At 38.2% G+C, this 144,179-nt stretch overlaps 3 protein-coding genes across 5 annotated transcripts; 1 reads left to right on the top strand and 2 right to left on the bottom strand.

The window, feature by feature from the left end:
• Positions 1–31,939: 31,939 nt before the first annotated feature.
• Positions 31,940–59,648, bottom strand: RASSF9 (Ras association domain family member 9). Of its 3 annotated transcripts, none has more exons than XM_075080699.1 (2): positions 59,159–59,648; positions 31,940–34,897 (listed from the first exon to the last, which is right to left on the bottom strand). In XM_075080699.1, the coding sequence occupies exons 1-2, from the start codon at positions 59,203–59,205 to the stop codon at positions 33,622–33,624; spliced, it is 1,323 nt and encodes a 440-aa protein (XP_074936800.1). In that variant the 5' UTR covers positions 59,206–59,648; the 3' UTR covers positions 31,940–33,621. The 3 variants fall into 3 exon arrangements, with proteins under 3 accessions (XP_074936800.1, XP_074936801.1, XP_074936803.1); XM_075080700.1 differs by lacking the exon at positions 59,159–59,648 and adding an exon at positions 58,824–59,058; XM_075080702.1 differs by lacking the exon at positions 59,159–59,648 and adding an exon at positions 58,555–58,806.
• Positions 59,649–76,685: 17,037 nt separating this feature from the next.
• On the top strand, positions 76,686–95,529 carry NTS (neurotensin). The gene is made up of 4 exons (XM_075080698.1): positions 76,686–76,981; positions 81,077–81,138; positions 87,322–87,546; positions 89,615–95,529. The coding sequence occupies exons 1-4, from the start codon at positions 76,921–76,923 to the stop codon at positions 89,759–89,761; spliced, it is 495 nt and encodes a 164-aa protein (XP_074936799.1). The 5' UTR covers positions 76,686–76,920; the 3' UTR covers positions 89,762–95,529.
• A 26,338-nt stretch (positions 95,530–121,867) lies between these two features.
• MGAT4C (MGAT4 family member C) lies at positions 121,868–131,733 on the bottom strand. The gene is made up of 3 exons (XM_075106615.1): positions 131,584–131,733; positions 126,885–127,032; positions 121,868–124,798 (listed from the first exon to the last, which is right to left on the bottom strand). Exons 1-3 carry the CDS (start codon positions 131,710–131,712, stop codon positions 123,642–123,644), a joined length of 1,434 nt encoding a protein of 477 aa, XP_074962716.1. The 5' UTR covers positions 131,713–131,733; the 3' UTR covers positions 121,868–123,641.
• Between the last annotated feature and the right edge of the window lie 12,446 nt (positions 131,734–144,179).

The following is a 144,179-nucleotide window of genomic DNA, read 5'->3' as shown; positions in this document are numbered from 1 at the left end:
AGTCTGTGTCTGCTTTGGATACAAGGCTTAGTCCAATAGGAATGCTTTGAAACAGCTTTGAGATTGGATGAGATGGAAAGGAGAACACATAATTAGTGGAACAAACATATAATTTATGGAATAGAGAGAGAGAACATATCAGGAAACAGCATGTACAAATGATATATCCAACAGCAAAAGGGATCAGGGAGTGATAAAGTTTCCAAAGTTTTGCCAGAATGATAGCAGGTAAAGTTAATTGTTTTTAAATAGTCAGCAAATCTATATGCTGAAAAAATGAGTAATCTACACACCTGAGGTTTTAGTTTAGTAGTTCTCAATAACAGACTCAACCTATGTTAATCTCATTTTGTTAGTTAAATGCCTCAGGCTTTCACTTAGTCCAAAATTCCAATTAATCTAAAACACCACAAGATAGCATCAGGGTGGGAAAAGCTTGGCAGGGATCTAGTTTAACATGATATGAGCTGCACACATTAATGAGTCAGTGGCAAATTTACCAGCTAGATAAAACATGTAATACTGACAGGCAGACAAACGGAAAATGAGTTGTGAATCTCCTCCTTAGTACATTATTACAAATTACTGATTTAGCTCAGAAAATGGCCAAAACACTTTGCAAAGCAGAGGAAGACAGTAGCTTTCTTGAGAACCTTATAGACAAAGGGAGATGATAAAAAAAACCCCAAACATCTGACAGTTGCTTATGCAGATATGGGGTATAGTGTAATTATTGGAAGGAAAATAAAGACAGGAAAGGATTCAGACAGTTGCCTAAAGAGAGATCAAAAGGCAGGAGGAAGATGGGGCAGAAGTAGGCTGTGCTATGCATAGGGTCCATGGTGAAAGAATATGTGAAAATGAGTGTGAGAAAAGAGGAATAGAGAAGCAATAAGTTTTGCACAACAATCTCAACATGACAGTAAAAAGAATACATTATATACTATTGCAATAAATGTATAAAACCTACATAACATGAACATACTGAAGTGAAAACTTCAATATAATCATACCTCTTTTTCTTATAAGCCATCCCTTGAAATTGTTATACTTTAAATTGATAGTTTTGGAACATAGAAGCACCTCTGTGTTCACAGATTTCTAAACTTCCAATATGGAGCGAAACCTGTGAGTTCTGCCTTTTCCTCTTTCCTCCCTACCCCTCCTCCCTGCACTTCCTAGCTGATGTGGAGGCTGGAGGTCCTTGTGGGACTGAGTGGGCCTCTTCAGAAGGAAGGCTGACACAGAGTCAGGAAGATCAGGCCTTGCAGCTTGCCGTCATAAGCATCTGCAACCAAAGAGAGGAGAGGAAAACCTCCTCCTGTGCTTCTGCCTTGATTAGAGTAACCACAATGGCTTCTGAAATGGGCAGAGGCCTACTTTCTATAGTTGTCAGTTCTACTTTCATCTCTGCAGTCTTTTCCTTCTGGACTCCATTATTAGTCACTGTCCTTTTTCACAGTTTCATAGTGCTCCTAGATACATTTCTGGTGGAGATGCACCAGCTCCTCATACTCATGGGCTTGTTTATGCTGTGTTCGGGACCACTTCTGTTGCAGCTGAAGCTGCTTCTTAGCAGTTTCATTTAATGTAGATCTGGGACATGATGGTTTCTAACAATTCCTATCTGTGCATTGTTTAGTGGTCCTATTTGATGTGCAGGGAAGATGATAGGTTGCAAGGAGGGCCAGAAGATCTCCAGCCAGCCAGCTTTTGGAGTCATAGAAACCACAATATTTTCTGAAAAGTTGTGAATGGCCACAGAGTAGCATGTCTGAAGCCATCCTCACTCTGAAATCAGTGACCCACATTTTCCACTGCAAAATATCATGTCTAGGCTAGAAGTACTCCTTTGCAGATGTTATCAAAGTAGGACTTCTAGTAAAACATCTTTGCAGAAAATATCCCACCCGTAACCTGGAAGTCTAAGTCTTCAAGGAAAGATGAAATCTTGAGGTTATCTCTGGTGACGGGTAGCTTTACAACAGTCTGCACTTGAGATTTCAGCTAAAGATATTTGGCAAGTACAGATAAGCAGGTGAAGGACAGAGGCAGAGCAATCCTTTCTGGGTCTTTGTAACCACCTCTGAGTGGTGATTAAGAATGTTACAGTGCTTAAAGTGCCTTTGTAAGGAAGATGAGATGTGTGAAAGCTGCTGCACTGCATTCTACTGCCTACCCTGACTGAGACGCAACTTGGTCTAGTATGTAACTAGAAATGCTTTGATGTGTGAGAAACATACAAGAGGAGTTTGGGATTTTATTTTTTAACCAATGTAATGTCAGATGAATATCAGCCCTTCTCACTGTAGCTGTTCTGGAAAATAAGAATAATTTTTGGTTTGAGCATTTACAGCACTGCCTTTACAGCCTTATCATGTAATCAGTTTCCTGTAAGAATAATGGCAGGGGTTTGCTAGGCCTAGTTTTCCTTGGTAACCATGACTGCAGCAAAGGTGTGCCACAACTATGTCTACTGGTCTTGGTTGGAGGGAAGTCAAGCAGTGACATAGTCGTTGCTGTGCAGGAGCGTTGCCTGGCTGGAGCTGAGCTATCAGGGAATAAAGCTTGGAGAGCTGCCAGTTAAAGAGCCTTTTCCTCCTGCTGACTGCAGATAGCACTGGCAGGGAGAAGCAGGGCAGGACAACTGTGAGAGTAGGGGGCTGGCAAAGGGTGCTGACTCACACAGCCTTATTCTTAAAACATAGCCCATGTTCTTTTCAGAAAATCCGTCCTCTGGTGGTGAAGCAGGAACTACCACTGCAAAATGCATCACCAGAGATGCACAGGGAGGGATTAGGATGACTTTCTTGAGCTGGGAGGAGGAGAAACACCTGTCACAGTGTTCACCCACATCACCTCCAGGACCACTGCACTGAATAAATTTTAATGTTGTTATATGTAGAATAAAACTTATTTTCCCACTCCAGATGGTTGAATAGTATTTGGCTCAAGGTTCCAGAAACTGGACAGTGCCACACCTTTGTGGACCTAACTCAGGTTCCTTTGTGGGTTTGGCTATCTCAGCTGACTACGTAGAACTGGATTAATTTAAGTAATTAATTTTGAAAAATGTTTTTCTTATGGTATGTTTCACTTCACCAACTGCAATAAAATCATCCATTATTTTTTCTCCTGTGAACAGTGCCACAGGAATGCTCTCCTGCCTAGCTAAACAGTTGCATTTGCATAACTGCAGTTTGTAAATGGGGCCTCTTGAGATTTTAATAACAAGAACGTGATCTAGAAGTAGATATCTTCACATTTTTTTAGTAAAACCATATTTGGGGTAGTAATTTCAGATGGATTAATTTAGTCTAATAATTGTCACTTAGGTTAAAGTTCTTTTTTTGATATTTCTGTTTTTAATTTCTTATAATTCAACATGCATGTAAACAACACTATGCAGCTCTATCACGTCTTCTGTGAACAGTATACTATCTGAAATTCTCCACTGATCTAAGATGATCTACTCTTTGTAAATTAAATACAAATTTGAAATTACTTTTATCACATCCCAGAAAGGCAATTGAACTGCTATCAAACTAATTGACTAAGCCTGACAACCAGGCTTTTAGGCAAAAACCTTCTTTATTTTCACTGAAAGTGACAAAAAAAATAAAAGGAATTAAGAATTATTTAAGACTTTTATATCGTCTTTGCTTTAGTAATAATGCACTGATAATGAAAATCACGTCACTTTATAAAATATGATGGAAATATATGAGTCAAGAAATATAAAGTAATTAGTATAATCTTCAAGAAGTCTGTAAAGAAGTACTACTTTCTGCTGGATTTTCTTTGCCAGAACTTGGTTACTTCCACAACACTTTATTTTAACTGCAGGAATAAAATGCAGCATTTCTTAGGGGAAAATCTAGCCTTATCTAGGAAATGGTCAGAGGCCTATTCTTAAAAAAAATAAATTATTATTAATACATACATAGATCAATAAAGCTTCAGGATCAGGTTGCTTTTAACTTCAGCCAGACTACTTCAGTAACCCAGAAGACTAAAGACTCAGCAAGAGAGCACAAGTTCAGCAAGTAGAACTTCCACTACCTTGCATACAGCTGGTAGCATTATTTCCAGTTAGAATTTTCCACTAACAGTAAATTCTATATCTACTAGGTCCATGTGCTAGGCCTAAACGTGGTGCAAATTTCTAGCAAAAACTGTGAGCATGAATACCATTAATGATGCCTCCATTATTTTTGTGATTTTCCATGCCATATTCACATCAGTTAACATCCTTTCCATCAAGATACTCTTAATTTCCTAAAGCATTTTTGGAAACATCTATTTTCACTTATACGGCAACTTACTTATGACTTATGATGTGGAAGAAGATAGAATTCATAATGAGAGAAAGATGGTTACTTAGAAACATCACCACTCTTTTTCGGACAAGACTATGTCATTTTATGATTGTAGAAAATTATTTCAATTGGCTGAAAGTTTCCATTCTCTTCACTGAAGAAAGGAACCTAAGTGGTTTTCAGGATGCACATTTACTACTGCATTTATCTGTGCAGGACATGAGTCTTAGGGTAGCTAGTCATTTCCACTAGCAATATTACAGAGCTGTATTTGTCCCTTAGAACAGACATGCAAGTCCACTGTGGTATGCAAGGCTTCATGAATTTGACACTTAGTCTTCTGGGGTAATATCTCAAAATTCCTAACACATCACTAACCAAAACATTCTGAGAGCTGGTTCACAAAGACACTGAGAGGTAATAGGTTTGTTTTCATAAACGGTTTTGGATCATTGTTGCTTATGTCTCAGGCACCCCTAGGTCTGCTTATGTGAAGAAAAAGCTTGGATCCTCTGGACAACTGCTCTTTGAGACTGATTTATATATGTTGATTGATTAAAGGCTAATATCCATAAGAACTAAGGGCTCAAGGAACATGGTTGGGCAGAAGAAGCCCAGAAATGTCAACCAAACTAGAGATTTATCAAATTATGCCAAGTGGGGTTTACCAACAGCAGGTAGGAGAAAGTATGTCTGAAACAGAAGTCAGCTCTTGGAGAATGGGTTTTCTAGCCTGAAGGAAGGTTATCAGCAGCACACCAGTCTGCCCACCTGAAACTAGCAAGTGAATGAAAACATTAACCAAATCACTGAAGGCTGACCATATAATGTTTAGAAACAATATAAGTAAAAGACTTTCTTTTTCAATTATGGTTCATCCACTTGAAAGACAGAGATGGTATATGCTTCATATATTATTAAAGGAAAAAAGACTAGAATTCACTTCATGTCTGCTACAAGATTAAGGTCACAGTTGAATACATTAACTAATTTTTTATAATACTCTCCTGTGTATAATTTTCGAATCAAATTTGCTAGTAAAGTATATCCAGATCAAAGAGAAGTATCTTTCAAAAGATATATATTTTTTAACAATAACCTGGGCAGAAATACAGTTACCACAAAAACACCTACAAAGTGTTTCAACACCATTTTAGTCAAAACAAGTCCTGAACTACTAATCTACCTGCGTGTAAGAAAAGGAAATTTTTCAATTTCCAGGGCATGAAGAAGATGCATTAGGCAGTGTGAAAAGCTGTTTAGATTAGGACTAAAGGAAGATGAGTCATGTCAAGAGAGGATGTCTTCTGTGTTTACATTCTTGCCTCACAGTGACTTGGCTGAAAAACAAGGGCACGTCAGGCTGGGAAAGGGAAAAATAACGTGTTTGATTGCGACATACACATCTTTCAGTGGTAGCAACCACAGGGAACTTCCTTCGTTGAGGAACCTCCAGAACAACCACACTGCCCTGTCCTGTGAACGGTCCCTGCTGCCAGGAGTGACCAGTGGCCAGAACATGGTGGTTCTGGACAGGTAGAAATCACACTGAAGAAGCTTCTGGAAACAAGTGTAGGTAGTCACAATTTTACTGCCTCTACAGACTCAGTGGATGATTAGGCATGGAGCTCACAGTTCAAGGCTGTTCTTTATGCCTTGAAATCTCAAAGAAAGAATGTTGTGTTAGGTACAACACATGCCTAGCTGTTCATTTGAGTCTGGTGTGCAGATAGGGATGGGGTACAGCCAATACACACAGCAAATCTGTAAGAACAAGATCTGCCAGTGTTCCCTTCTGATACTCTTTCTTTTAGACTAAGGGCTGACATTGTAAGCCCTATGTCCTTACAGCCATTACCTGAGCTGTCAAAGAAAGGGACTGGACTTTAAAAAAGAAGTTAAAAAAAATAAATCTTAGAATTCTGATTAAAATCTCTGCTCCCCAGGAATTTCCAACTTAAACCATCTTTAAAGTCAAGGCTAGCTCATAGTCTTGTGTCTTACTTTCACCTTGAGAAAGCTCTTTGGTTTTTATGTGTTCTGGAGGGGACTAACGGTCTTTCTAAGCTTTCTCTGGAGACAGGAATTGCAGACAAAACTATACCTCCTTCCACAAGGATTAGAAGTAAAGTTTTTGTCCTTAAATCAGTGATGCAAGGTTGAAAGTCTAGTATGGCTTGCAAACAAATGGCAAGTCCTGGGGGTTTCAAAATGTATTTTTAGAAGAAACATATGCTAATCAAGATATGCCCCACATAGTTGAAACAGCATGATTCACAAGGGAAATTCATTAGCCCCAGAGCTGAGTAGTGTTACAACTCCTGGGAGATTCAGTAAAATAGGTGATTTTTCTTTTTTTAATTGCATTCTCCTTCTTAATCCCCATGGGCTTCCAATAATTTTTTTGGTTCTGTTCTTTTCCATTACTACTTTGCTGTCACACAGAAGATAGATCGCCATCTAGGAAAAGAGCAGCAGTACTCTCCATTCTGCCTAGAATGGTCAAGTATGTCATTAACGCTACACAGCAGCAGACTGAATATGTCCTGTCTTCACAAAAATAGACAGGCAGGCAACTTGTCATCCAAAGGGGACTAGACAGGTAGGGTCATAAAATGCATCTAAAGCACAAACCCAGCAGATTTACTGGAATAAAATTAGTCGCTAGTTTGTAGGCAATTTGGGATATCACACCTTGACAAAATAATGCCTGCTATCTCTGAACAAGGATAAATAACTTTTAAGAAGTGAAAAAAGTAGAATATTAACATTCATTTTGTTCAGACTCCACTTTTAAAAGAGCAACAACTGATAATTTTTGTAATGCACAGGTATTGTATTCCTGTTGACACATGATAACAGTTATGACTGACAATATTAAATACAATTTTTGGGGCCTTTTTTCCATATAAGAGGGTATTTCTAGAAAATGGAAACACAACAGAAGAGAATAACAGCCAGAAGAATTTTAGCATTGTGCCAGACTCTGTACAGCCTGTGAGTTTGGTCTTGAACAGAAAGCCAAGGAGCAAAGGGACTGCTGTCAACTTGCAGGCTTCATTTAAATCCTAAATCAGCCTCTGTGACAGGAACAAATTTTGAGATACCAGAGCAAACTCACTTTTGGCAAAGTTTCTGAGAACAGCCTCAGGGCACCAGTGATGATTCATTCCTGCACCTGAACTGTGAGTAAGGACACATGAAAGCTGTTCAGGAACGGCTGAGAGTAGGACGAAGTCACTGGATCTTCACTGTCAGGTCTAAAGTCAAATGGACTGACTGTCCATAACCTATTTACCTTCCAGAGCTCACTATGGTCAGACTGGAGAACATTTACAACTCCAAGTTTTCTCAAGTGTACCCCTGTGCTGCCGCAGAGAGGATTTGATCTGAAGGCTCTTGCTGGGATGGGAGGCTGGTGGATCTGGACCCCAGCTGCTTGCTGGGCTTTAGGCCAGAATCACCCAGCCCAGGAATGCTATAACTGAAGCTACTCTGGCTTCTGTCAGCAAGAAATTAGCATGTGTCCATAGACAATTACTCTCATGAATCCAATTGTCCTTAGCACTCACTGAAGAATTCTCTATTCTTAGACAGTAACAGCTTTTCTGTGCATATATTAGGGAATTAGCAAGGCCTTTACCTTTAAAATAATTAGTAAGACCTACCTGAAGTATTTTAAGTTTCCATATGGCTGCATCTTCAAATATATGTGGGCATTTTTCCATGAAAATAGTTTGCAACTGGAACCCAAACCAAAATCTGTTTGCAAATGGTAAGCACTTTTTTCCTCTGGTTGTGCTCCAGATGCTCTGTGCTTTGTGTCTTTCAATCTAAATCCAGTCTGGGTTATAACTTGTATTTAGAGGTAGACAGACAAGTTATTTCTTTTTTTCTTTTCTTTTTTTTTTTTTTTTGGGCAATCAAAAGATTGCAGAATAAAGCTTCTCTTGTTTCTTTTGCTTACTGAATTTAGAAAATTATATGGGAAGTTTATGCTTTCCATTGCTGTTCATGTTACATTGCAGTGTTACACATGTTATCTTGTTCAGTGACTCCAAACAATTTCTCACCAACATCTGTATTGACTAGTAGGCCCTTTCATCAGGCTTTGACATGTGTAGTTCCTACTAGTATTCATCTTTGACTGTGTTGTCATCTCCTCTCTGTGCCATTTCTTAGTGGTGTGGATTCAAAAGGACTGTTTCAGTAGTAATATTAAAAATAAATATTACATGTTAGATGCAAAACTAAATGGACTTTGCAATAGTAAAATATTACAAATATACTAAATGTTCTTATCCTTTGTCCTGGTTATTTTACTTGGAGATTTTTTTTAATACAGCACATAATATTAAAATATCTCTTGAAAGTATTTTTTCATTACATTTTCCCATTCAAAACCATTTTAGGTTACATGGATACGAAAGAGAATGAGAAAATCATTCCACTTGCACTCTTACTAAAAATGTAGGACCAAGAAAGGATGCTTTCTACTTCATATTGCATTGAAACTTGGAAAAGAACTTGCAAGGAGAACAATAAAACTTTTTGGTAAAATGCAACCACATTGCAATGTAGTAGAGTTCTATGGTTTGGAGAATCTTACCTGAGAATTTGGGTATATAGAAGAGCTAGACTTTGCAATAGGAAAATATCTTAAAACCCAAAAACTTCTCAAAATGAAATTAATTAAAACAGAATCTAGTCCAGTGAGTATAATTTCTAACCATTCATGTTTGTAGAGGTTGAAATAATGGTAAAACAGGGCAGAAATCACCAACTTTGTTGATTTCCTTTGTTTGAACTATGTACTTTTCTAACAGTACTATTTTTCTTATTGCTGTGTGTTTGAAGATTTATTTGGAAGATTTTGGATTAGAATACTGTTGAAAAGTTAGCCCCATGAGCTGCAGATAACAGCTACTGTTGCTGTGTTTACATGGACATTGAAATAAAGGATGGAGTTTCCTGTTGTAGATTACATAAAATCTGGCCATTGTTAATCAAAGGAAGCTTCCTCCCCTGGTATCTCAGTTGAGATCTAATCAAAATATTTCATAGAGTCACTAAGGTTGGACACAGTTTTACTGATGGTCATTTTTGTCAGGTTTCCTCAGGGACTCCTGGGAATGTTAGCCTTCAAGATGTAGCATCTGCAAAGGCTACAGAGCTCACAGCTCGCTTGGCACCTCACAGCTCCCTGCCTTTGTGCAGCTCCTCTGAGTCCTGTCAGCCTACAGCTGACACAAGAGGAAAAATAGAGAGCACAAGGTGCCTGCACCTGACTCCTCACAAACAAACAAACAAACAAACAGCTTTATTTATACTACTTTTTCTAGATGACAAAGTATTGGCTGGTTTTTTTCTCCATATTTGTACAGATGATTAGCATATTGCAACCCAGCATTAGGAAACTGCATGTGCTACTTCTCACTCATTTATGCAAGAATGTCACAGGAAGGGTGAAACACTGCCAGAGTGGTTTGAATATAATCTACTGAGTTTCCAGGAAGTCTTCCATTTAACACAGCTAAAAACATAATTTGAAACAGTTTTTTTTTCTTTTTGTTTTAGTTACTGCAATCAGAATTAAATTTGTGATAATGATAACTCAAAAAAAAAGATCACATGGCACTGGTTTTAAGTTGTCATTGCATACTTTAGGGTGCTACAAAACTTCTATGACTCTTAAATAAGAAATGCTATATACAAAGAGTATAATTATTCATAACAAACCCTACTGTGAAAAAATGATTTTTAACATTACTTTAACCTTACTGTTAAATAATTAACTGTAAGGGAAATTTTAAGATCTATGTACATCTGTCAAGAAAAATAACTGTTAAGACTGTGGATTCATTTGGCCAATGAGTGAAACAGCTATTGAACCATTTAAATGCATATTGCCATTTTCAGTTTTATTTTAAATAACATAGCTAGAATCCATTTCATCTGGAAGTCCATTTTTACATTTTTATAGATTTCTGTCTACTTCAGCTTTTTCTTTTTTTTTTCCAGTTCTTTCTTTTCTGTTAGTATATTTACATTCATGACATTTTCATTTAATATATTCCTCTCCCTTTCAACTCTTTCAGCCTCAGACATCTCAGTGTAACAGCAGAATATAACAACCAGGACTGGTGAAATGCTATATATATTGACATGCAATAAATAACTCAATTCAAACTAGCAGAGCTTTATTTCCAACAATTTTTTTAATTAAACAGGAGGATTGGAAGTTTTTATTTTTTTCATCTGACATCCCAGTGACTTATGGAACTCTATGGCTTATAGAACATTTTAAAAAAATAGGCCTACCAGGTAAATGAGCTGAATAAATAGACACCAGTACAAGAGCTCTACAGAGAGAAAAGAACTCAGTCTCTGAGGACAGAATACATCTGTAAACTCTTCACTGTTTCTTACTGAAGAATTTTAAAGTTGCTTCTTTTTCCCTTGCCTTGGTTTTCTGGCCATGGTACCTTTTCAACCCTTACAATGTTTCTGGTTTCGTTATATATTTATTTTTCAGTTTCTGTTCTTTTTTATTCCTGAGAGATAATCAATATCAAACAGGGTCCAAAAAGAATTTTGTGTCCCTCTCTATATGGTACATTTTCAGAGTTATATTGTTAAAGTGGCTTCCTAGTTTCCAAATTTAAAGTTAAAAATTCTTTTTAAAGGTCAGATAACAGGTGGAAACAGTTCGGGATTTGGGGTTTTTCTTTTTCCTCTGCTGTTTTATTTTTCCCCATCAGAAAGAATCTCTAATAAGGAAAATGCTCAAACATATATTAAAATCTAAATGTGTACCAAGTTCCCATAGAGAAAAAAGGAAAATTTTGCAGGTATTTCTGTTTTTCATAGAACGACAATTACTTTAATGTTTTCAGCACTCATCTTTACATACAGTAGTGATATCCTACTAAAACTTGGAGCTTCAAAAGGACGTGATCACTCTTAGCCTGCTTTTCATAGGTCTGCATGTACTTTATTCTACATAGAGAGTATCAATTAGAAAAACTGTTTGGAAATGTAGGAGATCTGTCTTACGATCCTGTAGGCCTTGCCTCTTAGAGGTACTTGCACATGTACTGAAACTGAAGGCAGCTGAATATGTAACCATCCAGTATTTAGCCTGAACAGTATTTCAGGATCTAACTTCCATCAGTTTAAGTCCCTAAATACCTTTCAGGATCTGGGCTATAAACAGTTGAAAATTTATTTTTTTTTTCACTACTGTCTTAAAAGTCTCAGTTGCATGACTTTACTGTGAGATGTAAATTCCCTCAAGTTTCCTGTCTCTCAAGCAATAAATACTCTATTTTTAATAGGCCTTGCTGTGTGTAGTAATACATTAGAGGATTTGTATTACCTTGTACCTTTTAAAAATTCTATATGTTCCATGTTGGGCCTGTTTTTGCTTCTAGAGAAGTGAATTTCAGAACCTTGGTTGGCTTCATTAGAAGCTAGAGCAGTGCTACAATAATATTTGTGTATAGGAGGCCAAAGGGAAGATGCTTCTGCGGTACCTGTGACACATTATGTATTCTCTGCCAAAAGGTACTGCAAAAAATGTCCTGCAAATTAGCAGGAAGTAGCATGTGAGATACTTTCCTGTATGTTTCCATGCGTTTATGTTACTGTTTTGATATTAGTGGTATTTCCTCATTGTTGGGTTGTAAAATTGTATAATATTGTATGATGTGATATAATTAAGGATGTCCCACTTACAGTTGCCATGAGAATTACGTGTTCATCTTTATCTGTTACTTGGACAGCCTTTCTATAAAATATGTAAAGAACATTTATGTTTCTCCTATATGCTATGCTGCACTGAAGAGCAATATCTGTTTCCATTATGAATCACTTAATCAGAAGGCAACGTTAGCCCTGCAACATAAAAGCATAAGCAAAACAGGCCTCTTGCTATACAGGAAAAGATACATGCAAAATCATAGCAATACCAGATTATGATGGCTGGGAAAAAGCTTCAGGGCAAAAGAAATGGGTGGAGGGAGGAGGGAGGATCAGCTTATAGAAATGAACTGGGATGGCTCTAGGGATTTTTTGAACCATTCAATTTAATTCTATCACAGAAGCAAATGATGACTGAAAAGTCTTCCCCAAAACCCTACTGCTGTCTAAACAGTGGTAGTACTGTTGGGAACAATGTTGAAAGTGAGCACTTCTAAATTTCAACAGGGCCTTTCCAAAGAGGAGAATAACAGCCCTGTACATTGTGTAACTTTGGACCAGGCACCTTATGAGGGAAGCTACTACAGAGCTATGAGAATAATCTGAAGCCTATTACAGAACAAGAGAGCAACTGTTTGTGGGAATATGAAAGCACTGGCAATGAAAAACAGAACAGAGAAATGTCTATTAAAAAAGCAACAAAGAAATTTACATATATTAAAAAAGTATGTGAAAATGTCAGAAATTAGTTGGTCAGTTTATAGAAGGTAGGTAGTAATTAACAGTTTGTGTAAAATAATTAGGTCAAATTAACCTGGAAACAATTTAGTTTGGCAGAAAGAAATGCACAAATATTGTATTGAGGAGAGCTCTGTAGAGGATTGTGTTTTGATTAATGAGAAACTGAGACACTACAAGAAGCAGCAAAGGCTTTGGATCCGGTTCTCATGTTAATTACATCAATATGAATAAGACTAATCTTGCTAATGAGTTTTACAGTGTAAAAGTCAGATCACAAACAAGTCATTCAGACTTCAAGACCTACCTGGAAGAGGTCAGCAGTGAGTAGTAAAGAAAATTACTTATTCTTATAAATTATGATACTCAGAAGAGTCACTATGGAATTTCGAATAAAAATAAAGGCAGTTTTTTATTCCCAAAAGGCATCAGAGAAACGGAATTTCTTATCGGGGGGGGTGGGGGGTGGGGTGGGAGATGTTTGATACTATTTATACTATTTCCATGTTCACATAAATTATTTCTCATTATGACCTTGATTATGCATGTTAACTTACATACATCAAAAAATTATATCTGAGGTAAATGTGATAGAAGCAAAATGATGAGGGGTTTGGGTTTTATTTTGGTTTGTAGGTTTTGGGTTTTTTTGTTTTTTGGGGTTTTTGGGGGGTTGTTGTTTTTTTTTTAAATTAGAATGTTCCAAAACCGCCTAAAGTGATGTGGCTCACAGGATGATTTTCTAGGTAATAGAGCACAAACTCCATAGATAGCACAGCTGGAAATCTCATCACTGCATTAAAAAGGGAGAAATTTTGACTGTTATTGTCCATGGCCTCTGAGTTACAGTTTGGGAAATAGGATGTGTATAGAGGATTGTAGGGTTTGAGGTTTTTTTCCTCAAAAGGAGACTCTGCATCTACATAATCCGTGAGACCCACGTAGCTCTGCCTTTTTTTTTTTGAACTCTGAAGAGCCTGTGTGTCACAACCTTACAACATGTTGCCACTGCCTTTTTTTTTCCAGCCTCATCAATTATTTTCTTCACATTTGTTTTTCTGTGAGGTCTTGTATCCTGGCCATATTGCCATAGGCTACTAGACTGTAACCTGTATGAGAATTTCAAAAGCACTGTACTCCATAGGAAAAGCATGAGAGAGTCCTTCATATTCTTTGGAATAACAAATGAAAACAAAGGCAAAAGATCATGTTCCTCTCTCCCATGCTACTTTGAACACATGCTCAGAATGCTTACAAACTGAAATGCTGTTACCCAATACAGCCACAACAAAGAACAGCACTTTTTAAAGTGTAGTGGAAAGACCTTTAGAGTGTTATATGCAGAAACATCAGTTTATCAATTTTCTTCATTTTCCATGGGTTTGGAAGACCAACACATATGACCACATTATTCAATGAGAAATTTCAAAGAAAAATTTCACAGATTTCATTGGATACATTCATAAAATGGAAGTGAAGGTAGTAAATGAAAATAATACATTCATGTTCATAGTAACCAGAAGTACATTCTCATTTTTAATTGCTGTCCAATCCACAAAAGCACTTTAAGCATGTACTTACTTGCTTACTGTATTACAGTTTTAACATTAATGGTCCCATTGGGACTTTTACCATTGACTTCAAAGGAAACCAGATTAGGATTTATACAGATTTGGCTAGTAGCACTGCTTATTATTAAAGACCGTCTTTTATGTTGCATAAATCTTTGCCAGACTTTAACCATTTAGGCTGAAATTCCATATGCTTCATAGCTGCCTCAGGCTGAATTCTTCTGGAAAACTCCAAACAAAACTATTCAGTTCTTTGCAAGAGCCGGGACTGACTAGGCAAGAAGACTGGGACAGGGAAAACAGGGAATGTAAGTGGGACTGGGAATGTCTGGAAGAGGAAACTTGGACTGGCAGTGGCAGAAGTAATCTAGGACTTCTAGGACTACAGGGAAAAGCTAAGAGAGAGAATCAAGAAATACATGTTAGAAAAGGACAAGCGTGTGGAGCTGAGAATAAAATATTATTGCTAGGACAATAATTCTGGTACAGGAAACCATGCATGAGAAAGATGCAGAACTGGAAAACAGGCATAAGTTTAGAGAAGCTGGAACATCAGGATGGGCTGTAATGCTGGAACAATGCTGCTGTTGTAGCACCACCTTTTCTGGAGCTTGGAGCAGAGCCGTGAGCTCCATAATCTCATAGTTCATACCTCCCACAGGCAAATAGAATCCTAGAATCATAGAATGTCCTGAGTTGGAAGAGACCCACAAAGATCATTGGGTCCAACTCCTGTCCCTGCACAGGACAGCCCCAAAATTCATACCATGTGTCTAAGGGCATTGTCCGAGTGCATCTTGAATAGCATCAAGTTTGACTACCTCCCTGAGGAACCTGTTCCAGTGCTCCACCACCCTCTGGGTAAAGAACCTTTTCCTAATATCCAACCTAAACCTCCCCTTCCTGCCATTACCGCTGGTCACCAGAGAGAAGAGATCAGCACCTGCCCCTCCTCTTCCCCTTGGGAGGAAGCTGTAGACTGTGATGAGGTCTCCCCTTAGTCTCCTCTTCTCCAGGCTGAATAAACCAAGTAACTTTAGCTGCTCCTCATTTGGCTTCCCCTCTAAACCTTTCACCAACTTTGTGGCCCTTCTTTGGACAAACTCTAGTAGCTTTGCTTGAGGCACCCCGGGACACAGTGGGCCCTCTTGGATGCCAGGGCACACTGTTGGCTCATGTTCAACTTGCTGCCAACCAGAACCCCCAAATCCCTCTCCGCAGGGCTGCTCTCCAGCCTCTCATTCCCCAATCTCTGTTTACATCCAGGGTTGCCACTCCCCAGGTGCAAAATCCAGCTCTTGCCCTTGTTAAACTTCATACGGTTAGTGATTGCCCAGCTCTCCAGTCTGTCCAGATCTCTCTGCAGGGCCTCTTTGACCTCAAGAGTGTCAACAGCTCCTCCTATTTCTGTGTCATCAGCAAACTTAATTAGTGTTCCTTCCAGTCCTGCATCAGGGTCGTTTATAAAGACATTAAAGAGTACTGACTCTATGATGGATCCCAGCAGAACCCCACTAGTGACTGGTCACCAGCCTGATGTAACCCCATTTACTATGACCCTTTGAGCCTGACCCGTCAGCCACTTGCTCACCCACTGCATTACATGCTTATCCAGCTGTATGCTGGACATTTTGTCCAGGAGGATGCTGTAACAGACAGTATCAAAATCTTTCCTGAAATCCAAAAAGATTACATCAACTAGCATCCCTTGGTCAACTCCTTGGGTAACTTTGTCATAGAAGGAAATGAAGTTTGTTAAGCCGGACTTTCCCCTCATGAGCCCGTGCTGGCTGGGACCAAGGACTGCATTGTCTTTCAGGTGGTTTTCAATAACTCCCAGAATAACCTTCTCCATAATTTTGCCAGGCACAGAAGTGACACTGATGGGCCTATATTTACCCAGGTCATCCCTGTTGCCCTTCTTGAACACTGGGACAATGCTTGCCAGCTTCTAGTCAAGTGGACCTCTCCAGATTCCCAAGAGTATTGAAAAATCATTGCGAAAGGTCTTCACTCTCACTAGAGTGAGATTATATTCCCTGTCGTAGAGTGCAAAGCTCACCATAAGCAAAAGGTCTAAGGAGTTGGCTGAAAGATCAGCAAATCTGGGGTTCATGGGTTTCATGATGATGAAACATGTTTCAAGGACTACTACTGAATTTGCATTCCTTGACTTCTAATCCTAAACAGATTCCATAGGAAGATTGATAGGTCTACACTCTCCCTGATGAAAAGTACAACCACTTCGAGTGCCTAGTCCTTATGTTATGCATCACATTCTGTGGTTGCAGTCCTGTAGCTGCATTGCTCTTCTCCCTCTCCAGCCGGACAACTTTTTCCACTGAGAACCCAATGTCTAATTGAGGTGCATCCTGAAGGCTCAATGAAATGCAAATTAAATCAATGGAAGCCAGGACTTTGAACACGTACCTGTCATTGAGGGCTGTACATTAATGCTATGAGTCAAGTGCTAAAGAACTCTTGTTAAGCATGCAATATTAATGGAAATGTTTGACCTTAAGCTCTTTCTGCTTCAGCTTCCCCTCTTCTGAGAGTGGCTTATAACAAGAAACTTGTGAGTCTTTTTGAATCTTTTGTGTCTTTGATTCCATGGTTGCTTCCCACAGTGAAATCCAGGAGGGAATTAATAAGTCTTCTTAATGTCTGAATAGTGTACAATGCATAGAGCAGAAGGCCACACAGGGAACAAGGAGAGAGTAATACCTGAAACAGTGGTCTATTATGTGAAAAGAACTTTTTCTGCATTGCATAAAGGAGGGTCCTGCTGAAAAATATCATATGTTAATGTGACTGATGTCTGCAAATGCATGAAGTCAAAGGAAGTGAATTCACTTTGTGAAAGGAAACTAATCCTGACATTTGAGTACTCGATATTGGAGTTAAATTATATGTTTTTAAAGTAATTTCCTTGGATAGTATATTTTAAAATAAAAGCTATGCCTCTGTAATCTGCATGCAGAAATAACACAAATATGAAAAAAAGGAAGCTATTTAAATACCCCAAACATTAATGATGTAAGAACTATTTCCATTACACAAAAGGAAATGTCACTTCTAAATTTACAAATCTTGTTCCATATAAAGTACTTGTATGTTGACAGAAGGAGAAGGCAACACTGTATTTTTTTCATATAAATACTATAAATTCTATTTTAACATAAATTCATTGCTAAAAATGCATAAAAAAGTTTTACTTTTCTAAAAAAGAAATCTTCAAGTTTGAAATCCTGGGTTTCTTTACAGACTTATTTTATATAATCCAGCCAATCCCAGAAAAGCTATTGTTCTTTTTGCTGTTAACGCTGTCTCTGGATTAGAAAGCAATAGTCCTCCAATAAAAAAGACAGAATTAAAAACCTCTGGTTGCACCAGTTACTGTTGCTGTAAATTTTTTCATTCATCTAAATGGGAACTGGTAGAAAACAATGGACAGATGACTATTCTAGGACTCACTAATCTCATTAAAAATTCTAACTTTACCACTGTCTGACTGTCTAAGTGATCTTGGCCAACCTCGCTTCCTTTTCCTGCTGTGATTTACCTTGGAAATAGTAATACTAACATATTTCATAAGGTTTTGTAAGGCCTTAAGATGAAAAACATTAGAAGCATTAGAGCTATGCTTTCCTAAAAGCTGTTACTGAAATGTTCAGATGTAATTAAATTGCTGCTCTGTGTTATATCAAAATTCAGGCATTCTGATATTTACCTTTTTCTTTCTTATTCCTCCTCCCCAATGTACACCTACACATAATTTTGGCACCTCCAAATCATGCTCTTGGATCCATCCCCCCACTCCTGTGGGTCAAATGGCTTCCTCAGTACTTATCTATAAAAGAGCTCAGCTTTCTTAGCAAGCACTTGAGCAACATGGCTTTTCTGTTCAGATAGTATATGAGAAGGAAAGTGTTCAAAACCTGTTCCCTGGAGTTACTGCTTAATAGAGGCAAGTCACGGTCACAAATGGCAATGACTCTAACACTAGTCACTTTGTCTCTTGCTTTGAAAATATTTCAAGATGTGATCCTATGGTGATAACAAAAGCCATGAGATTCTATATTTGGTAGCGGTGGCAGACCCTATGTCATTTGTTGCCACAGCAGGAAACTCCTAACTATGCCCCTGATGATGTATCATATGGCAGAAAATTCAAAGGGAATCCTACATGTTATTCCTAACGCATACACACAGCATGTCCTTTGCGGTGCAAAACTAAGCAGTTCCACAAACATAATAATGAGGCTGATGCATAACTTCTGCACACTTGGCAAAAACCCTAATGTTGTTTTAGGAAAATGACTGTTGGTAAACACCAAAAAATTTTTTGTGCAATAGTGCCTGAGGCATGAAGAAGCAATGATCTGCTGTAAAACTGATGGTTGCTTTACTCCATACTTAACTGATGCTCCATACACAGATTTCCTGGGGCCATGATCAGCCATGATACAGATACTAGACCCCATGCATGGAGAAATGCCAGCTTGAGCCCTAGAAAGAAACTGGACAAGAGAGTGACTCTTCTTCCTCTGAACCAGGGGCACAGCCAGCCACATTACACATAAGCCTCACTCACAGTTTCCCAGACTCTTGTGAGCTAAGGGAGACAATTTTTAAAGAAATAAATCGATGTGCAACTTATTTATTCTCCCTTCCTCTTCCACATCCCAGTGCTACAAGGAGAGCATGGAGGGAATTTCACTACTGGTGCACCTTGTCTTGTCTCTCCTTCCATTTCTTCTTTGCATTTCAAAATCCACTGCCAACAAAAAAGTCCAACAGAGACCTTCTCTGCTGGATGTCCGGATTATAACTGATCCATATTTTGTAACATAAACCTTTGCACAGTACCTTGCTATTAAACAATTTACTTCTATGACAGTGATGAGGTTAGGCAGCCTTTAAACTAAGAGAAATTTCAGTATCTTACCACTTTTACTTCCCTCCCTTGTGAAATGTTTTTTCTTAGAAATCTGCATTGCCATAACTAGTTGTGAACAGTTATTCTGGGATCAGTTTTCCTCTCTAGCACTTCCTCCCTTTGATGTATTTATAAAATACCTTATGCTCCTTAATTCTTTTGCCTGGCAGAAATAGTTTGCTATGAATGACTTCACTGTCAATGTTCCTGCAAAATTTTACACTTCTAAGTCACATGCAAATTTTCTGACATTTATTAAAAAAACAACAGTCTATGTAAATACAAGGAATTCATTATTAAAAAAAAAAAAAAAGAAAAAGAAAAAAGAAAAAGGAAAAATTTACCAGAGTTTTCATTTGTCGCAAGAGGTCCATAGCATAGGCCTGCAAATGACACAATTTTATAAATTACTTGTTCTGGACTACTACCATCCTAAACTGGGAGAGCATTGTGTTGCATCCTGCACAAACACATGATGCTTTCACACAGAATAACAGAATAAGAGAAATTGCTTTTTGATACCTGTAGCACCATATAGCATTCATCATGATTGTATTTGCTGTATCAGCCCTGAAATTGCTTTAAGATGCAGCATAATCTTTGCTAAAGATTCAGCCCTGCTTATCTGAGAACTAAGTGCACCAAGTTCCCTGACAGTTATGTGAAGTCGCAGAATCACAGAATCACAGAATGGTAGGGGTTGGAAGGGACCTCTGGAGATCATCTTGTCCAACCCCCCTGCTTGAGCAGGCACACCTAGAGCAGGGGGCACAGGACCGCGTCCAGGTGGGTTTTGAATGTATCCAGGGAAGGAGACTCCACAACCACTCTGGGCAGCCTGTTCCGCTGCTCTGTCACCCTCACAGGAAAGAAGTTTTTCTAATGTTGAGGTGGAACTTCCTGTGTTCCAACTTGTGCCCATTGCCTCTTGTCCTGTTATTGGACACTATTGAAAAGAGCCTAGTCCCATCGTCCTGACACCTGCCCTTTAGATATTTATAGGTACTTACGAAATCCCCCCTCAGTCTTGTCTTCTCCAGGCTGGACAAACCCAAGTCTCTCAGCCTTTCCTCAAAAGGTAGACGCTCCAGTCCCCTGATCATCTTGGTAGCACTCTGCCGGACTTGCTCAAGCAGTTCCTTGTCCTTCTTAAACTGGGGGGCCCAAAACTGGACACTGTACTCCAAATGTGGTCTCACCAGGGCAGAGTAGAGGGGGAGGATAACCTCCCTTTACCTGCTGGCCACACTCCTTTTAATGCATCCCAGGATACCGTTGGCCCTCTTGGCCACAAGGGCACAGTGCTGGCTTGTGGTCAACTTGTCCCCCAGCACTCCCAGGTCCTTCTCAACAGAGCCACTTTCCAGTAGTTCAGGCCCCAGCCTGTAATGGTGCCTGGGGTTTTTCCCCTCCAGGTGCAGGACCTTGCTATTGCTCTTGTTGAATTTCATCAGGTTCCCCTCGGCCCAGCTCTCCAGCCTGACCAGGTCTCATTGGATGGCAGCACAGCCTTCTGGTGTATCAGCCACTCCTCCCAGCTTGATATCATCATCGAACTTGCTGAGGTTACACTCTATCCCATCATCCAGGTCATTGATGAGTATGTTGAACAGGACTGGACCCAGCACAGACCCCTGGGGAGCACCACTAGTGACAGGCTTCGATCCAGGCTCTGCTCGATTGAGCACGACCCTCTGACTTCTGTTGTTGAGCCAGATCACTATTTCCATCTTGACAAACCTTGAGCAAATCTTCCTTTTTTCAATGCCTCATGTCTTTTGCAGGCCTTATGGTACAGTTTCCAAGTACATCTAGGATTTGAGAGACTATCAAAGCAGCAATTCCAGTTCTTCTTTTGATCTCTATTTGTCTGTTCCCAGGAATGTTGTATCATTTGCAAGTTAGGTGAGAAAAGGTGTATTTAACTTACTAGCATAAAAAGTCATGCAACCTCATGTGAAATAGCTATTCCTTTAAGGAATAAATTGAGCTTAAATTGCAGATGTTCTTATGCTTTCATATGTAATTTGCTGCTCAGCATGAGTGTGTGTATCCAGAGATCCACACAGTTCTGTAGGGAAGAAGGCTGTTTTCAAATAACTTTATTTCATAAAAGGCTATTTGAAAAATTACTTTCCAGAGGCTGCTATCAAAAAAGCACATTTACACCAATAGTCTATCAACTTTGTTGTATAGTAAATTATCCAATTCCCATCACAACAGATGGAGTGCAGCAATTAGATGATGTCTCATATAGGACCATATGAATGTTATTAGTTGATGCCTTTGCTGAAACTAAAGCTGAAGAATGCACAGGAGCATTTCTGCTTGGTGTGATCTCACACCTTAAATGAGATCCTTCGTCTTACTGCTGTCAATCAGGGTAAATACAATTATACTGAAAATTTCTCATAATGAACTGCCATTTTATTGAATATTTCATGTGTTGGACCCTGAACAATACATGATGAATTGTGGGTCAGTGCACAGGTATAAACAGAAGTTGTACATCAGGAAGCATTTACAAATACCTGCTGTCCCAGTGAAATTCTGCTGATAATTTAAAAGTGGGTAGACTCTGCTAACTCTTGTTTCTTGAAGTCAAGGCAGTGATGCTTTGATGGAAAAGCTTTTGGTTTGTTTTGCTTCATTTTGCCTCCTTTAACTTTTTTTCTTTCAGTACAGATATGAGAAGTATCAGTAGAGAAGACCAGCTAAATCACTACTGGTGAAATAACTTTCATAAAATGCTTTTCAGGCCGTGAGTAAGGTATATAACGTAGGACAGTATATTTTTGTTAAAAATATTAAAAGAAAGATTGTTCCTTCTCAATCTGTTCCTTTCATTGACTAACTTGCATTGCCCTTCAGGTATCTTAAAGCATGATTTTGGGGGTGTTCAAATTTCATGGTTTTCTGAAGGGAGGTTATCAAACACCCCAGACTTCTTATCCTTTATCACTTTTTCATGTTTTCAACTATACCCAGCCATTAGGTCAGATATCTTATCTATTAAGTGTTCTGATCTGCCACTTTTCTTAGTGATCAGTTTTCAGATGTTATTCTGAAATATACCTTAGATACCTTTCCAGCCATGACCAGCTAGTGATGTAGAGATAGCTGGAAGGAAAGGAAGAAAGGATGGAAGAATATTTTTCCTACAGGTTTCTGGGGTAGGGTCATCTGAAGGGTCCATTTTGTCTAACTTCTGGAAACATTCTGAAAAATGAAAAACTTTTTCCCTTGCTGGCGCAAGGTTTCTTTTTTCTGTGTGAGCTCAAGAGAGCAGATCAATAGTTTGTGATTTAAAAGGGTATATGTCAATACCAACCCCTAGAACACTCTGTTCTCATGTTTTTGACATTTGTTCCAAGTATATGTAATGTACCTCTTATTCCTCAATCTTACAAACAACTTCTGAGAATTTACTAAGCTATTTAAGTGGCAGTGCAAGCCTAACATAATTACAGCACTTCCGTTTGTGAGCTTGATAATTTACAGTGAATATATAAAGAAAAAAAATTTCAGAAGTTATCTTTGCAGCTGTAGTTTTATAGCCATAGGTTAAAGCAACTTGACTGTGATTACGTAACAGAAAGTTTAAATCACCTAAACCAGCTCAGATTTTAACCCAAATAAAATAAGAAGACTCATTTTTAGAATTTTACTTCATACACTCACATGCAGCAGAACTGTCCCAAGCCTAGACTGAAATAGAGAATGGAAAATTAAGAATTAAAGTTGAAGTAGTTTGGAAATTTACAATTCATCCTGAAAAGGCTGTGGCATTCAGCTAAAAGTTAAAGCAGAAGACAGGATTAATACCTTTGGGCTATGGTATTTCCCTTCTCTGTCTTTTTCACTGTTGGAGAAAAGAGTCAGAAATTGCTTCCCCTCTTTAATTTTATATAGCAAATTATTTTCCCTTTGCATTCATCCATTCTCCCCATCTTCTTTTCACCTGTTGTCAGGTGTTGCACAGAGTGTTCCCACTCTTTGAGCCCTGTAATAGTATTACAGTTTCAGCAGGAGGAAGTAGGAAAGATTTACTGTGCCAGGGTGTCATGGTTTAACCCCAGCTAGCAATTAAACCCCACACAGCTGCTTGCTCTCTCCACCCCAGTAGGATGGGGGAGAGAATCACAAGAGTAGAAGTGAGAAAACTCATGGGTTGAGATAAAGACAGTTTAAGAAGTAAAGCAAAAGCTACGTGCACAAGCAAAGCAAAACAGGAATTCATTCACCACTTCCCATCAGCAGGCAGGTGTTCAGCCATCTCCAGGAAAGCAGGGCTCCATCATGCGTAACAGTTACTTGGGAAGAGAAAATAAAGTAACTCCAAATGTGTCCCCCACTTCTTTCTCATTCCCCCAGCTTTATATGCTGAACATGATGTCATATGGTATGGGATATCCCTTTGGTCAGCTGGGGTCAGCTGTCCCAGCTGTGCCCCCTCCCAACTTCTTGTTCACCCCCAGCCCGCTCGCTGGTGGGGTGGGGTGAGAGGCAGAAAAAGCCTTGGCTCTGTGTAAGCACAGCTCAGCAATAACAAAAACACCCCTGTATTATCAACACTGTTTGGTCACAAATCCAAAACATAGCCCCATACTAGCTACTATGAAGAAAATTACTCCAGCTAAAAACAGCACACTGGGCTTTGTCCGTCTAGTTCCTTAGGACCTTTCTGCTTCTCTTCCTCCAGTAAGGTGCTCGATTATATGAGACAGGATGCCAGAAACTAGTTTGGAGGGAAAGTCTTAGCATTTGTAGCATGATAGAACCACACCTAATTCTATTTATTCCCTGGTTCTGAAAGAAACTTCACAACTTTGAGTGACTCAGTCCTTCTGAGCCTATTTTCTCACATGTAAGAAGACACTATTTCTTTATCTGCTTAGACAGTCATTGCACAGGCAGGTAAATCTCTACATGGCTTGACATGACAGATGTACACTGTGGAAGTACAGGCAATACTTCTTGCAACTGCCAGAAGGGCAAGTAGAGAACTCGCAGCTTGCTTTTTTTTTGATAACAAAATTTTTGGTTAGGCTGACTACAACCAAGTCTGGGGACATAATAATTCCAGAAAAAGAAGCTTTGCCCATTCTGGAAACAGTGGTGCTTTATTATAAGGAAAACATTTTAGATCAGTGTTTCAGCCCTCCTCTTTCCCTTCATCATTTTCTGACAAGGTGTTTTTTTGTGAGCAGCTGTAAATTTTAAGGGCAGATTTTAAGACATACGGAACATCTGGTTTGATCTTTGGCTAACACAGGCCATAAAATTTCACCAATAATTCTTGTAGTGGAACATATCATCTTCCCCTAAAATGTAAGTGAATACTGTCAAGCCCAATAACCTGTGGTTTACCAGAGCATAAAAACATCCTGTCTCAATTTAAGGAATCCTGGAGATGATGAATTTCTTTCTTCCTTCGCAAGGGGTGATTACTATCACTGCAGAACAGTTGTTTCTCATTTTCATTTTGAACCAGAAACAAATATGGGTCCTGTGTATGATATGGGAGGGTATGGCCTGAGAGTTTGTCACACCCACAACAAGGGACAAAATATTCAACTTTATATCTGCACATATGTCCTTGCTCTGCTGGCCTTTTGTAACTATGTTTCAAGGATTTTACATTATGGTTGGATCCAGTTCAACCCTTTTATCCTATTTCATGCTAAACCACGCTTAAATTCATTCCTCTCTCAGGCCTCACAAAAGCTGTCCCAGGCCAAGAAAAGGGAAGGCAGGAATTATCTGGTACGTCAGGGGATGTAACAGACAGTGGATTGTGTGATGATGGTGCTTTTTGCTCATACAAGATTACGTGTTAGAAAAACTATGATAGTGCAATTCACTTGTGAGAGACAGAGTTGTCAACCTTCTGAACCAAACATCTGCCAAGCATAAGCTTACCAACTTCTGCATAAATCACGCTGGGACCTCAACTACCAGATGCAACTGGTCATAGCTAAGCCTGCCTAACTGTATCAGGCACGTAGGATCATGGAGTAGGAAAGTATTAGAATGGTGAATGCCAGAAATACTAGTGCTAACAGGGAAACTTGAAATTGGAGGAAGGTATATACAAATGCATAACAAGTCCATTCCCAGTGTATTTCCATACTCTCTTGACTTTTTTAAAAAAAAGAACAAAACCCCCAACTTCTACCTCAATTAAATCCTACAGATAGAGTATCCTTATGCTCTTTATGTGTTGGTGATTTTCTATCTTCAGTGTCATTCTATACTGTAAATGGCAAAATCATAACTTTGCCTTATAAATACGCTTTAAAATATTGATAATAAGCCTATCTCAATGGTGTAGTAGCTGCACTAACAAACTGAAGTGTCTAAAGCTTTGTGCACCATTATGGGTCGAAATGCTATTTGCGGAGAGTCTAAAAAGAAGGAAAAGCAAGTGTTAATTAACAAAGCATAGTTACAAACAAACTTTAAGATTATTAGTTAGTAACATAAAAGATTAGTTAATCCAGTAATGTCTAAAAAAACATGCTATGTTTAAAATGGAAAAAAGGAAGTAATGTAAGGAATGCTATAAACCAGTAGAAAATTAATTAGGAATAACCACAAACTGTTGTACTTTTATGCAGAAATTTAAGGATATCAATTTACGTTTAGAAAACAGATAAGAGTATTCTTTCCTTGTTTTATTCCACTGAATTTACTTATAGCATGAATTTGAACTACTGTGTCACTCATTCAATATAAGAAGGAGTGTAACATATTTCTGGGGAAAATCCTATAGGTTTTGTGTACAATTTATGGGAGAGACCAGTGATGGCACCAAAGCAATTTCTCAGATGCCAGATGTCAGGATACTATTTTGATGGATGCTTTTCTTACATACTACTCTGAGGTTCTGTTGTGGTTCAGTAAATTCAGGTGTGAATAATTTTTTGAGGCAAATCTGTGATTTAAAACTACAGTTTTAGCAACCCAAGAATTAAAGGGCATCATCAAGACCTCCTGACCATTAATTTAGCTTAAAGGTTGTAAAAATTTGTTGGTTTTGAACTAGCTTCTTGTGTCTGAGCAAAAATTACACATGGCTCATTTTTCAGGCAATCTTCTGCAAAGCTGGAAGAGGAATTTTATTCCACTCCCCTCTCCTAGTGAAAGCAGAGTCCTGTGTAATCACAAAATACAAGAAATTAGCTTATCAGGAAATTACAGTTCATAAAGCATTCTCTTGCCATCTTCACCAAGATGCAGTTGTAGAACACTCATGTTACAGCAGATGCTGTGAGATGGCTCTGCTTCCACTCCATAGTCATATATAAACAATATTTCTTCTCTGAATCTCATGGAATTTTACAGCAATGAAACAGTTACACAAGCACAGGACTTGGCCTTTCTCTAAATGCCTATGTTGCATAGCTCAAATATTGACTTAACTACAAACACTCTCAGCCTGTAATTTTAGACATCAAAACCAAATATGTGAAATATATCTTGGAAAAGAACACTGAGAGCAGCAATAGTACACAAGTGACTAATCTGTACAGAAAGGAATAGTACAATTTAATTTTCAAAACACTTGAGGTAAAATTTGTTTATATCATTCCACTTTTGTGAAAAAAAAGAAATGAAAAACAACTGAAGATCTGCTTGTTAATACAAAGTCTTTCCCAAAGAAAGGGAGGGTTCATATTATTTTTCTATGCAAAATTGTTTGCATAGCAAAATAATAATCCAGATGGCAAAAATAAGCAGCCCTGAAAATAGTAAATGTTAAGAGCAAGACTGTGCCTCTTGGGGTCATCATCAATAACAGTTTCATAACAACTATTTCAAGCTCTCAGCTTTAAGCATACCAGAACAGTTTAGTGAACATTAGCTAATCCATGTATTGCTAATCTATTATTCTAGAAATATGCACCTGTGCAATACAGTCCTGGGTTTATGATTGACCTGGTCCTGTTTGACATGAAAATACCAGTACACAAATACCAGTTCAGAATTTTTTTTTTATAACTCGTCTGCTGTCAGAATTCAGTGCAATTATAAATAATGTAGGAAATACTTTAATCAAGACATTCTTATGTTACATAAAAGTGCCTTCTGATCCACTTAAAATTTTTCTTACATAAAGAAGAGCAAACTATTAAGAGTCTAATCAGCTTGGTGAACTGAGATTTAAGCAGTAACCTCTTTCCTCAAGAGAGTATGTATATCTATTTTATGAATATTTAAGCAAAATAAAATATGAAGCAGCAGTTATTTAATCTGCAGTTTAAAACAAATACATTCACTCAGAAATGAGAATTTGAAATACAGGTGATCTGAAGCAAAACAGGAATGAACATAAAACTAAAAAAGCATGATATCTGCTGTTGGAAGGAATTCTAAATAAAAACTGATTTAACCACTGAAAAACTCAAAAAAAGAAAAAGTGCAGATATGAACATAACGGAAGTTGCATGGAGCTGCAAATACATAAGACTGGTAATCAATCACGTAAAGAACGGAGGTGAGTCAAATCAGAATCAGGGAAAATGGTCAAATAAGCTTTATATTCACACAGTCTGTGGCAACCTGCAAAAGAAAATTACCATAACACTGTATATTTTTCTGTCGCTATACTCTAATACAAAAAGAGTCTACTTCTAGCTCATGAATGACAAAAGCTCCCTAACTCAAAAGGTCCCTCTCTATGCCTAGCAAAAACTCTGACTATAGATAGCAAGGAATTAAAAACTACTTCTTCATGCAAATAACTCTCTCTTTCCCCCTATAGTCTGTAACAGAGTTGCTGACATGTAGCGTTCCCAAGAATGCACTGATAAAGTGCTCAGATACTTTTGTATCTTATATACTCCTCTAATACTTTGCGTTGTGGAACAGCACAGATTTTTTATCATAGCAAGTAACTGCACAACTTTCTCCATACTTAATATTATGTGATCTTTCCAATTTTTATACTTCATAGGGATAATTTCAGCTTGTAGCTGACAGTGAACTTTTTGTACCAGCTGGGCTTTCTACTTTATCTTAAGTGGATCTTAGCAAGATGATCCCTGTATTGTACTTCACAAAATAATTCCTCTCCCTCCGTTAATAAATTATTATGTCCTGCAAAATAGATGTCAGTGAATGGATTGAACACCACAAGTTAAGTTTTCAAATATTCGTGTGAACTAAAATCTCAACCAACAGGCTAGTTGAGTAAAGTATGCATATAGTCATTGCATAAGCAAAAACCTGCATTTACATGCACAAAGGCTAAATTTTCCCACCCTTATGTGGGATTCAGCTGACAAAGCTAGCACAGTCAACAGTTCTTACTGTAAATATTTTTGAAAATGGAATGATCATTTGGGTTTTGAATGAATCCTTGATGCAAAATCCCTCAAAATCCAGATGAATAAGATACAAAACCGGTATGAATTCTAGTCAGATTTGAAGTTTTGGATTTATTGTTTTTTTTTCTTGAAAAATGAATGTAGCATAAAATGTAAGGACTTAATTCATAATTCAGGAGAAGTGAAATATTGTCCAAACATAACTAGAGGTTCTTATTTGGGAATGTTTCTGGAATTAAACCTGAAGGCTTGTAAAACATTATGAACAGGTTCAGCTGAAATTGGTGACTGGATTCCAGTTGGACTTGATCTGTCAGAGATGCAAGGCAGCCCCAAATCTGATTTCAGAGAATCAGTCTGTAACCATCCATCTGAAAAAGCTATGTTTGATGTAAGGCATATTAACTAAATATTAGAACCTGTTAAGTATTAGAAAGAAAATCTTGATGTCTTTATTTTATATCCCAGCAGTACTCTCTTGGGAAGAAAATAATTTCAGCCATGGACAGTTTTGTTTGAGAAAGGACTATAAGATTTTGGCATAGTATAAAATATTCTGAGTTGCTTGTTGAATTAGAAAAAACAAAACAAACTTTGGAATTAGACTATTACATTTTACAAGACACCGTATCACAAAGGCAATATAATATTAAAAAATCCTATACTCATTTAAACATATTTCAGGAAAAAATCAATTGTTTTAATATATGGAAAGAATTATTGTATTATGGACACTGGAAATGTAGTCATATTTGTTTTGAAGTATGTTTATCTTGTCAGATGGAGCCCTGAGAAGATAGCAAACAGCAACTTATTTTCGGAAGTTATAAAATACCAAATAACCTACTTGTCTTTTAAATGCGGTAGTAAAACACCCAGAAGGACAAACACCACAGCTCTAGGAAAAGAAAAATATGTGTGTAATCATTATGAGCAGGCTAATGTTGGAAGAAAACAGTCATTGATGTTCAAGCTAACTAAACTGGCGAGACAGGAAGAGACAGTCTATGGTAGGTTTAGAAAACGCCCTTCGGATTAAAGACTTCTGTCCTATGTGCATGTTCCACTTGCACTGTTAATGAAAATGTTTATCATTAGCAAAGATATTTTATTACCAAACCAGTGTTTCATGAGGAAATTGAAAAGTTTTTTTTTAATCAGAGTGAACAGACACAAGAATACAAAATATTTAGCAAGAAATGCTCATATATTATTAAAGAAAATATAATATGCACCACACAAAATCAATCAAATTAGTTTGCCTAAAGTTAGATGTATCTGTACTTTACTGAATTAGGTGCAGGGGTCTAACTCTTTGCCCAAAGCAATGATTACAATTAGCCAATCAGAAATAGAAACGTTATGATTTTGTAATAATGATTTTTTACATTACATCTATTTACGTCTTTAAACAGTTGGAAATATGCAGAAACTAATAAATGATGATTCTGGGCATGAAAAGAAATGTAAAGCCTGTTAATCTTAGCAGCCTAAAGCTGCAGGTTGAAGCTCTCATCTCTGTGAATTTCAATTTGTGTCATACAATTGAAAACCTTGTGTTAGCAATATGTATGTATGTATCGAGCACAAGACAGCCAGTAGAACAATCCCTGAATGCACAATCTGAAGACAAATATGTAATCTATAAGTTTGAAGCCATAAAAATTGTTGGGGACTGCTCAGTTTTGCAGGGACAAAAAAAAAAAGGCAATAATTCTGTAATTACACAGTGATTTTTAAGACCATAAGTGGACGGTAAATACTGTAAATTTATATATAACCAAATTATAATTATGTTTTATATTTGAAAGAGTCATCAAGGAACTGAAGCAGATAATTAAATTGACTCATCTCCTTTCATCAAATTTGTAAAAGTACATAATAAACTCAGGCAGAACCATGAGATTGGGGTATGCACTGTGTTCCCTGGAAACCGTTGGAGTTACGTTGGTTATAAATATATACATGAAACCATTTGAGTGTGTAGGATCCAAAGAACTTTGTATTAGGCTAGTCCATTAATTTCAGTACTGTTAGCCTGGATGACAGTCACTAAAGACCTCGGCCTTATCAGGGGCTAACTTATCCCACCTCAAAACAGCCATGATACAAGCTGAGTCTGGCACCTACGTACCACAAGATTCCTCTCACTCTGAAGAAATAACTCACTCTCTGTCAAAAACCCCTTGTACAGGTGAGTGTAATGGACGGAATTTCATTTCACATTTCCTCTTCCTGAGTAGGATTTTTCTCTCCTGTTATGCAGGACTTTTTTGATCTTCCTTTTTGTTGGCAAGTATAACATAGTCCATGGAAAATTTTATAGAATAAAATAAAAATGTGAAGATAGAAAGGAAACCGGCTTAAGAGAATGACAGGAAATGAGCCAAAGTGATTGTGTATTTCCCTGTGGGAATTAAAAAAAAAAAAATCAGTTGAGAAAAAGGAATAATGGTTGAGTAAGGAGCATAAAGGTACATAAAGTATACTTTTCGCATCCTAAAGACTGATTGAACAAGTATGTGAAAAGCGCAGAGGCAGATACACAACAAAGAGCACACACAGGCTTTAAACATCTTATACATTAATTTAAATTCTGAAAGAAACAAGTTTGTTGAGATATCAAAGCGTAAGCTTCAAATATAAGCTTCAAAACACTGGATTTTTTAATATTATTTTATTTTTTAAGAAATACTTTCTCCCAACCTATTTTTCCTATTTTCTTCTTAAAACACAGTAATACTCTTAAGATCTACACATTGCAGGGGATGTACAACCAAGCATGTAGTGCAGATAAAGATCAGTTCTGAGAACCAGTACAAATTCCTATGAGTGAAATAGATCTGACAGAGTATGAGTGGAAATTAGTTCTCCCACTGGTCTTGTACTAGCCTGCACAGCTGTGACTATTAGTCTGTTTGAATTCTTTATCTCCTAAGTATTTATATAAAAAAGACTCATTAAAAATAACTGTTAGCTAAATTCACAAGAACTCATAGACTACATTAGCCTGCTCTCAACATTCAGAGCTCTGTGCTTACTACTTGTCAGAGATACACCACAGAGTTCAAAAGATGCTGAGTTGCGTTAATAAATTACTACAAAGATAAAATATTTGATACATACTTGTGTTTCTATCAGGAGCTGAGTCTAAATATGACATATTATTATTATTGAAGTAGTCAAATAACGTTGTATGACAAAAACACAAAATATATTAAGGCAACTAGCACACTTTCCTGGAACAGAAACTATTTATAATATCCAGGATTTAAAAGACAAAACCAAAAAAAAAAAGACAAAAAAAAAAAACAATCAACCACAAAAATTACTTTTAGAAAAGGCTTTTTTTTTTTCTGTTCCTTTTTTTTTTTTCCCCCGGCATCAGATATGTGCTAATCAGCAGTCCTAGCACTTTGGTCATTTTAGAAAACACATGGTTGACAGACATCTAAGAGAAGAAAAATACATAAAGGGAAAGCAGTGTATCTGAAAGTATTTTACATTTATACCTTCTAGGTACTGTCCATACGTTTACTTTGTAGGCTTTTAATTCCAGGATCTGTTTGAATTTTGCTGGAGCTAAACTTTGTTCAGAAAAAAATTCAATTCATTTAATCAAAAGTGTTAAACAGATTGATCTGCAAAATATGAACATGGCAACCCAGGAATTACTCATGTACTCTCTGTTAGCAAAGTCTCTAGCTCAGAGTTAGAAATCTTGTTCGGAAACTGAGGAGAACACCTCAGTTATACACCTTCTCTCTGGATTCACAGCAGTGTGCTGGAGAAGGATTTGAGATCATCTGCTACATCAGAAATGAAATCATTTGACTTAACCACATAGTTGTAAAATTCTCATGTTTTGCCTTCCTTCATTTTTTTTTTCCTGGGGTCCAATATTTAATTAGCTATATAAAGTGGATCGGCTTTAGCTCCATCCCAAAGTCCTTACTGAGGAAGTAGGATTTACAAGTCCGTATGCCTGCTCCAAAACAGCATGAGATGGGATTTGAACACCTACCTGCTATGTGAAAATGGTAACTACCTGGCTATTGGGAAACAGTGTCTCGCCAGGGCCAGAATTGTCTGGTTTCTGACTGTCCCTTCTGTTATGCTTTACTTGGTAGCCATGATCTGAGGAGGCCTAAGACACTGGGTCCGACTGGTGAGATAGGCAGGAGAAAGCCTTGTTGAAAATGCCCCTGGGGTTACATGTGAGCTTGGGATTTGGATGTCTCGCACAAACAGGACGTGGGCAGTTCTGACATGCCCACTGGCAGAAACTATGTGGACTTAAGCACCACTGGGGCAACTACAGGGTAACAGCAGATAAGTAGGGGTTTTAAGGATCTTTGAAGCAGTTAAACACTGCTGAAAGAGAATGGAAATTAAAAATGTATGGGTATAAGTCAATTTTTAAAATGGGACTTAGGAATTTTTAAAAATATTCTGATAACTCAAAACTAAATTTAAATACACAGCATAAATGCAAGTGCATTTTTTTGTCCTACAATATCATAAAAGAATATTTTTTAACGGAGTACATGCTCGATTATATATTCCTTTACAGCAGCTTCATGCAGGGAAACTCCAGCTGAATAAAGCTAATGTAACAGAGCAGAAAATCAAGCTCACTGTCTGGTATAGTCTCCAATTCACATTCCTAAAAAGAGATGTGGAAGTGGACCCAAAGATTAGGGGATATCAAATCTCCAGGCTTTTGGTCCAAGCCAGTCAGAATGCTCCTGTTTCACTGAGTGTCAATATAAAGGTCTAAACAGTCTGTCCTTATTTAGCAGAGCCAACAGCCTTGCACCTATTAGCAGTTAACTCATGAGACTGCCCATGCATTTAAGCACAAGTATACTATTAAGTACATAAATAGGCACTGTTTACTTGGCTAAAGTGGTGCCAGTTTTAACATCTTGAATGGCTGAAATCTCAAGACAACAAGGTTTACTAATTCTTATAAATATCCTCCAAAATATGACTTCTCATAAACGTGTGACTGTTTTCAACTATGTTGACAACAGTCCCATGTCCCCTGAAGTTATTTCAGAGTCCTGACTGTGTGTAGAGCTGATTCCAGTGTCAGAGTCTGTATCATTTATGTCCAGATTAGTCACTCTATGAACAAAGTCAGGAACAGCAATGCTGTTACTGGAGATGCCACTGCCCTTGGATGGCTCTTCATTTGATGGAAGCCTAGTTTCAATACTGTCTTTCACATGTAGTAAATTGAATTCTTCTGTAAGAAGTTCATATTCTTTTTCCTTCTTTTGAAGCAATGAGTCCCTGTATGTAAGTTCTTTCTGAATACAGCTCAAGTATGAGTTGATTCTCAGACCATCTTTCATACTTTTTTCCAGCTCATATTTTACATTTTCCAAATTTGTGTTTTCCACTTCAGCATTAGCAGCTCCTTCCGTACGAACATCATCTCCATTTTTTTCTGTGCATATACCATGTACCTCTCTTTCAATTTCAGCACACAGCTTCTCTATTAATTGTTTGTGATGTTTCAGTCTCTCTTCAACCTGTAGCATTCCCTCACTTTTGCTCAAATAGTCATGCATCTCTTTCTGTTCATCTGGCCTACTCCCTTGCTGCTCAGCCTCACTTGGATTGATCATTAAATAGGAGTCCTGCACATAATTTTCTCCATCATTGGCCACACGATCTAGATGGAATTTTGCTTCACATTTTTCAATTTCCATATCTAGTTCCTTCATTCTAAGGACTTGTTGATGAATGGTATGATCTTGAGAAATTATCAGATGAATCAGTGTCTCCATATTATCTCTCTCTTGCTGAACGCTGTCCTGTTTAAGCTTGGCCAGTTTCCGGAAAGTCTTCCTGACAATTTTCTTTTGCTTGTCTATCGGCAACATCTTCATGTAATTTGCTGGACTGAGCTCCCACTGTTTTTCTACATTTTGTACTACTTTAGCTTCAGCTGTCTTCCACAATGGAAATGAGAGGAAAGCATCTGACTTTACCAACACAAAGTGCAAATTAGACTGCTCTTCCCCCCAGGCCTTCCAAAGTCTCAGAATCTTTGTCAAGGGAGGAAGTACTCGCTCTGAGCCTCTCCATTTTTCTACAATGCAGTAATCACTAGGTTTTCCAAAAAGGACCTTTTTCTCTCCAAATGTCGCCTGGTGTTCCTCAAGCAGTGCTTGAATTACTTCTGCGCAGGTTGTGCGCTTTGTCAGGCCGCATACAATCTTCTCTTCCTGGCAAACCCAAACCACAATCTCCCTCTCATTTGAAGCCATGTCCTTGTTGGGAGACCTGGAAAACAAGAGACCAAATATAAATTATGTAACAATGACACAGACTATATGAATACTAGCTATAATTCTGATACGACTACCACATTGAAAAGTTCCCGTATTATCATAAAAGTCAATACACTTCATTAAATTACATGAAGAAATACCTTTGGATTGAATAACAGAAAAATACACCCATTCCAGCTGCTACTCTAATATTATTACTAGTCCAGCTGAATGTGACACAAAGTGTCTTTAATCAAGTTTAGGTTTTGTACGCATAATAAATGTGTATTAACAATAAGTTACAAAGTTTGGCAATCTGTATTACATTTCCAGGCTGTCCTAGTATAACATAACTTTCAGATCTGCACATCTGTTCTCATCACACAGACGCTGCACAAACATTCGTAAGCTCTTAATATCATCAAGGCTTTTGAAGGGAAGAATCATGCCTCCGAATATGCACTGAACATAGATAGACTGCGAAAAGATGACTGAACACCAAGTTAAAAGAACTTGATGACAGGATAAATCTACAGCTCTTTTGCCACTCCTGCACCCACACAAACATAAACACGATTGTTTTCCATCATGATTTTTCGCTAAAAAGTCTCAAGAAATTTGTTGCTTTTCCTGAAGTACCAAATAGCCTGAATTCCAATGAGTTGTGAGAATGCCAGCTGCAAGAGAATACATATATAGATCTGTATTTTATAACATTTTTAATGACACAGAAATGCCAGAAAATGTAAAAAGTTAATCTTTTCATTTATTTATGAATTCCAAGGACTGTGGTATTAACCTGACATTAGCAGCTGGTACCTCCTTACTCACTGAGATACTTTACTTCAGGTACCTGAGATCCCATTATGGCCACTGTAGCTGTCTTATCAAAACAATCAGCGGAGCCTAGAGAAGTGATTCAGCTGACCAAATGTAGAAGTTCACCCTACAGTTAACTCTTAAGTTTGTCCCCATCAGAGTAGCCCTGGACTGCCATGGGCCTACATTGGCAGAGTGGCCTTGAGGAGCCTGTCCGGGATATTCCTGTCCTCTAGCCTCTACATGCATAATTTGTTGCTTGCTCAGACCTGGTGATTTGGCCTCTTGCCTAAAATGATAAAACATTAAATTCCCTGAAGAAAAATGCATTTCTTTGGATTTTCTGGTATCACTTCCAGTTCATTTGAATGAATGAGGTTTAACCCAGTCTGACAGAGAAAGCTTGAAATTTAAAATGACAATTCAGACAATATTCTGAGGGCTCAGGACTACATTTATTTCTACTGGGGCTACTTATTTGCAGTACTTTTCTAGTCTTTTGAGCTGTAGTAGGAATGGAGTTTTACTTGGTGTAATTAGGGTTATACCCTGTGATTATTAAAGCAATCCAACTTGTTTCTTTTTCTTAATTACTACACAACACGAGAGACAAACTGCAATCCAATAAATTGAACCATGATTGACTCAGCTCTAGGTGGCAGACCAGGAGGCAATAATCCTCAAAAGATGGGAGACTGCAAATGAATACAAATAAAACCTACAAGAATGAGTTTATTAGTAACATCACACAGGAGAGCTCTATCCAACTACATTGATCCAGGTCTTGGAACATTCTTCTGTAAAATTTGTGGTTTGGTAGATTACTCTGAGTAATTATATCATTTGCCCACTTCAATAGCTCCCTCTTATAGGTCAGCATTTTAAAGCAATTATTTTTTTTAAAACCAGTGTTCAGAAGTTTAATAATTTTTTCCATAGATTACTTCTCAAAATAGGAAAGCTTATAGACATAGAAAATGGCAGAATGGCATAAAGAAACAGAAATATTCACGTTTACATGATGGGGGGGAGAGAATGAATGACAATATGATATTAAATGTCCTTAATGTTATGTATGTCACATGCTAAAAAAACAGTATGTGTAAGGTTTTTTGTGTTTACAAAATACAGGATGCTATAGAAATATTGTCTGTTAACAGACTGACAGTTAAATGAAACTTACACAAATAGACAATTGCAATGTAAGTCAGCTGTGCCTGTCAAATAACTCAGTATTTGTTTGACACTACAGATATGAAAAGAAAACACAGATAAACCAGAGTTACATTATATGTTAAGTATAAAATTATGCAAAATGAATTATCAAAAATACAGCATCTCAATGTTCACTACTGATACATAAATAATCGACCTAGAAATAGAAGAAGATTATCAGTCATTGAGTTTCAACTTACAGAAGTACTGACAGAAAATTAAAAATTAAGTAGGCATAAAAATATACGAAATACTAGATTGGAACTTTGAGGCAGTAAATCCAGATCATATCTTTCCTGTTGTTTTTTTGTAATCAATAAATACATTTCAGGGAATACATGTTATCTCAGCCTTTTAGCATTCTTCTGAGAGTCTTATGCAATTTGCACATTGAAACTCTTCACATTTTTTTCTTATTCTTGTTTTTGGTTGATTGCCATATTGTCTGCTCGTCAATATTTTTAGCATGTAACAGATTATGTGAGTTAAGCAGAAGCTTACGGTCTCTTTTCCTCCTGGCTCCTTTAAAGCTTTCCTATTAAGACAGTTTCTCTCTGTGATATTAGTAAATCTTCAGATAAATTTGAAAACCCCATAGATGCCCCATAATAGTAGTGTAATGATAAATAGAGCTTTGCTATACGCATTTTTACATGGACTTCCCACTGACTTCAGCAACAGTTAAGCAAACTTCTGATGGAAATACATTGTTTATTGTAAAGCAATCTCTACAGCATCTCTGCAAACAGTAGGGATATAAGATAACATTTTTAAATTACTGTTTTCAGTAACTTTCTAGCTGTTTATCACTCCCCATTATTTTTTCAGTTACAATGCACCTGTCTAATCAGACTTTACACTGAGCTTTTTGGGGAAGTATTTTTCTTTACCTTGTCTATAGCATATTTAACATACTGAAGTCCAAAACTAGTAGTAGCACTGAAGGAACGGATAATATATGCACAAGCAGGTACACAAAGAACTCAAGAAGCTTACACATAAAAATATTTACACATGTATATGTATGTATAGCGTATGTAACAAACCTTGTGATTATATTATCACCTTTTACAGAAAAGTAGAGAAAAAAAAGAAATTCTGAACATTGCTGTAATTCTTGGATCAAAAGAGAACTGTAAAGTGCAGATTCTTTTATTATTTTTTCCATGTGTTTGTCACAACATATATTATCTCATTTTTATTCAGTAGCCTCACTAAATTTTTGATCTTTCTTTTTAATCAAAAAGAATCAACAAGTCATTTATAGTCTTATGGTGCCGTGGAATTCTAATATCATCTAAAAAAACAAAAATATACTTTATTATCTTCCACTATAAAATGGTAAGCTGATGTAGGCTACCATGGACTTTTAAAGTAAAATTTATTGTATAATTCTTTAGTGATAGTTAATTCAGGTAGTGCCAAACAAAAATGAAGCTTCAGCATGTCAACCACAGAGTAACAATTTTTAGTGTCTTGCTTTCAGGATGCAAGAAGATGCTAATAGTAGGAACCATCTTTCATTAAGCTGTGCTTTCCTCAGAGAAAGTGGAGACCAGATTCTGCATCTACAAAGTAGAATTCATCTCACTTAGGCATCTGGAAGTTTCTCCAAGGAGAAAGTCACCTGAGCCTAAACTATCTGTGCTCACTGGGATGAATCTTCAAATGAAGTTATTTCTCTCTTTCATTAACTACAAGAGACCTATGTGGCCACCTTCAACTAAATAGCTCATTTTCAGATAGCTAAATACTGGTGAGAGTAATCCGGTCAGATTCTGGTTTATTGACTGAGAGGAATGTAATAAGAATGGTTCAGACAGCAGTGGATTTAATAAAGATAGTTAAACATGGGACCTACATATTATGACTTCATAGCTTAGTTTAGATGCTGACTATTCCATTTGCTGTTCAATTTATTAATATCATTTATAAGGAAATCTAGGAAGTAATTTCAATACTAAGGAAGACATAATCCAATTTGTAACTTCTCATCTTGAATAAGTGTTGGTCATTGACAGTGATTATTTTTTTCCTGAGATGTAATACTAAAAATAATAATATTCAGCAACAAGATCTGCTTTTACATGGTCATTTCAATGAAGAAGCAAGCTTCTTAGATTTACTGATTCCTTAGCCTTGACATCTTGCAGTTTTGTACAGAAAGCAAAAGAACTGTTATTTTTAAATAACCTATCAATTAATGAGTCTCTAATAGCTAAGGTGTTTATCCAGTCTAAATGTTTGACCTCCTTGAAGAACAATTTCAGTAGCAACTTATTCAAACTAGCTATGCAATTTCTTCACTTTTAAAAAAAGTTTATTGCTGTTGCTGTAAACAGGCTTTAAAGATTTCAGTTCTGGCTTGAATTCTGTTTCTTTGAATTGATCACTGAAATGTTCTATTTATCCATCTATGATTTTAAAGCCTTTTTGATAATGAGAACATGCAGACCTATCTTTTTTCACAAAGTCACTTGTTGCTCAGAAACAGATGAGAATCTAAGCTTAAGAATGGTCAAAAGTACATTTCGAATCTCTTTTGTTTGTTTTGATTGCTAGTTTTATGCCTTCTACTCTTTGCTTCTCTTCATAATGACCCAAAACAGCACCCTAATCACGTTACAGACCTCACACAAAAGCTTGATTGTGGCAGCAGAAGCTGATTGCTGTGTGTCAGATATACACTTCATTAATTTATTATTCAGGCTTAGGGGTAGACAGGTAATACATTCCAGCAATGGATAGACAAAACAAAAACATGTACTTACGTTGCACAAAGTCATAAATTTGAGATAACTTAAATGCTGGAAGCAGCACTTTTGATATTCACTAACTTTAAAGTATGTCTGGCACAAAAACATACATATCAAACACATAATTCTCTGCCTTCCTGAAATTTTAACATTCTTCCTAAATATTCAACATGTAATCATACCAATCAAATAAAGGAATCCCCTACTTTTTAGAATTTCATCTACATGTCTACAAGATGCTTGGTTTTTCTACTTTCAGGAAACATTCTGTTGGGACTAGATCACTTACATATCATATTGTCAGCAGATTAATATAGTGTTTCTGAAATATCATTGACATTGAAAGAATATTTTGTCTTTGCTGAGAAAAAAACATAGGTAAAACTCTTCTCTCCCTTAACTGTAATAAATTCTTTGTAGCTTTTCACAGAAAAATAAAATGGAATTCCATTCTCAACATTCCTATATTTCTTGACATATCGTCCCCCAAGGAACTAATCAAACTGAGTAACTCAAAAATACTTAGATCATGGCCAGAAATTTCACAACCAAGACATTTTCATGAACCCCTTGCTAGCACTATTGTTTAACGCTTTACTAATTTTCAGTCAGCATGACCAATTGAACCAATTTTAAGTCAACATGACCATGAAAGTTTTTGTGTTAGTAAAGAGATTAAAACCTTGGGATTATGTTCATGATCAAAAATGGTATGAATTGCCGCCTCCCAGTCACTGAAATCATTTATGCAGAATAAAAAAATCGGCAGATGAAAATAAATGGCACACAAAGTAATACATTAATATTTGCTTGAAAATGTATGCAACTTAATAATTTATTAATTTGACATCAAAGAGTATATGCTGAAAAGCTATTTGTGTGAAATAGCTTTGTCATTTTTCCAATTTATTTTCAATTTATTGGGGAAATCATGTTTTATAGTCTTAATTTTCAGAGGTGGAAGAGCTTTTACCTATTATGTATGAATTAAATTACTGTTAATCAGATGTCATAACACTGTATTTGTTAGAGAGTACAAATGTTTGTGGGTTGAAATATTCTTGTACTTCTTAGTGTAATAATGTCACCTTTTTTTCTTTCATCATTGCATCTGGAAGTGGCATATAATCTATAATTAATTATCCTTTGTGTCAGAAGGATTGCTTCTAGCATTATGCTAGCAGATGATATAACTAATTTATCCAATTTTAGTGTAGAAAATTAATCAGATTTTGTACTTTTGACGTCTTCTCTTCATCTATTTTTTTATTTTTGATGCTGTGCTTGCATAAATATATTTCAGCACACATAAGACCCAGAAAGCCACACAACTGTCACTTGCAATGCAAAAAAAAAGCAACAGAACAGCAATTCATATACAGCCTCCTACTGACATCATAAACCCCCTCAATAGCACATTTGAACATACAGTCGAACATATAGTTATCAGACGATAACTGTGGTTTATGGTTGACTGGCTGCCATGATGGGGTCCTCAGCTGACCAGAGCTCTCAGGTAGGTATGCTGTTGTCATGACGTCCCCAGAGTAAGACCAAAGTGTTTCTAAACTTCTAAGAAACAAACACGACAGTATGTCAAGACACCACCCAGAACAATTCACTTTGGTAGAGATACCAAAAGCAACTACGTGACAGAATAGACAAAAGAAAGCTTTAAGAGACAACCCTGCTGCTGCCTACTGCATCCTTGCAGTGAGGTCCTTGCCTAAAGTTTCAGTGCCTGCTATCTCAGTGCTTTCCTGGAATCCACAGAGAGACATTAAAGCTTCAGGCAGACCCAGGCAGCGTCTGTGCTCCCTGTGCCTCTCAGAGGGCTCTCCCTCTCAGCTGCACTCTCCCAGCTCCCAATCAAGACCTTTTTTGCCTCCTCTGCTACCTACCATGCTGCACAGTGGGGACCAATCCCCCAGCCAAGCCTGCCCAGCTGCTGAGCCACTTGCTCTCTTTTAAAAACAGTGTGACACAATGGCATAAAACATCCTGGTGAAAAAAGAGACATCTGCTACACAAGCATTAAATAACCCAGTGTTTTCAAGGTGGTCTTTAAGCATGCTTCTGGGCCATACAAACCTGCCCACTTGGATTTTGGCAAGTATGTGTTTGTGCTATGGTCTTCTCTTTATTCTGCACCTGTAACTGTTTCCTTCATGTGAAAGTGCCCTGAGAACACATGCCTTGCTTAAGCACTGGCTAATAACCTCATTATCTCTTTATCTTAGATTGGAGTCATAACTACCTATCAAAGAAATCTGACGGCTTTTAATTATATTTACTTGCTGGAAATAAGGAGGCCAATATTAGAGGGACACCTACCTGATACAAACCTGCATTTGTAGCATAGGACACATGCTCCATGTCATTTGAGAGCTTCTGATACCAGCGACTTTGACATATCAAGGTATATAAGGGCTAATTAGTTTATCAGTTGCCACATGCCATTCAGAAATGATAATATAATATTGCTTTTATTATTTATTTTTCAAAATCTCAGCATGTTACCGTAGATATGTACAAATATATACATAAAAACACATATGAGACAGTGGAAGAACATTCTGAAAGAAAAGATTGAAACATATTTTGGCTCTGTGGGATTTTTATCTGTGAAATTTGTAAAGAAGTAAAGCTATTGGTGCCATGTGTTGCAGCCCTTGCTTGGAAGAAACTCTAATTTAATTTGATCCAAACGGATTTTTGACAGTGAGTTTAAACATTAAAGCTATAAAGAATACACAGCCCATATGAAAGCTGAGGTCAGATGTATTTCAACCTTTCAGGCACAAATGGATTATACTAGAAGTTCACACTAAATTTATTCAGACTACGCACATTTAATCCACCTTTTTTCTCAACTTTCTGTCACCTTCTATAAAGTTATTCAGAAAGCAAAAAAGGTCAAATCTTATACTCAGTATGCCCCCTGCCTAAGTAGATTACATGCTCCTGAGTTTCCTAAGGGCAGCAATGAGGAAGTATCTACTCTCTCACTACGCAATGAAGCTGGAATTACTCCAAAGCCTTAGGGATTCAAGACAGCCTATTAACTAACTGCATTCCCCTTTACCTATACCTAAAAAACAATAATAATGGATGCATAGTTAACGTCCATATCAGGTAGGAGATAAAAATTCCTTTCATATTATGTCAGAAACTTGGTCCTTCTTCGCTTCTGCATCACAGGGAAGTCAGGGCAACGTCTAGCTAAAAAGTGTCATGGCAAGGCAGGGCTGGTACTTTAACAACAACAGCCACCCCTTCAACATAGAAATCAGAGCAGTCCCAAAACTGCAGAAAGAATTGTAACCAACACCATACAACTTCTGAAAAAATAATTCTTTCAAAAGAAATAACTACAATTTCTCTCTACCATCTGTTTCTGTATCCATTTAATGTTGCTCTGTGATAAAGCTTCTTCCTTCACAGAAATGTACGTAGGCATTTATTAAAAATAAAAGAAAATTAGGCATCTAGATATTCACGTGACTTTTTCAGATGCACACTTATACAGAGTAGTCTGGATGTTCTAACTGCAAAATTTCAAATATTTGAAACAAGAAAATAATTTAAACAAAGGCTATTTTAACTAGCTATGTACAACTCATTTCTCCTAGTATAAGCGTATGTTAATTTTGTAATTCCTTTTTAAATGCATAATTTTTTAACTCAGCCAGATTCCCATACTGTCAGAAAGCCTTTATGAAATGTTTTAACTAGCAACACCTGTTGAAAATTATGTCCTAGATCAATTATCATGTGTGCACTTAAAACTACAGCTAGTTCCTTAATTGTTTCTGCAGAGGAATGCCATCACCTCAGTTAGCTATTGTACAAAATTACATACATTATAACTCAGCAATGATCTATGGTGAAAATTTCTGTTCATCCAATCATTTTACACTATATTTGTGCTCTACAGCAAATTTCAGTTAAATAGTTTTGAATTGGAATGGGATAGTACTATTCTGTCATAGAACAAATAACGTGAAAGGTATGGAGGTCATTCATACCACAGTTCTTCCTGACTTGAAATGTCACACTTCAGTAAAAATCCCATGGGAGATCATGTGCTTCATCCTAATAACTGTACTTCTTGGAGACGGGTGACTGAACAGGGACCAATATTTAAGAAGAATAAAAAGGAGAAAAAAGACCATGACACTATGTAAAACAGATATAAAAGAATAAAAGCAGCCAACAGGAAGAACAAACAAGGACTGACAGTAATAATTCTACCATCTGATAAGTAAATGGATAGCAGAGTTTATACTATGTAGAAAATAAGCCAAGAAACTGCACTATCTCAAATGTTGAGCTAATAGGAAAAAAAGAAATAAAAGACATCATAGGAGGAGTTGTACACCTTCCTCACTAGATAAGAGTGATAGTTATGGTGGATTATCCTGAACACCCTCATGCCTCCCTCGATTTAATAATGACATTTCCCTCTGCCATTGCTCCAGTGGCCAATCCTGTTTTGCAAAAATCTCATTTGCAAAGTTCAAGTGCAGATTTTGAGCATAGGTGACCAAAGGGCTACTAAGTCCTCCAATTCACCTATTAGCTCTGCCCTATATGGTGTTTATGCTTCCAATCACTTAACCTACAGGCAAGTGCAAAGGCTGCAGTCTTCATTCAGATGAAAACTGCACCTGCCCCTGCCCTTTTCTCCTGCCTTACCTCTGAAATTATTCCTCTCCCCCTAAGGGCACACATTTTCTATAAATTACATCTATGCTTTAAATCTGCCTTCCTGTCAGACAAATCATCATTTCTTCATTGTATATTCAAAGTCATAATGTTGGTAAGTGGATATTAGTTAAAAAAATGTTTGGAATTGCAGTGAGTAACATCAGCAAGCGTGCTGCATACACAAAATACCATGACAGGCAACGTGTTCATCCTATCAGGTCTGCATATGTGGTGGCCTGACACAGTGGAGGTCTGAGAACAGAGGAGAGCTAGCTGTCCACCAAAATATTTTCTAAGAGGAGCAAAAATAACAACAATTTGCTTTACTGGGAAAACACACTTTGATGCATATACTGCAACCGCTACTAAGGAAGCAGCTGTCATACAGGAATGGGAGATCCAGGAAAAACTCCAGAGCCAGAACAAACATTGACGTATTCAGTGGTAATTATTCTTTAGACCATGATGGGGGGAATGGAAAGATGAGCATTTTCAAATTCCTCATTGTTAGTGAGCAACATGCAAAGTCTGGGAATATCAATATAGCAAATGCTACATCTTGATTTTGGGCAACGGATAGCTCTCACTAGTTGACAAATTAAGATGCCTATAACAAGAATTTTGCTACACTGCAAAAATATAATTCTTTATATTGTTCCTGTGCCTATTTAAGTGCCTATGCGTATTTAAGAACTGGTTGAACTATACAAGCTTTATGGGGGTCCCATTAATAATAAACAGAATGTGTCTAAAATTCCATCACTTTCAATAATACAGAGGAAGCAGAATCATTTACATCTCATTCAGAACATAGGCTTCTAAGTGACAAAGTCAGAGCTGCTGTTACAGCTAATAGAAACTTGGTATATCTAAATTCTCCCATTAGTATTTTTATAACTGCCTTTTAGAAGCACCCTGGCTGTTTATAAGCTTTTGAGATCAAAGAAGCAAGGGGAATTCCAAGGGTTGAAAGCACGATTTTTGTTGTTGTTGTTCCATGAAATTCAGTTCAGCCTTCGTTGAAAGGCAAACGTATACTATTTCCCTCCCCTGGGTTTATGGACATCTTGCCCAGTGAAAAAATAAACACAAAGCATTCTGAGGTTGGGTCTGGACTGCTAAAATATGAACAAAGCACACTATATGGAAGGCAGTGATAATAAGGTAAGTCAAAGGGAAAAAGGGGAAAAAAGGAAAAAGGAACAAGATAGACAAGGAAATAATATTATTTCATGCAACCTTTCCAACACTCTTTGGGCTAAAGGGGGCTGGAATAGTTACCTTCTTATGAACCCTTATATACAGTGCATGGCTCAAACAGTTCAGTGTACCTCGTCTCTTCTGGTGGCACCCTGTGAAGCAGATGCTAACCTTTCACAACGAAAACAAAGAAAGTCCAGATGGACTTGGTTTCTTTTCACCAATTGCCAAGTTGAACTCACGCTCAGCAAAGCATCTCTTTTCCGTATAGTCTTTTCCTGATGGCTACCTACTTCAACTACTTCTATAGCTGCTCTAGCAGCAGCCTGTGGTGAATAATCAGAGTTTGGACCCTGTATTTCTTGATTCTGAAGAGGAACATTGTAGGAATCAGTATTTTTATCTTCTGTTTTTAAATACCACAACACTCCCCAGACCCATGTGCCAAATATACAAAATCAGGAAAATCATAATCCTAAATACAGTTTTTACTGCTAAATCTAGTTTTGTAGTTTAGCAACTGCATGACTTAAGATTTCATGAAGTAGTTTAGGCAATCTGATGTCTACCTGATATTCCGACCTTCCTGCTTGCGCCAGCTCTGCCAGTTTAAGCAAAGGGTTTCCAGCTTGTTAAACTGGCAGCAAGTTAACCCTGAAAAAAAAAGAAAAAGGAGGAAAAAAAAAAAAAAGAAAAAAGGGCAGGGGGGAAAAAGGGGGAAAATGAGGAAAAAAAGGGGGGAAAAGGGGGGAAATAGGGAAGAATAAAAAGGAAAAGCTTTTTTTTTTTTTTTTAAGTAGTGCTCCCTGGGTTGTGTTCTATGGTATCAGGTGAGAATAGTACCAGTGCAAAGAAAACAGCAGAGAGTAGTCAGGAACCTGGAAAGGGGTCTTAGGACTGCCCTTTGTGCAACAGCAAGACTTTAGATCTGTTCAGCCATCTCATCAAACACCACCCTTTCTTAACTTTTTGACATCTAACGATCTTTCAAAATAGGGTGGGTTTTTTTTGTATATTGTAAAACCTAGTTTGAATATTGCTTTACAGTTTGTCAGGAGTGAGAAAGGCAGGATGAGCTTTAATTTTCTTCTGTATTTATTGCAATAGGTTTTGCAGAGAGTGAACCACCCCACTTTGAAATTATACTGTATGATCTTCCCCTTTTCATTTGCTTTCATTAAAGAATATTAAAGATGTCACCTCAAAAGGGGTTCTATCCAGACATCATTTACAATTCTTTTTTTTTTTTCCTTCCAAATTTCTCCCTCAAACTTTCTGAGAGATAATTCAGTGACAAATGTGTTCCATTACTTAAATATTTGAAGAGCTGAAAGGAAAAAAGGATGAGATGATGAAGTGGACTCTTATATAAATCTTCACCCTAAAGAGCTAAATTGAGTACCAGATACATAATTATGCTAACAAGAAGAGTGGACATAAATTTAAAAAAAAGAAACCTGAAGCATTTTAGTGTCCATTGACAATCTGAGAGATTTGTGCAGTTTATGCTTTCAAGTAATTTTCTAAAATTGCTTATCAATGCATGCTTCAATATATCATTAGTCAGGCACAGGCTGATAGGGTCTGAAATATCACCACATCCTCTCTGAAGAAGCTACTGAACAAATGAAATAAATTGTTAACCTTACCAACGGTGCTCTACCCTAGCAATGGATATGCTAACGAGGGCACAGGAGCTTGCTATACTAGTTCTAGCTAGCTGAGCAAGAGAGATAGGGAAGGAAAAAAGGGAGGAATTACTGCCTGGAAGCAAGGTTACTGCTGGTTCATAAAGATCAAGAGTAATGGGAAATTGGCTGGATTAATGTAAAAAAGAAAGTGTAGGCAAGAGAGAGATACAGAGAATAGTATCCAGTAGCACACACACACAATTTTTAGCTGTAAGATGAAGGAAGCTGACTGCAGAGGAAATTCATTCCAAGATCCAGATAAAAAGCCATGTGAATTCTAAAAAATTTGAATGATCATGACTTACACCTAAAAACTGTTGTAGAAAAGAGATGAGTACAGACAGTGAGTTTCCAGCTGGGGCCACCTGAAGGAGCTCATAGCTATATCAGTTATCCATCACAACCCTACCCCTGGAGCTGAGCTGCTTGTCTGACTATTCTCCAAACCACATGAGTCACGATGAACTAGACCATAAAGATAAAGCCCTTGTTAAACTGTCTAAGATAACCTACCTGAATGTGATTGAATAGTTTAGGAAGAAATCATTCAAAAATTTGATGCAGCTGAAAAGATGGTAACCCCTGGCAAAGGATTTGTGATGAACAGTGAGAGCAGGTGTGGGCCAAAAAACCTGCAGGGAGCACAGCTGAAGCCAAATGAGGTCAGGTGTCTGTGGCTAAAGACCAAGGCAGGCCCAAGAAATAATAGGGCTAGTTTTGCGAGACGCATCTATGGCAGAACAGTGATTATCCCAAGAAGGCTGTGACACTAGAGAGACACTGCAAGCTACTTGTCTTTAGTTCACAGAAAGTCAGACTGAGTCAACATTTAAATTAATCCAATGTTTCTTTATTTCACATATCCAAATGTCTTTGCAGGTGGGGATCCTTTCAACATATGAGCAATTCAGATGACTTCATAGCTCAGGGAGGATAAAAAGGCAGTTTACTTCTAACAAGGCATGTCATAAGTTGAATGGATACCGCAGTGACAGCTGAATGAAGGCATTCTTCCTTCTGCCATGCAAACAACTCTGATGTTTGGAGAAATATATGTATTTAGCATTCTTCCATGACATGTTCACATTCTGTTTGTCACTTCTGACTTTTAAAGAACCCTTGTATATATCCAGTTTTGTAATATGTTGATGCATATGTATGTAATCTACAGGCATGGTTATTTCTGCACATATTGTTTATATATACACGATGGTTTGGGGTTTGTGATGTATTTTATTGTACATTAGCTGTAGATACAGGTTAGATCTATAAGATATGTGACAGTATATCTTATGTGCTACACATATGCATTACATGATCACATACCACAAAGTGTCATATATGCATTTATATACTGAATATATCCCTAGCATGCACAAACTCTTTAGCAGAAAGAAATATGCTCAAGTCGCAGTCAAGCACTCAAAAATTTTAACCATTGGTGTTAGTTTTCCGTGCTACTTAGTTCAATGAAAATGAATTTGATTCAGCATACCCATAGCAAGGTGCATTCTCTCCCTTACATTGGACCCCTGCCTCACTTGAATGCGTACAAGAGACAATACTCAGTTTTGCCAGAGCCACAGAAAGTACTGAGGCATTGCAAACACCGAGCGTTACAACTTTCAGGTGTCTTCCCCACTGCTGAAATTCATAGTCCTCCCTTGGACATCTAAACTTCCACAAAAAGTGCCATGGAAGAGTTCGACTCCTAACAATGGGATTTGCTGACACCAGCAAGTTCAGCAGGAGCTGACCTAAAGTAGTCAGAAACGTGAAAAAAAAGGCAGGACTTAGGTAATGTTAGACTACATTCAGATGTTCACTGCATAAAAAAAATAACAGTATTAATTAGAACAACAGCCAAAAGCCTGATCCCCTTCTGCCGCTGAAGCCTTCAACACAAATCCATCTTTCTCTGGGTTACTGTAACTCATATGAACCAGCACAAAATGGAACAGCTTCAACAGGAAATACTGAGAGAATTTCAGTTTAGAATAGCTTGACAGGTCTTTCCTGACAAATACATGTTAAGGATGCCAGGGAGGGCATCTCACAGGGATGCTCTGGCCACCGGGGCACCTGGCTGCAGTTTCTGCCTTGCACATGCCCTGAACAGGGCTATTAGATGGGACTTCAGGGTGGAAAAACTGAAAGACTGCCTTTTTCTTAATTTTGGTAAGGTGTGAGGGAGGCACATAACTGCAGGGTTTTCAGTACCAGTGTAAGATGTGATGGGAGTATAGGTGGCTGGGGAGTGCTGCCAGGATTTAATAATAATTTTGTGAACATCAAAAGTTCTTAAAGCTTGTCTTGACATTTAGGTACCAAAGTCTCGTTCATAGATCTAGCCCTTATTACTTACATCTGTTCTGTTTGTGTTCATTTTATGTTTTGTATCCTATGTATGGTACTACCCTTTATAGAAGGCACTTTTTTTTTTTTTTTTTATTTAAGCTTTTGCTGTATTCCTTTTATCACCAGATCTTCAATTGTTCCACAAGCTGACACATTACTGAATTTATCTCCACATATTCTTGTAGGGAGAGAGCTCCCTTTTACAAGCCGAAGCACAAAAAGATTTAGGCCAAAGCTATACACTCATTTAAATTCCCACTCTGACTAACTGAATTGATATCTATAGAGATGTCCAAAGCAGGACATCCATCAACTTCCTTTGCTCAGCCTTTGTGCAAAACGGATCACAGGACATTGAATCAGGAAATAAGGAACACGTAGTGAGTAACCACTTTTGTAAACTGAGGTTTATGTGACTTGCTCAATATCATGTAGGAATTTTGGGGCAGAGGCAGGGAAGACATCCATGCTGTTAGGATGGCTCTCCCTTAATCACACATTATCCACACGTAATTCACTTTTCCATTCACTATACCCTTTTTAATTTCTAAAATGAGTGGTACAAAAGATGGTTAATTAGGTGCTCTACAAAGTCCGAGCATGCTCCATGAAGACCTTCCCTTTGAAAGTGATTGGGGTGGAGATCATGTCATCTACCTTAAGCTATTTAAAATGTAGATGTGTAGTCAAAGATAATATTCTGTCCTTCCTCTGTAATCAGTGGCATAAGATAGGCACCTCCAAAAGGGTGACTAATCCTATAGTGAAAGCCTGTCTAAGGCTAAATGAATTGCCCTCTGGAAGTGTTTAGATGTATCCATTAACTACAAAGAGTACCTAGATGACTAGATACCTAAATTTTCAGTGGTTCAAGTTGAGTAAGATGAAGCTCGACTTTTGTGTTTTACTGTGTACCTGAATATTATGAACAGCGTGAGTGTCGGTAAAAGTAAGCACTGTGACCATCTACAACTGCAGTTCCAAAAATAACTCAGATCTTTGTCTGACACCTCTAGTGGCCTTTCATGGGTAAACAAACCTGATTAGTTATCTACCTAGACCTTAAAGTACCAGAAGTCTGGGAAAGTGCAGTAAAGTCAGTACCAATCTTAAATTTTTGTTAGAAAACTGGATTTGTGCAGAGCTTTTTGGTAAAACAGGGCACTAACAGCAAAGTGGCTCTGCGAGATACAGGCAACAATCAAGTTAAACAAGTATACTTAGTGCCTTAGCAATCAGCAGAGGAAGTCTGTCAACAGGTGATGTCCAAGTGAAATAACAGTTCAGAACATCAATTTATCAATTTTGAAGCCAACAGCAACAAGACCAGCTGAAAATCAGTGTATGATCCCGCATTTATAAATATCATTAAGCCACTCTTTGATCAGTGAGCAGAATCTGATAACTTCCTGTGACAAATGAGGCACACTATGTCACCAAAACTGTGCCCCAACTGTTGCTCTGAAAAATCTTGTCGTTTGAAAGTGCTTTCACAGTGGAAACTACCCTCTGCAGAAATAATACTTTTGAATTTGGAGGAGGTTGGGGAAAACAAAGCAAGGTGTTCCACATGGATGAAGGAATCTATTAACACAGAGCCAATTCCAGGTTCAAGACCCCAGGGCAGACTCTTAAAAACTCATAGTCTTCACTGAACTAAATTATTCCACTGAGGTCATGCATCCTTACAACTTAAAGTAAGGTAAACATATTTTCCTGACCAAAACAAAACTTGGTCTAATAGATTATTACATTTTTATAAACCTGATTTTGTCCCTGAACATGACAATGTTATGCTTTTGCATATTTATTTTAAGATTTGTTAGTTTTGTATTATTAAAAAGAGGACAAAATAAATACCTTGTGCTTTTCAAGGGAGATGATTGTATTTTCCATTATGTTGGGAAATTCTTAACTCAGATTTCTTTACATTAATGAAAGAGAACAGTTAGGGGTGGAGAAGAAAGCAAATTTATCAGATTGACAGTTTTGACCCTCAAAATAGACAAACCATATTTATGTATTTCATTCACAGCAAATACCTACCCTCTGTATAAATATATTTTACTCCTATCATTACTCTGCAGCTGATGAACGAATAAAAAAAAAAAAAACCAAACCCCAACCAACACCAACCCAGGAAAACAGAGTTTTACATCACCTCCAAGATTACAACATAAGAAATAAATTGGTAGCCTGGCTTCTTCTAATGCTAACGCTCAAAAAATATATGTCTAGCAACAATCTAAACTGCAAATGAAATGGTTCCAACTGACAGAGGCAAGCACGTACTCAGGCAGACAGGAGTGAGAGTAAACCGGAAAAGGTTGGTGAAAGAGAAACACATCTTTATTTAAAGTGCATTTGAGGTGTGCTAAACTTGCACCAGAAAATTTTCTTTCAAGTTTAGTGTCTTTTATTTCTCTCCACATGATATCAGGACTTTCATAGCACTAAAAATATAATTGCATGAAAACTTATTATCATTACCAGTAAAAATCTTCCTTTCTGATTTTTGGTTTCAAAAGTTAACTTTCTTTCCTTATGTTCACCTCACAAAACCACCTCAAAACCTGTTAAGATACACAAGGCATTTTTTTTTTATTTCTGATTCTGTGATGTTACTATCTTCCTCACAAACCATTTCAAACATTATGAAAAATTTTAGACCGTTGAAAATTCCTCAGTGAATCATGTGAAATCAAACCTAAACAATCCACAGTGTATTTGCATTTCTCTGCGTGGCAGCCAGCTCTAGTGGTCTGTACAAGAATTAGAAACAAGGAACTCCCAGATTTTATTCATACCTCTCCCACTAACTGGCTTTCACACTCTGCACTTCTACAGATTTTTACACTGTCTAGTCATGCCCTACTTATTTTCCTGAGGCATGTAAATATTATCACCCAAATTACAGCTAAGGAAAACTAAGTATGCTTATCAGTTGTCTGAGGTCACAAACAAGTTGGTATCATTAACACTATTACAACATGTGCCCCTTAAATGCATTTTCTGGATAGGCCAAGACAGGAAAAGGCAACTAGTGGGTGCTCTTTTGAGAAAGGTGCTCAAAATTTTTCTTTTGGACAAGGCTCCAGAAAAAATGCAACTTCCACATCACTAACTAGCCCTTGGCTTTCATGTTTATGTGTAACACATATGCAAGAGAAATGATTTATGAAAAATTCTCATTTTTATTGCAAGAATTTTGCACGTCCATGGAAAATTTACAATCTGGAAGGTAAAATGCCATCACCAGAATCTGCATAAATACTATACTGCACTCAGCAGTTCTAAGTAGTTTTTTCTAATGGGTGACACAGACAGAATAGTTGATTAAAAAAAAAAAGACCAGACACAAACTCTGCACGATATTTGTCTGTAATATAGTATCTTACCTGCCTGAAAATTACACTGAACTGTATTTGTTTAGTTCTGCAGAGGATGATTCTGGCCTTTGTTACACAAATAAATCTAGTCATCTGTTTTCCACTCTAATTCCATTTGGTTGGTCACTTTTTCTTTCTGTTCACCCTGAAACTATTTGACTTTTATCTGTTGTTGTCTTGTGTGATACTTGGGGAACTGCTAGCATAGCAACACTGCAGAAGACAACAGAAAGTCACCACCTTGAGACTATCATAACACATAAGAGAAACAACAGAAGTGACATTAATAGCTCATTTACCTGTGCACACATGGGTACCAACATGTTCAACATTCAGTTCTAGGCTTCACTTAGTGTGTGGTCTTAGAAACTTTATCTTGCATCATCCTTTCTGTCACCATTAATAAGGATTTACCTACATACTAAACGTAGAAGTTAGACAAACTAATTAAGGCTTGTACAGCATGTGTGATGTTAATGCTTGCAAATAATAATGTTTAAGATCATAATTTGAAGTTATTATTCATCATATAAACCAAACAAAATAAAAACATAAGATTTTCTGAGCGTAAGTGTATACCTTTGCAGGTCAATCAAGAGGTACTACTCTGTGATTGTCACTGACTTTTATTAAAGTTTTTAGAATTAAAAAAAAAAACCACCTCTTAAAACTTACACCTCTCTACTGAAAATACTACCCATTTAGCAATGCCTCTTTTCTCTGCACGTAAAATGCTCATTTTTCATCAGTAAAATAGGAAATCAACACTGACCAGCAAGATTTTTCTCCTGAAATACTAAAAATATGTTTCTTTGTCTGAAGTATATCTTCTCAGCCTGATTCTACATTATAGTAGTGTTTCAGATTAGCTTCAGCTTAACCTAGGTAATGCTCTTTCCTTAGATGGTATAGTATTACACACAACTATTACTCATTTTATTTACTCCCTTGGAATGAAATTGCTGTCTGCCCTCCTGGAATAGTAGATAATTAACTCTTTAGAAATAAGGTTAGTGTTTTGCTAGACGAAAAGCTCTTCCTGAAAGTGAAGTGAACAAATATGTACCAAGATTATTAGAAAAGGTATGCAAACATTTTGACCCCTGAGACAAAGCTGACAAGCCAGACCAGAAAATAAATTATAGTGTATGAACTCTGGCTCAGAAAGTAACCTCTTCTTTGATAGTTCACTAATACATCTCATGCTCAAGGAAAAGTAAAAATAAGAATGTGTTCCACGATTACCAAACAAGCACCATCTTTTCAGTCTAAAAATTTAACACAGATAGCACCACTTATTCTAAATAAGCATTTATCCACCCCATCCAAGATACATACCAAACGCCTGGTAGTCTTGAATCAAAAAGCAACTTTATAGCTTCATATAAACTTTTCTCCGGGTATGCTCATCCAAGAGGAGAGGTATTAGACATCTCACGCGATCCCATGAGACTTACAGTGTGGGTCATACACTGTTCATTTAGATAAGCAGCTGATCTCCAAGAGCTTTTCCAATCAAAACCTAAATGCAGAGTATATCAGTTTTGCTTCACCAAGGCTTAAAATGTACAGCAGCGTACTCAGCTGTGGAGCAGTAGAGATGTTCAGAGTAATACATCACTCTACAAACTAGGTACGATGAGAAACTGCTGGAGGGAGGGAGGAAGGGAGGGAACATGGTAATGTTAGGTCAATATCAGATAGATGAAGTCTCTAATCTAATTCATTAACCTACACTGTAATATAAAACCTGAGAGAATAATTGAATGTTTCTCTCACTGGGGAGGGGCCTCTGACTGTCAGGACAGGAAGAACTCCCTCTATATCCGTATGAATGAATGGATATATACGGTCTGTCTTTCTCCCTGTGAACCAGAGATGAGCTGATGAAAGAGAGGCAGACATAAAGAGCAGGCAAAGTAGATCTTTGCCTTCTATACAGAAACAGTATGCTAACTGCTGTGCTACTGAGATATTGACAGTAAAAGATGGAAAAAAAACAGGAAGGAAAAGCAAAAGCAATAAATACATTTAAATAATAACAGATTTGTAACACAACTGTTTCATCATCAAACAGTACTGTGGGTTCAGATGTGTTGTATGTCAACACAGCATACAAATGGTTGTGGTAAACAGGACCAGTATGAATTACACTGGCAAAAAATATTTCTCAAGCTATTTGTGCCTAACAGGACAGTCCTACAACATCAACGACAACTATGTGAAAAAGATGGATTCTCTGTACTCGCTCCCTTTCAGACTGCTACTTCCCTGGCTACAACTTGGATGGAACAGTAGAGCTTCAACAAGTTTGGGTAAGGTTTATGTAAACACTCAAGGAAGTGGCCTCAGTGAAAGAGGGCTAGCAATGGAGACAGCTTTCTTGGTGTGAGATCACTGGGCAGATAAGCCAATGATAGATCCAGATATCCTTGAGATGGTGGGTAACATCTGAAGTATTTAAATGAACCTAAAGACCCATTCTCCAAACTGACTAAATCTAGCACCCAAGAGCAGAGAAGTCCTAATCTTACAGAAAATCAATGGGGCATAGATTCCTGCTCTACTTAGCAACCAGGAAGTCATACACAATGTGAAACCCTGGTACATAAACACTCCAAGTATATATGCTTTGCATTTGTTGCTCATATTTGGCTAGGGAGCTGTGTTACCTCACAGAATCACAGGTTGGAAGGGACCTCAGGGATCATCTAGTCCAACCTTTCTAGGAAGAGCAGAGTCTAAACAAGATGGCCCAGCACTACCTCTGTGCAGTGCAATGTGTTAGATCAATTACCTGCAAAGAACTCAGGCCCTTTCTCTTACTCCATCTTGGGCTGAGCATTTCCTCATATCACCACGTTCCCGCTCCCTGAGAATAGCCTCTTTAAGAGATTTGCATAAAAATAAATCCCCTTGAGTTTATTCATGTTAAGGAGGCTTAGCCCTGCAGGAAACTGTCCCTCTTCCTTTACCGCCTTAGAGGGTACAACCTATCCCTGCTGAGCACATTTGGATTTGTAGGTGGGTGGGGCATGGCCTTGCTACCTTTTGGATGTATTGTTCTCCTGGGGACACACTGACAAGCACATACATGCTCTGGGGACTATGATTATTTCTGGATGTCACAGGAGGTCAAAGAATAGTAGGAAAACTCCTCATAACTCCTGAAAAAGATATCAAGATATCACTTTCTCTTTCTGGCCAAGAAAAATATGTTGGGCTACATTCCTAGCGGCTGCTCCTCTGAAATCAAATCAGGGCTTACAGTGATCTAATGGTTACCTAGGCTTTGTGCTGCCTCTCTGCATGAGTGAGATTTCAGCAGCCCAGGTGAGTAATACCAACTGGAGATCTCTCAAAAAAAAGCAGTTCAGCACAGGTTTTGTCTTCCTGAGGTTCAATCTCAGTTTCTTTCTCTACAGACTTGTGGCAACACAGCCAACATCCCCCGCCTCTTGGTCAAATACCTCATACACACAGATACAGTTAGAGCAACATCTGTCTTTGAACTCTGAGGTTTTAAGGGCAGAGTCTGACATTTTGTGATCTGGATCTGAAAAGTCTGCTATGAAACAGGGCCCTGATCTGGAACCTCTGGGCAATGCTGCTGGACAAGCACTAATTGCAGAGGTGTCACCTTGTTATCTGAGCAAATGACTATAACACCTTCATTTTCCTTCTGGCTCCTCTTCCAACTATCTTTGTTGCCTTGACTTAGCTTTATGTTCTCCTGTAAAGACAGGTTTTATTCCTCATCTGCTTATCTTACAACTCTCAGGAGTTATATTTGCATGTAGTTAATGGTCATTAAATACTTTCAGTGAAAAAGCAAAGTGGGAAAAGAGGGAAGGAGAGTGCTTATTCCTCCTGTACTCCACCTTTACTCAATAATTTTTCTGTTACAAAAACTGAGTTTCTCAAAAAGAAGGACTAGACCTAATAAACAAAGCAGCAGATTAAATATATATGCATATGTACGCCCCTTTTCAGTCCCTCTTTACAGGTAGGCAAACTAACACAAGGTAATGAGCCACAAGTTCCGACTCCCCAACTACTGCTCTAAACACAGTCAAAGATTTTAAGCTGAACTTACTTGCTTTTCAAGGTTTCAAGTGAGTCCACAAAGATACAATTATAATGAAAAAAGAATTATTACCTAGCTCTTCAATCATACGAGACCCTTTTGCTAACTGCATAAGTAAAGCTTAATTAATTCTCAAAATTCATTATCAAAAGCTAACGTTAAATACACAGCGATTTAAATTAGATTAAATAAGAATTATGTAGTTTGCACTGTTCTTGACAAACTTCCCCCACCCCGTGCCCATTTCTGTAGTCACAAGACTTTCAGCCCCTTCTTATTGCCAGAACACCTCTCTACCATTACAGGCATTAATTTGGATTTTTTTCAGGGGGGATGGGAGGGGTAAAATGAGAAGAAAGTGCTAGATGTTCACAGTAATGGTTCCTTTGATATTTTAATTTTTATTGGCTATTTAAAGCTTTGGATTATGACTTTCTTTTCCTGAGGAATAAAATGTCACGTCAGCAAACACAGTGAGATTGATGCAATTAGTATGAGGATATTTTAGACGTCCAAAAAAGAAACACTTTCAGCATTGAACGGAGTAGAACTTTAGTAGTAATAAATTTACAGCTCTATGTAAAACCAATTTAATAAAGGTTCAGACCCACCTTTCCAGACCTTCTGAACATAAAATGGCCATATGAGAAGTACATAAAAGTTTTTCTGTTTCCAGACACATTAGCAAAATACACTGTTTAATCAGTAACCTACAGCATTAATAATTCTAAAATAGTATCCCATTTTTTAAACCTTGACTGTTACAGTCTTTCTGACTTGTATTCCATATAATATGCTAAGTTCCCAACAAATACAATCCCCCCCACCCCCCGAATAACTCTCAGTGTATCGAATGGGAAAACCAAAAGCCAAACCTCGAAAAAAAAAATCAGGACATTGTTACACGACTTTTTAGGGTCCAATTATATTCCCTCTATAAAAGACTTTCCCTTGCGTACCCTCAAATATGACTTAAATTTCAGCGGCGAGCACCAGTTAGAGAGGGGAAGAGATTACAAGTGACTTTTTAGTTTCTCGCTCAGCTAAACTTGCAGCGATCTGTTTCTGTTCAGTCTTAGCATCTAGCTAAGATGGGTTCGGCCTCTGTAGATTCCATAGGGTCCAAGCAAATTTACTCCACTCCACGCACATTTACTCTTTAAAAAAAACATAAAAAATCTAGTGCCATCCTAGCACTTAACATTATTACAGAACTCTTTTTCTTCTTTTTACAGTTGGTGTGCGTGGCATGTGCAAGCACGCACAACGTGAGGGGCAAAGTCCCCGTAAAGAAACTTCGCAGGACCCAACCCAGGGACCACAGCTGTCACCCGCTGTTTTTCTCTAGCCAAAACCCCACAGGCAGTCAAGTCCAGCTCAGACTAAAGGCTAACCAAAGAAATCATCCACCCCCTGCCCACGCTGGAAGGCCGATGCTCTCCTACCTCCCAGGCTTACAGCCCTCGCAGGGGTTCAGGGACGGGGTTCATGCTAAAGGGTTGCAGGATGCGGCTCTCCCTCCCAGGCAAACGGGGGTAAAGCGGTGGGCGAGGGGCCCGGAGCCCGGCCCGGGCCTCCCCTGAGAAACTCGGGGAGCTGTTTCCCAGGGCGGGTGGGGGCTCCGGGCCCCCCCCGGCCGTCGGCACTTGCCGCCCAGGCAGGACCCGCACGCTGGGGCCGCCAGCTTTCCCTCCCAGCCCCGGCCGAGTCTCACCTTGTCAGCACGGGGGACTTGCAATGCTCGCCTGGGTCTGGAGGGGCGAGGTTCAAAGTTAGGAAAAGCTATCTTGCTCTCACTGAAAACACTGCCCAGGAGTCCAAAGAGACGGAGTGAAGAGGAGAGAGGCAGGTCCGGGGCGCGGGGGGCGCCCCTTCCCGCCCCGCTCCCCCCGGCCCGGCTCCCACTCGCAGGTGAGCCCCCAAGTTAGGGCTCCCGGGAGCGGCACTGGTCCGGAGCGACACATCCTTCCCCCAGCACCAAAAAAAGAGTAGAAAAGAAATCCATCCCACATCGCCCTCCCTTTTCCTCCACGTACCCACGCACTTTACCTGTTTTTATGCCGGGTTTTTAATAAATTCCTTCCAAAGGGAGCCATGATCCCAGCGGCAGAAGCATAACATCAGCGATCCCCAAACAATTCGAGGGTGTTCCCTTTTCCCCTATTTTTTTTCCCTGAGCGCCTTCCAGCTTGTTAATAGTCACAGAGCGTAACGATGAGCTGGAAGTTGTGCAATTTACTGCTAACTTTGAACTCCGGCTTGTTGCTGCTGCTGCTGCTGCACCTTTGGAGTCCTGCCCAGCTGCAAACTTGAAGGAGGCGTTTAGGAGCAGGAAAAAGAAGGGGGGGGGGGGGGGGAGCGCACTTGCTCTTGTGATGTGAAGTTATGCACAGAACTTGCTAAACTTTCAGCCTCGTCACCCTCAGGGCACCAGCCAGCAAATGGGAAAGCAGGGGTTTTGCTCCGGTGGGGAAATCTGTAAAAACGCACAACAAAAGGGCTGAAAACTTTCCCCGCGAGGCTCCAGCCACTTCAGGTCAAGTCGTTCAGCTAAAAACCGGCGTTAATGAAGGGCAAGCAACAGTTGCCACACCAGTTCTCAGTACATAACAACCCGCCTTTTCAGTACCTCTTTCTAAGGTGTTGGACAAGTAAAGGGAAGATGAAGGTAAAAAGCCATGCCGCTGTGGCCCCCCCCACCCCCCGCCTTCCCTGGATTTTTAAGTAAATGATGCATTTGCATGAAAGCCTTCGCAGACTAACAGCACCTTGGAAAACCTCTTAAGCGTGGCCTAGCAGAGAACAAGTGAGGCGGCAACGCGAAAGGCTCAGTTCGTACTGCGATGTTGCAGGACTTTTTTTGTTATTATTTTAAGCTGGCTTCGCCAGAAGGGAAATGAACGCACACTACAGTTCCTGTTCGCTGGAATGAGAGATTTGGAGTAAAGCTTCAGAAGGGAAAACTTTTTAAAGCTTCAGAAGGAAAAAAAACTTTTTATTTTCCCCTCCCCCCTCCTCCAAGCTGGAGCGGAGCAAAGGACAGTGGACCCATTGCGCCCCAAAGGCTGATGCTGGTGGGTGAAGCCCCTGAGACCGGCGGGCAGGTGGGGAGGCCCCAGCACAGCCGTAGCCCACCCTAGCCCTCTTTCTGCAATTAATTTAACAGGTACCTATTAGATATAAATAACTCTTTTTTTTTTTTTTTTCTTGTTTCTCACATATTACAGGGCAAATTCTTTATGTGGCCGCCCAAAGGTGCAGCACAATAGGGAATTGTTTTATTAACCAGGGGGGATGATTAAATAGGCGCCTACCAGAGTAAGGGCTTATCTGAAAAAAGGCTTTTTCTTTTTCAAAAATTCCCCTTTCCTCCCTTAGTCAAGACAGTCACAGCAGCCTGAAGAAAACAAAGCAAAGGCCCATTCCATGGGTTACCTATTACTGGCAGCTCTGGGAATACCCCACATACTTTCAGCTCAGTCCTACCGCTAAATTCTCTGAGCTGTAACTACAAAGAGAGGGAACAGAGCCTCTTAAAAGCCTTGTTTGGGTAATCATCCAAATAACACAGAAACAGGGAAGCTGAAACGAAACAACTTTCAGATTTCTTATCCTGCTGCCAGGGTAGATTGTAAGTAGTCTGATTTTGATATTATGAACATAAGCCCAAGCACATTAAGTCCATAGAAGTCTTTCCTTTTGTTTTGAATCAGGTTATATATGCCGCAAAGACGGTATTTTCTTATATCTAACAGACCGGCAAATTTTTTCTGTCCCTAAGAGATGTTCAAGGCATATTTGGCATAAAAATCAAATCAGTGCAGAATTTCCTAGAGAATAATTAATATTCAAATGCTTATTTTTATTGGCAGAGGTAAAATGAAATAGCTTTATCTACAGAATAATATTCACTTTTCTCTTCAGTATGAAAATAAATGGGAACTCGATGATATTTGTAGCTGCTTTTATACTCCTGAATAGTCATCTCACAATTTTAATTTATCCAAATATTAAAATACCATGTAAATTGTTCCTCTTCTACTAGCAAATGCAAAATAATTTTCAACCAAAGAGATGTAATGTGGGAACTGGGTCCCTCTACACAAGTAAATCAAAAGCTTGTTACATTGATGTAGCCATGCAAAGAATTGTAGGAAAGACTCCAGCATAATAATCAGACATTTTCCCTGCTTATAAGCAGAGAAGGCTTTCAGTATATGCACTTTCATAATTACGCTAACCAAAACCAGGAAGAAAGTAAGTGGTGTACGATAAAGTCTTACAAAGTAATAAAGGAGATAATCTTAAGAACGAGGAACATTGCTCTTTACTAAAAACCAGACCAAAGGACATTTAGCATACCATAAAGAAGTGAATTCAGGCTGTTTCACTTGGTATTCAATTAATCTGTAGAACCCAAATAAAAGTATCATAGGAGTCAAAAAGACTTACTGAGTTTATACAAATGCATACACAAACCATAAAAATACATGGCTATTTCTCTTAGTAACAGAGGGACATGAAATTCCATTCCTCAGCACATAATCCATTCTCTGAATAGAGTAGAAATCGTAGCAAAACATTTCAGAGGGACAGGTTAATTTTGTAGGCAGTGTTGACACAACAGTTCAGTTAGCTTGCCCTTAAACTTCCAAAGTGCCTCAGACTATCTGTATCTGTATGTACATGTCCTTAGTTTTCTTTAAACTCCAGCTCTGATCTTCCAGGAATATTGGGCCAACATTCCAGACTAGGGCCCTGGCACTTCCCAGCATGCCATGTAGACATAAAAAGCAACCACTTCTCAAGTCCTGAGCATGATCACCTTCTGATCACGCTTTCTTCATGCAAAAATATAAAAGGTGAATAGTTGGTAACATCCCATTTTTCACCTGTGAGCTGTCAAGCTCCGCCAAATTGTTCTTTGACACAGTATCTTCCCCCTAGAAGTAACGGAGGATAGTTCAGCAGTGATAGAAGTAAGGTAATAGAAGATAGTTCAGTTTGCAGGACTCAGTTTTTAAAAACACTCCATAAAATGCCTACATGCTGAACCTGAGATCATCCGAAAGACATGTCAATGCTTCACTCTAGTGTTTAAAGAAGGAAGGGGTATAATTTCAAATTAACTTCTTACATGCAACAAGGAGCACATGTGCTACTGCGCTCTCCTTCCCTTTCTTACCTTTCTTACCCATCACTTGGTTCCAGTGCCTATCTTACAGAGTCTCTGGGATCTCATCTGACCTCCTGGTAAGCTGATGTAACTTATTCAAATTCCAAACCAGCAGCAAAAGTTTGCACCTTCTGTTTTGGGCTGATTGGTGAGGTGAGTTGGCTAACCTCGGGATCAGACAAGGTCAGTCAGACAGTGTGATTTCCAGAGCTGATGCAAGGGAGGAGCTGAACTATAAGCAGGAATAAGAAAATGAAAGAAAGGAAGCAAAATGAAAGGTGGACTTGGAAATAGGGGGAGGGAGCAAGACCTCCTCCTTTGGCTGTGTGGTAGGGCAGCTTGGCAGCTCGATGAAACCTATTCAAAGAGTGGGTTTACATGAAATATTTCATCTAATCTAATGCATTGCAGTCCTTGAAATTGGAGAAGTCTCATTCCTCTGCCGCTGGCCACAGAGTCCCGACACTTTCCTTGTGCCAGGTCTGTATGTCAGCAGGCTTTGTGCTCACACCATTCAACTTTTTAAATGGATGGAAACCTGACTTGACAGAGGAAAGTGAATAAACACCTTTTTGTTGAGCTAACTAGTTAAATTGGCTTATTGAGGTGTCAGACAATTGCCAGGACTGGCATGTGAGGAGAGGAACAGGACCATGTGGCCAAGAGTGTGGGCAGAGAGATGTGGGAGGAAGGCATCCTGTCTAAGCAGCCCTGAGCAGCTGGATTGGCTTGGCCACATTGTGTAACTTCTTTCTGGCTGCAGCAGTGAGCAGCTCAATGGAGGCAGCAAAAGCTGCCTTAGGAACAGGATAACTTGCCCATTCCTTGCTCTAGATTACTGTGCATAGGCTGTTTCTGATACCTTGGCTCCCTCATTTTAAACCACCATAAATATTTATGGTCTGCTTTAAGTGCAGCCAGGTATATGAATACAAGACACTAGACTAAATGGTCCAATAGAGTAAGAGGGAAAGGTCAGTGCTGGGATTTTAACGAACTGTTAAAAGGCAGGAAACTGGGTGATCCATCATCAGAGAGGCTGTGGATTTATGCTGCTCAACTTACTCACTTGAGAAGGTTTGCAAAAGGGACTCAGAAGATTGGTGGCTGATGATAAACTCAAAGGTGAAGGTCATGTTGATGGGTGCAGAGTAATATACTGAGAAGAAAGTCTAAACAAATCTTTAAATTAACTGTCACATCTCAGAAACATAATTTATTTGGGGCAGTTCACTCAAAGCCTTAGGTCAATGTTCTATACTGGTAAAACCAAAACCAACCAAACAAAAAAAAGTGAGTTAACAATTAATGAGAAAGGATTACAGAACAAAGTGGAAAAGCTCATTATGCCACTGTAAATATTCATTCTGAGCCTACATGTTGAATACCCCAGGTACCCCATCTGAAAAAGGGTGGAGGGGAGCAGCAAATGGTAGCAAGAGAGTTTTAATATACAGAATAGCTTAATATATGAGGAGAAATTTGATAGAGAGGTAAGACTCTTGAATCTGATTATTTTAAAGAGAGGTCTATAATAATCTATACCATGAAGAAAATAAATAGGAAACAGTTATTTCTTACAGTGTAAGTACAAAGGCCCAGAAAGAAGAAAACAGACAGCAAAGTTAAAATAAACATACCAAAAAATATTGTGAGTAAATGACAGAACTGCCCTCTGACCGCAAATGTCAGAAGGAACAACAGTATGAATGGGTCAAAAAAGAGATTGGGCAAAACCATGGACCATATGGCCAACAGAGGTCACAAAAATCACTGGGTTCTTTTGTCTTTATTGCCTCGGTACAGCTGTTTCCCAAACCTCTTTTTCTTTTCCCTTCCTTCCTCTACAGCTCACTGGCTACTGGCATTGCCCAAAGTACAGTAAATCTCACAGGTTGCTTTTGACTTGGAGATTGGGTCCAGATATAGCATCGCCTCAGTTGCTTCTGTAGAATTCTTCCATGTAAGGATTCTCCTGTGCTTTAATACAGCAGTAAACAAAACAGGCAGCTTGTCCCCCGGTAAGAAGATTTTTATTCAATATTGCAGTTAAAGAACTATTTTTTATATTCTAAAAGCCCCAAGTATTCCTAAGCATATATCTCAAGGCAGGGAGCAACTCCCTAGATGTGGAGTCAAATCCTTCGTCTGTGCATGACTGTCCCAGTCAGCACATTCTTCATCCAGCCCCAAATCTTTCTCTCCTTGCTTTCTTTAGGTACTGAGATGATGTCCTGTTCTGAATTTGCCATTTTCTCCATTTCCACACTCTCGTCCCTTATGTGTGCCCATTCCTTCTGTGATGATGTAAATGTTTGTCGGTTAGGTACTTGAAGACTCTGCAATGAAAAGGCTGAAGCAAATTAAGTGAGCATTGAGGTATATGAAAGAACATCCTTCTGTCTATTGCAGGGACTATTAAATATAATGGTCCAAATAAGCTTTCAGCTCTGAAAATCCTTGAATCACTGATTACCTGATGCTGGGAGTAAAAAAAACTACCTCATATTTGCCTTGCTTTTATACTCTTCCCTAAACATCTGCTAGTGCCCACTATCAGAGACAGGATATGATGGCAGGAATGCATTTTGTGTGATCTGGTAGAGCAGCTCTTCTCTTAATGATTGCATGTAACATGACAATTACTCCTCTCCTTGTGTCTTTTCTCCAGCTCCCTAGCAGATCCTTTTTCTTCGCTCTGTAATGTTGATTAAAATGTGTTAAGAGACATGAACTAAATTCTCGGCTCCTACAGATTTGCACAGTAATCATGGAAACAGCAGACAGGGTTAAATTATCTATCTAATACCCTCCTTTAGTTTTCTTTTTTAATCCTCTTATGAAACAAATAATATAATAACTTTTCATAACAGTTTTGCAGCATGCTGCAATAGTATTTTGTGCTTATAATCTTTGGTGTAAGTGCCTGACTTAGTAGCAGCTCTGACTACTGTGGTACGTACCTAAGTCAAAGAGAGCAGTTTAGGTGAACTGCTGTGTCCCAAGCTGCCATACCTGGGTCACCAATAATTCTTGCAGAGAATTTATCGCAAAACCTAAAACTCATCGGATCACAGGTCCAGGATCCCTAGCTCAAACTGCATTCATTGAGAAAGGCACACTGGAAACACACCAGGTACACCAAAGTAACTTCCTACTACTGGAAGGGTTCAGAAGTTGAAGAGAAGACACACAGAGAAAATAATTGTCCTTATTTCAAAATATGACAAAAATACTTTCTTGATACAAGGGTAATATAGGGTTCTAAATATCTTTAATAAAGCTTGTTCCATATAGCAATTTTTTCTTTCAAAAGACATGCTAGATTTGCATATTGTACTATAATCTACTCCCATGTTCTGAAAAAAGGTGCTTATGCTGCCTACATACAAGGATAAGCAATGACAGTCCTTGCAGCACTAAATGAGAAAAAGATGAGCATAGAATTTGTAGATAAGCAATTGACAGTATTATTTTCAATGATTTGAAGTCTTCTAAACACATAGAAAGCAAAGGAATACAGGAAGAATCTATGGAATTATTCTCAGAACAGTCCCCCTGACTTTAGACTTCTATTAATGATGATGTGCTTTGCCCTCCACTATGTGATTAAGAAAGGGTATATTAATTGTGCGCCTTGGTCTGCTATGATAATGTCCCCTTCATTTCATGGTTTTCTGAGGTTTATGTTTAGTTAGGACTCTCCCTAGATCTTGGTTCACACAGGAGGAGAATAAATGGTTTCAAACCACAAACTGGAGAATAGCATTATTACTTCTCTTCCTACCCAAATTTTAATCATGTAAGCTTTAAGAAGGACAAGGACAATGTATCTACCACACAGCCTTCGAGGGAAGGAGTCTTCATGCCCTATGAGTAGCGTTTACCTCTTTTTTTGAATGTTGTATTTAAAATTGCTTAATGGAGTGATACATTCTCACTGGAATTAAAGACAAACTGTTGACATGCTCATGGCCTGGTTTGATTCCTCAAATACTCACATATATAGAGGTAATATTTTATTTTTATTGCGGCTGTACATCAGAAGCCTCTTGCTCAACTGAGCTGGATCAATTGGTTCTTTATTTAACTTTGGGTCATTATTTCATATTTCAAAAGAGGAACTAATTTTTAGGTAATTTAAGTAGATTTTACAGTATTTAGGAGAACCAACCTTTGCAACTGAAAATGGTTTTCGTACAGAAACAAGCCTCTGAGCGTGCTCTTGTCTGCTGAATGAGAACATCTTTTAGAGACAAACATCTGAAAGAAATGCCCCCTGGAGGTGTGCACTACTCCAGTCATTACAGAGGGAGTTCTCATGTTCTTCTTTAATGCCAGTCCCTGAGATCCTGTCAGTACCTGCACCCATTAAGCCTATCACTTTTCAACTTTACACCGAAATCCTTGATATTGTTTTCCTGATGTACGCTTCCAGCATGCCTGTTCTCGTCTTCCTGCACAGAGAGAGAGAGATCTTCTCCAGATGTCGGCTCACATGTGGGCCAGACACACATTAAGATACAAGCCTTCTCTGCTTGCTAGATTGCAGCGATGCATGGAAAATACTCAAACCCTACCTAAACGGCAGAATAACTCCATCCCTGCAGTCTATTTTTGTGAAGGACAGAAACAAATGTTTACACGCCCCCCACCCCCATCTCGTTTCATCTAGGGGAACATGGAAAGTATCACAGATAATTCCACAGTGGCAGAAAGCTGCTGTTTCATAATCTTATACTGGCACACTGCCAGTTCATGAATTACTTTTAAAGGAAATTAGGGCATCATGAAGAATAAGAAACCTTCTAATACACAACATATGAAAATTCTAGGCTGAAGCAGCTTCTAAATCTTTCTCTCACTCTATTTCTTATTTAAAAAAAATCAGCAGGGTAGGAATCTGCATATGATGTAATACCTGGAGACAATTAAATTCACATTTCTGTGTGCTTTTTTGAAGCTTTTGCATTGAAGCCAGTAGGAGTTATGTCTGATCAAGGCCTTCTTACACAAACGAACAACTGCAAATGTGTTAGGAAAGACTGATCTCTGGGACAGTGAATCACAAGTGTTTTGTCTCCTTTAGAAGGAAGAAAAAATCTCTTGAGCCTGTTCGATAACTCATATCCAAAAGAATTTCCTACTTTCATCCTAGCTGGAGAGCAGATTTATTGCACAGAACATTAACTTAAGAATAAACCTGGTGTTAACTTCAGAATAAAGCAAGTCAAATAGGACCAATTTAAGAAACATAAATGAAAAAAAAAAAAAAGATAAAACTGTATTGAGCTTACTCTCCAGATGGGGCAGAATATCTTGTATTGTATTTTCTAGGTTTTTTGTCTGTTTCAAATATAATAATACAATCAAAACTATCTGAGTCCTTCAGAAATCTAAGACACGTGCTCTTTCACAGATTTAGCATTAGTTCCAATAAGGAACATAGGTCTCTAATGAAAGGTTTAGGAGGATTTTACATGCCTGAATATTTCAGAAGAGATGCCAGAGATGGCATTCCAGACCAGCTAATATCAGGAAGATTTTCAAAGGGCAGAAAGCCATGTGGGATACATGCTTGCATCTGACACACCAAAAAGAAGCAGCAGGATGAGAAAATTTACATAGCAGAGATATGTATGTCCAGACGCACACCTTCTCCTGAAGGTATTATCATGTATTGAACTGGGGTATAATTCCTCACAATGGAGCAGACTTGCTTCCTTGTAAACGATTGCTCCTGTGAAACTCTTTTGTGCCTCTTGGTCAAGTATATTTTTTTTCTCAGCTAATTTGTTAATTATTATTTCAGCAAGAAAATTGCCTGAGGCCCAGTCACCTAAACTCTAGAGGATGAAAGGAATGTACTCCACTGGTTTCTTCCCCATCCCTCTGGCTGCTAGTATCCTAATTCCTGAAGCAGTAGAAAGGAAATAGAGTTATCTCATAATAAGGTTTAGAGGCTTTTGACTTAGCATTGCCGCAATCCAAATCCACAAAGTTGTTTAGATAATTAACTCCCACTGATTGTAATATATATGGGTACTTTTACTATTTAAGCCTAAGTCCCATGTGCTAGAAGATGTAGCATTAGGGGGAAGATAGCCAGTCCCTGACTGTGACTATGACTGACCGTGCAGGCCTGCGTGATGGCTTGAAGGCCGTACTGAAAAAAGATCTAGCTGGTTGGGTGCATAGATCTATGACCGGGATGGGTGTACAACCATCTACATAACCACAAAGGGTATGATCTGTCAAGAAACTGCTGCCGTTCAATTATATATCCAAAAGCACAGGTTCAGCACTGCAAATACGACTGACATCTAGCAGCAGTGTGTGGTGGCAGGGGGAGCTGGAATGGTTGCTACACGTGGCAGAGAAGTGTCCTATTACCTTTTCTCCTCCATAGTAAAACTTACTGTCAGAAACACATATTGAATCTGACCCTGGAATAAGGGCTGTAGGCTATGTTATGATGGTGCTGGTGTCTGCACGCTGTAAGCATTTCAAAACACAACTGCAATCCCTACTCCACGAAAAGAAAATGTGCAGGATCCCCCAACACAGGCTATCTGATGAAGTCAGCATTATATCTGAACTACCTGTTATAAACAAATGTTTAAATAATAGCCAACTCCTTATCTCTAATGTTTATGTTTCTGAGAAACTTTGGAGAGTGGTAAAGCTGGTCAGTGTTGTGTTGTGTTTTCTACTAAGGTCAATAAGAGTTTAATATCTGAAAACCCATAAAGAAGGTTAACCAAATACATCTGCCATTTTAACTGAGGTGTTGGGCCGTGATGCACATCCTTCTTTGGTGGCTTTAGACTGCAAGGAGTAGAAGCTACCTGTACTTGCTCTACCTGTGTAAGCCTGCCATAGATAACATGCCACACCTGCTAAGTTTTTGAACTCCTTCATACCTTCTAACACTCCTTAGCTGTACAGGATGCTGTCTAACTTTATTCTTTCTGCATTAAGACCTCAGCTGGCCATTCACACAGCAGAGGGTCCTTGTCTGTGTAAATGATCCTTTTACCTTTGGTGATATTAATTGAAACAGAGGCAGAGAGGTTCACTTGCAATGCTTTACCTTGATCGTAAAGATATGGCCCTATCCATCACAGCTACACCTGTGCAAAGCTACCCTTTACTTGTTAGCCCTAACAGTGAATATCAAGCTGTCGCACCAGATACCAGTGAATACAGCTGGAGCAGTTGCTCATCCAGGAAAGACTGGGTACAATGAGGAGAAAAGGAGGAAGAAAATGAAGTTTGTCTCTTTGCCCTAAGTATTTATTCCTGATTTTCAAAAGCTTCAGTTTTACCTAAATCAACAATGTGAATTGTTACAGGGCAGCACCAGGTATATGTAATGCTCTTCAAACATACTTATAATCTTTGACTGCTAACACCTTTTCAGTTGATACCCAAAGTACTCCATAGGTACCTCACTAAATTGAAGAGTTGCAATCCAGGACTCACTGTTTAAATCAACAATGCATGTTCCTCAGTGTGAGTACATGAAATTTACAGATACAGACAAGCTTAAGTTTTAGCATTTGAGTCATGCTACTCATCCTCTTAAAATCAGGCATGTATGGAGGTGTTTGCCGGATTGGGGCTACATCATTGAGTGATTAGAAAAGAGTCCCCTCTGGGTCTCAATTAAACATGGCTCCAGTAGCACAAATCAATGTACCAGGGGGGTGGTTTGAAGCTGAGATCATGTCTACAGTACAAGGCACAGCTGACATCACCATGTTAATCTGGGGTGTGAGCGCTCTGTGCTTGCTGAATCCCCTAGTTTACCTGCAGTTACAACAGCACAACTGTTCTCTTGCCAGTCTAGCTTATTTCTGTTAGGAAGGAGGAGGGGGAGAGAGAGGAGTGAGTAAACCAAGGCTTGATGCTGTTATGATATGGATGGCAATCACAGATGTGGAACTACCGCCGTGACACTTGTCCAGGAGGATGCACTGCTCTGGATGGTTTTTGATAAGGGACAGAGGTAAAGACTGCAACTCTTCAGCATTCCCTGTGATAAGCCTTACCAGTAAAAACAAGGCTGATATAGGCTGCCACAGATGACAAACACTTTTTTTCCAGAGCAGTGTATATTTATAAGCTGTATTCTAGTTTAGACATGGCTATAGTTAATTAATGTTTGTAAAGCACTGAAATTGAAAGGTGTTATGCAAATGCAAAATATTCTTCAGATCCAAAGCCTTATTTTTCAGAAAGGGTGCTTTCTTTCTTTGTCAGTTATGTTTTTGCTTATGTTGTAAATGATTGGTTGCCTGTGTTTGCTGTTGCAACATGTATTCTTATTACCACTTCGTCTGTCTTTATTGGGATGTCTGCTTTTCAATCTCCAAGGAATTTCTTAAATGCTATGCATGCAAATTTCAGTTCACAGATGTGCAAATTACATAGATGCTTTCCATCCCTCATAGGTAAAAAGGCTGGAAGTTGCAGAAGGGGTGTATACTTGGAATGTGCATGCTGGCACAGTACTGAAACCACAGCTCTTTGAATTCATATTTTGCTTCTGAGGATTACTCCTAAAAAAAAAAATAAATCAGATTTAGCAATGATTTTTAAATGGTCTACTCATAAATGGTCAAACCAAACACCTTGTATATAAAGAATAAATTTAAAACTAGTGCTTCTGCCCTGCTTAATGAAATTTTCTGAAGGAGAAAAATAACTAACAAATTGAATAAGGGAAACACTTCTATGAAATGGGGCAGTGGCTCTTTGTCTTTTCTTACACTGTAGTGGAAGAACTGTGGAAGACTCACGAGGCTCCCTTGTACAGAAAAGAAAAAAAATGTTACTGGATGTTAGGAAACCTCTTAAGGACTCTTGGAGAAAAACCTGTATCTGGCCAAGATAAAGGTCTCAGCATAATCTCACTGATTTACAGTAATAATAACATGTTGCCTCTCTACTGTGCACACAGGAAATATTCCTCAGTATTTTTAACTCAAAATCTTTTAATGGCTGTGTGATTCTAAATAACTAGTTAAAGTGAAATTATCTCTTACATATAAGAAACAGCTTAATTATTTAAGAAATTTGTGAAGGTGGCAGGAAGGACAAAATAGAATGATTTCCAGAGTTTCATGGTGTGGAGTCCAATTCCTACTTGTGTGACATATTTAAAGCAGTGTAATATAACAGTGAATACTGCATGTCTTCAATTGCCATGTTCCAAGGAAAACTGAAGAATAATTGCAGACAAAGTCTGAATATCATGGGGTAAAAGAGAGTTACCCCTCTGAATTCAGATCAATTTCATTTTGCTCTTTCAGGAATTGTGGATAAACATTGTTATCTGATCAGTCCAACAATAACACTGTTAAAACAATAATTTTGCATCTTGTAACTATTTCATCTGTTTAATACAGAATTTCAAAGCATGATCACTCTGATGAACAGTGGATTACGTAAATATGCAATTTTCAGCAGAGTTTTATCAGGCTTTTCACCCATATCCATTGTATATATTCTATCCTGAAACTGAAATTAAAATATTCATAGCTCATTACAGATAAATGAAAAATTGATTAACTTAGGTATTTAGAGAAAATATGTAATCAGAGAAATGAGGAAGATGCAGTCTGGCCTGGGAACGCATTGCTGAGAGGTGAAAATAAGGAGGAGGTGCCCAAAGCATAACTCCCATGACACACTGTGGTGGCACTTCTAACTGCACTGTTTGCTTTCTCAGGTAGGAGGATTCTAGTAAATGGGGGGGAGGGGGGGAAAGGAAATGGAAATCAGGAGTAGGAGGGAAGAGTGTTTTCTTATGGCCTTTTTTTATCCAAAATAACTTTTCCTAAACAATTTCCAGTTACATATATATATATATGAGCAAAAGGTTCACATATTTAGTAGTTTTAACTGTAAGTGTGTAGATGCATACGTGCTGTATTTGCTTTATAGTAATGGAAATACAGAATCTGTTTTTTTCATGAGAAGGGTTATAGAATCTCAAAGTCCTGAAAATGGAATAGCTGTGCTTTAATGGAAAAAAAATTGAATTCAAAAGAAGAAATGATACTTCAGATCATTCTGTTGAGATGTTACTTTAAAATTTTCTGTGATTTAAGAATCATGATCCCCTGGGGTACTGAGATGTTGTTGCTGCCTGAAACGTCAAAGCATCAAGAAAAAAAGCTCTGTCAAGCATATAGACTTCATATGTAGAGGCTACACAGAATGCCACTTTCACAGATTCAGGCTCTGGTACTTTAAAACATAAAGAAATAGCTCGTTAGACATCCAAGAAGTTTCTGCGGATTTGCAGGTCCTTACAAAATGTGGTATAGATTTGCTGCATATTAAGAAATACTTCTGATTCAGATAATAATGTGGCTGCTTATGTGTTTGGGTTATTTTCTACAGTTCTTGAATATTATTCAGTTGGCTCCTTGAGGTTGCCTTAAAGTGCACAACCTCACAAATCCAAAAAATCGAGTCACAGAATGGCTAAAAGAGATTGGGTTTGAAGCAGAGAGGATGCTTAACGTTTTACTTACTTCGGAACGATCCAGTGTGTTAAGTGTCATCTCCTTTTTACTTTTGAATTTTTTTCTGATATCCTCTGCAGCACAGGTGATCTCCAGGATTTTCAGCAGTTGAATACACCATCAGTTTTTGAGCATCATTGTCCTGGCCAAACAGAATAAAACCCCTAGAGCATAGTCATATTTTAAGCTCAGAGAAAGAGATGCTGAGAACTTGCAATGCCTGGGAAATTCAGCTGCAGGGTCTGACTATGCTTTATGCTTTAAATGTGCTTTGAGCATCCTTCCCAGTCTGTCCTGCTGCTTTTCTTGAGCTTATTGTCCCTTGAGCCAACATGATAGAAATTAATTTGAGGCACCAGTTTTCTGCCTAGCATATTAACCTAAACTGCTGATAGCCAAACTGTTGCAGGGACAAAGCAGCTTAAACACCACAACTAAATTCAAATTTGAGATTGTGAGTGAGCATCCTGAGCCAGTTTGCTGTGTGAAATTTTGTCTTGCTGGCCACTTCCAGAATGATTCCTGTTCTAGTTTCCAAACTACAGCAAGGTTTGGCTAAAACCCATAAAAAATAAAAAAAAATCCACAAAAAAAATTCTCAGACATTAGTGTATTTAATGACAAGATTGAACAGCTTGAATTGCCTTCCATTCATTCTCACTGTCTTTATTTCTGTTCCCAAGGCATAAGACTGCTAACTGGAACATCGACTGTTCCTTAGTGTAGTCTCCAGTACCTTCTACTGCAGGATCATTAGCAGAATGGCTTTCTCCTTCTGTTGGTGATTACAGCTTTTATGTTTGGTGTCATCCATATGTTATGATGGTAGTTTTATGTTCCACTGACAAAGTAAATAGACCTTCATGTACCTGTTCTTTCATGACTCTGCCATTTGCCTGATTGTTCCATTATCTTCGGATGCCTCACAGTTGTGAATGGAGCTGATTTATAGGCCTGGACAGGCTGTTTAAATCACATGTTGAAGGGAAGTAAAGATAAAGTGAGTTTCCTAAGGTGACTGATTCTAATGAATAGCTATAAATGTTTTCTTTAACTGAGGAATATTTAAAACAAAAGAGGGGGAGAAAGAGAGAAACAGGTCTGCAGAGAGTTGTGGGGTTTTGGTTTTGGTTGGTTGGGTTTTTTTTGTTTGTTTGTTTATCCCCCCCCCCCCCCCCCCCCCCCCCCGCTTATAAAAGCTTCTCAGGAGCACATTTCCCATTAGGAGAAAAATGATATGAAGATGACTTGAGGAAGGTGGTTTAGGGAATTAATTGTTGAAAGGGTTAAAATTTCTAGTATGCAATTCTTAATGGAGCAGTAGAGTCTACAGGTGTAGGAAAGAGGTAGAAAAAGTAAGTAAAGGAGCATCTGAGAAGCAGAGGACAGTTCAGTTCTACTGAGAAAAAAATATAATCAGTTTTGCCTGACCCAGGGGACTTGAAGATAATACGTCAAGGACATACAATGTCCTTGATTTTTTAACACTGATGTTTCTGCCCTGTCATTTCCCAGGGGAAAAAGAAAGGGTGAAAAAAACAGGCGATGATAAAGATTATGGCCCATAACATAGCCATACATTCATCCTCTTGAAGTCACTAATAATTAGTATCCTAGCATTAAAAAAAAAGAACAATTAGGTGATCACAGATGTTAATAGCAGGAAAAATGGCAATTACTCTCTTCCTGAGGAAAAAATAAAACTTCATTCCTATGAAATTCCAGTTACGTAAGAATATGGGCAATTACACTATTGAAGAAATCCGTGACAGAGAGTAGGCACTAGAAAATATCTATGAAATATGATTCTCATTCACAGAGCTTTCTGAACTGCAGAACACCCACAGAGCAAAATCAGCTGCAGATTGGTCTTTCTACATCATGGAAATAATAGAAAATAGGGCTAGAGGGGAGCGTGAGTGGCTGTCTAATCTAACCTCTGTGCTGAGGCAGATGAGCGATAGCTGAAACTTTCTGGCAGTCTAGCACAGCCCATACAATGTGATGAATGTGTTTTGGGGGTTCTGTTTGTTTGTTTTTGAATTCTCTCTTAGTAAGATAGAAAGATGTGTTCTGAACTGTATGCAAAAATCTGCGTTCTTAAAACAGCTAATACCACTGGAATGCACTCAATGTTTTTTCTGCATGTATTTATTTGACCATAAACCAAAACAACATTCAAATTTAAATTTTGTTGTGCTGCAAAAGTTGATTCAGGGAAGAAGGAATTCAGTTAATTAAACTTTTCTCACCAGATGTTTCTTGTGGCAGGATTTTGAAAATCCTGCGTGTTTTCTGTTTCTGCGGCATCTATTCAGTCGCATAGATAGACACAGAGGGTACGGGAGGAAAGCAGCACCCGTCACTGCTCTTGGCATTTTAAAGGAAACTTTCTGCAGTGAGGAGAACGTCCACGGCAGCAGAATCTACCGTTCACGGGGTGCGTTCCTGCTACGTGTGGCGTGTGTATCTGTCCTTAAACGTATTCGTGGAGATCAAAATGTTCCGCATTGTAGTATCTGCATTCAACAGATGGAGCGTTCGTCTGTATCTGAGAAAAAAAACCACAGTAAAAGCAGTAGCGCGACGGAGGCTGTTGCGAGTCCTCAGCTTTACATTTATATGCTCATACGTTAAAGATTAGCCTGCCTCACCCTCCACTTCGGCTAATTTCCGTGGGTTTTATGGCTCAGGAGCTGGGACCTCGAAGGCAGGCGGAGAGCCCGGGACCGGTCCCGGCTCCCGCGCACGCAGGGCGGGCGTTGAAGAGACGGGGGACCCCGCACCCCCCCCGGCACCGCCCGCTGCCACGGCGCTCCCCCTCCCCGGTCACCCCACCCCCGCCCCGCGGCAGCGCGCTCCCGCTCCGCGCCCGCTCCGCGCCGGCACCGCCGCCGCGCTGCTCCCGCCCCGGGTCCCCTGCCTGTGTTACTGGGTCTGGGATGCTGTTCACGGAGCCTCTTCTTTGCTCGTCGTTAGGGAAAGGTATCTGATGTAAAAAACAACCGGGGAAAGTGCATCTCCAGAGAAATGTCTCTCAGGAGCGCTCACCCTCCTGACGCCGCCGCTGTTGGCCTATGGCACGCACTCCTCAGAAGTAATAGGAAGTCTCGCCGTGTCGGGTATTAGAATTTTTGGCGCAGCTGTGAAAAATCTTTATGAAGCGACTTTCCCGTTATCTTTCTCCGTCGCTTTCGCTCACACAGATGTTTTCTTCTTTTTTCCCCTGCCACGCGCGCCCGATGCAACACCCCCGCCCATGCCCAGGGGTTATACCCCTGCCCGTGCCCGTTGCCGACACCCCTGCCCATCCCCAGTTTCACACTCCTCTCCCTGCGCGGTGCCACACCCCTGCCCGTGACCGCTGTGCGGTTATCTCCCTTTTTTTGTTTGTTTTTGGTGTTTTTTTCTTTCTTTATTTTCCCCTGGCTGTAGGGAAAGGTAAAAGAGGTGACAGACAAAAGCCCCTCCGACGACGGCCGCACGGGGACCGCGGCGCTACGCGCGGTGCTGACGCTTAGGCGCGGCCTTTTCCCGCCCCTGACCCAGCGCACGGCACGCGCCAGGGGTCCGCGCAACTGTGGTAACTTTTTTTTTTTTTGTAAATAATAATAATAAACCCCAAATTATTTTGGGGCTTTTCCAGACCATAGGATAGTTCCCTCTCGGGAAAAACCCGCTCCGGCCGCGCCCCGCGGCGGAGGGCGCGGGGGTTTGCTGCGCGCCCCGCTGCGCGCCTCGCGGGGCTCCGCGTGCGTCAGGCGGCGAGTGGCGTCAGCGCCGGCGGGAGCGGAGCGGCGGGGAGGGGGCAGCGGGAGCGGGGAGGGGGGAGGGATGGGGGGGGATGGTAGGGGGGAAGGAGGAGGAGGAGGGAGGGCGCTTCCTCAGGAGGCGATGGCGGCACCGCCGTGACATCACCCCGCGGCTTATATAGTTGGGGAAGGGTCCGGGTCCCCCGCCTGGTGCCTGCAGCCTCCCGCCAGCGCGCGTGCTGAGGGCGCGGAGCGGCGGGGCTCTCTGTGTCTGTCTGTCTGTCTCTCTCTCCGTCTCTCCCCAGGATTTATGGACTTTACTTTCTAGAGGGCGGCGCGGCAAGGATGAGAGCCCAGCTGGTGTGCGTGGTGCTGCTGGCCCTGGCCTCCTGCAGCCTCTGCTCAGGTAAGCCCCCGCCGCCCCCCGCAGCGCCCGGCGCGCCCCCGCAGCGCGGGCTCGGCGCTCGCCGCCGCCCCCCGGGGTCTCTCGCACTGACCCGCGGCCGGAGCCTGGAGAGGGACCACGAGAAAGGAGGTGAACCCGCTTCGGGCTGCCGCGGCTGTGCCGTACCCACCGGGCGCCGGGAGCCGGCCCTGGTAACGGGCTCTGGGCAGCATCATTTTCTCTGTCACTCCCATAACTTTCTCCCTTCCTATAAACCCTTTCTCCTCTCACCACCCACACCCTGGCAATTAGTATAGACTAGTCACTGGAAATATACATCAGTGTAGACCATCTGCTTGATTATGCTGCCTCATTTGTGATTTATTGAATGCCATGTATTTCTAAACTATCGTAGAAATTGTAATTTCTGCAACTCTTCTGAATAGCTGCCATAACCCGAATCAACATGAATATATATGCACTTTAGTCACTTTTTAGTGACAGAAATATGATTTTAGTGTTCTGGGGAAAAAATTGCTAGCAACTGATCTGAAATTATAACCAAAATGCTGAATCGGATGCAGGTCACACAATAGGAAGGTTAATGAAAGTGCATTTCAAATCCAAGAGCAATTGCTTTAGAAACCTTAAAAAAAGAGGTCCTAAAAATGCATTTCCTGCTCCTCTGGAAAATGACACAGCTAAGTGCGTGTCATTTATGCCCTAAGTTTCTGACCAAAAATAGGTATGGTGATGACTAAACAGGTGTACGCACACAGACATGAAGCAGAATAGGCTTCAAAATTCAGTTGTAACTAACTTGCAAATTATTTTAATTTCTGGCTCCACAAAATTTAAAGAGTCAGTTTACAAGTAGCTTCATTTTTCAGCTTCAGGAGGACTCGGTATTCGTAATTCTCACTTCAGATAAAAGTTTCCAATTTATATTCCCCTCTCGAAAAAATGTAACACACGTTACTGCACTTTATCACAGGTTAGACATCACTGTTCTGTATAATATGGAGAACTGGCGATCTTAGCGACAAGGCTTAATATTTATTGTTTTCACCCGATATGTTTGAAGCTTTTTAAACAAATGCTTGACTAGTATTTTCAGTGAGGCAGTTTCAAATTCGACTCTTTGTAGAGCCTGAATGAAAGCCCACTAAAGTAAAAAATTTCAGTGGAAATTAAAACAGGCTCATAAAAACCCCAGAAACAAAATTGTGTGTGTAACTGACATGGTGGTTTATTTTCTTGAAAATTTGAAATTGTATTTAAATGAGAGGTGCCATAGAGACACTTATGTGGAGGGGCCGATCAGTTTTAACTAATATAGACAGTTATGGCATAAAGAAAATGATCATTCATTTTAATTTACTTTGGAAAATGTTTGCCCTTGGGGGAAAGTGTGTACCTGTAGAATGTAACTATTCCTGTAGAGTGTGAATAGATGAAATAAAGCTATATTTCTTGTCAATAAGAAGTGAATCCAGAGGACATCAAACTGTATTAATTTCCCTCTGATTTGAACAATAATGTGTAACCAGACTTTTTATACATGGCTCTCTCAGAGTCTGCTGTTTTCATGCTTTTACTCCTCATCTGTCTCTTTCACTCCTGAATTACCTGGATGTTCTCCCTTATCCTCCTCCAAGCCTGGTTTTATTCTTCACTCAAGGAATCTTGACCAGCCTCCTAAATAATGTCCTCTAGTCTTCTTTTCTCAATCAAAATTTTTCTTAATACCTACCTATCCTCCATGTCTGCAGCTATCTTCCAACCTCAGTGATGTGGAAGCTATCTTCCATCCTCTAGAATATAAAAACCAGGTGCTAACCAGACACAAGTCCTTTCATTGTCCTCAGCTGGTATGACCCAGGACACCACAAATCATGATGCTGTCACACGTGCTGCTCACCCACTCACAGGAACTGCTGCTTTCACTAGTAGAAATTCAGCTGAGGTGACCTTGTGCTACCAGCAGAACTTTGGCTAATGGTAAAGTGGTTAAGAGATTAGGTAATGCAGACAACCAGTAGTGCTGAAAGGGCTGAAGGGCATTAGGTTGGAGATTAGTTGCTAGTGACTTGCTGTAATAGTGATTTACAGTCTTATTTAATATTTTCAATAACAACTTCTACGCAAACAGTAAAAATGAATGAACGTAGTGTGCTGGTAATGTAAAGGTGAACAGGAGCATCACTGCAGAGGGAGACTGGCATAACACAGAGAAGTTTTAGGTGACCTGAATAAAAGAAACGAGAAGCAGTGCAACAGTACAAGATGCAATAGCATAGGAAATAATAGAAGTTCTTATTAAGAGCTCCTTTTAACAGAAGCACAGCTGCTGGAAATGTCTGAGGAGATAAAAGACTTGGTCATATTATCTCACCTCATTTTTTTTATGAGATACTAAAGTTTTTCAGCCAAGAAAGACAAACAAAAAAAAGTGTAAGACCTGCTTCCTGTAGCTAATGGTAAGCGTTAAGGTAGTTCAGTACTGAGGCTTCTGATCTAAACTGTACGGAGCTGTCTTAAGATCACATCAGGCACAGAGGAGGGACACTCTGATGTGTTGGGGAATACAAGGCTGTTACAAGTGAGGAGAATATATGAGAGTCTAATAGCTCTGGGCATAACCTTTCAGTGAAGTATTTATGGGATTTCCAGGGGAATGGTTTATGTCCAAAAGGCACAGTGATCTTGCATTTGTTTGCTAGTCACCGTGGAAGCACACCTTAAAAATCTAAGCTGGGACAGGCTGTGATTGCTCTCAGAAAATACGTGAGTCAGGTAAATATCACAAATAGAAAGGTATAATTTATAGTGAAGGAAGTTATATACAAACAATTAATAAATGTGTAATTAGAAATAAATTAGGCTTGAAATTAAAAGAAGGTGAATAACCATCGACAGTTTGGAAGATTTCCCCAAAGAAGAAATGCAGGAGGGGTGGTGGTGAGGTCTTGTTATTAAGATTGAACATCATAGATTTTTAAGAACATTGTAATGGTTGGCTTCCTATGCTAGCAGAATTCTATGACAGATTAGCACGTATTTGTATAAAAGGTCCCTTACAGTGTCATCTTCTGTGAAAGGTGGTGGCACAACATGTGATGATCCCTGAAATGAAGGCATAGGCAGAATCTATCCACAGATTCTGTGATATGGTGTTACCTGCTGACAGCATTGACTTATATGAATATGGAATAGATTCTGGCTTAGTTTGGTTTTAAGCATATTGTTTGGCTTTGGACTTCTGGTATTCCAGTAATTCTAAAAGCCATGTGGAGTTCTGTTTCGCCTGAAGATTTAACTGGTTTTTGTATACATCTCATCTTTGAGCTGTGATTGCTGCTACATTTTCAAGGCACCACATCTTCCTTGTGATACTCTAGCACAAAGCAGAAAAGTTTGTGTCTGTTTTCTCTTTCTACAGCAATTTTTATTCTATTTACAAAATCACAGGCCTTGCAAGTCTGCTGAGCTATCAAAGGTCAATTAAATTAATAAAGAAAATCCTAAGACTTCCAGTCAGAATACATTCTTTTGGTATATGCATTGTCAAAAGCATGTATCATAAACAGGTCAAGCTCAATTCCCTCATATCAGTAAAAATATTCTTAATTTAACCAAGAATAATCAAGACTAAATCTTGTCAAGTGATCATAACTGCCTTTTGCCTAAACACTCAGCTGCTACTTAAATATTCTTTGACAATAAATATCCAAAATCTTCTTCCAAAGTAAGCAGACCTGACAAATAGTGATTATGAAAATTGTACTGATTTTGAATGAAGAATACTGCAGCAGTTATGTTAACTCAGAGGGCTTCAGATTAGTGGGCCTGTCTACCAGTGAACTGAGATTAATGAATCATTTAATTCACTTCAGTAAGCTTGATCGTGTTTTAAAAAGGTAGTGGGTATCCATTTTAATGTAATGTTGCTGTTACCTGAAGAGTCCTCACAGTCCCTCTAGATTACATTGCTGTGTTTTTATCTAAGTTGTTTGTTTTTCAAAATTCATTGATATATCTAAATTCTGCATGCTGAATTGAAATGTCCATGATTTATGATGAAATAATAAACATATGTTTCTGGTTTATTCCCAGATTCAGAAGAGGAAATGAAAGCGTTAGAAGCAGATTTATTGACCAATATGTACACATCAAAGGTAATTATTTTTTCCTCTTTTAGCTGAGGAGTAGTGAGCAAATGAATTCTCATTACAAACCCAGAAGTCTTTGCACAGAGTAATAACCTATGGTCTAGACCAAAAAGTTCAGTGCTAGACATTACTTTGGTGTAAGATTTTCTCCAGTTCAAAGCAAATTTAAAGGTGTTGATGTGACACACTGAAAGTGCTACTCACTTGTAACACTGGTACTTTCATTAAACTGTCAAAACTGTGTTATGTGCAGAGATGTAAATTTATACAAGGAAATGTGTTTCCAATAGGATTATGCCTATGATGAAAGCTAAATTAACCTTGAGTCAAATCCGTAAGTGCTGGTTTTATGCAGAACTTTTCCTATATGTGTATAAAATTAAGGCAGTCATAACGCAAACACTGTTAATTCATATGCTGATTTTGGTTTAAGAATTTAACATGGAGACATGACTGTGAAAATATTAATCTGATAAATGACATTTCTTTTACAAGTTGCCAGATTGTGAGCTATGTATATGTTATTTGATACAAATAGAGAAAAATTCATTTCCAGTCTCACATTGACAAGGTGAAGCAGCAAGTATTGCATATATGTATTGAAGAAGACGATAAACAAACATTTCCTCAACACTGTTATTTTCCATGAACGATCTAAGAAATATAGATGTCTAATATTCCTTCAGCAACATATTAAAGAACAAACCCTGAAACAAGTGTCATGGGCTTAAAGGTTGAATGCTTTAATTCTTTGTTCTATAAAGTTCAAGTGGTGTTTAAATTCAATGGAAAACAAAATGAGAAATTAAAAATTTTCCCCCAAAAAAGAATTTCATAAGCCAATGAATAGTTGAAGGTTAAGGACAAAACCTGTCTGGGAGACTTGTATATTTACTGCATTTGCTTATACATGACTTTTTTCACAGGATCCTTTGAATAGACTAGAATAAGAAATGAGGCCAGAAAATACATTGTTTTGATCTGGTCTGGCAGTTCTTAGGTTCCCATGTTCTTTACTGGCATGGTAATTAACCTTATATGCCAAATAAACCTGTTTGCCACTTGCTTCTCTAAGCTACAGAAAGATTTAATAGCTATTCTTTTCCTGAGACAAATTTAAATGTAGGAGGCTGTCAAAAATAGTTCTTTCTCTGTGTGGCAAAGCACAGCATGCCCTAGGAGGAAACCCTGCAGCTATTGGTATTTCTGCTACTGACTTTAGTGCAACAGTGAACCTAACTTCCATCTTTTCCTCCCTCTCAAAACAGAGCACAGCCTCACATAACTAAAAATGCATAAACATAGCGCACCAGTTGATAGTGTAATGATGTTTGCCGTAATGTTCTTACATGTTGTTTTACATCACGTAGCTTGCTAGTCAATTTCCTTATGCTATGTATCATAAGTCAAGTGACACCTGAAGTTGACAGGAGTAGATGCATGGTGGAGACATTGCTTTAATTCTACATTATACTGCCTTAAAAAACCATCTAAAATTCATTAGTTCAACATATATTGTCTCCTGACATCAAAGTAAGGCATGGTGGAACCACTAAAAAGGGTGCATACATGCTTCTACAAGAGGCATGCCGCTATTCCGTTCATTATCGAAATGAAAAGTTATTTTAATTTTTTCTGTTGTCCTCTGCTAGCTTTTAACCCTCATTAGAACAAAAGTATGGTTCTGGTGTGAACAAGGAATTTGAGGATGGTATGTATAACAACTGTCTTGTATTGTGCCTGAGATCTGGTTCCAGCTGAGGGCAATTACTGTTAAATTGCATTAACCGTCTTTGACACTGACTTGGTAATAAGTAGCAAGGGAAATCCAGACAATTTAAATAGCATGAAGATGGGGGGGGGGGGAAAAAAAAGAAAAAAAATTCTGTATGAAAGCTCAGATCTCAAAATGCAGCAAAGTGGGTAATCACTTGTGGTTCTAGGATTTGACAGAAAAGAATCTTCCTAAGTGGGCACTTGTGAAGTACAGTATCAAGACTACAGCTACGATTTAAGCATACACCTTTTGCAACATTCAGTAGTCTATTCGATATTATAGAAGGAGTTACCATATGTTTTTGACTTCACAGACTGCTGTCCAGTGTCTACTGGCCCTTTTCAAACTGCTCTTTAAAGTAATCTGTATGCTGCATCACTATCCATCTTTAAAGAAGTATGTCTGTGCTTATTACAACCTGTCTTCAACATTTAATACAGTTTATCACCCTTCCCTGCTGTTCCATCTCAAAGAAGATACAGGGATCAAACAAGTCCCTAAAATGCTTTATCTGTCTTTCCTCTAAGATAAAATCCAGAGAGCCATTTGGAAGATCTGCTAAGCTAACACGACCTAAAGTGTCACAAATACGTGGACAGTTATCTGCTGTCTCTCGTTAGTATCAGATAGATAGCTCTATTCCCATCTTCCTAAATGCGTACCTGAAACCACCACTTGCATGAAGAATGTCCTGGACTCAAAACAAGATTGAGATGATGTTAAAGAAAAAAAAAAGAATAAAAAAAGTGTTGCGTCAAATAATATACCATTACTAGAATATACTCCACACTAATTTTCTGAAGTGTTGGACCCTCTGAGCTTCTCATTGTTCTGGGACACCTATTGCTCACTGTATGTGCCCAGACAGTTTAGCTTCCTTGTCTGAGGCAGATGACGTTACAGTCACCTAGGAGTTACTGACTTCCTGACTCAGTCATCACACAAAAACTCATCAAATTTACAGGCATTAGTATACACCATGGAAGAACTTCTGCTGTAACAAAACTTAATAGCATCTCTGCCTAAAGATACAGAGTATTTTCATTATTTCTATGGTTACATTCTGAACAAAATTCGGCGACTGTTCTGAAAAGGAACCATAGACATCCTACGTTACCTTGGGTTTTACTTGGTTATGAATTTGTTTTTCATCTGCTTTCACTAGATGAAGACAAGAGTACAAAAAGCAGAGAGATGAACTTTCCTTTTCTAAAAAAAAAAAAAAACCCAAACATTTGGGAGATATACATTATAACATAAGAAGTATCTTAAGCAAGCTATCAGGAGTATCATTCAACCACAAATGGAAATAAAAAGATTGATATAAGTTATAACTTGGGATTCTTTTTAATCTTTCATAGGACAAGCCTGATGTCAAAGAAGGAAATATTCTCAAACTCATTTCAGTTTTAGATGATTTAAAATTCTCTTTCAAGACACATGAGGTATGGGAAACCATATATCTGAGTCTTATCTCAGAAGCATGTTCAACAATGGAAATGAATATATCATAATCACTTTAGCATTAATAGCTTTTAAATTCTGATTCGTACTGTAGTCTTTTTTGTTCTTCAGAACACTCCCAGATATTTTTCAAGTTAATCTTAAAAAACAGTAATTCCATCTTGGCAGATGTGGGTTCCTTGATGTCTTGGGTAGGTGTTTCCCAAAATGCCTTGAGCAACTTTGGTTGGTATTACTTAGACCTGTGTGGAAAAAATATCACACATCAGAAATGTACCTGAACATTTGGGTTATGGTCATCTTGGACTGTATTTTCACATATTCCTTTAGGATAAGTGTCTTGGAGATTTCCTATAACCTATAAAACAAAGCTGTCTGATTGTAATGCTTGCTGTAATAGTAGAGTAGAAAATAACATGACTGCTCTGCTCAGTGACTGGACATGACCTGGAGACCTCCATGTTCAGTTAAAAAAAAAATCACTCTTGACTGAAGTTAGTAATGCTTTGTAGTCTCATTCTGTGAGCTGGCAGCAGTGTAAGTCAGAAGCAGGTGTACCCAAGTAAAAATACTTTGAGGTGATACATGCGTGGTATTAATGGGAATTAGACTCCCTTATCAAACTAAGTATGCTTGCAGACAGCACTGCAACATTTTTTCCCTCTAACCTCATAAGTATCATCTAAGACCATTTTCACATAATGAAGTCTGCTATTGAAGTATTTTACTAATATAAAGAGGAAAAATCCTTTAAACATAGACATGCATCAGGGTAACATAAAGTAGTAACTTTAGATCAAAAAGATTTTATAAATTATGCAGGGAGGCATAACAAATTTCCCTATCTTTTCCTCTTCTCTTTTGTTCCCACCGAGTGGAATATTTTTTCTTTTACTCAGAACTCTCACTTGCTCACATAGCACTGCCCCTAGATTTTATTCTTCATTGCAATTTAGCTATTGTAGTGCTAGCTCACATTTCTTTTGTATATCCAGGAGAGAGGAGTGCACTGGAAAAGCCTCCTCATTTGTCATGGAAAGCTTCCTATTTTTATATTTCACAAATATTTTAAAACAGACCAAAGAAGATTTTGAAATTGCAGTGGTCACTTGCTCTTTTTGCTAGTTTAACTTCTGTTAATTAAATTTGGCATTCTGCAAAGAGGTTAATTTTTGTTTTGAACCTGTCACATCTTTCAAATAATTTGACAGACTAATTAGGGCACCTAAATGGGACAACAAATGAGCTCAAAGTAAACAATGCAGAACCAATTTCAAGCTTCTGAATAAGATTTGAGATTTTTCTTCTCAGCCTCAAAGTAAAATAACTTTCTTTTTTTCCCTGATCCCTGTCAGGAATCTGAGAACACATAGTGGTTTTATTAAAGGGCTAAATTATTCTCACTTTGAAAGGCATGCATATATCAGATGTATATTGAAGTAATGATTAAGGCCAAAAGGGAATGTTTTGTAACTAAAGCTAATAGTGATGCCAGCTCTTGTTTTTCCTGCTCTTCTTTCCCTTTTCTTTCTTCTCCATCAAAAAATAGTGGTGTGGTGAATATGCATAAATCTTGCATACAATGCCCCTTTGTTAGGAAGGTACTTTAAAGAAACAACAGATTATGTGATTACTTAATGTTCAGTTAAGTAAGCACTCCATCCACACTCTTAATGAATGCTGTCAGTGCGTAAAAGGTAATGTCTGTGTTAAAGTAATACCTATATTTAACTTTGTACATCCAGGAAAAGAAATAACTGCATTGCAATTCATAGGTAAAGTGTAATCCTAATGTGCACAGCAAGGAAGCATTGCCAGTAATAAATAGAAATTTGCCGTCTGGCTTTTGATTGGAGATTGTTATGTCACCAGTTCTAGTTTAAGGAAACTAATTTCTATGCTCGCCACTAAAAGGAATACAATTTGAAATAAATAATTAATAGTAGGAGAACTAAGAAAGCAGCAAAGACATGAAAAGCAGTGAATAAGGTAGAAATTAGGTTTTTTACTTACTTTTTTCTATTGATAGTCAAATCTAAAGTAAACTACTGCCACCACTGCTTGGAAAGAACAGTACCAGCAGAAAAGTAAAATCCATTTTTCTCAACATTTTAAAAATGGGTTTAAAAGTTAAATAGCTCGTAAATAATGCAGGATAATGGATCAAGCAAAATTTGAGAGAAACCATGGTAAAATTTCTCTATTTCTATCTTTCTGTAACATCCCTGAACAGATCCATTATGGACCACCTAAAGACAGTTGGTCTGAGTTTTTCAGTCCAGTTACCAAATCAGGAATACATTGTTTGCACAGTTCTGTTTTATCTTTGCTCCATCATCATCTAAGCCCATAGACCTCTGATTCACATCTCCCAGGCTCATGACTCTCTGACATCCAAAACTCCTGGGGCTTACAGATTCCATAACTTCAGACCCAGCCTCATCAGACAGCTTGCCCTGAAGCAGGGACTCTGTTCCTTTTCTCAGGGAATTTTGAAATGACTGGTATTTGTTCTGAACTGGGGAGGAGTGTCTAGTTAACCACAGGCATCCAGCTTGGATTCTACTACCGGGCATTTATCCAGTGGGTTTGACTCCTTATCCTGATTTACACCTGTGAATTTATATTATATTAATTTCCATCTGTGTTTTTGTTTGCACCTGTGCAGAAGGACTATGAAATGCTACCATTCTGGTTTGGTAGCAGTTTAGTTTTTCATTGTGTATATCTACCTGGGGGGTAAGGCTGTGGGGAAGCAGACTTGGTGTGTTTAATAAATGAGTTGGCCTAATTTCAGCACTCTCTAATTATTGTCTAAAAGTTGAGCAGATGAAAAGTACTTCAAACACATACACTTCTTCCTACCAAAATGTTTGAATGTCATACATTATTACTAAAAAAAAACCCAACAAAAAATTGCCACATGTTAAACAGTGTTTTATTTTTAGATTAACAGGGCAAAACTTCCTTACTGGAAAATGATGCTGCTAAATGTCTGCAATCTTGTCAACAACATAAACAACCAAATGGGGGAAACAGTAGAGGTAGATGAAGAGGATCTCGTTTCAGGAAGACAGTTTCCTGCTGCTCTGGATGGTTTCAGCTTGGAAGCAATGCTGACAGTGTATCAACTCCAAAAAGTTTGCCACAGCAGAGCCTTTCAGCATTGGGAGGTAAAACATACTGTCACAAATGCACGTTTCAACTATTAAGCTCTCAGACTCTGTTTGTAGTGATGTTTTAAAATCCGTGTCCATGTGACCCCTGCCACATTGGCTGGGCTTTCCTTCCCTTCTTTATATTCTCTAATAACTCTAATATGCCTCTTATTGAAACAGTTGTGAATTACTGTAGTTTCTGACAAGCTGAGTGTCTGTTTTTTATAACGACCCATGGATAAATGAGAATTATTCTTAACTACATGCTTTCTCCATTCTTTGTAGCTATTCCAAGGAACCAAACAAACACATGAAAGTGAGCTCTATGCCAGAACACAAAATTAATATCTGTTTAACAGACATGAAGTTACTGCAGATTTATTGAGGCATAACCAAATGTAGGCAGAGTTTCTGAAAACCCTTTTAAGGCCCTAAGGCAGAATGGATTAAAATGCATGGACACATGCCCATGTGTACATATAATTTTACCAGGCACTCTGGCTTCTTATCATTGCTAGGAAACCAGTTGCAAGGGAACTTTTGCTTTTCACTTCCCCACACCTAAAGAGGGCTCTGGAAGATGACACTGTGATTGTATAAGGATTGCTGCTCTTAAATAGTTATGGTTTATAGTCCATTTGTGATATTTATGCTCATGCAAGATCACACAGAGGCACACTGGGCACAATTCTCTTGTATTGTTATATATTACACTGAAAGCTGCTTTGTGTAGCAAAAAACCCATATCTCAGTGTCACTACCCACTTTCCAGTAAACCCAATTTCTTCAGCTTTGCAGGTTCTTGGACAGTCTCACTGAATCTTGATCCTCTTTTGTTTGTTGAAATCCAGCTCTGTATTTTCAGGCTTATTCTCAATCCTTCATATTAGCTGGGATGGTCCATACAAAAGACTGCAACATCTTTGAGAACCAGTTTTCTGAGGACTCTCTTTATCAGTACATTTATTGCTGAAAAGGAGCTACCACAGAACTGACTATATGCAATAGCCTGTATGACTTAATCACAGTTCCTTACTTTGCAGTTGCATCACCTCTTGTGGTTGGGAATCATGACTCCTAACTGTACTGCATGTGAAACTTTAAAAAAAAAAATTCCTCTCTCAGCTTAGGAACAAGCTTATTCGGTGCAGAGGTTTATAAGGCACAATAAAAGAAGAAGGGATAGAGCTAGAGGGAGAAGGATTGAGGGGTAGAGCCAGAGGGAGAAGGATTGAAGAAGGCTTGAAATACATTATTTATGTAATGAAAGAAGTTCTTGTGATCTTATTAATCCAGGATTGACTCCAAAGTCTGTTGAAACCATGAGAGTCTTTCCATTCATTTCAATAGAATTCAGATGAGCACTCAATTATTAAGTAATTGAGTAACAGAGTTTGATTGCTTAGGGAGACACTGAGGAGAGTATAAAAATGTTTTCACTTTAATGCCTTTCAACCAGACAGTAGGACTGTACTTGACCATGGAAGAATGTGGTGAGAGAATGGATGAAATCTTAACAGATAAAACAAGAATGAATCTGAACAAAACACTTCAAAAAATTCCAAGTAATACTCAAAACACAGTTATATAAGAAATTTTGATTGACAAAATTTTGGCTTTCTTGTGCTTTATTCCATTTCTTATTTGTTTATTACACATTTTGATTTTTTAGCTGCAGGAAGTTCCAGATAAAAATATTGCTCAAAAGCTGAAAACAGCAAGCAGTGGGTGTTTTAGGAGGTGTTTAGCCTAAATGAGTGATTACAGAGGGACAATCATTAGGAAGTTTTCAATCAATTTGAGTTTTAGTCCAGGAGGACATACCAGCTTTTTTTTCTAGTCAAAACCAATGATCTCATTTGTTTCAGTGGAATTTAAATATCACCTCCATAGGATTCAGCACATCTTTAGCCTGATCTTAGTTTTGTGCTTTTTTTTCCTTCCTTTTCTTTTAACCTGCAGTTATTATGGTAGAGATTTTTCTTGGTGGCAGATGTTAAAGTAAAGTTTTCTAAAACTTTCTAGGAATTTATAATCTTCATTACCAAAAAAACCCTAACATTTTGTCTCTTGCATCCTACAGTTACCTCAGCAAGATGCTTTTGATCTAGAGAACTCAAGCCAAGAGAAGGAAATAATGAAAAGAAAAAATCCCTATATTCTGAAACGGCAGCTACATGTGAACAAAGCTAGAAGACCATACATACTCAAGAGAAGTTCATATTACTGATGCAGCAGAAGAAAGCAATGTATATTTAGTTTATAGGTAACTGTGCGTTATGGTTATCTTATTCAAATCCAAAATCATACTTGTGTGAAAATATACTATGGAAAATCGTCGAGATGATAACATAACTGTCTTTTTTGCAATTGCTCTTTCTTGATTGTGATTTTTTCCTACTTGAGATTAATTGGACCAATACATTTGCAAATAAATCTAGTTTCTAAGCATGATGTATTGTACAAAACTGAGATTTCAACATATTTCCAACAACATTGTAGTCTTTTCCTATTTTATAAAGCACACCAACATACACCAAGAGAATTGATATTGTCCATAAACCCTATTGAGAATCTTACAATTTCTTAATGCAACATCTAAAACATATAGATGCTTGCAAATTTTTGTATAATACACTAGTCAGAACCACCACAATGTTTTATATGTTGGCCAGTTTAATTTATTAAGGATTAGGTCTAATGAAGAAAGAAAATGCTATCAGCTAGCTATTAAATAGCAGTTTCAAAATTCATATTTTAAATAGCCTACTTGTAAATTAATTTTAAGTTCTTGACTCCTAACACCACTGAAGAGTCATAATTTAAGAAAACAATACATAAATGAGACTTTAACAAAGTGTGTTAGTGAGAACAAATCCGGATGTGTGTCTGTCTTGTGTATCACCAACTAAATAAGGAAAACAGTTTATTAAATCAGTAAAAGAATTTACAGTGTTTACCTAATCTATGAATGCTCAGGAAAAAAAAATAAAGACAAAAAAATAAAAGCTGATTCACGCTCCTGTGCTGTCACTGTTAAAATCAGGATACTAATCTGGTTATATGAGAGACTTGAGAGAAATATTTGAAAGAGGAATTAAAATTAGAACATCTAAAACTTATAATTAAAAGGCATTTTCTTTCCCTCCCTCTGCAAATCTGTGACAACAACAGGCAGTTTCAGGGGTTAAAAGCAGTCTTGGAAGCTGACGGAGGGAAGCTGCCAGCACGAAAAAAGTTGTTTTCAAACCTTGAGAAATCGAGTGCCACCTGAAACTTACACATTTTCCAGCTCTGTGTCTGCGATATGTACATGGGATTCAGGATCAAAATGATCCTGGGTTCCAGTCTGGAGGAAAACAGTCTGAAAGGACTGGGAGTCACAACAACACTCAAAATAGAGGGATAATGCAAGACCCATGAAGCCTGGATGTTCAGACCAGGAGGCAAAAAATGGGACAGATGTTGCTTTTGAAAACCTACCTGTTTTCTGTTTGAGGTATTTCCTCAAAGCAATGCTATTCCAACAAATTGCCAGGAAAAAAAAAAAAAGAGAATTTCCAAATCCTTTCACAGGTCAGATTTTCTGTCAATTACTATTCAACATACAGAGGGATATGCATAGAAAAAACATACCCATACCAATGGTTTTACCAACTTTGTTTCATGGGGAGGGATTGGTTTTCTACAATAAAATGTATATTCACTATATTAAAGCTAATGATATACCCTTTTCTCACTGCAAATGTTATTAATAAGTTTATTTATTCAATAGCCACTAAAAGCATGCACTCACAAGATATAACTGAGTGTACACTAATTACTGTAATAATCATTATGACTTCAATACAGCAAAGCACTTAAGCACATTTGGTCTCAATGTTTTAAATGCTTAATGTGCTTAAGGGCTTTGCTTAAATAAGGTTCTAGTAGAGTCATACCTTTTTTTTTTTTGGTGAAATTATCATAGAATTAGACTGGAGACACAGTATACTCTCAAGTAGCTAAGAAACATCCGTATTTCCAACAAATCTACAAACTCCCTAGTCTTATTATGGACACTTTGAGATCTAAATTACTTGTTGGTCTGAAATAACAAAGCAGAATAGAGTTTGTTCCAAAATTCACTTCTAGCAATACAGCCGGAAAAAGAAAAGAAACTGCAGATCACTATTTCATGCGGAACATAGAAGAATAAGACTAAAAGAAATAGGCTGCCATGATATTTTTCTCTCGTGTTCAGTTTAAGAGTATGAGTTATAAAAAAAATTAGTAAGGTAAGGTAATGTGGTTGCCATTTGATAGACAGTGTTAGAATTTTTGAAAACAAAAGCACCTTTCCATGTTTCATTTTGGAGGTGATTTAGATATTCAGGGTGATGGAGAAGACCTCAGATGATGATGATTAACTGTTCCACCTTCATCTAGTGCTCCACGCTCAAGTGGGACTTACCCTGTGACTGTGTACTTGGTCCTTGCAGTGCAGAGTTAACCGATTAGCCAGACTGGCTGGCTGAAAATGGCTTAAAATAACCCGTTTCCTTTCAGCACGCTGTGAACCCACACAGGGTCAGCCGTGTGTCACTCCAGCGTGTCACTGGAGAAGGCGGAGCTTGAAGTATGGCAGGAGGTAGCTTGTTCAGTTGTTCCCTAACCTCTGATGGAGGTGTTCAGGGAGCTGTCAGAGGAATGTCATCCAGAGTCAGACAGTCCTAACTGGATGAGGAAACAATATTCACAATTTTAACATGGTCAGTAAAAGCCAATGCTGGCATTTGAGCTTATTGGTCATTGGTGAAAAGCAAGTACAGCAGCATTAAAATGTTAGAAAACACACTTAAACCATACGATCAAGCTAGATATACGGAACTGTTAAGTGATAGTTTGATGTCTGGGGGACCCTAATTTTCTTGCAATCTCATCTCAGTTCTAGCTGTTGCTACCTCCTGATGACCTCACTGCTGTGGAATCGCAGCCTTTCTTTAGCCCTCCTTTTCGGATGATGGCAGCAAAAAAATTGCGCAGGCTTATGCATATTTGTCTCTATTTTGCACATTCTTTCAGTGGGATCCTCAGGGTACCTGCCTTGGCCCCAGCTGTGCACTGTCTGCAAAATCAATGCTGTATTTGCAGCAGCAATGGGTGCTGAATGAAGTTCAAGCCAGAGGAGGCCCTCACAATATGTAAAGATTTATAAATTCAAACAGCTTTTTTTTTTTCTCCTTTTTTTCTGCAGCTTGTAATTGCCTTAAGTTTAAAAATGTTGTTTGAAGACTATGAACTCAGATTGCTTCCTTGGCCAAAAGAACTGCCTCCTGATATGGACAGTTTTGTTTTATAAAGGCAATTACTGAGAGATCTGCTGTCTTTCTCCATCTTTGCAAAGGACCACATTTTTCCTACATAGTCCATTGCTGATGTTTTTATGAAGTTCATAGATGAATAATTACACCAATTATTCAGAAACTTTGTACTTAATTATTCCTCTTACTCCTAATATATTGGATATGGTCATGCTGAGCAATTGCAGAAACCTCTCAGTTATTTCCAATGTTGAATTAAATGTAGCTGAGATTTAATTTTATTTTCTATTTTTTTAATAGTTATCATCCATAATCTTACAAATGCCCTATACAAGAAAAGTGAAACATAGAGAAATGAATAATTTTATCATCTCTGAAGCATATATTAGTTTTTCTTTAAAAGAAACGTTAAATAATAGTTACTCTTCTCAAGGTTAAATGTGGTGATAAGTCTTCAGATTCCTTGAGTCTTGCTTGTGGTATATTATAAAATTTGCTGTTTTCTGTCTTTTCTGTTGTAAGTCTAAACTTTGTCCTAAGTTTTAGGTAAGAGTTTAATGGCTGTGGTGTGAACAGAGTGGATGAAATGTGGGGTTTGCAGATTAAAAGGGGTTTAATTTTGTGATTTATGACTGTGGCTATGCCTTATACCCTACTCTTAACTAACACACAATGGAGACATGATAATTTGGTCTTGATCTTTATTCTTTTTCCCCAAGATTAGTTATCAGTTTGCATTATGCAGTATCAAACTGAAGATGCAAGCCACCACTATAATACTTGAGTGTGGGAGGGCAGAAAGAGGAGCAGGTCCTTCCTAAATCCCCCAAGGTTCCAGACTGATCATTGATGTTCTCCACATCCAAAATATTGGACTGACTGAAGGCAGTCATAAAACAAGAGTTGCAGAGAACCTGCAAAATAAAGTATACTGACTTCTGTGACATAATGATAGAGTCAGAACTAATAACTTGTGTCCAGGAAGCAAAGAAAGTGGAGGAAGGGCTGGATCTTCACAAGGAACATGGAGAATGAGATTTTCATTGCTACCAAATTCAAGCATTTCAAAGTCATGGGGGGCTGCAAAAAACCTGCAAAATAAAGAAATAGATAAATAAATAATTAAACAGCTCTGGTATCTAAATGAGGTAATAAATAGATATCAAATGACACATATTTCCCTCCATTTACTGGACTGCCAGGGAGCACCTGAATCACATTTTTAAGCTTTGTGAACAAAAAGAGCTAAAACATTTGTTTCTTTTTATTCATTGCTACTGAATACTGTTATTCTCATCTAGTCTCTTGAATTCAGCAGGTGTCACATTAAGACACACAAAAAAGCACAATGTTTATGATCAGATTTCAAAACCTCTCAGGTCCAGGATACTTGGATGGGTCTGACAGACCCAATAATCAGAGAGTGGACTAGAAAAAGCTTTGTGGTACCTCATTTGCAGGCAAGCTTTAGCTGGCTGAGTGACTCCTCTGAGGTGGCAACCTGGGGAAATGGCATGGGAGCCACCCAGGAACTTTTGGAGGGGTGTCAGCTATTAAGAAACATAAAGCCTTCAGGAGCTGTTAGTTGCCCAACTAAGACTTGCTTTTTCCAAGTAGATGAGAGTGTACAGCTGCTGTCTCAGGAGACTCCTCACATCCCCTCATACAGAAGAAAAAGATGGGACTATACATAACTGGACTTGAATTGCCAAGGACTAACATTGGTCTGTTTGATCTCCCAGTGGGTCAAGTACCAGCTGGTTTTGTCTTAAAAGTTACAGTGCAGTATTAGTCTGGAACCATTTTCTATTTCACTCCCGAAGTTCAGTTGTAGGAGTCTTTTGCAGGGTGTATTTCTCTTATGCGTACATAAGGGGCTTCTCAGATAGTCTACACATTGCTTTCATAAATGACTGCCAGCATAAATGACTGCGGACCTCTGACCAGATGTACTATCTAAGCTGCTTAACAAAGTGTTAACAGTATGTGAATGAAAAACTGCTGGGTTTGTACGTCAGTGAATCTGATCTTGAGGAGTGACCGGAAATATCCTAAAAGACAATCTTCACATCATTATTGCAGCTTTTTTCTGATTCATTTTCTAAAAATCCAAGCTGCGTAACAGATTTTTGTAATCCAGTATTTTAGAATTTAAGATGTTTTTCCCCTATAAATATTTAACTCAAGGTCTGAAATAAATGTGTACATAAAAAAAAAAACAAAAACCAAAACCCAACAACCTCTTATGTGCTATATTGTGCATTATTTTCTTAAAGGAAGTTGTCACAGAGCAATATGACTTGGGAATAATTTTGTCTGGATTGAATTGTGTGGTTCCTCCAAATTTTTTTTTCAAAACCATATTGTTTTTATGTATCTAAAGACAACTGTTCCTAGAATCTAATATTGTAAAGTCTTTTATTAGGATGTAAAAAATATTTTAGTTGGTTCAATGAATAATCCCTATGGTTAAAAAAAATCCTCCTTAAATAAAATAAATATCCTATTTTATAGCAGGTATAGAGGTCTTAGAAGTAGTCCACTTAATAGTTCTTGCATGAATGAAATCTCTTGGTTATTTTTGTGTACTCCCGAATCCTTAGGGTAGTTGTACAACCAATATACTGGAATTGTTGTTGTGTTTTGGTATCTTATTTAATGATCTTTTAAATAAAGAGCTGTTTGGGACAGACAACATGCCTTTTGTTCTGTTCAAAAAGAAGGAATCAAATAACACCACATAGAGCAAAGGTGTATGTGTATGCTCCCACAAATGAGGATTTTGTTCAAATTATTCTGAATTTTGCAGCAAATAAAATATAACTTATGGGGGTATGAAACTTGAAAATACTATGGTACCATGATACTTTTGCTGCAGAAATAGATAATAATGACATAAATTTCTAAATTATTTTCTTCAATATGCAGAAGGCGCTGAAGTACCAAGATTGCCGCTGCTTTTGAAGCTGAAATCCTTGGTGAATACTTGCATTCTCCTCAAAATTTTTCATTTACACAAGTCAGGTTTTTCAGTATAGTGGAGTTAAGAGCTACTATTCCAAGACCCTACTTGGGAAAATGAGGGAGTTATGAAGATTATAATTTGGCTTTTTTATAAATATTGCATGTGCCTCCACTTTACCTTTGTGGTTTTACAGATTTCTGTGTTAGAGAGCTGAACTGAAAGGGATTGTAAGGGAACAAGCAAATGGGAAATGAAATACAGACAGATAAGGGATTTAATGAGAAAATGTGGGAAGACGTCAACTGGGTGTTCCTTCTGTCTTGCTCCAACCAAAGACTGTGGGAGCTAGCTGAGGCATGGATGATATGTATTTGGAGGGAGGGAGGGAGGGAGGAACGGAGAAAGGCGGAAAGGGGATCTAATACTGACTCGCTAGGTTATTGTTAGTTGAGGACTAAAGTGTAGATAGGCTATATGAACTAGAAGATACAGGATATTCTGAAAAAAGGGTGAGTCCCCAGCAGAGGATAGTAAGGGCAACCATCTGTCCCCCATTCCCAACACTTCCCTTGAATCAAGAAAAGCAGCTTGAAAAGGAGATGTTTCAAATTGAGAGCTTTTCACCTGAAATTTGAACAACTAAAGAAAGCTGATCAGGAAAAGGAGAGAGTGGGTGGCAAGGGTCAGAAATGACACAAATCAGTCAGTTCAATCATTTAGTAAGCTGTGCAGTACCAGGAATCTCAGCACTGAGTAGGGCAGAAATACAGATTGCTGTTAATGGTTTGGGGTTATCAACACCAATCTGCCCAGGTTTGAGGAGGCTTGTGGTTTGAATCTGTGTCTCAAATTAGCACCATTTTCTCACACTGGTCTCTGAATTAGAACACATCGTGGTATCCATATAGGAGGCAAGGAAGACCTTTTAAGGGCTATGAAAATAAACAGAAGAAAACTTCGCTCCAATGAGAAGGCCTTATCATAAAGCAGTTCATTTTATTCTTGAAAGGTAACGAGCAACTTAGATTTGTAGGTGTGTATACATTGATACACCATACACTGCTTATCTTCTTTACATTCTTTTCCCTGTTTTTTTTTGTTTTTGCTGTTGCGAGACCATTTATAATTATGAAACTATTCAAAAAGAGTGAATCTTTAGGAATTTAATTATTAATTTCTGTTTATATTTTCCATCTCTGACCTACTCATTCTCATCCACCACAGCACTCATTCTTTGTCCTACTTCAAATTCCTGTGTCGCTATTTCTCTCGTTATCTTAGCAAGTTCCCTAATAGGGCTGAAGCAAATATTAGTGAAATAAAAATAAATTACACATAGTGCATTTAGCATGTATTAAAAAAAGTTATCAGAGAAAAATATTGAGTCATATATGAACTGAATTTATACCATTTTACATGCATCCAGTTATTTTTTTATTGAAAGTCTCAAATTCTACTAAAATTACATTAATCTGTAGTTATACAGAACAGTTTTCTTGCCACTAGCTATTAATATAGGTTTGTTATTTTGTCTTTGTATCATACTAGTCCAGGATGTATATATTGTTAAAATCAATATCTGCAGCTTCAGAATTCACATCTATTGTTTTGAATGTTGGTGTGGAGCTTAACCAGAACCCTGACTCAATCCTCTGTATCACACATGCTCTGATAATCTTTAGGAAGTGTAGGAAAACATTCCTTTTCAGAAAAATGACACTCAGCTCACCACCTCTTTACATCTTTTATACCCCCAAAGAAACAAGGACAGACAGAAAGACTTGAAAGTAATTCCCTATTCCACAAAGAATTTTGAACTAAGAAAACAGGTTTAGAAAAGAATTTTCTATAGCCTTTGTTATTGCCCAAGATTGCATGTGGTAACACCTCAGGCTTTATGGTTTTTCTATGGTAATAAGATATTTTGAATGCTAGAAATATCTACAACTAACATCTAACACTAACATTTGACACTGTCTAACACTAGCATAGAGAAGGTTATGCTTTACAGAAAAATTCACCTTTGTTTAGAAGGGTTAAATGTAATCTGTTTCCCACTTTCTTCTTTCTGTTTAAGTAAATACTTTTTACTAAATTAATGTAAAGAAATTACTCTTTGAACAGTCTAAGGAATATCTTTGTTAAATACTTTTATATTATTGAGGACAATGAAGAAGTCCAGGGACTGTTCTAATACAAAATATGCCTAGGTAATAAAAGCTTCGGTGAAGTGTTGCTGCACATAGACTAAGTTAACTTGAAAAGAATAAATTAGTTTTTCATAATGTTTTTTCTTTGGTAGTTTTGATCTTTTTTTTTCCTCTGTATTTCCATTCTTATTCTATTCTATTCTGTTTACTCTACAGGGCTCTGGTTTGTTGCTCCACTTCAGATAGGATGCTCTTATAATTGGAGGGAATAGAGAAGGTCAAATGAAGGTGTGTGGTTGCAGAAAACCCCAGTCCCTTCACTTTCACAAAATGTACAAGTCTTCAGGGTTCAAATGTGGATGATTTCTGCATGGCCAGCACTATAAATAAGGTTTTCTTTGAATATTAATGATACCAAAAAAGAACAGTAAAATATCTGTTGAGAACCCACACATCCAGAAACTGAAATGGCCTGGGATTGCTGATGTTAGACTTCACATAAAAAATCTCTAAGCCTACATTTCTGAACCCTGTGTTCTCATGTCCTTTTGGGGAAAAAATACCTATAAGAAACATCTGAATCTCTGTGAAATTTCTCCTTTACTGTAAGATCAAGGAGTGGCATTGGGAACTGTAGCTTTTATCAGAAAGGCTTCACAGATAAAAGTTTAGAGAGAAACTCCAGAGATTTATGTTCTCTTAAAGAAAGTAATCTGGAACAGGTCTTTGAAAAAATTAGATTTCCTTCATGTATCTAGGGTAATTGTGGCAAATCAGACTGCCTACTTCAATGAGTGGTTCTCTGACCCCATCCTGAAATCCATGTTTCTGTGACCTGGATGGATATAGATTATAAACAATATCTCTTCTGAGTGTTCAACAAGGCAGAAGGCAAAAGAAGATATGCTGTGCTAAAACATTTTTGATGCCTTATTAGCAGCTTTCAGTAGTGTGTGAAGAAACATAATGTACTATTTGCACCACTTTCCAAGGCATCCCTTAGTGTGAAAGAAGGAGATGACATTTACTGTGAAAAGTCTTTATATAGAGTGAATGTTAAAATATCTGAAGCATGGTGCTTGTAAACCTGATTTCTGTTCACTTAAGCACTTCAGTGCTTTTCTGCTAGAAGAGCATCTGCCCCTTTGAGGATACTGAAAGTCTCTCTGACTCATCTTCCTTAGAGAAACTTTTACCAAGAAAATGTGTTTGGCAACAGGTGTGAATGAGAAAGGATTGCTCAGATTCACCATTACAGGTATTCATTGAGACTGATAATACAGAAAGCTAAAGCTTTCTAAAACACTTCAGTTTTGCAGGACCATTTGAAAGGGTTTGGGGAAACAGAAAAGGTCAAATAAATGGACAATATTTCTTTTGCTACCATATAGGGACATACACACAAGCACAAACTTGTATATGAAGACACTGCACATAATGTCCTCTGCTATATCTCTGTTAATCTCTGTCTCCTCATAAGAAGATCTTCACAGCGATGTTACTTGATTTTTCTGGCCAAAAAAATGAACGTCTATGCTGGTTTCATGTACAAATAAATGCTGATAGATTCATAATTCTTGCTGTGTGTTAGCACAGCTGGCCAAAACGATGACCCATAGCTGATCTTGTCTGATGGTCACCTTCCAAAATTCACAAAATTAATTCCATGTCCTATACAGTCACACTGGGCCTGAATTGGACACAAGATTTGGAGTGGGAGAAGAGGAAGAGATGTGGTTGACAGAGAAGCCTCAGTCTTCTAAGACAGCAGTATACATATAAAGACTCTCAGATATTGCAAAGGTGATAGAAGGGCAGCCTTCTGGAAGCTGGAAATGATGATTGGATAAAATAGCATAGGTAGCAAACAAAAAATGGAGAAAATGGTTACTATTGAAGAAAACAGGGACAGAGAGGGAGATATTATGTTGCTCCCCACATAATGTAGACTTCTTTAAAAAGATGTTGCTATCATTTTGCTTCCTGTCTGACACTGAGTACAATGAGCTTACGTCTGTCCTCTTCCAAGAACAAGAAACAGCAGGCTCTTACCTGTCCTCCTGGGATTGCAGAAATCAGACTTGTGAGAACTAGTATTTCAGTTTTCCTGTTGAAGTAGCACCCAGTCAGCAGCAGAAGGTGGAAGTGCACAAGCCAGACTCTAATATTGTTTTTTTGAGAGGAGTAACTGACACATGGGTATCCTACTGCACTTATTTATTTTTAACTGGTGCCTAGAAGTTTGGCCCATTCTAAATTACAGGAGAACAGTACTACTCAGCAAAATGGAGTTTCCTCTGTAATTCCTTAAAAACATCCTGATTGTTGCATAGATTGTAAAAGTAGAGTTACCACAGAGTTGAAAGTGCATGAAAACTGATGGGAAGTAACATAAAAGACAGTAAGAGTCGAAGACACCATCCAGGTCACTGAGTTTAATCCTTCACTATTTTAGGCTGGCAAGTATTAGACTTTTCATGTGGAATTCATCTCACAGAGCTGTAACCATCTTAAAGTTAGATATCTAGGTCTAAGATAGTTATGCAGACTTCCTCCATGCCTAATGAAGAACAAGGCACTGTAGGGGAGAAATCCTGCATCAAGAATTATCTATCTGTAAACACACAATCTACCTTGGACTAGACACTTCAGCTTCAAGTGTTACAAAGATGCCAGGTGAATCTTGATTTGAGCCTATAATGAGTCATAGAAGTTTCTTCCTACACAATGATCATCATCAGAAGAAAAATATGAGCCAGCAAAAGAATTAATTCCCTGAAATAAAGGTGACAAAGAATACAGCAAGATTTGAAGTAACAATCAATTTACTGGTCTCGGTACCTGGTGTCATAGAAAATATTTTCCAGTGCCATGTGAGATAGTCTTTGAGTGAATGTTTGAGAGAACTATCAAAGATTTAGGAAATATTTTGGAAATTAAAAGGGAAGAGAAATAACATTTCAGATAAAGTGGACATAAGCTAAAATTTTAGCAGTTAGTTTATATTTATTGAATTAAAAATTAGATTCTCAGAGCTAATGGAAAATACTAGCATGTGAGTATGAGTGTGCTATGTATCAGCAACTAAAGAAATCTTCAAAGACTATTTACGTAAGGAAGTGTTGAAAAAAATTGCAGAATATGGAAAAATTATTAAGGATTTTTTTTTTTCACAAGATATGTCCTGTGAAACTACTATGGCCACTGAGAGATTAAGAGCAAGCTTATGTTGGTTTGGAAATTTTTGTCACTGTAAAATGACAGGAAAGCTCGCAAACTTTCTCTAAAAGGGAAGCTGCCTTACAGTGACAGAATATTGCATGTATTGCAATATTTAGGACTTGCTTCGATAAGTATTTGTGAATGTGTTGAAGTTTATGTACTTTAAGTAACCTATCTGTACAAACACCCATCTTTAACTTATCTTTGTTACCAGTGGTATGAGTATTGTCGGTTTCTTTTTTCATTTTAGAGATTATCCATTGTTTCTGGGTGAATCATGAATCTAAGAGAGATCAACTCTACATTTGTAATTCTGTTACTAGCAAACAATGTGTTATTGAAGTTTTAGGCTGGCAATCACAATTTTCCTTTGAAAAGTATTTGTGATTACTGTTGAAGTTTTTATCAGATTGTATACATTATCAATAGAAAGTTCAGGATTTGATTTACTTTTAGAACTGGAGACTGAAGCTATACAATTTGTATCTGTATTCCAAAATTTTTGAATATTTTGTTATCAGATGAGTACTTTTTCTTAAAATCTTTAACAAAAAGGGAGATAGTGGTGAGTTGGTGAATATTCTGGACAGAAGGAAAAGACAAGGTGGGGAGAGAGAGAGGGAGAAACAGGGAGAGGAGAGGGAGAGGGGGGAGAAAGAGACTTACTCTATGGATAATGCTCTTTTCTTTGTTTTACAGTAAACGAGTAAGCAACACCGTGTCTTAGACCTTATTATTGCAACCAGACACTATTTGACCTGTTGTAAAGTAAAGAAACAATTTTTCTGAAGTTGCTAATAGCTCTGCATGCCTGATTTGTACCACGTCTCTCAAGATGGCCTTTTAGAAAATTATACTCTCTGCATGCTGGGTGATTTTTTTTTTTTTTAAAACTATTTCAGACTAAGCACCTACGAACTGAGGCAGTGTGTGAACCATAAACAGCAACTTGAAAATTACTGGTAGGTTTTTGATTAAATACCCTGCTTTAACAATGTTTCAAGCCCATTTTCAGGTGTAAAGCAAGCTATGAGTAAATTCTAAAAGTTTCCATGATTCTTGTGCTCATTAGTTTCCCAATCCATAGGGAACACTTGATTTTAACAGAAAAAACATGCATTTTTCCCCTCCATCTTCTTTTTTTGTGTGGGGCAGATTAGTTCCTGCTGTGGACTTGAGAGATTACTGGCAATACAAGAAGCTTTTGTAGAGGGTGCCACCGGTTCAGCACGTACCCATGTCACACCAGCCGATTTGTAACCCAGGGTAAGAAGGCCAAATGATGGTCCATGTTAATGATGACCAGGTAGCTGAGGAGGCAGCAGGCAACATGGCAGAGAATAATTTGGCAGAATACAGATGACAGAGCTGGGAGTTTGGGCTGCTTCATGTTTGGGACCAAAGGGTAGAATATCTGTTTTAATTACATTTATCTTCTGAGACTTTGACTTTCACACGAGCAGAGGATAATTAGAAAACAGTCCTGCTCCAGGCTTGAAGCTTACTTTTCACATCCGCACAGCATAGGGTGGAGTGTCAGGACTTGTGTTAAGCGTCATATTCCCAGGGGCCCCAAGCTCAGCCTCTGGAACTTAAGGATTAGCGAGTTGGACCCTTTTACTTGTGAATGCATATCAAGGCATTGCCTGGAGAGACACAGTGGATAAAGCATAGACAACAGCATTATATTTTGCCTTTTAAGTTTTTCCTTTGTTAAAACCAGTAACATACAGCTTCCATTCAGTACAGATGATGAAATAACAGTTTCCCAATAGAAGAAAAATCACTGTATTCTCAGATGAGAATACAAAGTTTTTAACTGGGAGTCCCTCAGCATTTTTTTTTACTTGTAAACATTTAAGTGTCTACATATACAGATTCTAATTCAGTACCACAGTACTTGGAGATGAAGTGTAAGAGTGCTAACTACCTAGAATAAAGCTTGAAATGTGACAAGTCACATCACCCCTGCTACCAATACCCATGGTTCCTACAAGAAAAATCCATACCCTGTAAAAGCTTCAAAATTCACTGTTTCTGCTGAGCTACTCAGTAGCTCTAGAAGGTGCTGGGGATGCTGATGTGGCTTTATGCACATGGTCACCTGTTAGCTGAGGTAATGCTTTCAGAATCAGTGGGAATATTCCTGCACTGAAGCCAAAGCTCATCTTTAAGCCAAGGGCCATTTTTAAGACAAAGTTGAGCCTGTCTTGAACTGATATCAAAGCATTCAGAACATTCAGGATTTATATCATGATATCTAAATAAGGTTTAAATACTTACTTTGGAGTATCCAGGACCTTACACTTAATCAATCAGAAAGGTACACCAGTATTACAGGTGGGACAGAGAGCAAAATACAGCTAGTAAACTCTGCTAAGAAGAAACAGACAAAAACAATGTAGTCAGGAATCATTGCTGAAGTGGGATATAAATATATTAAAATATTTGAATAAAAAAAATAATTGTGAATATCCTACTCAATCTGTTGAAAATAAAGCTACCAGACATCTGAAACAATAATGAACAGAACAGAAGGAAAGTCACCTTAGTAATGAAGAATTCCCCTTGTTTTTTAGGTAACGAGTGGAAGGGCTTCACGAGTATGGTTTTTTTTTGCAATATACCACCATCTGGTGGAGGGAAAGAGAAAGAAGCTTTTGAGCAGTTAACCTGTCTTGATAATTGGGAAACTTTAGTTTCCTAGTACTAATTGACTTCAATGGACCCTTGAGGGTTTAGTGTACCAAATTACTTAAAAATACATGACATTTCCACACTGCTCTATTCAGCTTATTTACTTCAAGCAGTTATTTAATTTTAAGGGGCTTAAGGATCTTCTTAAAGCTAAATACACACTTCAGTATTTCTTAATCTATCTGCCCTGTAAGACAAGACAGAATTTTGCACATGGTGATATAAGATACTTCAAAATATTTTGCTTAATATCAGGCAAGATTCATCATATAGACTAAAAGCTATTGCTGTATATTCTAGGTATCGGTAGAATTTGATTTCTTTCTCTTTCAAAAAATTGGTAGCAAGATTCCTTTCTTTTTGCTGTTAGGGTTCTTTCCCCCTCGTATTTTGGTTAAAATCTTAGGGAAAAAATTCTGGTCATATTGTCCATGCACTTTAGGAACTAAACTTAATTTTGCACTACATTGAAAATTCTCATGTTACTAGAGTAGTGATATATGCTGATAGTATCTGTGCTCTCTCTGTGGTCAGTGTGTACTTTCTGTTTTGTCACCAACAAATGTTAAATATTTTAAGTTCAACAAGATTAGAAATAAAATTTATATCCATTTAAAAAAGATTCTACTAGAAAAATATTGAGGAAAACCTCCAAATAATTATGTTGATATTTGTTTTATTGTAGAACTAAATATTCTGCTCTGGAGCTGTTTTCCAGGATTCTCAGTGTCTTCACTTATTTTTTTGCCAGCGGCTAGGCCCCCAGGCTAAATGCTTGGGCATCCCAAATGCCCACCAACCAATCATTTGGGGAACTGAGGTCTGGTACCACCAGATGTCGGGGAACTGGTTGCAGAGGGACCTAAGCAGGCTTATAGCCAGGCACCTTATGCAGTCTTGGATACCAGCAAGTCAGCAAAAGCTTGCTAGGGGAATTAAGAGTCTTGCTGGGTTGGGTGACATAGTCACAGCCAAATGCTCAGCCTGTCTGCCAGTTTCTGCTGGAGTTTTGGCAAGTTCAGCCAGTCCACAGGAGTGTACCAAGGCATTTTTTGACAGGAAAATGTTTTGCCACAGTATTTTGACCTGGCCTAATATAGCACACTGTGGATATAACTGTGGCATTGGCTTTGTAACAACTGCCTCTCTCATACTCGATAGAAGCATCCTTTCTGGTCTCCAGAAGTCCTTTGAAGGTGTGGAGCTGCTGATCCCTTCCAGTGTGCCAGGAAGGAAGAGACCTCAACAGTGGCATAAGGAAAATGTTGAATGTGGCACATGTTAGCAAAGGCTGCCACATGTACAGGGTGGGGTAGGATCTGTTTCTCTTGCTGGCTATTTTCCACTGAGGCTGTGTTCAGGATGATGCAATTTGTAGCTGTACGCAGCACGTAGGGACACCTGCTTATAGACCTCGGTGCTGCCCTTTGTAAGAATAGGGTCTAGCTGTTAAATTTGGTTCAAGATCCAGAGTTTGACTCTCCTCCTACCTACTAAAATCTGGAAGGGCTCAGATTTAACTTTTAAAAAATTAGGCCTTTGTTTCTGTAAAATCTTTATCTTATATAAATTAAGTGTGTTCTTTTTTATTTAAGTGTTGTCATTTCAATTTAATTTTGAAGCAAATGCCTAGAATAATTTAATTGTACTATATAAAGCAAGTATCATTTTCATAGCGCCCTTAAGCATGTGGGACAGGGGCTCCAGTTGCACTGGGAAAAGAGAGGATCAGGTTTAAGCTATAATGCTGAAGAGAAAAAGGGAGACCTATATCCTGTGGAATCTGCAGCTAAAATGACTCCAAGATTGTACAATCTTAATGCCACAGATATTTTTGAAATTAAGGAATCGATCTATCATATTTATAATAATGTTGAACAGCTTTGTTATACCTAATATTGTCAGATTTGTAAGCAACTGTTCATTCCTTTTCAATCACATGGCAATGAGTTTCACAAGTTAATTGTCTTGTAATATGAAACCTTTTTTGATATTTTTAAGCAGGGTGGCTTTAATTTTTGTTTCCAACCTATGTTAACATTCAGAGAATGAAAAATAGCATCATTGTTATCCACTTTTAAGGTTTGTTGGTGGTTTTGTTTTTTTGACAAATAGTCTGCTTTTTAATGAGTTCTGTTTCATTTTTAAAACTAACATGACATAGCTATATTACATTGCTCCATTACATGAAGTTCTGTTGCACCACTGGGCAGGTGGTTGTTTGATCAGAAAATTTCTTTCTTCCTAAAAGACATTCTTGTATGGTCCATAATATTTTAAAAATTATTGTATGGCTTTTTCAGTTCTCTCCATGCATTGTGGTTTAATGCTGGTAGGCAGCTAAGCACCACACAGCTGCTCACTCATTGCCCCCACAGTGGGATAGGGGAAGAGGAAAGGAAAAGAAAAAACAAGAAAATCTGGGGATCAAATTATGAATAAAAAGAAGTGCAATAAGTATAAGATAAGTGGAAGAAGCAAGAAAGAAAAACAAAACAAGTGATGCAAAAGCAATCACTCACCACCACCCACAGGTAGACCAGTGCCCAGCCAGTTCCTGAGCAAAAGACAGTTAAGTACCTTCTTTTCCCTTTTTATTACTGACCATGATGCTATATGGCATGGAATATCTCTTTGGTTAGTTCAGGTCATCTTCTTGGTGTGTCTCTTCTCTACCTATTGCACACACCAATCTATTCAGTGGGGGAGCAGAGCGAGAAACAGAGAAGGCCTTGGTGCCAGGCAGACACTGTTCACTAATAAGCTACAACTTTAGTGTGTTACCAGTATTGCTTTGGTCACAAACCTAAACCACAGCACCGTATGAGCTGCTATGAAGAAAGTTAACTCTCCCAGCCAGGCCCAGTACAACACGTTACTGTTGTTACCTGAAGCTCTCCAAAACATCTGCACTACATACACCACCAAAAGCAGTTTCATACACAGCCTTCAATGCAACAAAAATTTATTTAACAAAAAATTATGAAATTTCTATTCTGTTTCTTGCCTGAGGGCAGTGTGGAATTGGCCTGCAGTCTCCTTTTCACTGCAAAGAAGGTGATCTTATTTGTCCTATTTTTTGACAAAGGTTCAATTTTCCCCTACAAAATTAGTAAACACACCTGACTGTCTACCAGTGTCATTGAAAAAAACCCTACAAACATGACCACTCTGCCCCAGATTCTGGATTTTCTACTTGGTTTTGTGAATTGAGTAAAGGTTACAAAAATTTATTTTACTAGTTGATGACACATCTTTTAACTCTCTGCTGTCTGGTCTGAATAACCAGTCTTTCTGATCTTCTGAAACCAGTTCCATAGGTCCTTTGAGCTTTGTCTTATCTGTCTGTAGCTATGGCAGCCTGAACTGAACTCCATTTTAGAAAAACAGGTCCTACATCATATATTTCAGTGGCAGTGTACAAAAGTTGATGCTGTTTTCCTGTCTACTTTATACCTCTCAATACGTTCTTTGCTTTTTAGACGTGCAGCAGGCAAAGGTCCGAGGTTTGCAGTCTGGATGTCTAAATTGGTGCACAGGTATTTTTCATCTGTAGATACAGTTCAGAGAATAGTAATTAATACGTGAAGAATGAAACAGCGAATCATTGATTTTGCTTTGCTCTACAAGAGAGACAAGAGAATTTAATTGAGGCTAAAGCTAATTTTCTGGTCCTCATCTGAAGACTTCAAAAAGAAAAATAGTCTTACTTCCACCTTTGATCATTTTTTCCAAAGACTAAATGCCCTAACTGATGAATATTAGAAATAAACAGTGCAAGTTAGAATTTGTCAAGTGTTAATTTGTAGCTATTTTTTTTTATTATGTATTCCTCCAACAGATTAAATACCACCCTTAGTATCCCTTAATAATATTTCTCTATAAAATACTTTATAAATGTCATTTAAAACACCTCTTGATTTCTTTTTTCTTAAATTAAATGTTTTCCCTATTTACTATACTAAATGTTTTAGCCTCAAATTAGAGCTAATTCAAGATTTTCTGTACAGGCAAATTCAATTTTGTGAGAAAAAGCAGTGGACTGGGGGGAATGGAGGGCATCTGACAGGAAATATCAGCTGTGGCAGTGGAGATTGGGGTGAGTCCAGGAGAACGGTGTCAGTAGACTGGTGGCAAGGAAGGAAGGCTGTGCCTTTGGGTATGAAGGTAGTGGTTGCAGAGTCTATGGGGCTTGTTTTTATTGAGCGGGCAGGACAAAGACAAGTAAATGGGAACTTTCAGAAATCTGGCCTTAGAAATGAGGTTGGAAACCATCAGCACTATTTCATGTAGCTAACTATTTAAGGACTGAGTGGTGTGAGTATGCTGTGTGAGGAAAGAGAAAAGCAACTGCTGAGTTTCTCCTGACCCAACCTAGATCACGTCCCTCCTGGCACTCATAGGACTTTATAGCCTGTCTGTGGACCATTGTTACTCCTAAATGAAGCTCCACCTCTACCTCCCCTCTTCTGTTCTTCATACGCTGGCACTGGCAGGAAAGGAAGGCTGAAGAGGAAGAGTTTGGACATGCCCTACTGCTGCTGCAGAGGCAGAAAGTGTGTTGGACAGGGTCGGACACCTGAGCTGAAAATCATAACTAGGAAGACTTTGTTGTTCCCTATGTCCTTAGAGGAGGGAGAGGTAAGAGCACTCTTCGACATTTCTGTGTAGGAAAGCATACGATTCTGGAGACCATTCCTGCCTAATACTGGAAAAATCAAGCTGTTCATTCACATATGAATGCTTGCCTGCATCAGTTAAATTATATGTTAAAGCAAGAACACTTGGCCTCCTGCATAATATCTGTCTCAATTCTTTGGCCTTCATTGATACATATATTTAAAGCAAAAAGAACATTTTTCAAATCCACATGACCAGAATGGCATGAAATGATGGGAAAGATGTGAAATTGTGTTGTTTTAATCAATAGGGAAGGAATAAGTGCTGAGCAGAAGTAAAAGGCATATTTTTTCAGATAATTTCACAACAATACCTATGGCCAGTAGGTGGTACCCTTATTCCAAATAACAAATGAGGAAAAATAAAAGCTGGAAAGATGAACATGAGCTCAGAATTGTGAATATTTTTGCTCCCTGTTAGCCACTGCAAACTCCAGCACGCACTCTGTAAGGAGAGCTGGGCAAGGCTAATGAGGGTTTGGGCAAGGCAGCTGTATGTGAACTGTGAAAGGGCAAAGGGTCAGATGCTGCTATTGACAGGCTCTTACTACTGGAATTAGACACTGTAGTTTTCTGTTGTAGGAAGCTTTAACCATCTTGAAATCAAGCTTTTATGCATTCAGCAACTTGATATTCACACCGAGTACATAAACCTCTGACTCACAGATTGTACTACTGGTGAATATGATTAACTCAGTAAAGCTAAAAGCTGTTTAAAACTTTATGCTTAATTTGTGAGAACATTGCACCTTCTATTTTTATTTTTTATTTTTTAACTGAGACAAGCTTCTTTACTATTTTAGACAATTCTTAGAACATGGAAGGGAGTTATAAAGAAAAGTGAATTTAATAACATAGCACATTAATTAGTCAATGTACTGTTCCTTGCAGATATACACATTGAAATTATTTGGGCAAAATATTAGTGCCTGTGAAATAAAAGCCAGGCACAAGATGTTACAGTAGAATGGACAGCCTTTCAAATTGATCCTCAAGTTTTGTGCAACGAATTGAAATAAGTAAAACAGCAAATTGGTTGTAAGTATTGCTTTTCTTTTGTAAAAATTATAGAGACAAGGATCTTCAGTTTAAAACATCAGTTTGAATACTCTTTGGGGGAGACATGTGGGGGAGAATTGAATTCGCAGACAAAATCATAGGATGCGTGTCACTCCATCAGTCTACGTGACCCTGGAAACCTTTTCTAAGCTAGTCATCCAGGTCCCATCATAGCCTCTTGCAAAAGCAGTACTCCAAGACGTTGCCGTCTCTCTTTGGTGCTTAACCTAGCATGCAATGAATAGCTCTCTGGAGGCAGCATCTCTCTCCACTGACTATAGATGCTCCTACACTGGTTATTTTAAACCAGATGCCTCAGTCTTAGGTTGCTTTAATATTGAGTTTTATTGGTGTTTTTTATCATAAAGGATAGTAGTCACACTTGGCCACCAGCTGACACTTTAGAAGGCCGTTTATTACCTAAGATCCCATATCCTATTGAACAGCCCTGGATTTCAGATGTCTCTGATATAAAATAATATCTAAAATGACACTGAATATCAGTACTCATGAAGATTAATCCTGTCCAGGAACAATTACAAACTTCTCATTTATAGGCCACAATCCAGTTAAATTCTTTTTAAAATCCTGAAAGGTTAGGTTATTTTTCATTTCTTTTTCCACTTCCTTCTCTTTGATTTTCTTAATTTTTAGTTTAAAAACAAGCAGAATTGCAAATGTAAGATACTGTGAGTACGACACCTCTGATATTTTTACAGTAATCTGAAACAGAAATTTTTTTAAAAAATGAGACTGTGTGATCAAATAAATTAAGTTGATAATCCCATGTAGACTGGGTTCATTTGAAAATTCCCTCTGAACCAAACTCAACTTTAGGCCTTTCAAGATGCACATAACAATTAACCTAGCTTTCACACTGAAAGCCTGCATGTAATACAAGTAGAGATTTAGTGTCTCCAAACCTAACTTCATAGGTCCCATTAAACTTCACTATTTTCTAGTCTAGCACTACCAAAATAAAAAAAAAAAAAAAAGAAATAGGAAATATCATTTTGTCTGAATTGTTGGCTTCTTTAGGTGACCGCTCAGAGGAAATTTTATCAGTTTGCTTTCTTCGTCTCCCTTTTCTCTGTTCAATCCTGCCTTCCTGAATCCATCTGATATTGATCTATGCTATGGCTCTCTGACACCTCTCAATCTCTACTTGCCTCCCAACGGGCCTGGCTGCACTAGAAGCTTTTTTTCACACCCTTGTAAATTTTTTTAAATTGATTTACTAAAAGTCATAACTTTTGTGTCCAGCCTTCTATGAAATGGGAAGGACTGATGTAGTTTTATCCTTTCCAGCCTTACAATCTCTTTCCCATCCTATAACAGAGTTTTTCTGATATCATTTTTAAAACTGAAAGATCCTGTTCATCTTGCAAACAAAATTAGAGTTATGTTACAAAACTATGTGATTCTGAATGTCCTCTTCAATCTTAAAAAAACAATCAAGTGATTGTGGAAATTACATTAGAAAATTGTACGAGACTTAATTCAATTAGTCTTCTGTTTTCTGTCCCTAGGTTTACAACTATGCCAAAAAAACACTCCTGTCTGTTTTTTCCCCACGACATTCCTTCCACACTGCCATGACTTTGCATTCTCTCACTATGAAACTTGTTTACTGGCTATGAAGTCTGCCTCCACAACGGTGTTCTGCTCACACTCTTGAGCATCTGGGGTGAAGTAGGAATCTTCACACAGCAATGGGAAGTGTAGGTTGTACTGAAGGTAGGCATCTAAACACAGAAATTGGAACAATTGTTCCTATTTCCAGTTGGGCCCGTTGTTCCAAGGTCCTGCAGTAGTGTCTGTGTCTATTCTCTGCATCCTCAACCACTCTATTGACAGTTATCAGTGACACACCATGCACATTTATTTACCTTTATGCCTTTAGTATGTATTAAAAAATGCATGTGCTTATGAATTTTGGAAAAGAATTGATAGACTTATAAGCTCTAATAGGAAGTTTTTTTTTTAATTCAAGCAGAAGATGATTCTTAGGTTTTCTGGTTTTAGTTATCTTAACTCATTCATTAAGCTTCTGGTTTATACTCAGCTGTCTTTACCAGTCTGGTAGCAACAGCATTCACCTCTTTGGCTATGAAGACTTAAAATCCATATCTGGTATTCAAATAAGTCCTAATTTATGCTTGTCAAACTGAAGTTCTCAAATCAGTATGATTTTCCAGGGTGGTAAATACTTGTCTATAGCAATAGTTAGCAAAAACGTAACAGGATACATGAATTAAATTAAAGAAAATTTATTTACAGGAATTCCTTTTTAAGAGAGATAACCTAATAGGCAAGACTATTTTTGGGCAGATTTTCTTATTGACATGTTATTACATTTTGTGTAAAATTATAAAATGCCAAAGAAGAAAAATCAAAGCAAAATATTTGTAGCTGAACAATGAGAAGACATGGAGCCCTCAGCCCGGCTCGTGGCTGTGATATAATTTTACTTTATGGTCTTGGTAACTCTTAGTATTTCTCTGCTTTATTTCATCTACTTGGATTAACACTTTTTTCTTTCTCTCTCTGGATGTATCATTTTCATGTCTTTAGATCTGAGACAATAAGAAAATTATTCTGTGTGCTAATGCAGACACTAAAGGAAAGGGATTACAAATATCTCAGGGGCTACAGACAACTGCTTAGTCATTAACTACACAGTGTCTTCTTTCCATCTAACTGAATCACATTAGCTTCAATCCCTCAGCTATGCCAGCACAAGTGCAGATATGACCAAATGGTAACCGAACTAACACCAAAGGTTTTATTTCTTGCTTGGTTATAATCTGTATTTTACTCCTCTCTTTGATTCACTATCTGACTCACCGGGTACTTGTACCAGCACAGTGCAGGGAGGCAGTGGAAAGACAGGAACAGAAGAGGGGCAGAACCACAACACCCTATTTCCAATTTAGGGGAAATTGTGGCAACTGATTTGAACTAAATTTTGCATAACTCTGAATAATATTTCTTAAAAACCATCAATACCAATGGTGTTTTGCTTTCATGGTTGTTGTCTCAAAGTGCCATCACTAAGACTAGTTTAATGATTAAAGATAATTTCAAAATTAGGATGTGATCAAAGGCCTGTTGAAATGAAGACATACATGCCTTTTAATTTCAGTGGTCTTTGGATTAAGTTTGAAATATTTTAGATTATAGAATATTTTGGAACCACTAGAAACATCTGAGTTATCTTTTGCTTTGTTAGGGACTGTCCCCTTCTTACATCTGATTCTCCTTCAGAGACTGTGGATTTGCTACCTTCAGGCTAGAGGAATAGTTTAAGCTAAAGTAATTTCTCTGCTTTGCCTGTTTAGGTGTAATCCAGTGTGTCACCCTGCATGCTCACTAACAAAGCATGGCAGGACATTCCAAAGGAAGAATGCCCTTCAGTAAGAGTGCTCTGGCAATGTAGCCCCACTTCTTTCTGTACCCTTTCTTTTGTAGTAGTAGCTCAATTTATCAGATGAACTGCTTCCTATAAATAGTTTCCATTCTGATAAAGAAAGAAAAAAACCGACCTCCAAAGAGAAGGTGTTAGCATGCCCTCATATGGATTCCAGTACAGCAAAAAAAGGAAAAATAAAAAAAGAAAAAACACAGAAAAACCACCTCGGGTTCATAACAGACAGTGATTGCTTAGACACAACAGAAAACTAAAAAAAGCAGCTGAGGAAAAAAAAAAAAGGTGCATTAGCACTTAGGAATATGTTGCAAATAGCAGTCTGAGTGCCAAAAACTCTGTTCTGAGGTGCCATATGGGAGAAAAAATCTGTTTTCCAACAAAAGGGATAAAAAATGAACAATTCTCCTGAAGGCTATAAACATTTTTCCTAATTGTTTCTTCATGTCTCTCACATTTTTGTCTGAAAACTTCAGTGAAGCAAACAGGGAGAACAGATACAATTCCTGATTGTGAAATTTTATGTTATTAAAGACCAAAATCTGAAAACTGGTTCTATTGACACAAGTGCAGTGAAGGCAGTTAAGCTACTGAATGCAGTATTTTGGAAGTGTGGGAGAAGCAGGAGAAGCACTCCTAAGAGTCCTGGTAGATGTAAAACCCATTTATGAAATTATGAATTTTATCCATTGGAATAAAGACTGTTTTGGAAGAAAGGTGCTTTTTTATAGCTCATACTGTCATGAGCAAGGAGGAAGGAGGCTCTGTTCCAGTTTCCTGAGATTCAGAGATTCAAATTCTTGGGAAATCTGCTTTAAAACTTCTGTGAGAGAAAAGGGATTTTAAGTCTCTGGTTTCTTACTCTGAGTTAAACAAAAGATCTTGTTCCCCTTAAAAGGCTTTTGAGGCTATTTTAATCTTCTCAGTCTATTTAATTACAGCATTAAATTGAAGAAAATAAAATAAAGAAGGAAAAAAATTAAGTATAGTTTTTGTTTTTCAACTAGTATTGGAAGTAGTTATTTGCACCAGGATAATTCAGATAAGCATCTGGCCCACAAACTATCTTGGCACAGACAAAGATTAGTGTTTTTTTTAAGAACTAGGAATTTTTCCAAGATGCCCTGACTACTGGGAGCAGAGCGTCTGACCAAAGTATGCCTACCAGATGGTAGATGTTTCCATGTGGGTAAATATTAAAAAGTTCTAAAACTATGCAAACTGGGAAGTAAGGGTGGGAAAGGTTTGCTGTTGTTTTTCATTTTTAGTTGCCTCTGCAACTAATAAACGTGGGAGAAAAATAAAAACAAAAGAAAGCTAAATATAATGGAAAAAAAGAGAAACGTCTCCTGATTTGTTACTGGTTTGTTAATGACTAATTTGAGAAACTTCAGAGTTAAAAGCTTTTTTTTTAATTTTATTTTTTCTTCTTTCCTTAATATCTTTCTTACTTTGCCATTTGAAAACTTGCTGTACTAAAATGTGATAGCTCCACAAATAATGGCAAGAAGCATTGTTTGTGTAGGGAAGGAAAGAAGGAAATGAAAAAAAAAAAAAAAGGGCAAAAAGAGCATGTCTTAAGGGCCAGCTGAAGCCTTTGTACAATTGTACAATCAGCTCCCCACCAGCCACTGCTGCCTGGTGTGGCAGGAGCAGAAGGCAGCGGGGGGCACACCAGGTCTCCAGCCTGTTACTGTATTTAAAATAGTGATGAAATCAGATTTGCACAAAGACAGTGCACTAAGCAGTGGCTTTGCTGAGCTCTTCTCTTCCACCAGCTCCACTGTTGGGGCTGTAACTTTAAGCAAAGCGCGGAAAGGGCAATACAACAAAAGCTGGCGAGTGGTAAGGTTTTAAACCACTATACTTGGCTGGCTGGATGCAAGTTGGAGGCCTGTGGTGTTATAACACACGCCCAAGGAGTCTTAGAGGTGATGTAGCATGCCACGTTTGGCTCCAGTACCCAAGCTCAGCAGGAGTAGCCACCTCTCTAACTTTAACATCTGCATAAATGTTTACTGGGTTAGTAATTTATCCCAGATTTAAAACCATGTAGGCATCTAGAGGGTACATCTACACAGCACAGTGTAGTTCGACCAGAAAGAAAGCTGGCTGACATGACAGAAGATTTATAGCTGAAGTGGCATGGCAAAGTAGTGCAAAGTTAATACAAAAGTTCCCACTAAGTGTGGTGAGCTTTAGCTCACTTATCCACAGAGGCATATGAAATGGAAGAAATGTCACAGTGAAAAGACAAGGCAGCGGGAGAAAATGTTCTTTAGCTTTCTTTGTACTGAACTTGAAATATCTAAGACAGCTTCTAATTTCCTTTCTCATGCTCCTCTCTCTACCAGAAACCTATTGCCTACAATGCCTTTCTGTTTGTTTGTTTTTTTCACTGTGTGTGTGCCTGCAGTCAACGAGGGAGTAGCAAAGTCTGGTTATGAAGAAGGTGATGACAGAAACAGGTGATGTAGAAATACAACCAATTTTTTCTCCCTCCATTCCTCAGGAAGTCTATCTCTGTGAAAATAAAGACATAAAAACAACTACTAGCCACTAATTATCAAAACAATGAAACATATTGACCAGAACTCTACAATATTTTCTCATTTAGGAAAGTGGAAGATAGCTGTTCAATCTTTAATAAGCATAAAAAGATAAAAGTTCATTGCACTAAATGCATCCAAACCTCATGGGGATCTGACTTAATTTTGTGGAGGTGATGGAAATACCTGATACAAAGAAACTGGGTTTCATGAAGCAGAACTGGAGAAATGTAATGCCTTGCTGCTGGCAGAAGGAATGGAAGTCTGGGAAAGGGAATTTTTCCAATAATATGGTCTTAGTTGTGCCTTTTTTGGTCACAAAGTCCTGAAAAAAAGATGGTCTAGCATTTTTTAGAGCAGAAAAATTCGTAAATATATGGTTATGGCTTAAATACCTTTTCTCAAATATGCTATAAATACAATGGTAGAAACCAGTTTCATACCGGATTACACATGTGGCTCTTAATCCCTTGTTCTAGAATGTTTATACGAGAGCTACTGAAAAGAACAAATGCATTTCCTCAGTTTAAAAAAAAAAAAAAAAGAAAAAAAAGAACCTTTTGAATAGAACAGGACAAGGAAAATATTTTATCAATAGTTTATGGTTAAGGTAAATGTATTAATTATAATAAATGTTCAGGAGAAGTAACATCTGTTTACAAAATACATGCAACAGCTTGGCAAGATATTACCCAAGAGATTATATTCTATGGAATTGGCTTAGTATCAGAAGAAAGAGTGGTTAACTGTAGAAAAGGTAATGTCCAAATTATTTCTGACACATTGCTTTGATCAAAAAATGGTTTCTCTCCTTAGACAGAGCTTGAAGTCTTTGGTGCAGAAGGCAGCTATAGATGTGGTTTCTTGCAACTTTTTTATTAATGCACTTACGCACACGCATGCACACACTTACTTACCTAAAAAGCCTTACCTGACCTTTCGTTTGCTTGTTTGTTTTTGTGTGTGGAGCAGTTAACACAAATATGCATGAGCAAACATTTTATCTCCTTTGAGGGAATATAGTGCATATCTCATTTTAAAAAAAATGTACCTTTGAAAAAATTTGCTGTCTGTTTCGTGTCATTTATTCCACAAATATAAGAATTTCTGCATAAACTAAAACTACCCCTTTCCAAATGAAAAATATGTGTGTGCAGATGGGAGTGAGTTATCAGGAAGAAGGGAGACCACATGGTGATTTTAATATACAATTTTGAGGGAAAGAAGGGAGCAAACATACAGAAGAAATTGCATCTTTGAAAGGTAGCAGAAAACCACTAGAGAGAAGACCTGTTTTGGGCTTTTTTTTCCTGCCTTGAAAGACACTATTCAGCTCTGTGGAGGAGAGAAACCTGGCTCCATTTGCAAATGCAAAAAGCACTGCTGCCAGGAACCATTTGCAGGAGTGATTAACAAAACCAGTTTGCTTTATGAGATTTTCACAAAGTTAAAAAGGTATACATACAATTTTGACACAATCAAATAGTGCACCCTTAGAGTTATATAGCAAAAAAAAGAACTAACACTTCTCCCTTTAAAAGTGTGTCTCATTATACCATGTTTATTGTCTTCTCAGCAGATGTGTCATTTAAATATAGTGAGCAATGACCAAATGAAGGAAGTAATTCTAAGAAATAAATAACAGTAACAGTCCCAGTTTCCTGAATGGAGGTGAAAGTGGTTTGGGAATATTTATGCAAGATGATGTTCACTTACTCAGTACTGAAATTAAAAAGAGAGAGAGAGAATGCCTACGTGTGCTGGTGGAAGTGTAACATGAAACTAGAATAGACTCTAAAGCTGCAGATGAACGGAAATCTCCCAAGTGGCATCAGCACAGAGCAAGGGACTTACAGTATCAGCAAATGGTGTAAAGGTTTAACTTATGCCTTAAGACCTCTGCTGTTAGTGGTGCAAGGTATACTAAGATAAAAAAGCCAGAACATTTTGAATTGCAGCTCTAGACTTCAATTTGAGCAGGAACGCTAAACCCAGGTTAACAGAACAAGATGAACATACATTTAAGAAAGCAAAGTATACAGTAACCCATTGTCAAATTTCCTTTAAAGTATGCTTTTTCCTCTCGGGTTAGATGCAATTTTGGCCCAAGTTAAACAAATGAAAATGTGGTATCTACAGTTAAAACTCAATAGTACCTTGGTTAAAGAGAAGGGTATTAAGCCAAAGGGTGTTTTCATATCTTACATTTATTTCCAAAAATATTACAGGTGCTGTAGCAAGGATAGTAACTGCTCCTTGTTAAATTTCCTCCCCAACTCTGTAGGCATAAGTATTCCAGTGCTGCAGTACAGCAGGCTGGACAGGCAGCCAATATTGTTCTTTGTGTACTGCATCAGTGTGTGTGCCCAAGGCAATGCTTTTGAAAGCTGAATCTGTTATTTTCATTGAGACAGCAAAAAAGAGCGGTTCTAGGGGCTGTCATGTGCTCCCTTTTGCTGTAAAAGGGTTAATAGAATGATGATACCCTGACAAACAACCACTTTTAAATAATAACTTAGTTTAAATGCAATCATACAGGAGAAATATACACATAACATTTATTTAACTTTTTCTTGCCACCATACTACTTTCATCTCTTCTACTCAAATTGCTCAGGATAGATGAAGCCTGATCACAAAGAAACCTTTGAACCTGGTTTTAAAAATCAAAAGTACGACTTTTGCATAGCATTTTTTTTTTTCTTCGTAATGTCTTTTTTTAATGTCTTTGCTTGATGTAGTTATCTAGAAACAAAACCTACTCTAATAACACCAAGGGAGAGCCCAAGAAACTGAACACTGCACTTGTGCTGTTTTTCAAAAATGGTACAGGCCTGTTAAGAAATGGGAACATTCTATAAAGTACAAACACAGTATCTTTGAGACTGAGAATTCACAGCCTGAGATTTCCATGGCTGCCAGTCAGGTTTTCCTGAACTGGCAAAAGCAAAGCTGATGTTAATGAGTAAATAGCAAGAAAGAGGGAAGGCAGCTATTTAACCAGCTGAACGGAGGAAGGAAGCATCAGCTTTTGATGTTCAGCTTTACTCATTAAATGTGAAACTCTTACATAAGCCCAGCAAAGGGCTGGGAAAGGGTTTAATTAGCAATATAACCCTACTTAAAGTACTTTCAAGTTCTGTGTGGAATTTTAAGAGCCTTTTTACAACTGTGAGGACAAAGTGGAATTTTATTTGAGAATTTGTATTAGGTAGTATGACAATTTAAAAAGATCCAGAAATGTAGCTGAAAAATAGCCTTGTATCTGCCCAGATGCCCAATTTTATGCCAATTTAACAACAAACTACTATAATGGGAATGTTATTGTAATAGATCTTTCTCTGTACTTAATTTCATTGTTAAACTAGCATATAATAAATAATGCTTTAGATTCAAGGTGAGGATTCATATTCCTTATTTTAAAGCTGAACAAATTATTTTCATTAAAATTGCTAGACAGTATTTACGAGGAAGATACTGAAAATCCCTGCTGTGAAGAGTGGTGCTGCTGATAGGAAGTGATCCATAAAGGTTTATATGCATCATATGTTTTTATCAAGATTTATATGGGTTGTATGCAATTATGCAAAAGAAACAGATCTGTGTCTCTAATTAGATAGGAAATGAACATTCAGGCCAAACCACTTGCATAGCCTCCCACCACAGTCAGTAGAGAGGATCAAATCTTAGACAGCCATTGTACATTGAGATGACTCCGGACATCCTCCTCTTTCTCTCAACTTACAGCAGAAGCAGCAATCTAGCCTTAGTGTACATGCCTGATTGTGCTCCTAAAGGGCATGAATGCCTATGTGACACAGCTTGTATTTGCTGTGACAAAACTAGTCAAAGAGGTAAGAACTTGGAAAATGCCATCCAGATGGACAAAACACAGCTGTTTGGAGACTATTTTCATTTCAGTCTTTCAGGAAAGGCTGAAATTTCAGGATGGCTAAAACTACAATGGGAAAGATAAGACAAATATATGTTTTTATATATATATATAAAAATCTATGAAATCAACATTTTCAGTCTTTTATGATGTATAGATCAACATTGCTTCCACGAAAGCGAGTTGAAATTTTGTAGTTTTCATCTCCAAGGACTAAGGAGAGAAGAACAAGGATTAAGCCCCTTGTTTTACTTTACCTGAAAAGCTGATGGAGTGGTGGAGACACTTCAATTCATTTACCTTTATATATGGAATATGACATTAAAATAACTTTGTCTCTATTATAATACATCTATATTTTCTGCCTGTGTTTTGCAAAACATTATACTTTACCATTTGAGGATACGATACTGCTTGAGCTCATGATACATGAACTGCATTACTACTAATAATTTAATACTTATTGAAAAGTAGCCTAAACGAACTGCAAGTTTAACATGAGAGTAGTAATAACTATAATTTCCATCAGAATCTCTGAAATGCTTCACAATGAAAGCTGACTCTATCTGCAGTTTTTGAGATGGTTAACCATGGGTTTTTTTCTTATAATAGTTTTCCAAGATGAAATATTTTCTAAGGTGTTATAGTTTGCTGTTTATTTAACATTTAATAATTCAATAATGAACACGTTCCCGATTTCCCTTTATAAAAACCAAAATATTAGTATCTAACACAAGACAGTTCTAAGCAGAGAGTAAAACAGAGCATCATGTTAGAACATTGATCTAAAAATAACACATTCATATAGCACCTTAGTGAGTTATCTTTGTTGCAGTACATATAGTAAATATGCTAAACTTGTTTTGCCTGAAAATTACTGTCTTCTGGGTTTGTTTATTCTGCACTAAAATAAGGGCTCAGTTCTTTTAATTCACAGCGAGTAGTATTTTACTTCCCAAGTATTCCCCATGTCAGAGGGATTACTCTGTGTGAAGAAAGATAGGAGAGAAACTGGCTTTTAGTAAAGAAAAGAGAAAAAGGCCCAGGGGAATTATACAATGAGGAATCCCAAACAGTGCCAATAGGAACGATACATGTGTGTTAGTGAAGAATAGATCCATCAGTGTGCAGACCACAGTGCAATATTTTCAGTATTGGCATTTCAGTGTGAAAATATTGATGTTCAGTCCACAAATGAACACAAGAAATATACACCAACAGAACCAACTGTATAGTCCCATGAACAGAGCTTTGTGACACTGCTAATCTTTTGCTTCGTCAGTGAAAAAAAAAGAAAGTCCAAACTTTGGGAAGTATTAGTGAACATATGCACCTATGATTAAGTATTTCCGTTTCACAAGTTATTCACTTAGTACATGAAGAAAAAGCCTTATCTTTGATTATGTCTTTATTAAATCAATCTGGAAGCCAGTTGTCATTAATTTTGTTTTGTTTTGTTTTGTTTTGTTTCTTAAAAATTTTGCAACCATTTTTCATGTGAATGAGATGGATAAAGTATGTATTCTGAGGAAGAGGAGCTGGGACCTGTGCACTAAGATGAGTGTTCAAAACAGTAGCTAACAGAACTGCATTCTTGCCTGTCCTGGAATATATGTACCTTTATTTTTTTCCAAATCAACTCAAATTCACCAGGAAGAGCAGTGCATGCCTTGCATTCCCAGCACATACCGCTATCCACACCCATGGAAAGCTTCGTTTGAGGGCATTCACGTTGGCATTTGTGGGTTTCACACTCTCAAACTAGTAACAGCCAGATGAGAGTTCTCACTCATAAGCCATGGCATCAAAAATAAGACTTGTTACTACTGTTGTTTTAAAAAGGCAAGAAGTTATGTTCAGCTGTTCATTAAAAAAATACCATTTAAATTACTTCAGGCTTATGTTGAGAGCATTTAATTCATACTAGCCATTTACATTGTATCTGGTTTTGATTACAAGAACATTCTAAACCTTGGGATTGAGTATATTTTCCATTCTAATTTAGAAGATTGGTTTGGACATACTGCATTCCTGAATAAAAGTAAAGGTAATGTTCCTGGTTAACCTAGTTATATTTGCTTTGGCACTAATAGTTAATGATCAAGAAAAGGAAAAATTTCATTCAAAAAGTTCATTAAAAAAAAGGGTGTTGACTAATGGTTAATTATCAACTAATTATTTGATAATCATGGGAGGTGACTGTTAAAAAGCAAGTCCTTTGGAAGTATTAATAACCACTTGAGATTAGCATGTATTTTTTCATTTTAAAAAACGGTGTTATTTTCCTTTTCAGATTGAACATGTACACCGCTTTTAATTTATTTTACTGAAGATATGTATACGAAGAATAGATATTTAAGTGTGTATTAAGGAACAAAGAAACAAAGACTGTCTTTGAGAAGAGGATGCTTTTCTGAATCATGTAGAAGCATATATCATAAGATTTATTTTTAAGTGTACCTACCTTACCTCTGTATAGGGGGATTTGCCAAACCTGGACCTGAATTTACCATGATTTATGAACCAGGAAAGGCAATTGTATTGCTGTTTTGTGTAGATTTTTGACTAATTCACCTTTCTGAAATAGCCATGTTAGGTTTGGATATACTGAGCGCAGCAGTTCACTCTTGGTCTGTGCAGGCATTCTTGAAATTTACTCCTTGCCTTCACCTGGAAGGCAAGGTTAAACCTGTTAACTAAAACCCATACATGCAATTAGATTATAAACACAGTATTAATGAGATTGACAATACAGTGTTTATCTGTGTCACATTTGACACTCATGGATTTCTACGGGGTCTACTAAGAGATTCTGGAGAATCTTTTAGGGGAAAAAAACCCTATAGATTCTGCTAATCCAAACATATGCATATGGTATAAATCACATAGCTATACAGTTTCCCTGTGTGATGTACTATAAGCCCAGAGCTGACATTGAAGTCATGAGGACTGCAGGAACTTTTCTGTTTATTGTCTAAAGCCAGCCAAAATTAGCTTATGGGGAGTAATCAGAGGCAGTGGGAAGACGTCTACAAGACTAACATGATCAGGATTAGAAAACTGAAGAAAAAATAACAAATAGTTTAGAACCATATTAATTTTTCATTAAATCAAGATTCTTCATTTTGCTTCTGTTCTGATGGGTAGAGGTCATCCAAGAAGGACTGGTGATTACATTCACCTCCAATTGACTAACCTGGTACAGTTTACATTTGTATCATACATGGACTGGGTATGTAGATATGGAAAGCATAACAGTCCTTGGAAAGCGTGCTGCAGTATTCAGCTATGTGCAAATTTCTCATGGGGGTTCTGTATATTATGAAGGAACAGAAAATGTTGAAGCTGAGATCTGTTAAGATGTCTGTCTTAAGAGGACAGTGTTGCCTTTGAGGTGCTTGGGTTTGATAGAGACATCTGTACGCAAGCACAATGCTTGCTCGCTATGAGGCGTTTTGTTCGAATAAGGAGAGTAAATTGGTCCCCTAAGTAATACCGAATCCAAGTAGTGCTTGTTTCAGTGAAAGGACCCACGAAAAAGAAGAGAGGATATTTGTTGAGACAGAATAACAGGTGCAATTATCTATTTTTTACATAGTTGTCATGTCAGATTTATAATTTTACATACATTCCCTTTTGAAAAGAAGTTGCAATGATCAGCCACACTGTTTACTTACAGTGCTCAGAATGAAACTGGCAGTTTCAGGACAGATTTCCTTGTCACAACTGCCTTTAAAAGAAACACATCATCAACTATTGTACAAATGCATACTACCATAACATTTTAAATTTATATGTGCATAAGGTGCAACCCAATTTCTTTTCACAACATAGCTTTAAACCTTTTGGTAATCATAGGATGTTTTGTTTTGTTCTGTTTAGTCCAGCAGATCTCTCTTAGAGAAACAATAATAAAAAAGGCGTTCAAGATCTCAAGAGAGGTTTGAGAACTTTGCATTTCCTATAAAATCCAAAATTTTCAACAAATAAGTGTTTGTATATTGCCTGGCCAAACTAGTAAAAAATAAATTGCTTTGCTTGTTTTGTGATTTCCCCAGATTTTCTGTGTCTCGTAAAGAGTTGGAAATAAGTCAGTTTTCCTGGGGAACGGCACCAGTTGGGACCCAGCTGATTGTATGCACTCTGTACATTCTCAGGTGGCTTTGCTTTATTGATTTGGTGTTTGTGAAGTCCAGACGCTAATACTTCTAATGATCAGCCATTCTTTTTGACTTTTGGTAACAAGTATTCTCATGCAGTTAATATCAAACAGAACTTTGTGCTCTACATCTGTTATTTCAAACTTCCCATTCTTGAATTCCCCTAGTCTCAAGTAAGTAGTACATTGCCTTCCTTTTTTACTCCCTACAATCTTTTCTCCTACTTCAAGGGCCCCATGATGCAAAATGTCATTTTGCCGGTCTTCAGTTCCAGTGACAACTTTAATTTTACTGATTTTAATGGGCTTTTCAAATACAATCCCATAGAAGTCCCCAGTAGAAGGAGCTTTACCCCAGAAGTACTCATCAATGCTGCTGTAAGCCTTGCTTGCCTCATAGTTTTCAAATACATTCATGTTGGTGTGCAAGTTTGCAGGTGGGTTGTCAGGGATATCAAATGATTCCTCTTCAAAATCATCATCCTTTAGCTTGTTTTCAGCTCCTTTGTAAGATGAGTAATATCCCATGTGCTGGAACAGCGATGGCTTAAAACGTATCACTTCCTTTTGAGCTAACAGCCCACGAAAGTGGATGAGCAGCCAATCGCAAGGCATTTCTTGGTAAAACATCAACAAAAAATGGGCCAGGCGTGGGAGGTCATGGGAATGGTAAAGCTTTCCAATGTACCCCAGTTTGGAGAATTCCAAAGTCACCCAGTAGGATCCTTCTCGTGAGGTAATTACTTTCTTAACAGCAGTCAAAAAGTTCTTTGAGCAGCGAACGTCATCCTCTAGCATCACATAATAGTCAGAAAGATTAGCACAAAAGTTAAGAAGGAAAGCATAATCTACATTTTGTTTGGATCGAAACTTCACACGGTCCTCTGGGTCATTGTAATTTCTCTTGAGGCCATCCAGTACAGGGTAATACTCCTCAGGGACATGAATAACTATTAATCTCCCCGCAATTACGTGATGTGCAAATTTCTGTGAAATATCCTGGACCATCCCTTCACACCAGGCTGAGTCAAAATCTGCCAGCTGTACTACCACTGCGATCTCTTTGAGCTCCTCATAACTTGACTGCTCAAATATGGACTTGATGGTCTCAAGCAAGTAGTTTCCCTTTTTCCGTTTCACAGAGGATAGACCTATTGTAAGGTATCCTGTACAAAAGACAATTCAAAAAAACAATTGAGTATCTGATGTTAGAAACCATTTCACCACAAAGGTATACTGCAGAGCTGTGCTTATATTAAATAAACCTTTTGAATGGTGAAGTCTGAGAAAGTTGGTATATGAACTTATTAAGCTCCATGCAACAAAGGATGTTTATTGCCTTTCATTAAAGAATTGTACTGCAAGCAAATAGTTATATGGAGACTATTGCATTAAACATTCACTTGTTAACTGCAAGGAATGGCATGTAGTGGACAAAAGCCAAAGCAATGTGCACATATATGCCTGTTAGAGGAAAACACGTAGACAATTATAAGGTTGTAAATCTGCTAAAAGAAAGGGGATTATGAGATAAGATCCATATAATATTTTTAAAGTAAGGAACTATGAAATGCAGCACAAAACCAAGAGCTATAAATTAATTGCCAAACTTTTGTCAAATTAAGCCCTTTACAGGACTAGTTACACTAATGCATAACTTTACCGTTTTATGAATGTTGCATGGATGATTTCATAGAATCATAGAATCGTTAAGGTTCAAAAAGACCCTTAAGATCATCGAGTCCAACCGCTAACTTATCACTGCCAAGTCCACCACTAAACCATATCCTCAAGCACCACATCTACCCTTCTTTTAAGTACCTCCAGGGGTGGAGACTCAACCACATCCCTGGGCAGCCTGCTCCAATGCCTGACAACCCTTTCGGTGAAGAAGTTTTTCCTAATATCCAACCTAAACTTGCCCTTTCTGCATGTTCATTTTTAACTGAATTTGTCCAATTTTTCTCTGCTAATAGTTCTTCTAACCCTCTTTCAGGACTCACTGAGCACTTTACAAGGAACATATTGGGGTATTATTTTAAAGTAGAAGAGAACTTACTACTGCATACCTGTGTTTGTATAAATAATTTTTAATGCTGTTACATCTTTCTAGGGGGAGATGCATCTTAATTACAAGGGAAGAATTTTAATTTCTGCTGTATTGGAGTCACTTCCATTGCATTTTTACCAGCATTCCAAATCAGTTTTTTTCAGTTATTTGCTAATATATCTCAATTTTTCTACCTTCTGGTGTAAAAAAATGTTAAGATGTTATAATTGACAGGGAGTACTTTAGTTGAACCTACCCCAACTTTCATAAAACATTGTGGTTTGTAGAAGTCTGCTCTGATAAAGTGATTCAGTTTCCCTCGAGGCTTCAGTCTGCTCAAAATGCAGTTGTACAGTGAAGTACAACCCCCAGAAGCCATTCACACTGCCTACACAGCCCCAGATTCCTCAAACCTAATTTGCACAAACTTTATAGCTTCCTATGAAGATCAACAACTCACAGATCATTTTATTTTTCCACCTGTGCTTGGACTTCTGAGCCTTGTTTACGTTTGAGAAACACTTGATTTGGAATGCAAAGGACACCTGTCTAAAAGCCAGGTATGGCCATATATCACTTGGAGATGAAAGTCTTGAAACCTGCCTGAAGTCAGAATAACTATATAGTCCATATGCAGGTGGCTGTGAGAAGAATCCTCCTTTATTGTCCCCGTAATAGCACAATTCACCTCCCTCATTATCACAGCTAAAGGAACAAGAAGATGCATTCACAGCTCCTGGGCTGGCAGAACAGGGGACCTGAAGGTTGTATCTATGTGTTCCCAGGCATAGATTGAAGTTACTGGTTATAGAGACAGAGGCTGACAGTATGGTCTCAGAGGGTGGTTACAGAGCACCACCACCATGTGCCTTGCTCCTGCTTCCTGAATCATCTCCCTCTGGCCTGGGAAGAGATCCACAAAAATACACTTGCACAGACCATCCAGGGGCTGCCTGCAGGATGACTACAAGTCAGGCATTTGGTGAGAAGGTAACCAGGCTGCGGGGCAGTCACCTCTAGGGCTTAACCGGCAGCTGCCCAGGCAGCTCACCTATGCAAGGAGAGATAGCTGTCCCACCAACTGTCTGAGATTATCGCTGCTTAACTCAGGCGCTCCTGCCTAGAAATACCACAGGGACTGTATGGATTCCACTCATTTTTAAATTACCTCATTTCATAACATTGAGATTGCAGTTACTTACTTTTCCTTGGCAAAGGCGTGCCAGCTAGGTAGCGATAGGAAATGTTTATAGATCCTGAGAAATTAGACAAATCTTTAAAAGTATGAACATAGCGCTCTGGGTTGAGCTGGTGCGTGGCTGTTTCTCTGATTAATTGCTTGTCCCCTTCCTATTAGTGAGAAAAAAAAAAAGAATAGGAGAGGGAGAGAGACAGAGAGAAACACATTTGTGAATGCCAGACAGAGAGGAAACACAGACAGGCAGGTTTCCAAGAATAACATTTTTCAGTGTCAGCTTTCGTGAAGGCATGTAGACGTCACCTCATTTTTTAAAAAAACCATTACTGAATATCACACATTTCTGGCTACAGAAAATCTACCATAACCCTTCAGATTATGGTAACAGGAAAAGCAGAAAAAATATTGTGGAGAAAAATTCTAGAAAGTGTGCAAACACTAAATTATTACCAAAAAATGCTGTGGTATTCAAAATAGGGATAAGAAATCATCAGTCAGGAACAGGTGAGACAATTTTCATAGATGGTGAAGTAGGGGAGATTTTTTGAAAATGTTTTCAGTGATTAAAAAACCACCAAACTGTTGCAAAGGAAAGATGAAACTAGATCCTGGCATCTGGCTCACTTTACCACTTTTCTGAGCAGCTCCAGCTCAGATTTGTGAGAAGCAGAAATGCATGTGATCATCCAGACATCCAAAGCTTTCTCAAACACTGATGGTACAGAAAAAAGGCAAGTTTATCACCACGGCTCCTCTTCCTGCCTCCTTCTCCTGTCTTTTTCTTCCAAGAGGCTTCTTGAACCATAGTAAAGTCACACAAGTGAAGGAGTGGCTTCCTCAGCAGTGCCCTAACCATAAGCTCAGTTGGGTGTCGGGAAAAATCTGTTCCTCAGTCCTTAAGCAAAGGGAAAATATCTAACAGGTTGTAATGTCACAAGGCTGAATTTAAAGGTAGGAATGTTTATTTATTTTACACTGCTTGATTCTAGTCTGACGACAGGCCAGTGTATGAATGAGTTAATTTATTCTGATATATACGGTATGTTAACACACTAAAAACTTCCTGATCTGTCATTAAATGTGAGCATTGTGCAGTGATAGAACTGCTGTTAATGAAAACATCCACAGAAACAACACTCATATTTAATGATATAAATATTAAAAAATTTGTCAAAGATATATTTTGTAGGACAAAGAAATATTTCTATAAACCGATCCTAGGTTCACTTTAAGTTCACTATTTTTCTTTCATAGAAGTAGTAAATAATCCACTTCTGAGCTTAGTAGAGGTATTTGGCAGACATCCAGGGGCATCTACCTGCACTGTTACGCTCTCTTGATCTGCAGTGTCTCTCCAGTAATTTCTTTCTAGTGCTGCTGTGCTACTTTGCATTTGCTCATAAGTTATGAGAGGAAGGTTTATGTTGATCAGATTCCAGATTAAAATGTAACTCAATGGGCTGGGAAGAGAATTCACCAAAACTTCAGGAGATTTTCTGTGAAAACTGTCAAATGAAAAAAAAGGGGCTGGTCCAAAATCTTCCTTTTCTTAAAATCAGACTTTCTTTAATGTCAAAACATCATGTGTCATTTGTTCCAGAATGGAGCAGCAAAATTCTTCATTTCATAAGGAGGTTTTGGAATGGAAATCTATTCTACTGAGGTTTTTTCTACATAAAAACTTTCAAAAGTATTAGAAATAGAGAATATCAGGACAAAATGTTTTGATTTTAGCAAGCAAAATATTTAAACTAACCACAAAATTTTTTTTTTTTTCTCTCTAAGAAATGCTTTTTGTGGCTAACAATCTTTTTTTTTTTTTTAAATTGTTGTTGTTTTCATTCCATTGTTGAATGAAAAGCAAAACTGAAATATGGATTTTCCAAAACTTTAAAATCTGGTTCTTCTACCTCTGACTACTATGCAGAGGTCAGTGAGGCTGAAGAGCTTGACTAGCTCTCTTTAGCTGTCTTGTCTGATTTTTTCTATGATGGTTTATTCTGGCTTTCATCTGTAAACTAACCTCTCACATTCCAGTGTTTGATAGAGCTTGGGAGGTCCCTGTAGGTGCCATGGGAAGAAGTGCCAGATTTACAGAGATACTCTGCTCCCTTAAGGATGCTGTGTCAGCTACAATACTGTTGTTTTCATAGTGTCCAAAATAATGATTAGTATTTATAGAAGAGTGCAGAAGGCATGCTTCACTTACAGTTCACTTACAACTCAGGATATGTATAAAAAAATCACTGCAAATGATACAGATATTGTGATCTAGGTTATATTAATTCAATACATCTTCAAAATATTTAATCAGATGTGGTACACACACTACAGGAGAAGCATCTTAAAATGCTCTGCTGACACCCATGCATCATCACTGTACACCCTCTACAAAACATACTTAAGCAATTTTACCAGGTGGGCCCTTACTTTCCATTTTCACAGGAGATGCCATGCAGAAAACAGTGAAGGGTCTCTTTGGACATATGAGAGTCTCTGAGCAAAAAGGGCAAGTTCTCCTCTCCCTTCTTAAGATTTGCCACAATAAGTCTCACTTTGTCATTCTAACTTCCTGAAAAAGTCCATTCATCTCATCTTACATCTGGTGAAAGAGGTGCCAGCCCTGGATCACCTTGCACAGCCTCCTCTCTGAGACTGGGAGGAGCAACTCGGGGTCAATTGCTCCCTTCCTCCATCATTTATCTTCAGGAGATATTCCAGCAGGAGGCACTCTACAATTAGAAAGTCAGAGGGCCTTTGGGACTATGAGGACTTTCAGATTCCTGTTCCCTGAGGGGAACTGTTTAGCCTGCTGTCCTTAAAAGCTATTCTCCAACGTCTCTCTCCTCACCACCAACACTGAAACAGCTTATCTTTTATCTCAGCAGAGAAAACACACCAGACAAGTTAACGGATGTGTCAGACGTGGTCAGGAAAGTTGGAAATGAAAATAAAGAAATAAACTAAAAAGTCAACAGCCTAACATTTGAAAAATGGTTGATGGACCATAAAAGTATCAAGAAATCTGGGAGAACTGTCAGGAGACTTGGCAAGAGACTTGGCTGGAAGCTACATGAACACAAACATGCCAGAACTGTGATGAGAGAAGCAATGAAGGAGAGTGGATCTCTATAAAAGGGTGAAAAAAGGAGCAAATTAAGACTAAGACCTGAAGCCATCTGGGGAGCTGGCAAATAGGACAGGAAAAGATTGCAAAAACAAACCAAGAGGAGCTCCATTAGCAGTGATAAGAAAAGCACTTTCAGAAACATCTGGGGGACTTTGAAGCGATTAGTGAAGGGAGAAGAAGCATCAGGGAAAATACCACTGGGAAAAAAAGATGTGATAAGCCAGGTCAAATTCGATCACAATGAAGAAATGATGAATAAATAAAACATAGTGCAAAACCTTAGTGAAAGTACTGTCAGAGAAAGCAATATGTCTGTAATGGAGTAACATGTTAGAAGCATATGTTACTTTTTCAATGGTTTAAAAAGGAGTAGGATAGTCTTAATATTTACAATATTTTTATAAGTAATGGTATAAGTATAATATTTTACATTAACGTTACTAGCAAGTTATCTATGGTTTTGATAAATGGTTTTTATAAATTAATGTAAGGACTTTACTAGTTATGTATTGCATATTTTTCATGCTATGATATTGTTTTCCACATCTAACCTAGATCGGACTTCACCTTTCAGAATATTGGAAAGCGCATAGTGTCCCAGTTAGAAGAATCAGACAAAAGGTGGTATAGAGGATCAGAAAGCTGCTCAGTAGTTCATTCAAATTCAAGAAGGAGGACTGTCTAATCATATCACAATGTTACATATTCAGTTTAGTCATTTTACTATTTGCAAGCTCCAGTTATTAAACTGCAATGTTCTTTTACTGGGCCTGGTCCAACCTCAGATGAACTGGAAATTCAATCCATTAATCAAGTCTTCAGAGCTGACTCGGCATTCAGCACTGAGACATCCACAGGTTACATCTAAATTGTAGAGTCAGGTTACATTGGCAATACTTGTTGAAATCTTTCAATAAATCTTTTTCACAGTCATAGACTTACACTAGGTATCATTTATGTCTAATTGTTAATGCTGTAGCGCTGAACCTGCCAGACTCAAATTTGGGATACAAGAAGTGAGAAAAACACAGAATAAAAGCACTAAAAAAAAATTATTCATGCAAGGAGCTTGAAGTATATTGAGTCAGTGTAAGTTCTCTTCTATAAGTCTATTTTTATAATATTGTTTAATGCAGCATTCATGGGTGAGGTTTGCTGTGTGGACTGAAAAAGGAGCTCCTAGCTCACATGAATATTTCAGGTGTAGATGATTTTCAACACTAAAATTGAGGGAAATCCAGAAGTATGGAAAATACAGGGGATGTTTTGACTCAGAGGAAAATATCTGATGGAGATGTCTCCATGTTTTGCTACTTCCATTATCTCCCGTACTTCCAATAAACACTGACACATTTTACTTCTGTGAAAAGGACTGTTAGGATCTTCCTGACACACCATGTGTGCAGTACATATTGATAAGATGGGTTTATCATAAAGGATACATTCAGAAGATAATTTACTGTTAATGGTACACTAACAGGGAAAATTGTAAGAATTATGAATTTCATTGCTTAACTAGGGATGTGTCTTGTTCTGTTATCCCAAGATTATTTCTTCCACCTAAGAAACTTACCAAAACATAACCATCTTCAATGTACAAGTTCATGAACAGCAAGCAAATGACAAGGACTCCTAAAAATGACACTGCTGATCGTTTCCGCAAGCATCTCATTTTATCAAAATATTTCAAGTTTTGTCTCATGTGAAGAAAGGCATACAGTAGTGTCACCTATGAAAGAAAACCACAGTGTTACAAGAACTTCTTATCCGATAAACATGACAGCAAAACAACTTACCTTCAGATGTATCATATCCCTTCAGACATGCATAGACTACAGCATTTAAGGTGGAATTAATTTAATATAATCATGGTCATCTCCAAGTTTAACATATAATCTTAACTATAATTTAAGCTTCCAATTTTTTTTTTTTTTGGTCAATAAAGAAAAAAAACACACCTTATCCTATGTATTTTAGGCTGGAACTATGATATCGCTGTGGCAGAAGTGCATTAGCAGTTCAGTGTCAGATTCCAACTTGATGTCAGGAGATGATGTTGTGCACTGTTTCCCTATATATCCATGTCTCCTTCCAAAGACAGCTCAGGCCAACAGGCAAGGAAGAAGCTATTGCATGACTCAGTACCCTTGCCAATAGGAGAAGTCTGGATATCGAACTGCCAGGCACAAATGAGGTATGTTCCCTGCAGTGAGAAGGCAGTAGTAAGACTCTGCATCATCCCTTAGCCTTAGATCTCTGTATTAGGATGGAACGACTCTCACTTGAGGTGTTATTTTCTCCAGAAGAAGAAAGGTGGATGTCTCCCTTAGACTGGAAACATCTAAGCAGAGTATTGGAAAACCATTACTCCCCTAATTAGACTAATCAGACAAAGATGGGTGGTGTAGAGGACCAGAAAGCCATTCAGTAGTTCAATTCAAGATCAAGAAAGAGGAGACTGTCTAGCCATATCACAATGTTACATATTCAGTTTAGTAATTTTACTATTTAAAGCATGCTGTATGCTGTTCCTGGCTCTGAAATCATAAGCATTAACCTGTGTAGGACTACATATGTTTGAACAAGATCTAGCCACAAACTAAAGAAACACACCCCAAATCAGGCTGCCCACACTCTGAGGGAGTGGATTACTAACTAGGGAGTGGATTATAAACTCATCATTTGTGGTCTCACTTGTTTAAGCACAAATATATTTTGGCTATTGTACATAACAATGTCTGTCTATCAAATTTAATATATTGAAGTCATGTACAAATGGAGAGTTTAAAGCTAGCCTACGTGAAGGAGTAAAGAGCACTGCATGTGCAGTGGTTAAACTCTGCATTTAAATACCTTCATTTTTGAAAGTGCTGAACATCTAAACTGTCACAAAATAGGCCCAATTAAGAGTTCCACAAAACATTTGTCATGTCATACAGAAAATTTTCTGGACTAATAACAAAAAACCTTCCAAGTGCAAAATTCAATCTATACTTGCTTTGCTAAACTGATCAAATGTATCTAATGGGATAAAATATAAGTCTATTAGATTCCAGAGAACAGGGAGGTAAATATATTACGTATCAGTAATCCAAATGTTTAACTGCAAGGTTTTGTCCATATAGGTTCAAGATGAACTGCACTAAATGGGTATCGATTGTATGCAGAATGATTTTAAAATCACTCTGTCAAGAATAAGGACAACTTACATGTTGCACAAAGGAAAAGAAAAAAAGAATTAATAACAATACATATTTCTGTCCCTATTTATTTGAGGTCAGGCTGGATTGCAGCAGACTGATTATCCTGAAGCTGAAAAAGCCCAATGTATCTATTTTTTAAGTTACGGCAACAATTTCCTTTTCCTTAATACCTAATGAAAATAAACATCATGAAGGAGCTGTCAGGGCTATGAATCTCCAAATTCTTGCCCCAACCCACCCTGTGAGAGCGCAGTGGTTGCTGGGTGTCTGTGGATTCCAGCAGGCTGTTGTGGAAATGGAAGATTTTCCCAGTTTTAGAAAAGACCATGTTGCACATACAATTTGGGTTTAATTTTGCTTCTTTTTTTCTTTCTTTTTTTTTCTTTTCTCCTCCCAGCACAACAACTGATTTTCAAAGCAATACACTCTTTTAAAAACTTAGCAGAGGATCACTGGGCAAATTAAATACCGACACTTCTCAGGGAATGGCATGAACTAGCCTGACTGTTGAAGATTCAAGTAGTCTGAATTGGGGTGTTTGCAGCTGCTGCCAGCTTCAGAGGTAACAGAGATGCACTACAGTTGCACACTTTGAAGTTTTTCTTTGGAAACCTTGGAAATAAGTGTCTTTTCAGTCACAGAATGACTCTATGTGACATGTTTACTATCATGCAGTTCCCTCATCTGAGCAGCCTGACTGAAGTCTCTAAGTGTGAGAAAGGGGACTTAAAACAATGTTTGCTGGTTATATTATATTAGGTTTTCCCCGTGCAGTTTTCCTTAGATCATTACAATGTCAGATTAGGAATAGAAATTGAGGGAATTGTACAGGTGAGACTGGAGGAATGCAGGACTGTCATTATTAATGCTGATGTACAGAAAGAGAAGAGCCTAGTGTGGCCACCATTCAGAGGAAAACACCTGAATTTCTTGTGTTGGTTTCATATGGCCATTACGACATTCTTGTTTTGCAAATACAGTCTGCAAAACAGTTGAAGCAAAACACTGTTCCAGTGATGTTTCTTTGTTCATAAGGCCTATATGTAGGCTGATATCAACTGAAGGAACCAAAGGAAAGGACTTCCCAACCAGGGTGCAACCCTTTACAGACCTCAGGTCCTGGAGGAGGCATAGGTGCGATCACTGACACCAGATGGCAGTGCGGATGCGCACTTGCCAGTCTAACCTAGTCCTAAACCTATTCCTTTCAATCAGTTTGTCTGAAGGTACTTTTTAGAGTACTTATGCTGTAAGCCTTTAGCTAAAAACATGCACAGACTCATACATATAGAATTCCTTACTTTTCCTAGAACTACTGCTTCTTGTAGCTCCATTTCCGGTCTGTAACATTGCATTGTGGAGCATGACACAGTGAAATTTGCAAGGAGAAAAAGGTAAATTTCACCTTTTTTGCAGATGATGTCAGTCATCTTTTGAAATATGGTCTCAGAACTTTCCACAGAGGGACCGCTGATGTTCTTTAAGACCATTTGAGCAGAATATTCATCATTACTCAAAACAGACTCTGATAATGGAAAAAAGGCTTCAACTCATAATTCAATCCTGAAGTTACAGATTTGCTTGGAGATTTTATGCCTTCATTATTCATGCACAATTAAGTAGCTATAAGGATGGTATAAATGCAATTTGTTTCATAAAGTTGACATTAGGAAGTTAAATGTAATAATTAATAAACATGCATGAATTATAAACCTTTTCCTTTCTCAGTGAGATATATTGCTTTCCTCAGACTCTTCAGAGAGATCTCTTCAGATCCCAGATGTGTCACAAATGATACAGCAGTGATGTGGTGGGTTGACCCTGGATGGCTGCCAGGTGCCCACCAAAGCGGCTTTATCACTCCCCCTCCTCTATTGGACAGGGGACAGAAAATGTAACAAAAGGCTCATGGGTCAAGACAAGGACAGAGAGAGATCACACAGCAGTTACCGTCATGGGCAGAACAGATGCAACTTGGGGAAATTAGTTGAATTTATTGCCAATCAAATCAGAATAGGGTAATGAGAAATAAAATCAAGTCTTAAAACACCCTCTCCTCAGCCCTCCCTTCTTCCCAGGCTCAACTTTACTCCCAATTTTCTCTGCTTCCTCCCTGGCAGTGGCATGGGGACAGGGAATAGAAGTTGCGGTCAGTTCATCACACGTTGTTTCTGATACTCCTTCCTCCTCAGTGGGACTACTCCTCACACTCTTCCCCTGCTCCAGCGTGGGGTCCCTCCCACGGGAGACAGTCCTCCATGAACTTCTCCAAAGCAGGATCTTCCCATGGGCTAAGTTTCTTTATGAACTGCTCCAAAGTGGGTCCCTTTCATGGGGTCACAAGTCCTGTCAGCCAACCTGCTCCAGCCTGGGCTCCTCTCTCCAGAGGGCCACAGGTCCTGCCAGGAGCCTGCTCCAGCGTGGGCTTCCAACAAGGCCACAGCTTCCTTCAGTCACATCTACCTGTTCCAGCATGGGTTCCTCCATGGGCTGTAGGTGGATATCTGCACCACCGTTAACCTCCATGGGCTGCAGGGGGACAGTCTTCCTCACCATGGTCTTCACCACAGGCTGCTTGGGAATCTCTGCTCCGGCACATGGAGCATCTCCTCCCCTCCTTCTTCACTGACCTGGGTGTCTGCAGAGTTGATTCTATCCCGTAGACTCACTCCTCTCTCCGGCTGCTGTTGCACCCAGGGTTTTTTTTTCCCTTCCAAAATATGTTATCCTAAAGGCACTACCTCCATCCTTGATGGGCTCGGCCTTGGCCAGCGGCAGGTCCATCTTGGAGCCGTCTGGAATTGGCTTTATAGGACATGAGGGAAGCTTCTAGCAGCTTCTCACAGAAGTCACCCCTGTAGCCACCCCACTATCAAAACCTTGCCACACAAACACGACTGGGTTATTAAACACATTGTGACCTTTACTGCAACCTCTGATTTGACTACGACACTCAGAAGCAGGTATTTCATTCCTCAGCCTTCTGACATACTGTTCCACCACTGTGTAACTGAATTGCTTTACTTGCAGTTCTTAATGCTTGTCCAATTTGTTTTTCAGCTTTTGTTTTTGGAAGGCCGCACATGATGCCTCAAGGATTGCATTCAGTCCTTTTTACAAAGTGGTAAAGGAAATGCTTTCAGAAAAATGGAAAAAAGGAAAGGAAAGGAAAGGAAAGGAAAGGAAAGGAAAGGAAAGGAAAGGAAAGGAAAGGAAAGGAAAGGAAAGGAAAGGAAAGGAAAGGAAAGGAAAGGAAAGGAAAGGAAAGGAAAGGAAAGGAAAAAGGATTTTTTTTTAGACGGTTATTATTAGATTGTGCATGTCTCATGGTCTTATACAAGATGATAAAACAAACCCTAGGTTGTGATATACATTTGAGCTATGGTTGGTAGTGAACTGGAAAATTCTAATGGATAGGCTATTCCATGCAGCTCAGATAGACTCCCAGCAAGATTCACTGTCTGTCTTACTGAAAGCCTGAAAGTACGTATAAAATGTTTAAGGCTGACAGGCAGGATGTTTGCTGTCACTGACAACAGGGAAGTAAAAACTGGTCTGAGGGAAAGGAAAGTTTAACTCAGAATGAGGCTAACAAATCCAGAGGGTAGAGCTCAGGTTTTAAACTGGTCATAAGTACATTTTTTGGATGGCTTATCACTGTGTAGCCCCACATGCTCAAAATAAATGGTTTGAAGTTTATCATGTCTTCTTAAATTTATATTCTAGATACAAGAATTTAAAAAAGAGGTATATAAGTAGGCAGATTACTTAGAATTAACACTGATAAAAGGATGGGCAAAAGAAGTGGGCTTTAAAAAAGGATTTGAAAGGTATATTGATCCTTTATCCACAGAAAGTGAGAAATTATTTCAAGCACTGGTGTAGCATGTAAATATATAGACCCCAACAGTCTGGGAAAAGGGATGAGAGTCTGGGGGGAAACAGATGGTTCAGCTGAGGCAAGTTACCAAACAATACAGGAATGTAAAGAGCTTAAATTTGATGCGGATATTGGAGGATGAAGTGTCTTTCCTGTCTGACAGCTTAAGAGTGACATAAAATGGACCCACAAAACTTACTTTGGCTGTAGAGCTCTGAGCAAAATGTAATGTATTTCTTCTGGCGTGGAGGAGTCAAGTCTAATCAAGGGGAAGAGATGACTAAGAATTGTGAAGATGTATTGACTTAGATGGTAAAGCACTATCTAATCCATCACTGGATGGATGACAGTGTATACTTGTGGATATATTTTATCAAGTATGTTGTAGTGTAAAAGATGGGTTTTAGAAAAATAGTATAGACAATGAGTTAATGGGATGTGGAAAGAGCCTGGAAGGCAAGAAAAAATGACAAAGAAATCTGAAATAGCCCTCAAGTTCTACTCCAAAGAGACAAAGCAGAGGGGAAAATAAAACAGCATGGGCATGAAAAGGGAAAAGACAGCTTACTGTGACATCCAGAGACAGTGAGATTAGAAGCTTTTAGAGGTACAGAAGTGGGGGTTTAGGCTGTATCAGAAATACAGGCAGGAATGCTTGAGCACTGAAAATAGAGCTGGGCACTGTTCAGAGGAAAGAATTTATAGGAAGATGAGGATAGGGATTGAGTTAAATAGATATTCAATAGATTTTATCCAGTGGCTCATCAATGAATGAAAGGAAGACGTGGATATAAGCAATGATAGATTCAACAGCAAGCTAAAATTTTTATGGACAATTATCATAGACTACATTTCTATAGTATGTGAGTACAGGGATTATCACATACTATAGGCTGTCAGGCAAACCAGATTCCCTGGGTCTATTAGGCAGCAAATTGAATAAGCTAGAAGGACATCCTGGTCTGAAGACAATCCTGCAGATGTCAGTCCCTTCACCCAAAGAACAGACTATATGAGCTAATCTCTCAGCAACACTTATTCTGCGAGCTAACTTTTGCTTAAAGTTCCCATAGTCTCTTACTTGAGGTGTATAGCTAAGACCTTGTCCCCTTGCTGTAATTAAGTACGCTGACAACACTGTTGTAAATGGATTGCACAGAGATGTAAACAAACTTATTCTGGTGGTGAAAAGAAAATCAGCGTAAGTGTGTGACAAAATTGCTTAGGCTTAATGAGAAAATTTTCATCTTATCTTGGCTAGACCTGCTCGTGGTTTTCTCTACAGCACATCCTGTAGCATCATCTAACAGAAATATGAGTAGCTTTTTCACAGAACCGCAGAATCACAGAACGGTTGAGGTTGAAAGGGATCTCTGGAAGTATTCTGGCCCAGCCCACCTGTTCAAGTAGAGATGCCTGGAGCTAGGTGCCCAGAACCGTGTCCAGGGCTGTCTCCAAGGAGAGAGCTTCCACAACCACTCTGGGCAGCCTGTGCCAGTGCTCTGTCACCCTCACAGCAAAAAAGTGTTTCCTGATGTTCAGAGAGAACCTCCTGTATTTCAGTTTGTGCCTGTTGCCTCTGGTCCTGTTCTGGGGCACCACTGAAAAGAGCCTGGCTCCATCTTCTTTATACTCCCCCTTCAGATATTTATATTCATAGGTGAGATTTCCCTTGACCCTTCTCTTCTCCAGGCTGAACAGTCCCAGCTCTCTCAGCCTTACCTCACAGGAGAGATGCTCCAGTCCCTTAATCATCTTCATGGCCCCTCAGTGGACTCTCTCCGGTATGCCTGTGTTTCTCTTTTAGTGGGAAGCCTGAGACTGGACACAGTACTCCAGGTGTGTCCTCACCAGTGCTGAATAGAGGGGAAGGATCACCACCCCTGACTTGCTGGCAATGCTTCGTCCAATGCAGCCAATGATACCTTTTGCCTTCTTTGCTGCAAGGGCACACTGCTGACTCGTCTTCAACTTCACGTCCACCACACCCACCCAGGCCCTTTTCTGCTGAGATGTTTTCCAGTTGGGTGGTTGTCAGCATATATTGGTGCATGGGGCTGTTCCTCCCCAGGTGCAGGACTTGAACTTCTCCCTGTTGATGTTCATCAGGTTCCTGTGAGCCTACTTCTCCAGCCTGTGTAGGTCCCTTTGGATTGCAACACGACCCTGTGGCATATCAGCCACTGCTTCCAGTTTTGTGTCATATGCAATCATTTAGTCATTCATAAACCTGATGTGGAAAGGAAAAAAGAAAGAAAAAAGACCTTCCATGCAGTTGCATAAGTGTATGAATAATGTGGACCAATCACTTGGTGTAACCTTAGCCCAAAAGGTGATGCTAGCATCCGAGCTGTGATAACCCTTCTCCATCCTCTTCTTGCTCCACAGTGTCTGTTGCTTGTCAGAAGGTGGCATTACCAGAGGTATGCAACCCTGAGAAGCTTTATATGATGAGGAGCAAGGAATATCTTTTGTAAGAAGTATGCACTTCTGGGGAGACACCCTTTCTGTAGTTTTTAATAGACCTGTCAGGTATTGACAGGTGGCATCCTTACATATAGTTTCACAGAACTTACATAATAATATGCATTTGGGGTATCCTGCCAAGATCAAAAAACAATGAATTTTTATTACCATGATGTCCAAATATTCTTTTTTTTACAAATAGTATTGCTTGGTCCTTTATCTTCTAGTTAGACTAGCTTTAAGTTTTTCAGAAGAGGAAAAAGTCCATTTAGAAAGGTGGCTCTTATAGAGCAACTCTCAAACTCATGAGATTCTGCCATATAATTGATTATTTGCACAAAGTCATGTGTCTGTGAAGTTCATGGTACCCCTGGGAAATAACATAAAATAGATTAAGAGATTAAATGTGAGAAAATTGGTTTTCACTGGCCTTATTACTAATCTTTTTCTAAGATAAGTGTTTCATTAAGACTTTCCACTGAGCACCCAGACAGCAGCTCACTGATCAATAAAGTAACTCATTCTATAGAGAAGTCTTAGAAAAGTACGTATGGGTGTGTGGGACAAACAATTGGCTTATTCTATAAAAAAAACCCAAACAAACAACAAACTTCAGTAAGTTTTCAAAAATAAGGATCTATAAAATGAAAAGAATTCTTTATAAAATGCTACATTTGTTGCTTGTTTTTTTTAATGTTTTGTGTGCTGAACTTCATATATTGTCGCACACAAAATAAACTGCTATGATCATTTATTTTCAGTAGAAACAATTCAGTGTGGACAAGATAAATCCAAAATTTGTCATCTTCAGCTCTGATTCTGCAGCCAGATTTACTAGCAGAAATCCAACTAATAACTCTGAAGGTATTATTGGATTCACAAACTGGTAGCCTTGATTGCTTATATGGTTTTTAACAAAAAGAATTAAAACCATTTTTGCTGTTCAGTGGACTTTGCGATTTACAGGGTAGTCTAGCCTTGACCTATTCCATTAATTGATGTTGATTTTATAACTAATGGAGATGGTTTTAGGCATACTATAAAATCTGCAACATGTTATCTTGCACTGTAATGCAATTTGGTCATGCAAGCTGAGAAGGATCTGTAGTGGGAGGGGTTAATAGCTGCTGTTGCAAATATCATCACTGCTTCTGCCTTCCAAGTTAATGCTAGATTAGAGAAGCTGTAAATAAATGCTTCATAAAAAGGAAGCAGACCAGGTACACTCACAGCTTTTAATTACCATGATGATGATTTCAACCTTAATCATCAGATTTCCCATAGAGTTCAGAAAAGTGGCTGTAGGCAGAGTGACAAGAGGCCTCAGAAGAATAGCTACATGTCAAGCTAACAGGCATTTTAGATCCATGAAGGTGAGTAGCATGGGATCTCAGTGAGCATATGGATTTATCTAAAGATGCTTTCAGAGCGCAGGGACATGCTACCATGTGTCTCTGTGACCTGCCCACTAAAACTAGTTCCATTTGGGTAGGGAACACCTCTCCGAAGACTGCATACTTCTGGATGCATCTCTCCATGGAAATCTCTGCTATCTAGTGAGCAGCTGGAGCCTCATTTCATTAAATTGATGCACCATTATTCAAAGCGATAGGGAGGGAGGAGGGATTACTGTCTCTGCCTTGTAGCAGATTAGTTTCCAATTTTTTTTAGGAGATGCTTATCTCATTTTGCTTCCAGCTTCAATTTACCTGTTTACTAAAATTATGTTTGGTGGTATCTGTTAGGTTGTGCTAGACATGATTTTGTAACCTAAGCAAAATTCTTTCTCCCCCACCTTTAAAAAAAAAACCAACAAACCGAAACCCAAACCAAACCAAAAACCTAAAGAAAAAAAAATCAACAAAATGCCTGGATGAGATGGCCAACCTGTCAGGTGTGGTGAATAGACTTTCTTATCCTTAGCATATGACAGACATGACAATCAATAAAGGCTTAAATGACCTTCTCCGCTATTCTCTATGTCACTTATTATAAATAAACTCAAGCCATGGCTATAAAATACTATTTGCTATCAGCTTTCTAATGGCAACAAATGTTTTTTGAATTTTCTATTTTTTCCCAATAAATACTGAAATAAACAAAGCTTGGTAGCAGGGAGTGAATAAATCTTTAAAAATATCTTTGATAATTTTCTATTGAATGTTTTAAGGTAAACTTCCAAATTACATTTCCTCTGAAGAAACTGTAAATATTGCTTCAGATTAGTGACAGAGGGCTATCCTTTTCGTGTCATAAATCATATCAATATCATAAAGATATAGTTAATAAATAGCAGTTATTTCTGTTGAATACAATACATGGACAGGAAGGAACTTTCCTCAATATGGTCAAGAATAAGTTCGATACATCTGAATGTGCACTTTCATCATCTGTTTTTCTCATTTTTACTATACCAGTAACTACAGTATGGGATGGGGAGGAAAAGGAATTTTAGAGTCTGGGGAGAAAGAAGTACAGAAAAAAGAGCTGCTCACTAAAAAGCTTATGCTTGTTTGCAAGTAAAGTTCAAACAAGACCAATTGCTGATTTAAACTTTTGTTTGGTCGTATGTACTAGAAGTAAAGTGAAGCACTTTTACTGAGAAGAGAAATAACCAAAATATCCACAATATCTTAATAAAATAAAAATGCAAATAATAGATATAAAATGTCCGTAGCAGGTTAAAAAGAATTTTATTTTTTATTCTGCATTTTATATCAGTTCCTAGTTCTGCCCCCCTGTAGGTAGACTAGCTCTCTTATTTTTAAATAATTCCTGAAATCCAGAAATAAGTTTTATGGTAGGTCTTATGTGATGGCACGCATACCACTTTGCTCAGACTGATTCCTTTAGAGCACCTACCTTGCAATGTTATTCTGAATCACCTTTTGCAGAGGCTTCTTACCACCAGTGATCCTGTAGAAAGCTCAGGGAAACTGGCAGTCTAACTCAGCAATGATATGAAACACTATTGTAATGGTCCTAAAATCTCCAGTACCCTATGGTTTCCTAATGAATTATGATGTAAATATATTTAGTGACCCTTAGTGACAAGAGTTATGGAATCTTTTCAAACAAGGCTACCATGAATGACCACGACACAGGAGCACAACAAATTAGTTGACTGATGCATGAAGTCCTAGCTCCTGAGGTGACACTTTCAGTTACTCCTCCATTCCTGGATTGGCAGTGTATATTAGATTTATGCCCAGCTGTTTGAGAACTCACTGGAGTTGGTTTTCATTGACTTCCTAGATGACATTCACTTGACCAAACACAGACACCTATGATGTGAGTCTGAGCTAGTCACATTTAGGCTCTGTTTATAGCCAATGCAGAAAAATAAGTATTTGTACACTGTGATTCATCTCACTGAAAAGTCACTATTTTAAATATATCAGATGAATTGTGCACTAAAAATGCACATTTCTCTTCACTGGCTACAAAAACAGCCTAAGATGGCAGACTCAGATACAGATACCAAAAGGGAGGAATTCCATTCACAGTTTCCCTTAGTTATTCCTTTGTTTCTTTTGCTGCCTTTTTAGGGACAGCACATAAACAATATGCCGCTGTCTCTAGTTTGAAAGTGTGGACTTACAGCATGGTCCTACACCTTTCCTGAGCACAGAAATGTCCTAATTCTGACAATAACACAAGGTCAGCTCCTGGATCATCCCCACCTATGACACTATGGTTGGTACATCTTGCCTGCGGTAGACTGCTGCAAATTGTCCTCCATTAAAAAACTTGAGTTTGGTTGTCTAGCCCAAATAAGTTACCTTTATGCATCTCACAAGCCAGTCCTCTGGCTCCAAGTATCAGTCTCTACTGTTTCCCCCTGGCTTTATCCAGGACAGCATTTTGCTGCTGCTAGAGTTTCCACTCAATAGATTAATCACAGTACAACTCACAGAGGACAGACTATTACCTGCATGCCCCACAGTAGGATCCTAACAGCTTTACTGCAGGATATTTAAAAGTTGAAAGAGATACCCATTAAAAGACTTAACAGCCACAGTGGACTCATGCCCTCAAGTTGTGTTAATGGGGGAAGTAATCTATGGTCTGTCTGTACCTTTGATTCACCTACACTACCTGACAAGATCAGAAACTCAGTTCATTCAATGCATTCAAATGAAGCATCTGATTTTAGGTGGAATAAATTCTCTGTATGGCAGGCCAGTAAGTCAGAGAGCTGTTTCATTTTGTTGCAGTAACTGAGCTGAGATTCTGATCTTGCCAGGTACTGTGCATGAGTCAAAGATACATATAGACTCCTCAGCCTAAAGGTAGGATACCTATTGTACACATCATTCACCCTAATTCTTTTAACTTCTCAAAGTGATATGGTACCTTTTGTGTAAGCCTTTGGTATTCACCAAAGAGCTTGGAAAATTGATATTTTTGACCATAATCTTGAGTCTCAGCTACTTTTTCCAGAAGAAGCTTCAAGGTGTTACACTGGGGTAAGACATCGTGTACCCCCAGCACTCTGTGTGCCTGTATTGTCAACTGTATGGTGATGTATTTTGGCTCAAAGTTTTGTGGGTTTTTTGGGGTGGTTCATTCATGCTGGGGATGAAATGCTGGTTTTAGATTTACATGTCCTTACCTGGA

This window comes from Phalacrocorax aristotelis, chromosome 1 (assembly GCF_949628215.1).
Source record: "Phalacrocorax aristotelis chromosome 1, bGulAri2.1, whole genome shotgun sequence".
Taxonomy (NCBI): Eukaryota; Metazoa; Chordata; class Aves; order Suliformes; family Phalacrocoracidae; genus Phalacrocorax; species Phalacrocorax aristotelis.
This window is presented reverse-complemented; position numbering and strand designations above follow the sequence as displayed.

What these genes read in the sequence shown, in the direction of transcription:
- RASSF9 (XM_075080699.1), bottom strand. Translation starts at nt 59,205, where the DNA reads ATGGCTCCCTTTGGAAGGAATTTATTAAAAACCCGGCATAAAAACAG. An exon ending in AAAACCCGGCATAAAAACAG is followed by an intron (nt 34,898 to 59,158) that starts GTAAAGTGCGTG and finishes CTTGTTTTCCAG; the next exon opens with GTCTCCCAACAAGGACATGG.
- NTS (XM_075080698.1), top strand. Translation starts at nt 76,921, where the DNA reads ATGAGAGCCCAGCTGGTGTGCGTGGTGCTGCTGGCCCTGGCCTCCTGC. An exon ending in CTCCTGCAGCCTCTGCTCAG is followed by an intron (nt 76,982 to 81,076) that starts GTAAGCCCCCGC and finishes GTTTATTCCCAG; the next exon opens with ATTCAGAAGAGGAAATGAAA. An exon ending in CCAATATGTACACATCAAAG is followed by an intron (nt 81,139 to 87,321) that starts GTAATTATTTTT and finishes TTTTATTTTTAG; the next exon opens with ATTAACAGGGCAAAACTTCC.
- MGAT4C (XM_075106615.1), bottom strand. Translation starts at nt 131,712, where the DNA reads ATGAGACAAAACTTGAAATATTTTGATAAAATGAGATGCTTGCGGAAA. An exon ending in TTGAAGATGGTTATGTTTTG is followed by an intron (nt 127,033 to 131,583) that starts GTAAGTTTCTTA and finishes TCTCACTAATAG; the next exon opens with GAAGGGGACAAGCAATTAAT. An exon ending in CACGCCTTTGCCAAGGAAAA is followed by an intron (nt 124,799 to 126,884) that starts GTAAGTAACTGC and finishes TCTTTTGTACAG; the next exon opens with GATACCTTACAATAGGTCTA.